The sequence below is a fragment of the Anticarsia gemmatalis genome, chromosome 30 (genome assembly GCF_050436995.1).
Source record: "Anticarsia gemmatalis isolate Benzon Research Colony breed Stoneville strain chromosome 30, ilAntGemm2 primary, whole genome shotgun sequence".
Taxonomy (NCBI): domain Eukaryota; kingdom Metazoa; phylum Arthropoda; class Insecta; order Lepidoptera; family Erebidae; genus Anticarsia; species Anticarsia gemmatalis.
In genome coordinates, this window is record NC_134774.1 from 3824137 (window position 1) to 3942441 (window position 118305).

Consider the following 118305-nt stretch of genomic DNA (forward strand, 5'->3'; position numbering starts at 1 on the left):
ACCCGAACTTCTCTAAAGGTCAAAAAATGCAGCATCTAAAAGGGAAACTGAAGGGCGAAGCTGAACGCTTAGTGCAGCATTTATCTGTGTGCGAAAGCAACTACGATTCTTGTTGGGAAATTCTGCACCATAGATACAACAATCGTCAATTGCTCTTCACAAAACAGATGCATACTTTAATGAGCCAACAGACGCTTCAACATCAAAACGCATACGAATTGAAACGCCTACACGATACCAGCCTCGAAACCGTGCATGGCCTACGCAACCTGGGCATAGACACTACGACATGGGACCCGATTTTGGTACATATCTTGGTAGGAAAACTCGATCCGCAAACCTTTTCCGACTACATGGAAGCGAGGAAAAATCCCAGAGAACTACCTGTCTTTGACGAATTCATTGGATTTATCGAAGGCAAGTTTACGGCGCTCGAATCTGTCGTGAAAAAAAGGAGCCCAACTAGCAGTAAACCAGCTCATACAACTTTTTCACCTCTAAACAAAGAAGGTTCAGCGATAACAAGCCAAAAGGATGCGTACAACAAATACAAACGCTACTCTAAGGCAAATCATATAAGCTCAAATCGCAACTGCCCAATTTGTAAAACGAATCACATTTTGCTCAGCTGCAAAACATTTCAAGAAATGTCACCGGAAGCAAAATTGAAAACAATGGAACAAATGGACATTTGCAAAAATTGCATGTATTCGCATAACGGCAATAAATGCAACTCGGTAAAAAGATGTCGGGTGTGCAATAACTCGCATCATACTGTATTACACGACGTAACACGTGACACTACGATCACTAGGTCATCGACAGGTCACCGACCGAGCAATACTTGTGACAAACAACCGCACGCGCAAGGAAATACCAACCACGTGTCGGGGAAATACAACGAAGTTATGTTAGCGACGGTTCAACTGAAAGTGAGAGCCGTGAATGGAGAATACACAACACTGAGATGTCTTCTCGATCAAGGGTCCCAACTCAACCTAATAACAGAATCAGCTGTTCAACGACTTGGCTTACCAAGACGTAACCTTAACTCAACTGTGAGTGGAATCGGATCAGCTGCAACTCAGAGCAACAAAACATAGCCTGCTTGGCGATATCAACACAGTTTGAACATGAACTGAATGAGTTGAAACATTACAACGACATGCTACAAACGGAACACGGCAAACGCAGTCGACGTGGTCTCATTAACGGGATCGGAAACATTGCCAATTCCCTCTTCGGCGTACTCGATGACAAATTTGCTGAAAAATACCATAAGGACATCAAATTGATTCAAAACAACGAAGACCACCTATTAAACCTCTACAAACAACAAACATCGATCATTGAGGGTGAATATAATTTATTGAAGAGAAATGAGCAAGTTATGAACCGGCAGTTTGTCATCATGAACAAACAAATAAGAGACTCAGCACAACAATTGAAAACTGAGCAAGATCGGGCGACTTTTATCACCACTACAGCGCTCGCCGCCAACATGATGATTGGAAACTTGCGAAGAATTCAAGATACCTTGTTGGAGTTGGTTACGGATCTCCGAAACGGCAAAGTTGATACTCATTTGTTGAAACCAGATGCTTTTAAGAAACAATTAAATACGATATCAGGTCAATTACCTAAGGGATTATCACTACCCTGCATAAACAGTCGACAATGCCTCAGAGAAATGTATAAACTATCCACTGTGCACGGGAAACTTATGGAAAACTTCCTTATATTTGAAGTAAAAATCCCTTTAGTATCCGATGAACAATATGAATTAACCGAAGTCCTACCTATTCCAAACATTAATGGAAATTCCATGAGTAGTGTAATACCTACAGCCAAATATGTGGCAGTTAACTTGAAAAGGGACCTGATAATACCTTTGAACCAACAGCACCTTTTATCATGCATACAAGTAAACACACATCAAATGTTATGCAACTTTGATTTACCTATTTATGAAATGAAAACGGCGACTAACATGTGCGAAGCAGACATAATAAACAATAGAGGAATATCGAATTGCCACAACAAGGTATCCAGTTGCATCAATGAATGGATAAAGCTACACAGCAAGGACGCTTGGTTGTTTGGGTGTTGCGAAGAATGCACTATGCGCATTTTCTGTCCAGCTGGTATTACGTCACAGACACTACGTAATACTGGAATCATTGCCTTGGGAAAAGGATGTATGATGCGTGGAGACAACCATCTGATTCATGCACATTACAGTTTACAAAGTAAAATCGACTTGAGTAATGAAGAAGATCAAATCTACGTACCAGAGGCGAACATAAATTACTTAATATCAAGTAATAACCAAATGATGAACCAGTCTATCATAAAATTTGAAACACACGAAGAACAGTTGGACAACTTGAAGAAAAAAATAGAGTTAGTTAAATTGCAACAAGACATACAAATTGTTAAGTCAGCTGATGTAGAACAACACCATTACATCCTCTATGGATTTATGGCATTATGTGGAACCATATTCTGTATTTGGGCATATTTCAAGATTAAAAACCGAGGATTCTGCTTGCCAAACGTAAACATAGTAGCAGAACCTAAAGTAGAAAAGGAAATAGGCTCTGCATACCCTGCACAAGTGGTCCTCCCCATAAGCAGTAGAAGAAACTCTGGATACCAAGGGTCAACGGAGAATATCGAACTCCAACACATGGCATCGCACAGCATCAGCAAGATAGACGTCGCAACGTCTCCGATTTCGCATTAAAGGTCTTCCTTTAATGCGAAACATTTTCATTAAAATTTGTATCTACGTATGTATTTAAGATAAGTTGCTTTTTTGTTAATTGCTTTGAATTTGTTTTGTTTTTTGCGGTTGGCAGGATGTACGAGCATCTCCGCATAATTTTACTTGTATAGGTTTTTGCCGTTTTAAGCTAAATTGTATAAATGCGAAATAGGTGAAATATGAGCCTTCCTCGAGTAATACAATTAAATTATATTTTAGTGTTAATAAACATTATCATTGAGACGGACACATACAGTTTTTATTTCTGTACAACATCCCGCCTTCTTTGACCACATCTTAGCACTCATCGTACGGGTATCTGCTCGTACAGAATGTTTTTTTTTAATGAATTGTAACACGTATCTACTTTGAAACTTAAAACAAATCTGTATCAAAGAAGTCAAAGTCAACACGTGTTTTTTTTTTTAAGAAAATGGAGTCATAGTTTATTTCTAAGATGTTGTTTAAGTTATTACTATAAAATACTAAGTAAATATATAGTATAAATACATACATATATTTAAAACACATATTCGGAAAAAGTTACATTTGTTTTTTTTTTAAAGAAATTGTGATTGATTTTATTAAAAAAAGGTCGGCCATGATTTTTTATTTCCCGCGCAAAAACAAAAAATGGCGATGATATATTTAATTCCGAATATGTGTTTTCAATATTATAGTGCACATTTTGATTTGTAGTGTTTTGACATGTTTAATTAATGCCAAAATTAAATCAGCCATTTATATTTCTAATGATTAATGATTATTCGGCTGTTTTTACCACAATATTGAAAAATCTAGAAGCTTTCGGCGCCATTTTGGTGCCATATTAAAATTATATGCTCAATGTAGGTACTTAATCTTAATCAGTTTGGTATTTTCTAACAATAAAAGCGCTGCTTGTGACTAAAAACGCTACATATATTTATTTTTCCACTGTTAATTATTTTACTAAATTATCTTTGGTCAATATTGTATAGGTAAGTCGCCATAAGTCTGTTGTGTTTTTTTTTTCAAGTCAAGTATTTTTTCTTTTTTATTGAAAATGTAGTGACTGGTATGTTTAATCTATATTTTTATAGAATAGGTAATAATTTTACCAAATTAAACAAAATATATTATTGTTAAAACAAAATAGTTCACAGTTTTCTGTTTTTAAAAATCAAGTTCAAATACATTACCTACAAATAAATTAAAATAATTAGAATTTGATTCACAACAGATATTTTTTTTTCAAAAATATCATAGGTACATACTTAAGTTTAAATAATAAATTCATAACCTAGTAACAAAATAAATATCAATGTTAAAATTTCTACCACAATTCTCCGATTCTTTATAACATCTACGATTTTTGTAATTTTTTATCACACAACAATCATTATTTTTATTAGAACATCTAAATTTAAAAGAAAAAATCACAATAGACACAAATCAATATTTAAAAAAAAAACAATTTTCTTTTCGGCACCTTTTCGAGTGTCAACAAAATGAAAAAAAAATGTTGTACAAAACTACAATAGTAAAAATATTTTGACTCAATCATAGATTTAATCACTCTGATATTATCCATTTATCATTTCATATTATTCTCAACCATTAAAATCACTTTTACAGATTTTATTTTAGACTTAAACTATTTTCAATTTTCCCGCGTACATTTTTAATTATTTCTCCTCTCATTTCCGAACTTTTAACGACAAATTTTCTATGACAGGCTTTTCATTGCAATTTATATTAATTCTTTGGACTATACATATACTTCTTCTCAATACCTTATAAGTTAGGTATCTATATAAGTTTTATAGCCGGCCTTCATTTCGTCATTATCGAAAATTTCACCATTTTATGACCATTTAAATGAAAATGTTTACTCTTTTTTCAATAAAATCCGTAAAAACAATATTTTTAACACTCTCTCGTTCATTTTTTGTCACTTAGTGACTACATCACACTTCTCACCACAATCACAGACTTTCAATACTTAAAATAAGCTTAAAATTAAAATACTTTGACTTTTCGGACCAATTTAAATTATATTTTTCGCATACACTTTTCACAAATTAATTAGACGCCATCAATATTATTTTACTACACTTTTTTAGCGTAATTAACTAAGTAAGAATGCTTTAAATTATTATAAAATAACGTATAAAGCTTCTACCATGGCATCACAAGCTTAGCTGCCATTTTTATATCGCTTTTGCCCAAGAGTCATATTCTTAGTTGCTCTCATTTAAAAGTATTAAATAACAATTTAAGTTCTTTATGCATAAGTCATTTGTTTTAACTACCCTTTCGAAGGAACGAAGTAATGCAAATAGGTTGTTTAGTATGCATTAAAAGTGTAGCTATATTTTTTTAGTTTTATTTAAACCGAAAGCCTTTTTTTGTTTATGCTTATTATATAAATGTGTTGTAAAATAAATAATAATGCCAAGTTATGAGCGTTTACACATTGCACGTTTTTAAAGATAGATTACAACGTTGTCTTTGGTTAAAATTCATAGATTTTTAAGCCCAACATACAATGTTCCGAACACCCCTTCTCCCGTTTTTCTGCCCTGCTTGGAACTTTGCCCTGGATTTCCACCTCATAGGGCAAAAAATAATGAACCAAGTGATGACACTGATGACAATATCTTTTTCAGTCCCAAGTTGTCTTTTACGGCAAAATATGTAGAATAGATCTATTTTTAGCAACGCTGTTCATGCAATCTAACTCATAAAAGAGTAATATTTGCAAAATCTGCCGATTTGATACAAAAATGCGCGCTTAGCGTTAATACTTTTGCATAAAGTATGTAGGATGCAATGACGTCAATGGAGTTCAGATACGCGGCAAATCACGTTCGACGTGTAAACGCTAAACACAACTTAATTTATTTATTTAATTATAAATTTCGCAAGTTATTTTCCGAAATATTATCGAAGTAGCGTATATTTCACTCTTGCAATTTAAATTTGAAGCTATTTTTGTAATTTTGTTAAAATAATAGATCTGAAAAAACATGGCGGATTTCCCGCCATTTCCCTTTTTTTTCTTTTTCCAAACATTAAGTCATCTAGTCCATATACATTTGCCATAGACGTTTTCTTTTTCTTAATCGTCAAAATTACTACACAACATTTAAAAATACGAAAAAACAAATTATTTTCTAATTTTACAAAACTAGGACACGAAAAATTTATTGAAATTAAATTATTTTAAAACATAAAAAGGAGTAGATATTTTAATTAATTTTTAGCACATTTTATTCGAATCTACATTTATTTTACGTATTATTTACTTGTAAAATTGTGGTTCTAAATGGGGGTCATAATGCTAGACCCCTTTAGGGCTACCTACAAAAAAAAACACATTTAAACACCCGCTAAAATATTGCTACCATTAAAAAAACAACTAAGTTTATTTAAAATGGTGTCTCGTAATATCTTAAAGGCTAGATTTTTTTTTAAATTTTAAAACACAAACATTGCCCCAATACCTAAAGCTTCTACGAAGTCATAATCTTTTTCTAGATCATACCAAAATATAATACTAACACACAACAAAGAAAAAAAACATCAGCGATTCTATTTTTTAAAGGAACTGTCATCAACTGTCAAACTAATGTCAAAAGTATTTTTTTAATCACCCCCATGATACAGAATAGTACTGTTTTTGCCCGACTGCGCGACGCAAAGGAGGGTAATGTGTTTTTTTTAACCATATGTCTTGATGTTAAATTTTTGCCTATCGCGTCATTATAATTGAATCCAACGGGCAATAAACTCGCATCTTACAACTGAGACTTCGCATTGCATCTTTTTTTTTCTTTTCTTCATGATAGACGCAAGTTATACGCTCAGCTCAAATACCCTTTAAAAAGTACCTATTTAGAGAAATCAAATCAAAATCTCTGATCATTTACCGACCAGTGAATTCAACTGGCTATATAAAGCCACAAAACTTTTTTTAAATATTCTTCGCATAAAATATTTCAGCATTATTATAATCTATATACGCTTGTGCTCCATTTTGGCGTTTCATTTAATAATTATATTGCAATATTCGATAAAGGAACTACTTAAGCGTTTTAAAACTTATTTACTATTAATGTAGCGAAATTCATAAAAGTATTTTTTTATATTGCATTTGAAAAACAGATGGAGTCCCGAAAAATATCGTTCGGAAACTTAAAATATTAAGCGAATATTATGACAACTTCTAACATTTATTGATATTAATTATTATAATATTTTTCATTCATTTTGTGTATAGTAAATGGTATTAACCACAATATTGTATATTATTAATAACTACTTTTTATTTTTATTAAAAATCGTGACAGCTGTCATTTGATTTCCCGCGCTTTTCACAAATCAAATCACGTATAATTTTTAATCAATTATGAAAATATGTCTTTAATTCAATAAAGATTAACACAAATCATCATATTTTATTTATATTTTCATAATTAATTCAAAATTAAACTAGATTAATTTAGATTAAACGCGCGAAATCATTTGACAATATCACTAACTAGACTAAGCGACGCCATTTTAGAAATCGAGTTTAGTTATCGGCGTTTTTATTATTTAAATAACATTATGACCCCTTTAAGTCCACGGAAACCACACAAATACGTTCAAGGTCAATTAAAAAGACCACCATCTTGGAAATAGTTCAAAATCAGTTTTTTCTAAGACTCATACCGAGCGAGTGTTGAAACTTCGCTTGAAATTAACTGAACCGTTTTAGATGAAACTCTTCAGTCTACGGAGGAGTCGGAGTCTTCATTCTTCGTGCTTAGATGGAATGCTATGACGGGAATCGATCCTAAGACCATACAGGAGCCCATTCCGTAGAAACACCAGGAGTAGCCTCCGGTTACATCGCGAAGCAGACCTGTAAAATAAAAATAAAAAAAAATTATAGCGCGCATGTCTTGTCTTTGACAAGCGTCAGCATTTCAGACAGCAGTGTGTAGACTTTATATCATTAATAGCATTCCGCTCGTGTGAAATTTCACCCGGTTTTTGAGGCACATTTAGCGGTAGTTTATCTATTCAATATATAATTCCCCAGAAAACGGGGGTTAGTGCTCTTTTGCATTTCATAGGGTCCATATCAATTTTCAAGTTTTTACGCTCAGTAATTTCAGCTGCGCGTTGTCCATCAGTTAGTAAGTAACGGAACAGTTCTATATTGCTTAGATGGCACGGATAAAATGATAAATAGCATGAACTTACCAGCCGTAGGTGGTACGGAGACGGCTGCTAAACTCTGAAACATCCTGACGAGACCGTACGATGACGCGATGCGAGCCGTTCCGAAGGCATCTGCCAACAGTACCGGGACTAGCAGGAACCAGCAGCCGAGGCATAGACCGTAGGCACCTGGGAATCAGACATTAGGCTCATTTTTAAAAATAACTGACCATAGATGAGGTATAATGTACGAGAATGGTGATTGTTTGATTTAAAATTAATAAACAGCGAAGAATTTCCAGCATCAACGAATTATTTTTCAGCCGACTTCCGGCTATTGCAACGAATTCGTCATTCGGCTAGTACTGTGCAGGACTTTGTTCATAGTATACAAGTATGTACGCAGGTAGCAGGTACACCCTTCTACACTATTCCATTACTCCGGTGTGACGGATAACCGACACAATCAGTGAGGACGAATCTCAAATAAAGACTTCAACTATCTAACCGATATACATTTAACAGAAAACTCAGAATATACTTTAAGCCCCGGCCGCGCGGAATAGGTGTGCTATATACCAGACAAATAACTCCGGGCTGCTACTGAGAACATTCTAAGATAAATTGTTATAAATTCAGCAGCACTTTGTCTGACTTGGGAATCTAACCCGCGAACTTACTATAATAAAATACTATCGATGCACCATCTTCGTCTTCATTGAAAGTCGGTCACGGTTGTTGTTAATAACAGTCGTCAAGTCATGCGAAAGGCATAAAAACAATTTTGACACTATGTTGACCACTAACCGAATTACTTTATTGTTACCTGAAGCAATAGCGAGAGCCCACCACGATGTTAAACTTGGAAGTGCAAGAACAGCAATGCCAGCGATCAGAATACTGAAACAAAAACGTTTTTTATTTGGTGACATACTACATATAAATATATGATCAAACCTGTTATAACCGAAGGTGTATGCAAGCTTCTATATGGGACTACCTGACACGGCGAACTTTGCACCGCCTAACAGTCGATTCATTAATTATTAATATTTTTATTTATTTTAATATTTCTCTCCGTAAGAGCCATCTTCGTACTTCAAGGATTTATTATAAAAAAAGAATTAGCGATATCAGTTTAGCTGCTCTCGAGATTTGCGCATTGCAACACATTTAGCGATTAATGTTTACATTATAGATTATTACGGTAATAGGCTCACCCCCTATTACATGGGACTAATTGTTAATAAATAATGGCGAAAGGTGTCAACACCTTTATATCAGTCACTCACATTTACAGATTGTCACATTTCTATGAATATTTTGATTCTAACATAATTACCTTAGTATATAAGCCTTTCTTCTACAAAACAGATGGAGATCACATAGATAGCCAAGTCCGAGTCGTCCACACAGGTCTAATACAGCGCTGATTGCTACTAGGTGACCTGAAATTAAAACAAAAAATCAACGATTTTACTTTAAATTAAACTAGCGAAATGGCCGGACTTCTTCGGCGTATAACAACTTTTTCGCGTTGATTTCTTTCCCGTTGGCATTTTGATTCCATAGATTCAAAATAGATTGTTGTCTTAGATGCCACCGAAATGATTTATCATTAACTGATTTCGGTAGGAATTGCTATCCATGTAATAAGTTATAGAACGTGAAGTAACGATAATATCCAATATGTGCTACTAATATTATAAATGCGAAAAATTGTATTTGTTACTCTTCCGTGGTCGTCCGTACTTGGCCGTGACTTTCTTGCTGGCTCTTCTCATAAAGTTGTACACTGTCCGAGCTAGTGGTTTAGATTCAGTAATTGTAACGACTATCATAGGTGTCAATATTTGATCTAAATGAATAAATTATTTTATTTAAAATTTCCACGACAGTAAAACTAGACGAATTTTGCTGAAATTCAGTACCTACACAAATAACTTATAACTTGTATTAACACATGTAACACTTTTTACCCCGGAAAATCTGTTTCTACTCTGATCAAGTCGCTGACAAAATTTAATAGATAACGGCCTTCTTTCCACACAGCTTGTATCGCACGTTCCTAGTACGGTACAGTATAACGCTTGTGCTCTGAGAGAGCGATGTTGTTCGCGGGCGCGGGGAGGTGAGCGCGGCAACGACTCTTTGCTTTCTCCTTACACGAGCGATTGTTGTTTCATGCGCGATACAGTGTGTGTGTAAAAAGGACTAATGCTTGTCTTTAGTTAGTAAACAGTAGACAGGATATTGGAAACGGTCATCAATAGTGGCAAGTTATAATAGTTAGCTTACCAGCAGCCGCTTTACTATGTCCCGCGGCGACGGTGTAAGCAGGCAGGTAGTACAGCGCGTACGGTGAACCACATGACATGAGAGCCACCGAGGCACACAAGAGACCGAAACGCCATGATTTTAGCAGAGACACGTCCAAATATCTGTGGAAAATAAGCACATAATAATCCATACTAATATTATAAATGCGAAAGTAACTCTGTCTGTCTGACTGTCTGTCTGTTACTCAATCACGCCTAAACTGCTGAACCAATTTGCATCAAATTTGGTATGAATATATTTTGATACAAAAGAAAGGATATAGGCTACTTTTTACCCCGGGAAAATGACGCGTTCCCATAATATATACATCAGTCTAGCCTTTCTTGAATCTATGTTGGAGTCGGCTCCCAGTCTCACCGGATGCAGCTGAATACCAGTATTTTACATGCAGCGACTGTCTATCTGACCTCCACAACACAGTTGCTTGTGTTATAACACGATACTAAGTATCGTGTTATAACACAGGTTGTCAGACTTTCAAGCTTCTGACTACTGTTAACGACTGTCAAAGATCTTTGAAATTGACAGCCGGGATCCACAATTTAACGTGCCTTCCGAAACACCGAAAAACAATAATGTATGAGATGGTCACCCATCCACAGAACAAGCCCGGCAAGCGTAGCTTCGCGTGGCAAAAGACAGTTTTCTCAAAATCCTTACCTAGATATTTTATCAACGCATCCGGCTTTCTTTTCCACCACGTCTTCTTTGGGCACCTCTTCTTGCTTGATAGCCATGGGTTCAGTCAGCTTGCTGGGGACCAGACGAGGGGGGAGAGGGGGGCGGATGTATAGAGATCTGTGAAATAAACATACATACATAAATACAGGGTTTCTTCCTGTAGCAAAGAGTAGCTCAGAGGCAAAATTAAGAGAGCGATATTTCTAAACCTCTCGAATACGAGATAATATTCTTGTGAATGTCTTCTCTGCTCTTCGATTTTTCTAAACCCGTGACTGTCTCACTGCTGGGCAAAGGCTTTCGCCCAAACGAGAGAAAGGATAGGCCTCGAGTCCACAACGCTGGCCAAGTGCGGGCCCTTATAGGGTCTTTGCATTCTTCAAGAACTGTGTTAAACCACTCGCAAGCCTGGTTTCTGAGGTACATTTAGCGGTAGTATATCTGTTCAAACTGCCATGCCTTTTGAGCGTAACGCTATGGAATATTAGGTCGGGGAAAAAGTATTTTCGCATTATAGTATGTATGAACTTGTTATAAAATCTTTTCTCTACACGAAAAAGCTCGATATTTGGGTACCTCACGAGCTCACTGAAAGAAACCTAATGAACCGAGTACTCATTTGTGATTCTTGAAGCCAAAGAGATTTTATTACAAGTTCATACATACTATAATGCGAAAAGACTTTTTCCTCGACGTAATATATAAACTATCGCTAAATGTACCTCAGAGACCGGGGGTAAGACTTACCTACTAAGCTTCCGTCTACTCGCTTTATAAACGCAGGTACTGTCAGTAGACAGGTCTTCTACTGAATGCAGGATAGAAGACGAGCGAGTAGGCCGCAGACGAAGACGTACCACTTCCTTGGGAAGACCTGAAAAGAACAATATTGTCAATCTATACTAATATTATAAAGCTGAAGAGTTTGTTTGAACGCGCTAATATCAGGAAGTACTGGTGCAAATTGAAAAAATATTTTTGTGTTGAATAGACCATTTATCGAGGAAGGCTTTAGGCTATATATCATAACGCTAAGGCTATTAGGAGCGGAGTAGCAACGAAAAATGTTACAAAAACGGGGAAAATTATGACCATTGTCTCGTATGTGACGCAAACGAAGTTGCGCGGGTCAACAACTTTTCTTATAAGCTCTCTTGGTCACAAGGAACACTTCTTAATATTTATTGTGTTAATTTATTGATTAAGTTTCACTCACCAACTACTCCCAAAACGTCCATGCCCTCAGAATCTTCAGAGTCTGAATGTTGTGACTGCATCGGTGGACGAGCGACCTGCAACCAATTACATAGGTTATGTACATAGTATATACATATACTTATACATACATAAAATCACACCAGGTTATGTATACTACAGTATTACTTTATTATACGCGTCACTAAGCTTTATGTATCTGAATATAGCAACAAGTCAGCACAGAAGATGACAAAAGGACGTCGTTGTTCCGTCTCCGTCAAACGCACTCCTTTTCGTACACAAGGCTGTGCTTCAAGCGATATACAAATCTAATAACTTTCTCTGTGGCGCCGTGGTTAGTGTCACCACGCCGCTACCATTGGGTCGGAAAACCTTAGTTTCTATTCCCACACGAAACAATGTCCGTACTTTGTATCCGTTGATTACATATTTGTAAAAGTTGTCGCGACACAAGAACGATTCTTAGAGTGAGTGTTGTCTTTAAAAGAAAAATAAACTCATATATTGTTTATTTTTCTTTTAAATATAAAAATTAAGTTATAGTTAGGTAGTTTTAGTTTCAAGTGATATGTTTATCTTCTTACAGTTTGCTGAAATTTTCTAAACATTGTGATTTATTTATACAATCAATATTTTTTTCTTTCTTTGGCGGCTGGGGGTCTGGATCTTAGATACAAGTACCTACATATTTTGTACCCCAGTATATCTTATTCACACGAACTAAGTTGCGGGCAGGAGTTAGTAAGTAACAAAAGACTAACCTCAATCAGACTAGGGTGTAATATTTCGCTCAGCAAGTTATTTCTCTTGAGGTCTTCGTTGATGATCAGGTTCTTCTGATTGAGAGACAGCTCGTTTTCCGGCTGAAACAGGTTCTGGAGACGATTGTCTTTGAAGTCTGTCTTGGAGAATATGGCTGCGTGGTCTGGAAGAAAAACCATAATTATTTTATTTTTAACCTATAATAAAACAAAGGCCAGTGATAGCAGAGTGGTTTTCGCACCTCTCATGGAAATGGTCGAGGGTCCGAACCCGAGGCAACACACCCATTGGTGTCACACACACCTATTTTAATAATATAATTGGAAAGTCATTACGTTTCCATATTATATTTCAAAAATAGGTAGTAACTATATAATAATGGCTCGGAACTCTACATAATTATGATTAATTTTCACACAATATTGGGTCAAGTCCCAAACATTTTAAATAACTAATCCCTCCCCTTAATTCAACAGACTCACCCCCTTTATGCTCTTCTCTCAAACATTTTTATCTCCTTCAACCCAACAAACACCTTTAGTCCTCCCAAAGCCAAATTCTACACCCGCCATAGTTCTGCTTACCTTCTTGTATATCATGAAGTAAAGTGGTATGTTCTGTGGTGGTGGTTGTCGCTGGTGTCCTGTCTGCCAGCCCTGAGGAGTTGCAGCTGACTGGCGCGGGACGGTACAGCGTCGCTGATACACAAACGTGGAGCATACCTCCGCCTGAGGAGGAAAGAGTGACATTTGTAACACATAACATTTAATATTATTAGGTCGGGGAAAAAGTCTTTTCGCATTATAGTATGTATGAACTTGTAATAAAATCTCTTTGGCTTCAATCACGAATGAGTACACGGTTCATTAGGTTTCTTTTAGTGAGCTCGTGAGGTACCCATATATACAGCTTATTTGTGTAGAGAACTATTTGCCCAACCTGATGTAATGCTACTGGTCCTAAACGCGATTGACAGTAATAATATAATTAAAGGTTTGAATACCTTATTTGTTTCGATGAGCTCGTAGCCACGGTCCATGCAATTATATCCTATTTATTTTTTAATCAACTTCAAAAAAAGAGAATGTTCTCAATTCTTTTGAACCTTTTTTATAAAGGTTATGGTAAAGTCCCCTGCTTCCAAGTTAGATTTTAGACCTACCCTTGTTTCAAAGTTATATATACAGCCTTGCTCATAAGTATTAGGCACCCCCATAAAACACGTGCAACTCATTCGGTATTAAAAAATTGACGAATCCTTTTATCAAATTCTAAGGTGTCATAAAACATCTGGTCAACATTTTGTTAATTATGTCATTTTTTCAAATAATTTTATTTTTTGAATCAGTCTTCTTTCATTACTCGTAGTGTCAAGAGGCTATTATTTGCGACTTATTTGTAAATTAGATACAGTCTATTTTACGAAATGCCCAAATTAACTCAAGTGAGTGTGGAAAATCGGATAAAAATTCAAACTCTACATGAACAAGGCAAGTCTCAGATAGAGATTTCCAGAATGGTGAAGTGTTCTCGCTGTGCAGTGCAAACTGCTATCAAAAGGTTTGCCGAGACTGGTTCTCACGCGGACAAACCGAGAACAGGTAGAAACTATAAGACTACAGCGCGACAAGACCGATTACTTATTCGTAATTCCCTCAGAAATCGCAAAAAAACTTCTTCTGAGCTCGCTGCAGATCTTTCAGAGACTATTGGAAGATCAATTAGTGCTCCAACAGTAAGAAGAAGACTTGCGAAAGCTGGTTTAAAAGGCTGCAAAGCGAGGAAGAAGCCATTGCTCTCCGCCAGCAACATAAAGAGCCGCTTAGAATGGGCTCTGAGACACCAACATTTAACTGAGGAAGATTGGTCAAATGTTGTGTGGTCCGATGAATCTAACTTTGAGGTAAGTTTTATATCATTAATGTTAAATATCAACAACCATTTCGCTTTCAACAGTTTAATTTTAGAAAAAATATGACAAATTTTAAATCAAGTTTATTTCGGTAATTTTTCAGATTTTTGGGACGCCTGGTGTAGTTTTTGTGCGACGGCGTGTCGGTGAAGAATACCACCCAAGTTGTGTGGTACCTACCGTCAAACACGGAGGCGGGAGCATTATGATCTGGGGCTGCATGTCTGCCGATGGAGTGGGCGAAATGTTCGTTTGTGAAGGTCGCATGAACAGCCAAAAGTACATAAATGTACTGGAAAGCGCGTTGATGCCTTCTATGACGCGCATTTTTGGCGACACAAACTTAGACGGTGTCAAATTCCAACAGGATAATGCTCCCTGTCACACATCGGCAGTCACAATGCGTTGGTTCCGAGAGAACAACATTGACTTACTAGATTGGCCGGCACAGTCTCCAGATCTCAACCCCATTGAGCAACTTTGGGGTATATTAAAGCGCAAGATACGTGAGCACACCATAACGTCAAAATCGGCGTTAAAAAACGCTTTAATGGAAGAGTGGGATGCCATCACTGCAGATGAATGCAAGAAGCTTGTACGAAGCCTGCCTAACAGGATTGCTGCAGTGATCAAAGCAAAGGGCAGACACACAAAATATTAGTATATTTTATAATTATTTATTAATAAATGAATATTTATTACCAAATTAGTTTCATTTTTCAACCAAATTATTCATAAGACTCAAAATTATAGGGTGCCTAATACTTATGAGCAAGGCTGTATTTCTATGTGCTTACCCAATAACAACACAGTTCCATGTAAGCCATACATATCCACAAGTTTCTCAATCAACATGGGGAACACGAAGCTACCAGCAGCCGTCCCGCTCACACATATGCCGTTAGCAAGCGCCCTGGAAAGAGACAGACAGACATTAGTTATTACTTCATTTACTAGTGCTTAATAATAGTTATTTTCTCTGTTTTATTATTTACAGCTTTTCCGAAACTGTGGTAGATAAAAATTACTATGACGATTTCAAAAATTTGTTCAAAGTTTATGAAATAAAGCATACTTATTTGACATTGATTTCGGTTGGTCTTAGTGTGATGATATAAAGCGCTCCTCAATAAATGGGCTGTCTGACACTGAAATAATTTTTCAAATCGGACCAGTGTCTCTAGACAAATGGCAAACGCTTCCTATCTATTCTATTCTACTAAATATTAACGCCTTAGCGATATCGTTCATCAGTTGGTAGCCAAATGTACTACGAGATGGCGAACGCTTATTCTATTCGATCGCTACTGAAGTTGTTTATGTTTCCGAATTTCATTCCGTTCAGTCCGTTCTCAAACGTCATTTTGAAGTGTAGCGCGCGAGTATTATAATGATTTGTAAAAAGTTTGTCTTCTATTTTTTAATAATTGGTAAGTAAAACACTAAAATATTATAGTAATTATAGTATTAGTTCAAGTATTAGAAGAGTGATACTTTTTATTCATGTTTTAAAACCAAACGTTGAACTTGTTGTCATAGAAATATCTACTTTTTTAACATTGGATGATGGAGGATATTCTTTTTCTTGTTTTAGCGATGGAACCGAGAGTACGGGCTAGCCCAGAGAAATTTTCAATTCTTTTAGATTACTTATATGGAAAGGTAAATACTTACATACATTTATTTAAAAATCCCTTTCATTCTAATAAGAAACTACCATACAATAAACAATGACATGCCATCAAAAACATTCTGTAAAAACCTCAAGTCTCGCCGTAAAAAGTGGTGAGATCTATATAATACCAAGTCGATTAATCTATTTAGTCTCTACTTAAAGGACCTTCTGTCTTAAGTTATTACGTATGTTATTATCATGCCAATTTAAAAAAAATACCTTTAAAACAAATAGACCGACCTGGCCATCGCATGATTTGATTATTAGTTTGTATCACACTACACAGCACGACGAGAAGTTAATGCTCCTGAAATCTTAATGGCGAATTTGTGTTTTCTTGCGATGACCAAGTCGATCTATTTGTTTTAAAGGTATATTTTTTTTAAATTGGCATGATAATAACATACGTAATAACTTAAGACAGAAGGTCCTTTAAGTAGAGACTAAATAGATTAATCGACTTGGTATTATATAGATCTCACCACTTTTTACGGCGAGACTTGAGGTTTTTACAGAATGTTTTTGATGGCATCTCACTTCTTTTTGTAGAGCGAACATAAGTCCAATTTGTATGGAAAGACGTTTTTTTTTCATAATTCAACATATTTTCCTATGGGAATGTTGTTCAGTTTCATGGGCTAAACACTCTTACCCACCCTATACTCCCTCCCGTTATGCCTCATATAGTAGGTGCCTATTTACACCTATTTATTTTATTTTCTACAGTAATAATAATTCATTAACTGCAAATGTAACCTTGTAATCTTATACATTTATATGGGATTACAAAGTTATTGTTGCAGTTGGTGTATTTAGAAAACTGGACCGAAATTAGAAAATATTAAATTTTTCCCATGATTAAGACACTAAACCCTATTTGTATTCTAAATTTTAAGCTTCTAAGTCTGCTAGAAGTACCTTAGACTTTTGATGATCGGTGAGTCAGTGAGTCAGTGAATCAGTGAATCAGTGAGTGACAAAATTCAAAATTTTAACAAGTTGTCATTCTTAAACTACTGGTTCAAATTGACTGAAATTTTAAATATATCGTGTTTATACAATGACTGATTAGTTGCTGAAAATCCAGGCTTCTTGTTTTATCCACAACGAAATTATAGGGGTGTCAAAAATAGCCCGAATTGCTTCGAGAAAAGGATGTTACGGCCGTGCCGCTTTTTTTTGCTCGACTTGCGGGGGCACTTCCGTGCCCCCAAATCACTCAGTCACAAAGCCCTTATCAGTGTTGAACACTTTAAGTGTAGTTTATGTTTATGTTACAGGCATGGAGACCTATCGAGACCCCAGCAAGGTCCTCAAGGACGAATTAAAAGTGAGAGAATGTGGAATGAACTCGCTAATACATTAAATTCTATAAATAAAACGTCCGGCACTTCACAAATTCTTTCTAAATTACGTCTCGAAACATTTATTCGATGCTTCCTCAGCCACACTGCTTCATTATGGGCAGCCCACAATAATCTTAGCTTATGCATTATACAAAATAATGTTTTTCCTTTACAACAAACATTCACATCAACAAACTTTCACTTCCACAGCTGTCAGCTGATCAAAATATTCGCCATTTTGTAGCGTTAACTTCAAGTGTTTGCGTCCGTCTATTGTCGTTCGCTTCTAGTAGAATTCGTTTGTCAAACCGGCCACTTGGCTACGCATAACGATAAAATGAATGAACTATTCTGACGTTTCGTAAAATCGTTTAGACTACATTAACGTTTGGCTACCTATTAAAAACGCTATTCGTCGGATCAAATTACTTATCGTATGCTTATGTCAATCCCATACATTGAGAATTCTATTCTATTCCATTTCAATAGCGTTTGTGCCATTTGTCTAAAGGTGCAGTAGTTCCTGAGATCAGCGCGTTCAAACAAACAAACTCTTCAGCTTTATAATATTAGTATATGTAGATAAGTTTACCTGTGTTTATCGAAGTATTGAGAGACGATGACAATTCCGGGTGTAGTGGATAGTCCACCGCCGATTCCTGAAAGATTACACAAAATTAAATTAATTTGATTGTCAAAACTAATCACATATTTCTTACGTCACTGCCTGTCTCCATGGAAAAATAATCTTCATAAAATAATAGATTTTATGTATATACTAGCTACTATTTAGTGACTTCCCCTATTTTACCCCCTTGAGGGTAGAATTGATCAAAATCCTTTCTTAGCGGATGCCTACGTCATAACATCTACCTGCGTGACAAATGTCAGCTCGATCCGTCCAGTGGTTCGTGTTGTGCGTTAATAGATCACTATGTCAGTCACCCCTGGTTTCTGAGGTACATTTACTGGTAGTTTATCTATTCAATAGCCTTTTTTATATGAGTTTTAAAACGCTATTGAATAGATAAACTACCGCTTAATGTACCTCAGAAACCGGGGGTTAGTCAGTCAGTCACCTTTGAGTTATGAGTATGTATTTAGACGTATGTATGGTAAAAAAACAATCATGGATAGTCCGACATCTTAAGTATTTATTTAAAATACAATTTAAAATAAAGTATCTGTATCAAACAGGTCACCGTCAGCTGTATAAGTCGAGTCACTGATGTTCTACATTCTGAATGTTGTATACCTCAACCACGAACCTTATATACAAGACTCTCTACTAAGTTGTACTCACCAGTCATGACTCCGAAGCTCAGCAACAGATGCAGTAGACCCTTGCTGAAGTAGGACAGCGCCAGGCCGGTGGCACAGAACAGGCCTCCGATGAACACCACGAGCCGACACGAGTACTTCTCACAGAGAGCTGATGATAGAGGGGCTGGAAGAAAGACGGAGGTTAGAGAGGGAAAGAGTGCCTGTGGAACTGTTTGTTGGTTAGAGAGGGAAATGTCGGCGTGAAGGTTGGGAGTTGTAATGTGGTGAAACTTTTTGAAGAGAAAGTAAGGTTATTTGTTTTCACGAATTCCCGGTCTCTGAGGCACATTTAGCGGTAGTTTATATATTCAAACTGTTATGTTTATATGAGTTTAAACGCTATTGAATAGATAAACTACCGCTAAATGTACCTCAGAAACCACGACTTGTACGCATGATATTATAACCCGAAGTGTCGATCAAATTGCATCTGTCGGGGCCACGGTCGGGTAAACAAGTAAGGTATCTTTCATTTTCGATCGCGATTAAGACCCGTTACGTTATAATATTAGTTTTCATCTTTAAATACTAGTGCAATAAGAAAAAGGCTGGAAGAAGTGAAGCATGTAAATACAACTAATTTTCTAAAAGTAATTTTCTTCATTCTCTTCTAAAAGTTTCATCATAAATCTTGAAGAAAATGATGAAAAAAGGACAACATCGAAATATTATAATGAAAAAGATTAAAAGTCACTTATAATCTAATGTACCTGAAAGATACAGGGACGCGTCCGTGATCTGCACTCAATCACATAATATAATTAGACAATCAATTTATAGTGCATTGTTAACAAATTTTGAAAAATATACTTAACGACTATTCCAAAACACGCTCTTGAGCATTACAAATCCTATTTTTGTTGCTTATAAGCTTGTATTATACGCTCGTTTGTTAATATAGCGCCTATTTGGGCATTTACGTGCTTCTAAGGGTCCTTTAGTATCATACGCTTATTTATGCTAAATAAGATTGAGATCCAACAAGAAACCTTGCATGGATTGAAGATCTTTAAAAACAGAGTTATTTACTCAAGACCAAAACCCTTTCTCTTTATGAAAGAAGACCCTTAAGCCGCGCGTCCAATTCTCCGCAATCAGAGCGTACCGACTGTCACTTTGTATTACTGTCTGTGACGCCAAAATGCCTATCCAGTGAAAATTTATACAAAACAAATCTTTACATGTTTCGCCGCAACGTTCGTCAGTAATCTGATTTTAATCAATCCAAAGATGTTTGGATGTTTGTTACTCAATCTCGCCAACACTATTCTACCAGATTTTATAGGGACACAGATAGTTTATATCCTTATTCTACAGCATACCTACTTTTTATCTCTTCAAATCTTTTCACGCTAATAATATCTCATGTTAGAACTAGTCTACAAGTCTTACCCAAAGCCAGACACAAGGTAGACAGCGCAGCCGGTATCCACGACGCGACAGACTCGGAGGAGTCCGGGAAGGTTTCCATGATCTCCACGTAGAGCACGCCGTAAGACTTGAACAGACCAGCCACCCAGAACTGCACCATGAAGGCCCCGAAGACTACTACCCAGCCGTAGCCGCCGTCTGGAGGCGCCAGACTCCTGGAGAGAGAAAGAAAACAATGTGGGAGATTGATAATAATGTATATTATTATGTATATATCAGTCTAGCCTTTGTCTTCGTTTTTTCTCAAACTATGTTAGAGTCGGCTTCCAGTCTCACCGGATGCAGCTGAATATCAGTATTTTACATGGAGCGACTGTCTATCTGACCTACACAACACAGTTACCTGGGTTATAACACGATTCCCTTCGGTAAGACTGGTTGTCAGACTTTCAAGCTTCTGACTACTGTTAACGACTTTCAAAGAAAATGACAGCCGGCACCCACAATTTAACTTGCCTTCCAAAACACGAAGGAAATCTATATGTATAAGATGGTCACCCATCCACAAATCAACCTCAGCAAGCATGGCTTAACCTCAGAGATCGACCTGCGCGGCTGTTGTTAATTAAGCCACGAGCTCCTCGTATCAAAAAACGATTTTAAAAAGTTGTTGCTACTCACTCGGCCGAGGAGTCAGGCGGCGGCCTCAGTTTCCTGGAGGCGGCCAGCAGAGGCCGCGCCGTCACTGACGACAGAGTCAGCAGCGAGTCCTCCTCCTGCTCGGTCGGCGACATCGCGGAGAGGTACGCACCTACTTGCTGCAGAACACAAACATAAAGGGTATTAGTAATAGTGCGTAGTATTGCTTAGAGTACGTGTACAGCGTTTGGTATTAATCGGATATGGCGAAACCGAATATGTGTGTAGCAATAAAAATGTCACAAACACAAAACTCCTATGAATCTCTCTTCTTTTTCTACACACGGTAGCTCAAGCAGTAGGCTGGCTCGCTTCCTCTCTCTCTTGCTCTCTCTTACATATAAACATTTACATCTATACATCTCTCTCTACTCACCGTAGCTAACGGCAGCTCAAGCAGCAAGCTGGCTGGTCGCTCTATCTCTCTCCCTCTCTCTCTCTCTCTTTCCTCTTTCTCTCTCTCTCTCACACACACACACACTCACATCTATACGTCTCTTTACTTACCGTGGCTAACGGCAGCTCAAGCAGCAGGCTGGCTGGTCGCTCCCTCTGCTCCGGAGGTGCTGACTGCACCGAGAGCAGAGAGCCAGCCTTGTCCGGTGACAACACGGCCTGCGGGTACAAGAACATATCGTATGGTTAGTGGTGAACCTAGTGACGAAGTTGTTTAAGCCCGAAGCCCTTTGAAATGGCTTAACGACTGTTATCTTAATTGACAACAACCGGAACCAATTTTTTACGTGCTCTCCGAAGCAAGACACCCAGTTCAAATACCACTATGCGGTCATCCACCTATGGAATGACCGCGCCAAGGTTTGTTTAACCCATTTACCCTTAACAAGAGCAATTCTTAGTGCGGAATCTATACTAATATTATAAAGCTGAAGAGTTTGTTAGTTTGAACGCGCTAATCTCAGGAACTACTGGTCCGATTTGAAAAATTATTGTTCAGTGTTCAGTGTTAGATAGTCCATTTATCGAAGAAGGCTATAGGCCATATATCATCACGCTACGACCAATAGGAGCAGAGTACCAGTAAAAAATGTTACAATAACGGGGAAAATTATGGCCCATTCTGTCTTATGTGACGCAAGCGAAGTTGCGCGGGTCAGCTAGTACAAAATAAATCTGAAGGTATACTTACATCGGAGATGGCATCAGTGGGCAGGTCGATGGAGCAGGAAAGTGCTGTTGAAGTAGGTGGTGCTGACGTCCCGAGGACCTGAGTGTCCAGCTTCGAGAACTCCTGAGGACAAAATATAAAGATTAAGTTATCAGTCTAGCCTTTCTTCCAACTTTGTTGGAGTCGGCTTCCAGTCTCACCGGATGCAGCTGAATACTTGTATTTTACTATAGCGACTGTCTATCTGACCTCCACAACACAGTTACCTGGGTTATAACACGATACCCCTCGGTAAGACTGGCTGTCAGACTTTCAAACTTTAAATTATAATGAGAATATAATTGGACACTATACCTACTACAACTCGCACTTGTCCAGGGTAGTGGTCATAATACCTAATCAATTAATTAAATATTTATTTGACAACTAGAGGCGAAATTTCATCGTAATCGGCTCAGTAATATTTACGTGAAAGAGTAACAAACGTCCATACATACTCACATATTGCATTTATAATATTAGTAGGATTGCTAGAAATAGTCGCATACTATAATATTCTTCATGTCAATAATAGTAGTTCATCTATACTAATATTATAAAGCTGAAGAGTTTGTTTGTTTGTTTGAACGCGCTAATCTCAGGAACTACTGGTCCGATGTGTAAAATTCTTTCACTGTTAGATAGCCCATTTATCGAGGAAGGCTATAGGTTATATAACATCACGCTACGGCCGTCAGGAGCGGAGTAGCAACGAAAAATGTTACAAAAACGGGGAAATTGATGAGCCATTCTCTCTTATGTGACGCAAGCGAAGTTGCGCGGGTCAGCTAGTACTATAATATTCTTCATGTCAGTAATAGTAGTTCATCAGTAATAATGAGCGACTGAAAGATTTATTAACTTTCCAAGAATAGCACTGATCGATATTCCGTACACAAAGAACTTAATGAAAATCAATACAATATACGATAACAATCTTGAAACAAAAGTCGCAAATATGGTTTTTAATTTTGTTTTTTAATAATATTATGTCATCTAAATATGTACCTACTTTCTGAGCAAATAAATATTTCTATTCTATTTCTATTGGACGCAGTTAAGCAGAAAGGACTCAGTCCACAATTTGGACACAGTGGAGTTAGGTATGTAATTATTCTCCTGAGGGCCAAATCTATGATGTAGTGAAATCCCTATTTTTAAAATGTACATGGAAACTAGTTTTCCTACTACCTCGACTCAACCGACAGTATGAAGAGTGTCAAAATTTACCCTCAGGAGAAAGATAACATGCTTGACTCCATTGTGGTGGGATTGTGAATTGGGTCCTTTCTGCTTAACTACGACCTATTGTAATAGTAGATATATTTAATTCTCGCAGTCAAGGCAGTGATTAGGAAGCTGTATAAAGGCAGGGTGTTGGTCAGCGGGACCGTGTTATATTATGTCAGAATACTTGCGTAATGCAATGAAAGAGGTATTAAACTAGGGCAGTGTGATTTTAAAACTGTATTATCGTGTATGCCTATGCAAATTTATTATAATTGAGGACATGCAAAGTCCCCAACCCGCACTTGGCCAGCGTGGTGGATTCAAGGCCTAACCCCTCCCCCTCGTTTGGGAGGAGACCCTTGCCCTGCAGTGGGATAGCAAAGGATTAAAAAAAATGTAGATGATTTTAAAGTTCCGTAAACAGAAAGAAAAGCCCTATTACTAATGCCTCCGTGGCGCAGTGGTTAAGGTCATCACGTCGATATCGTTACGTCGAGAGGTCGTGGTTTCGATTCCCACGCGGAACAATTTATTTATGCGATCCTCAAATTTAATAGTTGCAGTCTGCACAATAGCCAATCTTAGCGCGGGAGTTGTTTAAAAAAAAAACACTAAGAATCCGTAGTTTTTGTCGAAAGGCCAGGGTGAAAAACGGCATTATTACTAAAGACTCCGCTGTCTGTCTGTCTCCAGGCTGTATCCCATGAACCGTGATAGTTAGACAGTTGACATTTTCACAGATAATGTATTTCTGTTGCCGCTATAACAACAAATCCATACTTAATATTATAAATGCGAAAGTAACTCTGTCTGTCTGTCTGTCTGTTACTCAATCACGCCTAAACTACTAAACCAATTTGCATGAAATTTGGTATGGAGATATTTTGATACCCGAAAAAGGACATAGGCTACTTTTTGCCCCGGGAAAATAAAATGGGAAAATTCAGGTAGCGGACGAAGTCGCGGGTAAAAGCTAGTACAGAATAAAAAAATATTTCCGAGGGTTCCCATACAAAAAACGTGTTTTTTTTATTTAATGTTCATCAACAAAAGATGTTGCCGGTTTTTATAAAATACTAGCTGACCCGCGCAACTTCGCTTGCGTCACATAAGAGAGAATGAGTGAAATTGTTCCCCGTTTTTGTAACATTTTTTACTGATACTCTTCTCCTATTGGTCGTAGCGTGATGATATATAGCCTATAGCCTTCCTCGATAAATGGGCTATCTAACACTGAAAGAATTTTTCAAATCGGACCAGTAGTTCCCGAGATTAGCGCGTTCAAACAAACAAACAAACAAACAAACTCTTCAGCTTTATAATATTAGTATAGATAAGGGTATAAACCCTACCAATCTGACTAGCATTTTTCACCTTTTTTTAATGCACTAGCACGGGTCAATAGCCGACGAAGGCTATTTACTGTAATAAGGCTGTCATAGTAGGCCTATTAGCATCAGGTGTTGGCTCATTGCCAGGGGCCGGAGAAACCCTGACCTGACACATTCTAGAACAACCTGGATTTAGTTGCTTGATCCTAGAAGGTGACCTCGAACAGTTTTTTTTCTAAACACAACTCCCGCACTAAGAATTGCTCTTGTGTCGCGGGGACTTTTACAAACATACAAACAACCTCCCACGCAATTGGTCGCAGGTTCGGATCTGAAGCAACACACCAATAACTTTTCCAAGTTATGTGTGTATTAGAAATAATTATCACTTGTTCCAACGGTGAAGGAAAACATCGTGAGGAAACCTTGCATGCCTAAAAATTTGTCATGTGTAAGACCGCAAACCGCACTTGGTCAGCGTGATGGACTCAGGGCCTAACCCTACCCCTCGTTTGGGAGGAGACCCTAAAAAGGGTAAAGGGTTAAAAAAAACAAAGTACAACCAGACCTGAAACAATTATTTGTGGATCGCACAAACAATAGTCCCGTGTGGGAATCAAACCCACGACCTCCCGACGCATTAGTAACGGTGTGGTGACCTAAACCACTGCGCAACGAAGGCAGTCAAACGAAAACGAAAAATTATCAAAGTTTTACGAGTACAAGTTTAATAATTATTCGTAAACCCAGTCTATTTCCCAATTCCCTGTCATTCATCTAGATGACTGAACTATGACGCACAAGATTATTGGCTGGCTCTACTCAACAGCAGTCAGCCATTTTCTATGTGACGTAGATCTAAGATGACGCAGATGAAACCAGACTAGTGTAGGACGAAAGATTTAAGTTATGTAACTTAGTGTTTCAGGCTGTATTTTTGAGAAACACGGTACTAATGTTTTTGCGTGAGACGAATTCTAATTCATTTCCCTTGAATATTTAAAAACGTTTGTCCAAATCGCTATAATAAATGGTTAACTTAACTTTTTAAAATATTTCTTCATAAAAAGTAACTAATTTGACTATTATTCAAATGACAGAATCTAATTAATGACCGAACTGTACATTGGTACTTACTAATATATCCGTAGGTGTAGGCAGCCTAGAGGTGTATGAAATACATCCACGTTTCGCCATTAACAATGTTAGTTCCATGTAATAGGGGGCGAGCTTGTCATATACCGGGCACGTTACTTAACTGCGGACTACTATTACAAAACATTCTAGTATAAATAGGAAGCACTTGTTATTTTTTTGAAATACACTGTATAGTGGCAAATTTTGTGGCATTATTGAGTTAATTTAAGTATGTTTATCAGTTGTCTGGTTACCATAGTACCAGCTCTGTTAGTTTGGAATCAGGTGACTGTGTGTGAGTTGTCCAATTATATTTATTTTTTTATTACATTTATCAGACCATTACATCAAATTAACCCATGAAATAAAAGGAAAGAAAAGTTAAAAACAATACTATTATACTAGCGGATCCGACAGACGTTGTCCTGTCTACACGTCTTTAATTTGAAAATTTAAAACTTTTTTTAATGATCTAAACCATTTTTAGATCCCCTTGAACACACACAAAAAATTTCATCAAAATCGGTCCAGTCGTTTAAGAGAAGTTCAGTGACGTACACACTTACAGAAGAATTATATATATATAAAGATTACAATCGTATAATAACCTCAAAATTTAATTTTTAATCACAGAACTTTGACTTCAGTTCAAGCACAAATATAATATTATTTTACCGACAAACCCAGACGTATTAAAAAGGACATTGACCTCTAGACGACAAATGTGACAATTGTCTGGTTGTTTCTATAATGTTTTACTAGCTCTGGCAAGCGACTTCGTCTGCGTAGTAGCTTTCAGCTCTTCTCCTATTAGTTAAATCGTGATGTTAATCTATCTATACTAATACTAGCTGACCCGGCAAACGTTGTTTTGCCATAAAAAAATTAAAAAAAAGTGTCACTTAGTGGCATGAAAAATTGATGTTGGCCGATTCTCAGAGCTACTCAATATGATCACAAAGTTTCATGAGAATCGGTCAAGCCGTTTCGGAGGAGTACGGTAACGAAAACTGTGACGCGAGAATTTTATAAGTATATTAGATTATAAAGCTGAAGAGTTTGTTTATTTATTTGTTTGAACGCGCTTATCTCAGGAACTACTGTTGCGAATTGAAAAACAGTCCCGGCTGTAATTTTCGAAGATCTTTGACAGTCTGACAACCAGTCTTACCGAAGGGTTATATCGTGTTATAACCCAGGTGAATGTGTTGTGGAGGTCAAATAGGCAGTCGCTCCATGTAATACACTAGTATTCAGCTGCATCCGGTGAGACTGGAAGCCGACTTCAACATAGTTTGGAACAAAGGCTAAGCTGATATATAGTCTAGCATTTTGTAGCACAAGGCCTTAAACGATTCACCCATTATGACCTCTGTTTCACCTTTCAAGGAAAAATAGACATGAAAAGTCTATAAAAACAAGAGAATAATATTTCCGCCGCCATTATGAATATATTTTTATGCTACGCTATGCTTTTTATCGATTTCTTTTCTCGAAATGTCCTTTATCACGGTACATTGATTCTTTCTATTTTTAGTAAGAAAATGTATCTTGGGTTAAACCTTGTCTATGATATAATAGGTAGGAATTAGAATGTCAAGGCTGTAAGGCTTTATTCCTGTGCTATTTAACGCAAAAAATAGTATTTTAAATTGTAATCTATACTAATATTATAAAGCTGAAGAGTTTGTTTGTTTGTTTGAACGCGCTAATCTCACAATCTACTGGACCGATTTGAAATATTCTTTCAGTGTTAGATAGCCTATTTACCGAGGAAGGCTATAAACTACTAAAACATCACGCTACAAGGAGCGGAGTAGCAACGAAAAATGTTACAAAAACGGGGAAAATTATGACCCATTCTCTCTTAAGTAACGCAAGCGAAGTTGCGCGGGTCAGCTAGTCTAACATAAATTTATCCCATTAATATCCCACTGCTGGGCAAGAATCACCTGGAATGAGGGAGGGATTAGACCTTGAGTCCATCACGCTGGCCAAGTGCGGGTTGGGGACTTTGCATACCTTCAAGAACTGTTCTAAAGAACTCTCAGGCATGAAACGTTGCATCACGATGTTTTCAAAAACAAGTGAGAATTACTTCTAACTAGCTTTTGCCGGCGACTTCGTCCTCTTGGATTGTGACTTAGGACTGTATTTTCTTACAAACTTTCATCTCCTATTTTATCCCCTTGGGAGTAGATTTGATCAAAATCCTTTTTTAGCAGATGTCATAACATCTACCTGCATGATAAATTTCAGTGCGATTCGTCCAGTAGTTTGTGCTGTGCGTTGATAGATCACTATGTCAGTCAGTCACCTTTGAGTTATTTATATAATTTGGATTCATGCTCCAAGGAGAAAGCAGACGTTTCGGCTTTACTTGGGTTTACTGACTAAAAACCTGTCAGTTTTCCTTCAAAAGTCACCATTAGGTTGTCAGATAATCCGTGTCCGTATTTCGTACAACTATGCTACGCCTTCTAATATAACAAGCGTGATATTGTGTTTGTAGGCAGTCAAATCAGTCTCAATATTACCTATTGCATTTAAACATCGTCATTTTAATAAACCTTGAACATTTTATTGCTAAACATTGTTCTGAACTTAAATTCAAGGTTCGCGTTCCAATAAAACGAATAGTAATAAATCAATGTAAAGTTTGTCATGAAACGAAACGATTGAATGTCTATAAAATTGATCATTTACATAATTTTGTAATGATATTTCGAGTGCAGGATTAACTACACTATCAGTTTGTGTTTGTCCCTAAAGAAGCATATATTCTTTTAAATTAAGCTATATATACTCCTTAATCTAAATAATGAAAATAAATCATCGAAATGTTTTACTAGAAAACTGTAATACATAGAAAAATATAAGAAACTAGCTGACCCGCGCAACTTCGCTTGCGTCCAATAAGAGAGAATGTGTGAAATTTTTCCCCGTTTTTGTAACATTTTTTACTGGTACTCTGCTCCTTTTGGTCGTAGCGTGATGATATATAGCCTATGTCCTTTGTCGGATATCAAAATATCTCCATACCAAATTTCATGCAAATTGGTTGAGTAGTTTAGGCGTGATTAGGTAGCAGACAGACAGAGTTACTTTCGCATTTATAATATTAGTATGGATATAGGCCGGTGCGCCTCTTTTTGCTGATTCTGGCTATAAAATCAAAATTAAAAATGGGAAAACTAACGCACATGCGGACGAAATCGCGGGCCGCTAGTTTATTTATAAACTAACCAGCCAAATTGACAATTAATGTAACATTTCAAATCGATAGATAACTAAGCCACACCTAGCTTCCTAGAATGCAACACATAACGACTATCAAGCTATATGTACTAAGCACGTACGCTATGAAATGTCGTTCAGTATTGATTTTATACACGCCCCGACCCAAGCTCCCTGTAATACTCTAGGTACTATTCTAGATAATTTTAGACGTACTAAGTATCCTTACTTCCGACTAATATTATAAATGCGAAAGTTTGTGAGTATGTATGGATGTTTGTTACTCTTTCACGCAAATACTGCAGAACCGATTAAAATGAAATTTGGTATATATCTAGCTGAAGATTCAAAATAACACAAAGGCTAATTTTTAAATTTAAATTTTTATCTCGGAGTTCCCGAGGGATTTACACGGGAAGGGTTTCCACGCGGACGCAGTCGCGGGCGGCCTCTAGTTATAGATAATTTTCAGACGTACAAAGTATCTTTAGAGCAGTGATAACCGAGTGGTATAAGTTGGCACCTCCCACGCAAGTGGTCGTAGGTTCTAACCCGAGGCAACACACCAATGACTTTTCGAAGTTACTCGTTTCAACGGTGCAGGAAAACAACGTGATGCAACCTTGAATGTCTTCTTTAGAACAGTTCTTGAAGGTATACTAAGTCCCCAACCCGCAATTGGTCAGCGCGGTGGACTCAAGGCGTAACCGCTCCCTCATTTTGGAGGAGACCCTTGCCCAGCAGAGGGATTCTAGAGGGATTTCCCGGTCACAATGTTAGTTATCGTACTCCTCCGAAACGGCTTGATCGATTCTCATGAAATTTTGTGAGCGTATTGAGTAGGTCTGAGAATCGGCCAACGTTTATTTTTCATACCCCTAAGTGACACTTTTTTATTTATATAGCAAAACAACGTTTGCCGGGTAAGCTAGTCGTATTAAATGATTTGATTTTATGAAAACAAGTGTCAAAATTCTCTTATTTTTTAAAACAGCTATGTTAGTAAGTTCATTAAGTTCTTTGTGTTTAGAATATCGATCAGTGCTATTCTGGGAAAGTTAATAAATCTTTCAGTCACTCATTATTACTGATGAACTACTATGACTGACATTGAGCATATTATAGTACACGACTATTTCTAGTTATAGTTAAACTAGCTGACCCGCGCAACTTCGCTTGCGTCACATAAGAGAATCATAATTTTCCCCGTTTTAGTAACATTTTTCACTGGTACTCTGCTCCTATTGGCCGTAGCGTGATGATATATAGCCTATAGCCTTCCTCGATAAATGGGCTATCTAACACTGAAAGAATTTTTCAAATCGGACCAGTAGTTCCTGAGATTAGCGCGTTCAAACAAACAAACAAATAAACTTTTCAGCTTTATAATATTACTATAGATGTATGGATATTTGTTACTCTTTCACGCAAATACTACTGAACCGATTTCGATGAAATTTGGTATAAAGGTAGTCAGCTGCCTTTGTACTAAATTTCATCGAAATCGGTATAAAGTTAGACCCAGAAAAACACATAGACTACTACTACTTTTTATCCCGGAGTTCCTAAGGGATCGGGATTTATACGGAAAGGGTTTCCAGGCGGACGAAGTCGCGGGCGGCCTCTAGTAATTCATAATTTCTAGAAACCTTTGCTTCCGTGACAAATTTAAAACTAGTCTACAATTACTGAATTTTCTGCTTATTGCGATGAAAAGCGAAAAGTTAAAATGGAAGATTGACTAGATAAAAAGAAATGAACTTTTTCTCTGATTATACAACATACTTATATTATAAATGCAAAAGTTTGTGAGAATGTATAAGTATGTATGTTTCTTACTCTTTCACGAAAAAGTACAGGACAGATTTTAATGAAATCCGGTACTGTGATAGCTTATAACCTGGATTAACACACAGGATACTTTTTTCCAAGGCATTTTTTTCATGCAGTGAATAAACAAAGCTGGAAGGAAAGTTATAGTAAGGTACTAGGTACTATGCGGCCACCCATCTATAGAATGACCGCGCCAACCGTTGCTTAACCCAGATATCGTTAACTGACCGGTGAGCACAACTGGCTATGAGCGCCTCAAATGTCGCGTACTTAAAGTGAGACATACATGAGATTTCGAATAGGTAATGATTTGTGGCCATATTTTTCGACTGGCCATATTTGTCCCACGTACCCTATTTTTTTAAGGATAACCCGGTGTAACCCAAGCACAGTCAGGACGCACTAGTAAATAAATAAGCCCGAAACTGATTGTAAAGTGTACCTACTATTGATTACTCTGTGTCAGGCAGGCTTGTCTCCGAGATCGGTCGATAGAAACTTGCTTCTGAATGTAGACTGTAGCATGAATCATTGCTGTCACGAAATGTCAATGGTGGAGAATTTTTTTAATTTAAAAAGCCAGATCTTGATTAAATTCTGTGGTTTCCAACCTTTTCATAGTCCGGGACCACTTTTATATTATTCTTGTAAGCGGAGAACACTATGTTAGTATATTAAAAACAAAGTGTAATAATCACCCTGAAATTTTAAAATTTTAAACTCATTCGCGGACCATATTTTGGCTTCCACGGACCACTGGTTGGGAACCACTGATTTAAATAATATTATTAGACAACTCACACACGGTCATTTGATTCCAAACTAAGCAGCGCTTGTACTGTAACCAAATAACTGATAAACATACTTATATACTTCTAAATATATAAAAAATAAATAAATGATTAGTCTTTTTACCTGCGACTTTGTTTGTTTTATGTTACATCATACATCTTACCTCAGGAAATCTTTTCACTTAGACGAAGGCTCGGGTTAAACCTAATCTATACTAATATTATAAAGCTGAAGAGTTTGTTTGTTTGTTTGTTTGTTTGTTTGAACGCGCTAATCTCGGGATCTACTGGTCCGATTTGAAAAATTCTTTCAGTGTTAGATAGCCCATTTATCGAGGGAGGCTATAGGCTATATATCATCACGCTACGACCAATAGGAGCAGAGTACCAGTAAAAAATGTTACAAAAGCGGGGAAAATTATGACCCATTCTCTCTTATGTGACGCAAGCGAAGTTGCGCGGGTCAGCTAATTTATGATATAAATAGGATTATATAAATGGGTTTATTTATATTGTTTGATGCTATACCACACTAGAGGCCGCCCGCGACTTCGTCAATGGAAACCCTTCCCGTGTAAATCCCAATCCCTTGGGATGAAAAGTAGCCTATGTGTTATTCAAGGTCTTCAGCTACCTACGTACCAAATTTCTTCATAACCGATTCAAAGTACATATTTGCGTGAAAGAGTTACAAACACACATACATAAATATGTACTTACAAACTTTCGCATTTATAATCATCATCATCATCATCATCATCTCAGCCGGGAATCGTCCACTGCTGGACAAAGGCCTCCCCCATCAAGCGCCAATAGGACCGGTCCTGGGCCGCCCTCATCCATCGGACTCCGGCAACCCTTACCAGGTCGTCGGTCCATCTTGTTGGGGGCCTGCCAACACTACGTTTCCCGGTTCGTGGTCGCCACTCCAGAACCTTTCTGCCCCAACGGCCGTCGGTTCTGCGAGCTATGTGCCCTGCCCACTGCCACTTGAGGTTCGCAACTCTTAGGGCTATATCGGTTACTTTGGTTCTCCTGCGGATCTCCTCATTTCTGATTCGATCTCGCAGGGAAACTCTCCATTGCCCTCTGGGTGACTTTGAGCCTTCTAATAAGACCCATAGTGAGCGACCACGTTTCAGCGCCATAGGTCATCACTGGCAACACACACATTTATAATATTAGTAGGATATTGACAGTCGTATCCATTATCACTCGTACCATAAAGTCAGTCAATAGTTAAGTTATCTTTTTAAAAAATCGCAACAAAAACTTTCACAATATTTTCCGTGACTAGATTTTGTCTGTGACTCATCGTTTCAGCAAGTTCCTAGGACGAAAGTATGACTAATGCTACGACTAGACAAAAAAAGTAGGTAGACTGAAATATTGCTCAGTTATTAATTGTTTTTTGTAGACTGGCGAACCCGAAACTTTGTTTTAAAAAATATGATATACATTTTTTTTGTAGCTATAAGTCTGTTGTCTTCCAACTATGCTGGAGTCGGCTAACAGTCTCACCGGAAGCAGCTGAATATCAGCATTTTACATGGAGCGACTGTCTATCGGACTTCCACAACACAGTTACCTGTGTTATTAGAATACATTCGGATATATATTTAGGTGTATCCGAATTTTTCGGATAAAAATATTAATATATTATAATATTCGGATATAATATATACCTACATTTAAGGGTATCCGAAACTTTCGAATATCATATAAACATGTCTCCGATAATTAGGCTATGTATTTTGACAAACTAAGTAGATCACAGAAACAGTCTCGTGTAAAGCCTTCCTTAATATTATTTTCAGTCAAGATTTGATTTCTTTATTTCTTTCAACATTTTCTGAAAGCTTCTCTTCCTTCATTATTTATTTACTAGATATAAACCAGTTTCAGTGAAACGTAAATAATATATTTTCTATTTGAACTAGGTAGAAAAATTTCAGCGCTACGCATATAATATTAACTACCTGAGTTTCTATCCAACCTCGTTGACTTAAAAAGATTTCCCGGGGTAAAATGTATCTTATGTGTTATAAACTATCTATTAGATCTATAATATAAAATTCTCGCGTCACAGTTTTCGTTGCCATACTCCTCCGAAAAGGCTTGACCGATTCTCATGAAATTTTGTGAACAATTATTGAGTACGTCTGAGAATCAGCCAACCTCTATTTTTCATACTCCTTAGAAATAAGGGATGCCCACCCTTTACACTTTTTTTCTTATATTTAGCCTTTTTTCATTATGTCGCTTTAAAAAATACATACGTCCCTTAATTTTTACCTTTTTTATCACCAACCCCCATTTTTTTAAAACCATTTTAGTATAATCTACATATATGGCAAAGTCTTTAATCATGTCATTGTAATCAAAAGTCATATATATCTCGATTTTTTTTTTGTTAGCCCGTACTGTCCCACTGCTGGGCAAAGACCTCCTTTCTTCCAGTCCTCTCTATCTCTCGTTTTATCTGTATAACTAGCTGACCCGCGCAACTTCGCTTGCGTCACATAAGAGAATCATAATTTTCCCCGTTTTTGTAACATTTTTCACTGGTACTCTGCTCCTATTGGTCGTAGCGTGATGATATATAGCCTTCCTCGATAAATGGGCTATCTAACGCTGAAAGAATTTTTCAAATCGGACCAGTAGTTCCCGAGATTAGCGCGTTCAAACAAACAAACAAACAAACAAACAAACAAACTCTTCAGCTTTATTATATTAGTATAGATAAACATCGTAATAAAACCTGCATAGCTACCTATTTCCACAAAATTCTCGAAGGTATGTCCGCCTGCCAATTCGTATTTGGCAAGGCTTAGCGTTTTAGTATCTAGGTAAAACGTTATCTAATTCCTAAAAAACGGAAGCTTTGAAAGCAAACGATTTTATAGACATCTTGTCATTTTTTAATCGTATGGTTACTGGTGTAATACAAAAAGAAAACTGATCACCCATCTTTTTCTATGCCTGGGGGAAGTTTACTTGACATTTTAATACATGTAGGTACCTTAGAAGAGAGCTTTGGCATGCACGATTTATCTAAATTATTACTAAAACTACTGTGAATTTTAAAAATAAAGTATCTGTATCAAACAGGTCACCGTCAGCTGTATAAGTCGAGTCACTGATGTTATACATTCTGTATGTTGTATACCTCCAGCCGCGAACCTTGCATACAACACTCTCTACTAAGTTGATGGACTATAATGTCAAAGTTTTTGAAGATAAACATTATCAACATTTTTTTAAAGGTCATACGAGTATTTCTATGTGAATGGTCTTTAACCAATCCTTTTTTGTGACAAAAATCTCGTCTAAATGCCTAAGAAATTATTTCTTAATTTTCGTATAGTTAATGGTCAACCTAGTGTCAAAGTTCAAGTCCTTTGACATGACATAACAACACCTTTAATTGTCAAAAACGGGAAAGCATGGAGACGCTCAGCTAAAACTAACAATTTATACTGGCCATCCATAGACAGTTTTTGTCAAAAGGTTAATCAACTTTTCTTCTTCTTATCGTATGGTTAGTGGTCAACCTAGTGTCAAAGTTGTTCAAGCCGAAAGCCTTTGACGTGGCTCAAAAATTTGCTTTAAAAATATATCAGCCGTCAAAATCTTTGTTTAGATTTTAAAGTGATATAAATCCATTGCTATCACACCGCATTGTATGAATTTCCTATTAAAATGTGTGAGGGATAAAGTCTTGAGTCTGCCACGCTGGCTAAATGAAAGAATGACTGCGTATTCTGTCAAGAACTGACTATAACAACTCACAGGCATTTCTTTACAATGTTTTCCTTCACCGTTATAAGTTTTCAAATAGATTACATTTCTTTTCCGTTAAAATAACAAATGTATTTTAAAAATCAACTTTATGAGACGCAAAAAGCGGATGAAAGGGTACTTGCGTATTTAGAAATATCAGTCTGTTTTTAAATACGCAAAAGGCATGCCCATTTTTCAGTCTTAATATTGAAAACTGTAAATAAATATAGCTTAGGACAGTATTTTCTAAAGTTCAGGTGAAGATGGCTTCCTATTCCTACTGCGATAAAAATAGGTCGCCCCAAGTTTTTTGATGATTTTATTGCAGAAAAATTGTAAATAATTAATTTAACTTAACGATACAGACATTTTAGAATATTTAATTAATTTTTTAAATATAATCTACGCGTAAAAAAAACAAACGTCATTTCTTTTTAAAAACGCTTTTGTTTTTTTTTCTCATATATTTTTTTTTCTTAAATCTGTTGTTAATTATTTCGTTCGGAAATTGCTTGTAACTAATAAATCATGTAAAATTCTTACCTGACTAAAGTTGAATTCTCTCGGGAGTGACATTTTTTAATGTCGGGAGGTAACGATATACAATAAGGATGATCTTCTGACTCCGTACACACGAGCCGTCGATTTTCACTCTTGAAAACGGCAGGAGCCGCCTTATACATTGGTTTTAAAAAAACAATACACTCTAAAGACGCCGTTTTCACAAATTTAATATTCCTTCTCGATACAAAAATGTTCCGTATATTTTATTTAAAAAACGTACTGTAATAAAAATTACGGCCTAGTCATTTTTTCTTTAATAAATTGATATATATTTTTGCAAATTTTTGAAACCTTTTGGCACTATATTTTATTATTTCCGTATAAAAATTATTATTTCGTGTTCTGTCTTGTGCCACGGTCTGTGTAATGATATTATTTAAGCGAGTGTGCGCAGAGTGTTGAATCGATAGTACGTTGTTCTAGATTCCACTGAAGTTGGTATTCATGCAGAATGTTGCCGTGTGAAAAATCGTCCGAAGATTTCCTGAAAAATTCGTTCTGGAATCTTCTTTTACGAATTCACTTAGGGTATTCCGTCGGTATAACTAAGTTTTGAATTTTACATAAGGATAGGTTATGTATAGTTCTTACTTTTTTATACATATAATAAGTACATGTTATATCCAAAAGGTTTTGGCAGATGGGTGTGATTGGTACCTATACGAACTTTCGCTATTTACAATGTTAGTCCTATGTAATAAATTAAGACGGCCTATCGCCCTGTCCTATTAATATATTGGGCAATTTACCAGACTTACTTATACTTGCGGAGACTCTTGCTTAGTTTAGGTACAAACACACGTTATCACACCTGTTTGACGCAAAAGTGTAGGCAGAGAGGTACACAATACACTCACTTTTCGCAATCAATATTGTTAGATCCGTGTAATAAGGGGCGAGTCTATTACCACATATCAGGCAATTTTCTTATATTCATTAAAAACTATCAATTGATATTTGTTGCTGCAAAATAAAAAAATAAAATGCTATATTAGTGTGTAAAGTATATTTGAAACACATCAACTCGTCACTGACTAAATCGTACATACTCATTGATTTATATAATAAGAATACTTTTACAAGTAAATTAGACCCATATACATATGAAATATGTACAAAATAACTGATTTGGAAGTCTAAACTTCCTTACGCACTAGCAGTTAACCGGTAACAGCTTTTTACAGTTGAATAATATTATGCAACCGCTTGCAATACGGTAGTTAACTAACTCCCGGTTTCTGAGGTACATTTAGCGGTAGTTTATCTATTCAATAGCGTTTTAACTCATATAAAAAACGCTATTGAATAGATAAACTACCGCAAAATGTACTCAGAAACCGGCGGTGGGTTAACGAAAAATTATTAAACTTGTACTCGTAAAAGGTTCATCTAAAATGCTCAGACTAGGTATTTTTTCGTAAATAATGTTGAAATTGTAATTATTACAGCCTGAAACATTTTATTAGACACTCATTTGATACCAACGAAAATATGAAACTGACGTCACTATGCCATATTTCTATACTAAAATGTGTTTTTGACATTTCATAAAGAGTAGCTGATTTGACTGATAGTCAACTACCCTATTGTCAGGTATAGACGGCGCCAAACAACTTGAACATAATTTGCTGTATTAGAAATTAAACAGAATGTAGAGCCAGTGCAGAGGACACTTGGTTGGCTGTTATACCAGTCGGGTGGTCGAAGCTGAAACGCCGTCGCCTTTGCGCAACACTGTTATTCCTAAACTGACCTAAAAAATCGTTCACTAAGATGTAGCGAAATTGTTCAAGTTGTTTGGCGGCACCTATAGTTGCATAATATATTAAACTATAACCGCGCGGGTAGGCGCTCTTATGGTTAAATACTAGTACGTAAGGTGGCTTACTTTTATTAAATAACATTATAGAAATGAATATACATTTATTTACAGTCCAATAAACATGGTATAAGCTCTGATTAAATACAGTGTTTTGTCTTCACTCAGACTGCCTCCGTGACGCAGTGGTTTAGGTCACCACGCCGCTACCACTGCATCGGGAAGTCGTGGGTTCGATTCCCACATTGATATTTGTGCGATCCACAAATAGTTGTGTCGGGTCTGGTTGTACTTTGTGTCCGTTGTTTGTATGTTTGTAGTCCCCGCGACACAAGAGCAATTCTTAGTGCGGGAGTTGTCTATTTAAACAAAAAAATATACAGTAAATACTATATAACTAATCAAGGCTTACACCACGATTATTAGTTAGACAGTTGCTTGAATATTACATTAAATTAGATTATTTTTACAAGTTATCCTTATATTAATAATTTTTAATATTAGTATAGTTTGTTATAGACACAGATATACACATTTTTGTAAAGTTTTTAAAAATATCTAGAAAATAGTTTTTTGTTTTATACATAAGGATGTAATCGCAGATATATTCAAATGTTTTTTTAAAGAAAATAGATATTTCTAACACCCGGTTTCTGAGGTACATTTAGCGGTAGTTTATACATATATTAAACTAGCTGACCCGCGCAATTTCGCTTGCGTCACCTAAGAGAATGAGTCAAAATTTTCCCCGTTTATGTAACATTTTTCGTTGCTACTCCGCTCCTAATAGACCGTAGCGTATTGTTATATAGCCTATAGCCTTCCTCGATAAATAGGCTATCTAACACTGAAAGAATTTTTCAAATCGGACCAGTAGTTCCCGAGATTAACGCGTTCAAACAAACAAACAAACTTTTCAGCTTTATAATATTAGTATAGATTAGTATAGATAGCGTTTAAGCTGATATAAAAACAACAGATTAAATGGATAAACTACCGCTAAATGTAACTCAGAAACCGGGGGTAAGACATTTTTCAGGTTTTCTTTTCATTTACATATTTTGTAAATTAAACATTATTTTGTCTATACTCATGTCATTATATCGGAGTCTCTCGCTCACTACACATTGTCACATTACTATGATTCTTTTGATTATGACGTAGTGAACACGTTTGTTGCCGAGTATAGTTAGATATTTTTTTTCCGGCGATATTAACGAAAGCATAAAATTTTAATTAAAAATATATTTTAATATATCTGCAATTACTAATATTACTTAGAAATAACAATTAATAGTTTTAGCTTAGAAAATGAAACTTATTGTTTTGAAAACCACAGAATGAAATTTAATTCATTTGAGTTGATTAGTCACTTAAAAATTAAATATTTATTTACTTAAAAAGAACTTTATTGTTATTTACGTAAATTTATTGAGATTTTCAAAGACATTCTTAAAATATTTTATGCATTAGACAAAGCTAGAAAATTGCTGGTTTTCAGTTATTGAAAAAAAAAACCTTATTATTTTTCGGTCGATTCTTTTCATTATTTATTTACATAAAGAGGTTGTATACATCTCCTAGAATATTAAAAAATTCAATAATTTTTAATTGATTTCTGTTTTCAGCTGAAACAATCACTGTAAGCTTAAGTAAATAGCTGTCATTATAATATCTTTGCGCGATATATTTAATTTAAAATTAATAATTATTATGTACAATCACAGCCAGGTTACTTTAAAAGAAATAAAGTTTAACTTAATTAAAATAATATTTACATTTATACAAAAAAGAAACTACAGAAAATAAAAAAAATGTCGTACCTAGGTACTAACAAATAATTACAATCGATTCCTAAACGGAACAATTATATTAGTGCGATCAATAAATACTTGTTTCGGGTCTGGTTGTGCTTTGTGTCCGTTGTTTGTATGTTTGTAAAAGTCCACCCAACACAAGAGCAATTCTTCGTGCGGGAGTCCATTTTTGAAATTAAAACAAAAAACAATTCGCCTTTATCCCATATGGGTAGGCAGAGACCAAAGAACGTCATTTAGTATAATACGATCCTTAAAAACTTCCCTTGCTTCATTCACATACATACATGTTGTCATACCGCCGGTTACGAGTAGCACCTGACCTTTTTGAGACATCATTTTTACAAAAACATTTTTTTACAATTTTATTCAATAAGTAAATTATAGTACCGAAATATTAACTTGATTATATTTACAGTATATTAAGATTATACAAATAAAAATAATATTATAAATGAATTAAATTTCAATCTGTATTTAGAAAAGTCTATAAAAATACTTATCAAGCTTACAACATATTATTCGGTTCGGCATTAATGGGCCAAGCCGGGCGGAAAACCCGAATAATATGTGTAGATGAACTGGCCAGGAGTTTCTTCCCAGCTCTTCTCATTGGCCCTACCTTCCGAGCTGGCGGTAAATTCACTCTCTGTATCATTGACTATCATAAGTGTCAGCATTTGACTTAAATAAATAAATCATTTGATTTTGCTTTTTTGAATGTTCGGGAAATATGTCGCTCGACATCGCCGCGCCTGATTGAAAACCGAATTGTGACGATCGCACCCGAAGGTACCCGATCGTCACAAGCCGAACAAGGGCAGTAATTGTTTCGAGTCGGTTTTGTTGTTCGATAAATACTGGCAACCGAATATTTCTGTAGTAAGTCGTACACACAGTGTCTGTACATATAGGGAGCTTTTATTACAGGGGGTATAACATTACATTAATTTTAGTTGAGTTCTCCATAAATAATTATTTCTAAATCTAAATATATATAACTCAAAGGTGTCTGACTGACATAGTGATCTATCAACGCACAGCACAAACCACTGTATTAGATGTTATAGCGTAGGTATCCGCTAAGAAAGAATTTTGATCAATTCTACCCCCAAGGGGATAAAATAGGGGATGGAAGTTTGTATGAAAATTCTGTCCTAAGTCACAAACCACGCGGACGAACGCGGGCAAAAGATAATGATAGTTAAAAGTCGTGATATATTCAATTTACGCTCCGGCAAATAATTTTGACAAATATATAATTTTTATTTTTAGAGTTATATATTAATATCACAGTATAAAGGACACTAGGGAAGAGTGGGGGGACTAATTTTGTATGGGGGGGGGGCATATATTACCTTCTTAATTTTATTTTACTAAATATATGTAAAATACAAAAGTTATGTTTATTGGAAGAAAAGGATTAACCCCGGTTTCTGAGGTACATTTGTCGGTAGTTTATCTATTCAATAGCGTTACAACTCATACAAAAAGACTCAGGAACCGGGGGTAAGTTCTATGAAAACGAGTGTAACTATCAGTTACACAACTCCCGAATAAGTTTCAGATAAGCTATCTAAATCTAACTCAAAGGTGACTGACTGACATAGTGATCTATCAACGCACAGTCCAAACCACTGAATCGGCCTGAAATTGTCATGCAGGTAGATGTTATGACGTAGGCGTAGATAAAAAGGATTTCGTCAATTCTATCTCCAAGGGGATAAAATAGGAGATGAGAGTTTGTTTGGAAATGTCCTAACTGACAAACTACGTCGAAGTCGAGGGCAATATTAAATAACTAGCTGTCTCGCGCAACTTCGCTTGCGTCACATAAGAAAGAATGGGTCAAAATTTCCCAGTTTTTGTAACATCTTTTACTGGTACTCTGCTCCTATTGGTCGTAGCGTGATGATATATAGCCTATAGCCTTCCTCAATAAATGGGCTATCTAACACTGAGAGAATTTTTCAAATCGGACCAGTAGATCCTGAGATTACGCGTTCAAACAAACAAACTCTTTATATCATATTAGTATAGATTTCGATTGAAATCAATTTTCAGTGACCGTCACATGGCATCGTCTGAGCTATCAAAACAAGTCTGAGTTTGTGCTGAACTGAAACTTAGTAAAACATCCGATTTGACCGACATCCGAGGATCATGAGTTTGAGTCTCCGTTGAAGTTAAATTACTACTGCCTGGACTGGAAGACAGACTGTCAAATAGACGAAAATTTTGTTTCGTAGACTCTGAAAGACATAGGCAAGTCTGAGTCTCCTTGATGCTTAAATCTGGGGACACTGGTATACAAGACTGCGTTTCTTTATTACAACGGTTTAAAGCGAAATCGAAAGGTAATGTTTGTGTTTGTATATCGGATAAAGATACTGATTCAGAGAAGAATATTTCGTCCTCGCTTTGTTGCGATTTTATAGATAGTAGGTCCTCAAATACCGTTTGTGTAGACATGTCGTCTGTCTGTATTTCAAAATAGTTTTTATTCCACGGCAAAGATGTTTCGCTTAAATCTTCCGGAATTTGTGTGGAAGAGTTTTTAAAAGTGTTGGTTAATTCACTATGGTACACTTCCGGTTCATCGTCGATTATACCATCGACAATCGTTTCTTCCTCTTCGCTTTTTATTTCTACGTCTATTTCCGGTTCTGAAAACTCTATGGGAATTTCAATTTCGAAGTTTTCTTGCAGTTGCCATGATGGGATGTTTGTTGACTTGAGTGTTGCCAGTGGTTGACTGTCATCTTCATCAGTCGGTGTTGCCAGACTACCTTCTTTTATTTCCTGTGTTGCTACACTCTCTGTTTCTTTAACAACCGGTGTAGCCACATCCTCTTTATCTTTAACAGCCAGTGTTGCCATATCACTTTTACTTTTCTTACGTTTTCGTTTGACATTTTCTGTGTTACAAACACGGCGTTTTTTCGCCTTTTTTTCTAATTTATATTGCTTATGTAAATCCGGATGCTTTCTCTTCAAATGTACTAGATAACTTTCGTTAGTTGCATAACTAACATGACATATGGAACACATGAAAACAAGATTACAAGATTTCAAATGTCTTTCGTAATCGGTAGTCATTGCAAATTGGGCATTACAAGACTCACAATTAAATTGTTTTTCTTTATGAATCCTATTATAATGTTGATTTAAAAACTTACGTCCTGAAAAATACTTTTTTAGGTACTCAACGCTGTATACACAGTCTGCAAAAGTGCAATAATATCTGATATCTAGTGTTAAATTCTTGTTAGTATTATGTACTTTACATAAGTGATAATAGAGATGATTTTTGTTTGCACTTTTCTCGTTGCAACCGTATGGGCAAGGGAGTAGTATTTTGTCGTCCGGGTCCGGCGCTGTCACGTTTAAGATTAAAAGCTGATCTGATTCAAATATAGGTGTCACTTTACATTGTACTTCGGTCTTCACTGGGTTACTTTGTTTCTGAAAAAGAATAAATAAATGTTGTAAATTTGTTATGCTTAAAAACTCGTCGTTAAGTAACAACAGCGATATAGATCGATCTATGAGGTTAAGCTGTCTGCCTGAGGTTGTATTGTGGATGGGTGACCATATTATACATACAGAGTTCCTCCGTTTTCGGAAGGCATGTTAAATTGTTGGTCCCGGCTGTCATGTTCAAAGATCTTTGACGGTCATTACTAGTAGTCAGATGCAACCACCGATGCAAGTATGACAACCAGTCTTACTGAGGGGTATCGTGTTATAACCCAGGTAACTGTGTTGTGGAGGTCCGATAGACAGTCGCTCCATTTAAAATACATACTGGTATTCAGTTGCATCAGAGCCTATTACTATTAACTAGGTAAGTTTCTAAAAAATAAGAAAAGACTACACACTGATTTGACTGACCCAGGGATCGAACCTGAGACCTCATAATCACCAGTCACATACGTCATCAACCTCTCCACAGAGGCAGTTATTTAATGATAAGCATAAAAATCATACTTACCACTATCTTTAGTTTGAGAACTTTGTCAGACTGTTGGCAGCGATCTTTAAACTGCTTGGTGGTCATCAGATCTGCCTCACACGTGGCACAGATCAGCTCCGATAGACCTTCAGACTGTGCCCTCTGAAATAACATAAAATATGTTGGGCTATAGCAAGTAAATGTGGGCCTCGTATCCCAACAATCGGTCAATCAGTAAGACAGGACAAGTAATTTTATTTGCTTGGAAACCCTTCCGTGTATATCCAGATCCCTTGAGAACTCTGGGATAAAAAGTAGCCTATGTGTTATTCTGGGTCTTCAGCTACCTATATACCAAATTTCATTGTAATTGATTCAGTAGTATTTGCCTGAAAGAGTAACAAACATCCATACATACTTACTCACAAACTTTCGCATTTATAATATTAGTAGGATTAGTATCTGATAAGTTTTTCAAAACTTATCCGTAAGTTGTGAAACTTTCAGGTTTATATTTAGGCTTATTAGGCAAATATGTTGTATTCCTAAATTTTCTAGGCTACTACTAAATCTCTGACTGTCTTACTACAGTATTTGTGTTCACAGTGATTGCATAGGCAAGTTCATCCATGTTTAGACACTTTCAAATACTCCATTCATCTAAAAGTTCTTTATAAAATAAGACATATCTATAAGTCTAGTCATTATTTGAAGCATTTCTTTACATTTTTATTGAGTTTCAGCTTCATTTTGACAACATCAGAAACAGCTGTTAATGTTTCTAAGCTGAATTTCATAGTTACTGCCTACCCGCAATACACATAAAGAGCGGTATTACGTGTTTTATCACCCAAATATGTCCTCCTATGACAACAAACCCTCATATCTATGTATATATACAGTGTTATATACATAATTGATTGCTTGTTGCACTCTTATGTCAAAATACATGTGCGAGACAGAAATGCAACGATGATTGACAGACGGCCAGATAGTTTATTGATTAAAATAAATACATAAATACTGTTAGTGATATGCATTTTTATGACTAATTAATGCTGTTATACGTCAAAAATGAGTTTGAGAACTATTTTATGTAGAAATTACGACTATATTTATTTAAATACGTACCGGAATATCTGTATATCGGAAGAAATCCTCGTCTAGACCCCAATGAAACATATTCTTCATTGGCCCCCATTCCTTTAAGCAACCGCGGCAAATTAATTTCTCAGGATCAGGCGCATCAACTGTGGTATCTGTAGCCTCAGACATTTTGATTATAGATGTAAAATAACACAAATATTAATAAATAAACATGATTACGAAAACAACTGTCCGTCGTCTGAGAATTGTTGACAAGATTGTAGTCCGTTACACGGTACTGAAAAATGATATTATTTTGTTTCAATTATAAACAATTGTTTTATGCGTTTGGCCTAATTTAACTACGTAAATATCTAAATACGCAAAGTTCCAACAAATGACACATAGAACTGTTTATTGTAAATTATTAATTTCAAATAAGTAACGCCCTACGCCAAAATATATGCTGCGTTACTAGGAACAAGATAAAATTTCGTTCAGGAATTTCGATACGATCGATCTTTGTTTATCTTTGAATATTTTTTATGTATATAGTGTGGTTATTTTATTTACACAGGTGTTTTAAATCCTAATAAATTTTAAGTATCAATATTTGATATTTTAACACTATCGAAACATCAATGAAATTAATCAATGGATGGCATGTACAAGAATGGACTCTGACAACAATATAAAGCCTTTAAAATTTGAACGAAGAACTCAGTCGTCAGTTTGACAACTCTTTTGGCTTAGTTAAATTTACAAGAGTATGATTGTCTAGTAGAAAGGTAATATTAATTTTATTTACATTTATTTTGCCGCAATAAAATCTGTATAATTTTACAAAAAACGCCGGTTAGTATTTTATCACGAAGTTGGTCGTGAAACGTGCACGTTGAACCGCACGGACTTCACGGCGGTCGCCATTTCCGCCACGAATACTCGCTGGTGATCTTGTGTGTGGAATAGTGATATTGGAGGTTATAGTGCTTATTTTATAGTTATTTGTGCATCTGTTTTGCTGAAAACAAAATTCGAGGACGTTACACGAGTATCCGATATTGTAGGCACTAAAAGTGCGCCGAATGAGTGAGTATCTGATATGTCGATTACGTTGCTTAACATACGACACGTGCAGGGAGATTCAATATTTTCCGATATAAATTGAATTTACACGGTGTCGACGTGAGATTCGCGATTGTATATGTAAACGGACATGTTCGTGAGCGATTGTGATATAAAATCGAATATAATGAAAGTCGGTCAATTAATTATATTTTAGTTTCTGGGTTGATCTATTTTTGGCCTCTCGTTGCATTGTGACACAATTTGTTCCTGGATTTTTTATTTACATCTGCGCGGTATTGAGTTGTAAACAACGTCTACGTGGAAAGTTCCACATAAATAGAAAGTTGAATATATAATTCGAGACACCTTTCATTTGTTGTCATATGATTTCATAATAACGAGTGGATTTCGGTGCGATGTACGAATTCTTATTAGACTAAAACATAGACATGGCGTGTTGTGTAGAAACTTTTTTATTACTTTTTTACTGCGAATGTCAAATTCAGCCAGTTGTTTTTTTTTTCGTATGTATGATGAAAGAGGTTGAAATGGCCTGACTACATTTCAAAGTTTGTTGTGCTTATTTGAAACAGTTAGTCAGTAAATATGTATTTTTACAATATTTACAGTGCTATCAGCTGATAAACAACAGTGTAAATAACTCAGGTTTATTTACAGACTCTCAACTATTAGATAAACATTGATAATCTATTTTACAGTAACTGATTTAATGAAAAAAAATGTTTAATAGTTTTCAAGACAATCTTTTTACTTTGCAGTCATAGTTTGTTAGTCAAATTACTTTCTATTGGTGCCAAGTGGTATTGGATGCTACATTATAAGTATTATTTATTTATTATGGTACACAAAACAATCTAACACAATGAGATAAGATATAAACTATGTTATAATATTTAATTTTAAATGTCTTTTGTGCCTACTTATTCTACATTTTGGCACAGCTTTTATCAAAATGTTTATTTCCAATTATTTTATTTTTTTTAAAAGTAATATTTTTTCAATATGTCTGCTTATTTTTTATTAAATAACAACATATTTTAAATTCTGTCTCGGAAGGTTGTTACTGTAGTACGTCTTTCAGACATATTTCATCTAAATTAGCTTACTGGTTTTGATCTAAAAGAATACTAAACATACTTTCACATTTATAATATTAGTATAGATTTTTTCTATTGAACGTTATCATAAGTCGTACTGAAGGATATCGTGTTATAACCCAGGCAACTGTGTTGTGGAGGTCAGATAGACAGTTGCTACATGTAACATACTGTTATTCAGCTGCATCCGGTGAGACTGGAAGCTGACTTCAACATAGTTGGCAAAATGCTATACTGATGAATACTTTTACTATTACAATAATATGATTACCCACAGTCTTTGCAAATTAAAACTGTAGTCTTTTCTAGGAATTTTATATTGAAACAAGTTTTGAAGAATCAATATTGTATTGATTTAATTTTCTTATTAAATTCAAGGTCATATTAAAACAAGTCTTATCTGAAATGTTTATGAATAAAAGTTTTTACAATTTATAAGTCACTAACAGTCAGCCCTGGCTCCTCCTGAGTTACACTAGCTATTTCTTAACAAATTATTATACATTAAAATATTTTCTAAGAAGCACTTAATTTATACCTGCCCTGGCTTCAACCAGGCTAGATCAGGTCAACCTTAACAAATTATATATTGAAACATTCTTCAAGAATCATTTAACTTAATTGTGGAAACTGCATGAAAATTTAGTACCTTATATACTCATATTATGTATGCGAAAGTTTGCGAGTCTGCAATCCCGCACTTGGTCAGAGTGGTGGACTCAAGCCCAATCCTTTCTTTATTCCAGTAAGAGACCCTTGCCCAGGAATGGGACAGTGGGTTAAATTTATTATTAACTAGCTTTTACCCGCGACTTCGTCCGCCACCTGAATTTTCCCATGGGAATGCGTCAATTTCCTGGGGTAAAATGTCCTTTCACAAGTATCAAAATACCTCCATACCAAATTTCATGCAAATTGGTTCAGTAGTTTAGGTGTGATTGAGTAACAGACAGACAGAGTTACTTTCGCATTTATAATATTAGTATGGAAGTATGGATAATATTATATGGTATAGTAGTATAGTATGGGTTCATGTATGTAACTATTTTTTTCTCCTTGTTTACAGCTGCCGGTAAATTCAGCAATGAAGATAGCAGGCATAACTTCTCACAACGTTGAAACACTTTCGAATTACTTGCCTAAATACAACTCACACTTGACACATTTCTAACAAACCCCCAACAGCAACCATAAACAATATAATTTTTTTTTCTAAGCTCAAAAACTCAGTATTCTAAGTTAAATTAAGAAGAATTTTTTTTTTAGTTATAAGTGATCGTAGATAATAAATTGTTAGTGTTGCAATTATGAAAATTCCGGAGACTTCAGCCAATGTAGGAGCGTATTATGGCAACGAAGAAAATGGTCAATGGCAAGTAAGTGAGACATTTTTAAATTATTTTTTTACTTATTTATTTCTGCAGCCACACCTTTTATTTCCTTTAAAATGGTAGCCTTGGGATATAATCTATTACTCCACAAAGTATAATGTAAATAGGTACAGCCGTTTTCATGTTAAAGAAGAGCAAACAAAACAGGATTTTTGTTCTAATATGGATTTTATGCTCATCGCTCTTTCCTTATTTTGTCATATTTTATATTTTACTATTTACTATATTAAGTTCGCTATCTCCCTGGCGTTTTACGAGCGTTAGCGTTTCTCCGACGTCTACGCAGCGTAAACGTCGCGGCAACGCTACTTTAAGCTTGCATTCGGTAATATATTATGTATGTATAAACGTAGATAGTAAGCTATCTCTGCTTGTGCCATTGCAGCCGAACGGCGTGATCATAGACAGCGGCGTGGGCGGCGGAGTGGTCGGTAGCGGCGACGCCGGCATCCACAGGCCCCCTGTCTACCCCGTACACTTGCCACGAGGTCATATGCCAGGTCAGTTACCATGACAACGTTGAACTTCCGACGGAATTCGGACTACTATTGAGAGTCATCTATATCTATATCTATCTATACTAATATTATAAAGCTGAAGAGTTTGTTTGTTTGAACGCGCTAATCTCAGGAACTACTGGTCCGATTTGAAAAATTCTTTCAGTGTTAGATAGCCCATTTATCGAGGAAGGCTATAGGCTATATAACATCACGCTACGGTCATTAGGAGCGGAGTAGCAACGAAAAATGTTACAAAAACGGGGAAAATTTTGACCCATTCTAAAATCTAGTCTAAAATAAATTAGATAACCTAAATAGCACTTTATCTGACCCGGGATCGAACTCGAGAGCTAGTCATTAACAGTCTACCACTTAGACCATGGAGGCAATATCTAAAAAAAATTTTTTTTTACTCGCTAGCTATTCAAGATCGTTATTTTTCTTGTTACTTCTATAACACACCGCTAGATGGGGCTGCTGGCTTACTCTTGACAGAAACAAATTAGATGTAGAATAATGTAAATCAAACGATCCAATTGGCTTTAAATTAGTGTGTAAGGAGAAAGCAAAGAGCCGTTGCCGCGCTCACCTCCCCGCGCCCGCGAACAACATCGCTTTCTCAGAGCACAAGCGTTATACTGTACCGTACTAGGAACGTGCGATACAAGATGTGTGGGAAGGTGGCCATTGTCTAATCTAATCATTTATTTGTTCCAGGATACGTAATGGCAGGAGCATACTACCCCCCGGCGGCGTACCCGCCCGTGCCGGCGCCGCCGCAGGACGACTTCGCCGACTACATGTGGATGGAGAACGAGGAAGAGTTTGACAAACAGGTGAGCGAGAGAGAGAGAGAGAGAGAGAGAGAAAAATATGTAGTGTGAGTTAGAGTGAGATAGATAATGCTTCGCGATTCCACCGCGAGACGTAGGTGGTTACATGTGGATTGAGAACGAGGAAGAGTTTGATAAACAGGTGAGCGAGAGAGAGAGAGAGAGGGAGAGAGAGTGAGTGAGAGAGAGAAATATATGTAGCGTGAGTTAGATAATGCTTGTCGATTCCTCCGCGAGACGTAGATGGTTACATGTGGATGGAGAACGAGGAAGAGTTTGATAAACAGGTGAGCGAGAGAGAGAAAGAGATAGATGTATGAAGAGAGAGTGAGGGAGATAGATGTATGAAAAGTGTGTGTGTGTGTGTGTGTGTGAGAGAGAGTGAGACAGATGTATGTAGTGTGCGTTTGTTAGAGTGAGACAGATGTATGAAGTGTGCGTGTGTTAGAGTGAGACAGATGTATGTAGTGTGCGTGAGAGGGAGAGATAGGTATAGTTCACACTCGTCCGCTATAACTTGGACTTTTATATTCCAAGAGAAATAACAAGTGAAAATGAGGATAGCTTTTTTAAAAAATCTTCTACGTTCTTGAAAGTATGCAAAGTCCCCAAACCGCACTTGGCCAGTGTGGTGGACTCAAGCCTTTACCCCTCCCTCTGAGAAGAAACCCATGCCCTGCAATGGGCCAATAATGGGTTAAATTTATTTATTTACATTATTTTTGTACAGGTGATGCAACAATTAGAAGAGGAAGCGTTAATGGAGCAATGTATCGAAGCGATGCTGGAGGACGAGCAGAGAGAGCGCGGCGAGAGACAACACAGAGCTAACGGACACAAGCATCATTATCCCACGTGAGTACACAGTCTACTGAATAACTAAGGGCGCCTTCCCACTATGTCATATCGTTAGACAACTGTCGTTCCTAGCTGTTCCCATTATAACGATTGTTTGTCGTCAAAAATTTTATCGTTTAGTGACTGTTGTCACTGCAAAAAATGTCGTAGACGACAGTAAGTCGTGTCGCTCTATATGTGAATACCTCGATTTAAATATATAAGCTACGACACTTAAAACTACACGATTATCTGTCGTCACGACATAGTAGGAACGCGCCCTTACACAAAAGGAAAGGGCATGTCATACTACGATGTACATGTATGAACTTGTAATAAAATCTTTTCTCTACACAAAAAAGCTCGATATTTGGGTACCTCACGAGCTCACTGAAAGAAACCTAATGAACCGTGTACTCATTTGTGATTCTTGAAGCCAAAGAGATTTTATTACAAGTTCGTACATACTATAATGCTTTTCCCCCGACCTAATATTACATTGAGTAGCCCAAGAGACCCGGACACAACCGAACTGAATTTTTACGTGTTCTCCGAAGCACGGAAACTCCCAGTTCATATACCATTATATGGTCACCCATCAAAGGAATTACCGACCCTAGCCTCAATCTAAAAATATTTATTTATTTATTTGTCATGTATTTCAGGACAAGCAACGGCACGCCATCACTGTCACTAGAGGAGACAGTGTCGCGGTCGACACTGAACCCGCTCGCCGCGGAGTTCGTGCCCACCACCGCGCGCGCCCGACCGCCCGCCACAGGTAAATAGCAATTATATAACACATATTTATATATATAAAAATGAGTTGCTGTTCGTTAGTCTCGCTAAAATTCGTGAACGGCTGGACCGATTTGGCTAATTTTGGTCTTGAATTATATGTGAAAGTCCAGAGAAGGTGTAAAAGATGATTAAATTAAAAAATGCGCGGTATTAAATAAAAACAAGAAAGCGTGAGCGGCGCTGTGCGGGTCAGCTAGTACACAATATATACCATCTATACTAATACTAGCTAACCCGTCAAACGTCGTTTTGCCATATAAATTTAAAAAAAAGGGTCGCTAGGTTTATGAAAAATAGATGTACTCAATAATACTGCCTCCGTGGCGCAGTGGTTTAGGTCGCCACGCCGATACCACGTCAACGGGAGGTCGTGGGTTCGATTCCCACACGGGACAATTATTTGTGCGATCCACAAATAATTGTTTTGGGTCTGGTTGTGCTTTGTGTCCGTTGTTTGTATGTTTGTAAAAGCCCCCGCGACACAAGAGCAATTCTTAGTGCGGGAGTTGTCTTTCAAAAAAGAAAAGAAAGAAAAAAAAGAAATATGCTCACAAAATTTCATGAGAATCGGTCAAGCCGTTCGTAACGCGAGAATTTTAATATATCTAAACTCAATATTATAAAGTTGAAGAGTTTTTTTGTTTGTTTGAACGCGCTTATCTCAGGAACTACTGGTCCGATTTGAAAAATTCTTTCAGTGTTAGATAGTCCATTTATTGAGGAAGGCTATAGGCTATATATCATCACGCTACGAGCAACAGGAGCAGAGTTCCAGTAAAAAATATAAAAAAAAGGTAAAAGTTATAATCCATTCTCTCTTATGTGATGCAAGCGAAGTTGCGCGGGTCAGCTAGTTATGTATGTACTGCTACGTCAATAAAACATGGGATTGCATCATAAGTATTGGTCCAACAATAGCGTTAGTAATATTTTAGTTGGCCATCTTTACATGTTCTATGTATGTATATAAACGTATTCTTCTGCACTTTCCAGAAGAGAGACAAGACACGCCAGAAGCGAGCGCCACGGAGGAGCCAGCACAGAAGACAGAGGACACTCCTCCAGAACAACCCGCCACAGAAAAACTAGAAGACGAACAGCCCAAGACGGAAGGCAAGTTTATACCTCCATACATATAAGATTACTTGTCCTGACTGATTGACTGACTGCCTGACTTATATTATCATCACACAGCCTATATTATAGAAGTATGAAACATAAAATTTAGACAAGGGGTGACTTTTATGACGTAAAGCACCCACAAGAAAGGACCTTTTAATAATCTATCCCTAAGGGGTTTAAAACCAGCATGAAAGTTCGTCGTTTAGAATGTGAAAATTGGTATTTAATCCATACTAATATTATAAATGCGATACCCGAGAAAGGACATAGGCTACTTTTTACCCCGGGAAAATGAGGCATAATGGGAAAATGGGGGGGTGGACGAAGTCGCGGGTAAAAGCTAGTTAGAAATAAATGCATGTATGTTTTTAGAAAATTAACCCTTAGCTGGTTTCAAATAGGAGACGAAAGTCAGCTCTTATTTTATATATTGTGCATACACTAAGAAACTATAAACTAAATCCTGCAATGATAACGTGCCCGGCAATAAGGTATAATAAAAAGCTATAGGCTCGCCCCCTATTACATAGAATTATCATTGTAAATGGCGAAACGTGAGTGTATTTCATACACCTCTACCTGTGTATTAATTATGTATGTATCTTAGTATAAAATATAACCTTACATTTTCGGTATTCCAGAACCAGTCCCACCGCAGAAAGATCCGCCGGAAGTGAGCGCGGCGGACGTGACGGCCGCGCAGGACAAGAACAAGCCTAAAGAGGCTAAGAAGGAGCCGGCTAAGGCTAAGACAGACAAGAAGCCCGCCAAGACTGACGCCAAGGCTAAGACGAAGCCGCAGCCCGTCAAATCTGAAACTAAGGTATTATTTACATATTTGATTGTCAAATTATGCATTCTATCTCTCTATTTAACACATGAATATCCCAATGCTGGGCTGAAGAGTCTCCCGCCGAATTGAGGGAGGAAAGGTCTCCTCCGGAAGAGTTCTATGTATTGTGAAATTAAGATTTACGTTAATCGTGCATGCCAAGCCTATCGTTGGATCGTATCTATAAAACATACGATATATAAGTATGGTCAATTTGGGTAACTTTGAATCATTTGGGTAACATTGACAATGGGAATTTGAACTAGTTTCCATTATTTTTTCATATAATGATGCTTCAAGTAAAATAAAAGTTTGCAAAACTAAAATAAACTTTTATCAATTGTGTTGGTTTCTAAAGTGTATACATAAATAATTATTAACAATGATAAAATATTAAATACGAATAAGTCAATATGAATAAATAGATGATATTAAAGACATACTATTATTATAAACTAAATTATAAAATAGATATATACAATAATTCATAAATACACTATGATTCTAAGTCTATTTGATATTTATTTTGCTGCAGGTCCAATCAAAGAAGAAAGAAGTGAAAAGCATAAAGTCCGACACGTGCGCGGAGGACAAGAGCGAGCCGGAGCTCAAGGTGAGTGAATAAAGGTATACCCGACCGTATCTATTGTATTTATTATATTCATATCATATATAACATCAGTATGTAGTTTATCATGGTGTGAGGGCCTATGGTCGAATGCAGAAATGTTCCACAACTTGAATCAAATTAGAATTGTTTATTTGTCAAACATAAGTATTTTATATAATATACTAGCTGACCCGGCAAACGTTGTTTTGCCAAATAAATAGAAAAGAAAAATAGTGTCGTGTAGGAGTATGAAAAATAGATGTTGGCCGATTCTCAGACCTACTCAAAATGTTCACAAAATTTCATGAGAATCGGTCTAGACGTTTAGGACAAGTATGGGAACGAAAAATGTGACGCGAGAATTTTATATATAAAGCTGATTAGATTATAAAGCTGAAGAGTTTGTTTGTTTGTTTCTTTGAACGCGCAAATCTCAGGAACTACTCGTCCGATTTGAAAAATTCTTTCAGTGTTAGATAGCCCATTTATTGGACTATAGGCTATATAACATCACGCTTCGGCCATTAGAAGCGAAGTAACAGAAAATATTATAAAAACGGGGAAAAATTTGACCCATTCTCTCATAGGTGACGCAAGCGAAGTTGCGCGGGTCAGCTAGTGGTTGGATATGGTTCATTATGATGTAGCGAAATTGTTCAATTTGTTTAAAGACACATGTACTTAAGAGTTACTTAAAGACGGACGTTTCTGCATTCGATTCATTTTATCATTACACATATAGTATATCTATATATATATTTAACTATTAATACATAATTTTATATTATAATAATATATCTACTATACATACATACATAAACATATTTATATTTAGATAGATATCACCCTAAAAATAATCTTTCCCGGTTCAATTCCAGGTTTAAAAGCTACTAAGCTATAGATCTACTTGATATATGCTAAATTCCATCAAATCCATTTAATAGTTTTTTGAGTGATGAATTAACAAACATACATACATTATTCACATAATTTCGCATTTATAATTTTAATAATAAACGTCGTTTAAGCTATGATTAGTTGTTTTTAACAAAATCAAATTATTTATTCATTCAGGTCAAATGCTGACACTTATGATAGTCAATGATACAGAGAGTGAATTTACCGCCAGTTCGGAAGGTAGGGCCAACGAGAAGACTTGGGTATTTGACTGGGTTAACGAAAAATTATTTAACTCGTACTCGTAAAAGGTTCATCTAAAATGCTCAGACTACGTAGCGTTTTTCGTAAATAATGTTGAAATTGTAATTATAACAGACTGAAACATTTTATTAGACACTCATTTGATACCAACGAAAATATGTGTATAGTGACGTCACTACGTCATATACAGTCAACCTGGGTAACTTTGAATCATTTGGGTAACATTGAACGTGGGAATTTGAAGTAGTTTTGATTATTTTTTCATATGAGACCAACACAATTGATAAAGATTCATTTTAGTTTTGCTAACTTTTATCAATTGTGTTGGTTTCATATGAAAAAATAATCGAAACTAGTTCATATTCCCACATTCAATGTTACACAAATGATTCAAAGTTACCCAAGTATCTATACTAAAATGTGTTTTTGACATTTCATAAAGAGTAGCTGATTTGACTGGTAGTCAACTACCCTATTGTCTTCACTTATATACAGTTTCTAAATTGATTGAAAAAATACATAATACTTTATTATAACTAATCAAAGCTTACATCACGTTTATTTGTAAGATAGTATATTACACTCGGGTCTTTACAAACGTGCTCACTACGTCATAATCAAAAGAATCATAGTAATGTGACAATGTGTAGTGAGCGAGAGACTCCCATATAATGACATGACATACCCCCGGTTTCTGAGGTACATTTAGCGGTAGTTTATCTATTCAATAGCGTCTTTTTTTTGTACGAGTTTTGATACTATTGAATAGATAAACTACCGTTAAATGTACCTCAGAAACCGGGGATTAGGGAGCACTTTTATAATGATACGATTATATTAGGTTGTTCATGTGTTTAAATTTCTGCTTTTAAAACCATATGTTTTTTGTTTTTGTTTAACATCACCCGTATGGCTAAATTTCGAAATGGTATGTATTGATTTTTACAATTGTTAGGTTTCTTAATGTTTTGCTTTATATATCAGTCTAGCCTTTCTTCCAACTATGTTGGAGTCGGCTTGCAGTCTCACCGGATGCAACTAAGTACCAGTATTTTACATGGAGCGACTGTCTATCTACCTCCACAACATAGTAACTTACATTATGACATGAGCGCGTGGCTAAGTAAGAACTGCCGCCCGGGGTTGATATCTCAGGTTAAGTAATGCTTGACGAGGTTGATCTTTGGATGGGTGAGCAGATATATACCTATCGAGTGCCCCCGTGTTTCGGAAAGCACTTCAAATTGTGGGTCCCGTCTGTCATTTTCAAAGATCTTTGACAGTCGTTAACAGTAGTCAGAAGCTTGAAAGTCTGACAACCAGTCTTACCGAAGGGTATCGTGTTATAACCCAGGTAACTGTGTTGTGGAGGTCAGATAGACAGTCACTCCATGTAAAATACTGGTATTCAGATGCATCCGGTGAGACTGGAAGCCGACTCCAACATAGTTGGAAGAAAGGCTAGACTGATAACAATCGTGCTCACTACGTCATAATCAAAAGAATCATAGTAATGTGACAATGTGTAGTGAGTGAGAGACTCCGATATAATGACATGACGCAGTGAACACGTTTGAAATGACATCAGTATAAAGTATTTAAATATCTACCATTCATAGGTAAAGAAAGAAAAAGCTATGTTTTAAAAGGTTCAGTTATTTAGTTACAAATATAAGTTTATAAAACAGAAATTGATAAATACTTAAGTAAATTTATTATTACCTATCACTGTCCCATTGCTGGGCAAAAGTCTCCTCCCAAATTGAGGGACGGGTTAGGTCTTGAGTTCATCACGCTGGCCCAGTAAGATTTAGAGACTTGATATACCTTCAAGAACTGTGTTAAACATCTGTCAGACATGTCATTCATCACGATGTTCTCCTTCACCGTTATAACAAGTGATCATTATTTAGTTCAATCCAACGAACACTTGCGTGGGAGGGTAGTGCTTTTACTACTCCTGATTCGTACCCGAGGCAACACACCAATGACTTGTCCAAGTGATGTGTGTATTAGAAATAATTATCACTTGTTATAACTGTGAAGGAAAACATCGTGATGAAACTTCCCATGACTGAGAGTTGCATAACACAGTTATTGAAAATATGCGAAGTTCCTAACCTTCAATTGGACGTGGTGGACTCAAGGCCTAACCCCTCTCATATTCCGAGAGGACACCCTTGCCCAGCAGTGGGAAACGGCCTAAAACTAGCAATTTTTTTGTATAACTATTTTTTTTTCTTGTCGCAGCCCGCAGCCCCCGTTGAAGATACAACTCCCTCCGGCTTCAAGCCCATCAACTACGCAGCCGCAGCCAAGGCCAACAAGCCCAAGCCGAAGCCCGCAACACCCCCCACTCCCACCCCCACAGCAACCCCGGTCGACAAGCAACCAACACCAACAATCAAAATGGATAAAAATGACAAAAAAGACAAAGCGAAAAGCGAAAAAGTAATTCAAAGGAAGAATTCTACTAAATAGGTACTTTTAGGACAGTTTTAACAACTCCCGGTTAAGTGCTGGATAGTGCATCTGACGGAATTTTGAAGGTTTAAGCATATTTTCTGTCGAATTTTGTGTGACAAGCTATTTATAATAGATGTCTCTTCATTCGTCAGATAGGCTAACTGAAAGGTTTTGGTAGATTTTCTGTGTAAAGCAAATTTTGACAGTAGTCTCATTTATCCGTCAGATAGGCTAACTGCCACTTAGTTGGGAGCTGTGAAACTGGTATTTAGTGTTTTAGATTTGTAGTCAGGAGTTTGGGACGCCATTTTTTTTTAAATACCATATTTTTTATAGTCCACCTGAAATTTTGTCGTAAAAAGTATCCTATATGTTTAACCAGGTTTAAAACTATCTGTGTGTTGAATTTCATAAAATTGCGTTTCGTAGTTTTGGCGTGATTGTGTGACAAACATCTTATAAACTTCAGACCTTTCGCATTTTGTATTTAAGAAAGATTTTTTATCAAAATTTCTATAAATGACTAGAAATCGGATAACCGGTAGTTAGATAAGGTTACAGATAGTCTAGATATCCGGATATCCGTCAGTTTCGGTTACGAAGCTACATAACATATATGTTTAAAATTAAAATATTTTAACATACATATAATCATGCCTTATTCCTCTATTTCCATAGAGGTAGGCAGACTATTGAAGTATGGTATTACTAAAAAATGGCGATACTAAACTCCTATTTAAATTAATCAATATATAATAAAACGAAATGAAATCTGTGAAGAATTAGTAGTAAAATTAATTGCTCGCGTGTTGACCGTGGTCAGTTTTAATAAAACCGGCCAACTGTGCAGGACTTGTATAGTGTCGTGTGTACAATACACAGGTACACTCTCTATTACATCACTCTCATAGTGCGGTGAGACGAACACGACCAGTGAGAGGTCACAATGGCTTTACATGCTCTTTGAAACATGGAAGTCTCCGACTTCAACTTTCTATACTCTGGGCAATTTATAGACAGAAATATTTTTTGACCAGAGCTGGGTTACAAACTTGATACCCCTGTGACTATAGACACTTTTTAACCTGAAAGTAAGATACATATTTCCTTAATACATAAATAATTAATCATAAACACATTACTCTCCTTTGCTGACACAGTAGGGTAAATTACGTTCGAGTAATTTTGAAAGCATGTAAATATTTCCTAAATAATAAATCATAAATACATTACCCTCCTCTGCGCCGTAGTCGGGTAAAAAATCACGCGAGTAGTTTGTTTTTACTACTAATTATGACAGGTAGGCAATTTGCGGGTCACTGACCTATCCGCCTGTCACATTTGACATTAGTGCCTATAAGTGTCATTTCACAGCTGATAGAATTTTCCCTCCCGCCCCATATACTTGAGGTCGAAAATAACATTTGTACAGACACTATACCTTATGTAAACCAGCGAAGTTAAAGATACTGAAAAATCAATTTAAAATAATTAATTACTGTATATCAGTCTAGCCTTTCTTCCAACTATGTTGGAGACGGCTTACAGACTTTTAAGCTTCTGACTACTGTTAACGACTGTTATAAATTTTTGAAAATTGACAGCCGGGAAGTTTAAACTTTCCTTCCGAAACACGGAGGAACCCATACACAAAGCAACCTCGGCAAGCTGGCTTATTCTTAGCGGATGCCTACGTTATAACTATCTACCTGCATGCCAAATTTCAGATACGTCCAGTGGTTTGTGCTGTGCGTTGATAGATCACTATGTCAATCGGTCACCTTTGAGTTATATATATTATAGATTGATTCATTTTCAGTATATTTTGCCTTCGCTGGTTTGCGTAGAGGATGTGACAGTACAGACATACAATGTCACTTATATAGTGGACAGTTGGTGTGTGAAAACTGTGCTGTTATATAAAGTGTCTGTACGTAATAATAAGTATATAAGCCTTGTACAGAATTTTAAAATGTATAGTTTGAAAGCGTTTGATAAATAAAATACATAGTTTGTGATATTTCAATAAAATTTGCATTTTACTCTTTTCTTTTTGGAAATAAAAAATAATAAAAAAAAAATATAATTATAATTAATAACTAATTAAAAAGTTATAGTGTAAAAAATAATTGTTATGGTAATGTGAATAAATAGTTTTTAAAATTAAAATAATATTTAGTATATAGTTTTTAAATAATTTCGGTCACCGTAGTAAAGAGAAATGAGAATTTTTTATATAGGCATTTTGTAATTTAGGCTTTCTACTTTGCAACAACATTTTCTAGGGTAAAAAGTATCCTAGGTGTTAATAACTATCTGCATATACAATTTCATCAAAATCTATTCAGTAGTTTTTGCGTTAAATAGTAATAAAATTTTACTATTGTATACCAATAGTTCAGGAAAGAATTTTGCGAAATGCCTATATTTAAAATTTTCGATGATTTAAATTTTATTTTTATTATTTGTAGTAAAATTCGCGGTAACTATGAATCTAGGGTTTCGTGTGTTTTTCATTGAGAATTCAGAAATGAAATTTTTCTGATACCTATGGTATCTTATGACGAAAATTTTAAGATATTTTCAAGAAAATTATAATTTTTAGAAATCTTTAGAAACCATATTTTAAAATTTTAATTAAATGATAAATAAATAAGAAATACGGGGATTTTAATTTGTTATAATTTTCTTGTTTTCACTTTCTAACTAAATAATAATCTCTGATTAGTTATACAGAGTTTTGTATTCACTTATATACAGTTTCAAAATTGATTGAAAGTCACAAAACACTGTATTACTAATTAGATCTTACACCATGTTTATTAGTTAGATAGTGAAAAAATCTTTATTTCGTATTCAAAAATTCTCAATTAAAAATATGCGAAGCGGAAATTTTAGAAGAAAAACATATTTTTTAAGTATAAAAATCCCAACACCTTTATATATTATAGGGTTTTTGAAAAAAATATTAAATTGTAATTGTAAATTTTAAATAAAATTAATTAAAAAAAAAACTTGTATATTTAAAAGGCACTTTTACAAACGTAAATATAGAGTTTAAAAAAATGTGTGGTTTGTTTTTGGATATTAAAAAGTTTGCATTTTAAAAACATATGTTTATATATCTACATCGCTTTTGCCCGGTTTCTGAGTACATTTAGCGGTAGTTTATCTATTCTATAGCGTTTTTATTATTTACGCTATTAAGTAGATAAACTACCCCTAAATGTACCTCAGAAACCGGGGGTAAGAGAGGTACAATATTAAACCTAAATATGTTTACTATCACATATTCAAATTAATAATTTTTAATTACTAATTTTATTTTGTCGTATGGTTAGTAGTCAACCTAGTGTCAAAGTTGTTGAAGCCTTAACGACTGTTATCTTAAACAACAACCGTGACTTGAAGCACGGAGACGCTCAGCTGAAATACCATTTAGCGTATTACATTGAAATGTTAAATTTTTTCAGGATTCAGGTGACGTCATTATACTTTTTATGTATAAAGGGGTCATTAGAAACTTAAGTTTAAGTTGGGGTCATTCTTGTTCCCCTATTTCCAATATGGCCGGTTTGAAAATGTGTGTTGTGTGTGTATACATATTAGTTTTGAAATTGTACGTACATATGTTTAAAATGTAGACTTTATTAAATGCGACAGGAGGAATCGCGGGTTTCTAATAGTCTACAAAGATATATGGTAGTTTAACAACTTAGTAATCTATTCTATTCTGTCGTATGGTTAGTGGTCAACCTATTGTCAAAGTTGTTCAAGCCGCCCGTAAGGCGTTTGACATGGCTTAACGACTGTTATCTTAGTAGACAACAACCGGGACCGACTATTTACGTGCCCTCCGAAGCACGGAGACGCTCATTTCAAATACTAATATGCGGTCACCCATCTATAGATTGACCGCGCCAAGGATTGCTTAATCCACTAATCGTTTAACGACCGGTGAGCGCAACTGGCTATGAGCGTAGAAATATCCAAAATAAAGTATCTGTATGAAACAGGTCACCGTCAGCTGTATAAGTCGGGTCACTGATGTCCTACATTCTGAATGTTGTATACCTCCAGCCGCGAACCTTGCATACAACACTCTCTACTAAGTTGATAGACTATTATACTATCTTAGCAATAAATATAGTTTCGTGTAAAATTTGTTAACCGACTTTCTAAAAGAGGTAATTGAGACAACGATTTGACTTTAATAGTTTTAAAACCGCGAATTTCGAATGTTGCAAGAGCAAAAAAAGATTAGTAGTTTTTATTCCTGTAGTGTTGCAATTTTAAAATATACCGGTCGGTAAAAATTAGGTCTTATAAAAAATGTTGTTTATTTTTTTTAACACAGGGAGTTTTGTTTAGGTGAAAACATTATTATTGGTCTTATTTTTTTATATTTTAGTGATTAAAAAATGTTTTTTTTTTGTGTATGATCTTAAAAACTGAGATTTTAAATAACATTTTTATCAAAAAAATATTTGTAAATTTCTGTCGTCGTATTAAAATTTGAATTTTTAATATTGTACTCAAATATTGCAATAATAAGGTAAAAATAAAATTATTTTGTTTTCAAACAAATTCTTTGTCCCTTATATAAATATAAAAGTCTTTTTTCCTTATTGAATAGGTAAAGGAAAATTGCATTATTTTAAAGAAAAAACATTTTCTAACTTTAATGGCCTTAAGTGAATTCATTTTCAAGCCCTTTACATAAAGATATGGCTTAAAGACTGTTATCTTAATTGACAACAACCAGGACCGACTTTTAACGTGCCCTCCGAAGTACGGAGACGCTCAGTTCAAATACCACTATGCGGTCACCCATCTATGGAATGACCGCAACTGCTTTCAAAAATGTTGAAATAATGTAATTTTTCTAACACAATGATTTGTTTTTCTGACAATAAAAATACTGATTTAATTTGAACCTTTAATTAGTCCAACATTATGATACAATATTTTATTAATAATTATTAGTTTTATAATCTAAAATGGACTCTGAAATTGTCAAATATAAATCTGAAATTCTCATAAATTAATTTCTTAATTTTAAATGCATATTTTTTTTGTATATTTTCAGTCTCTGTTTAACCTTTTAAAATAGGCAGAAACAATTACATTTTAATTTTTTTCATCGTCATAAATATTTCGTCATTTTTAACTCAAACCACCTTTTTCCAAACTTCTAAATTAGTATATAGTAACTTATTAGATAGAATTTTTGATAGTTTTGTTTATAACTGTCACTTTTATCTGCCGGTTAAGCTATAGTGAGCCGTGAAAGCCTTTGTATTATGCAACTAATTATGAAAATTATTTTCGGTTAACTCAAGGCCTAACCTCTCCCTTATTACGGGAGACCCTTGCCCAGCAGTGGGACTTTTATAAATTTACTAGCGGACCGTTACGTTGTCCTGTCTACACGTCAAAAAACATTGTCCAGTGGACAAAATTGTGAATCTAAACCATTCTCAGATCACCTTGAACGCACACAAAAAAATTCACCAAAATCGGTCCAGTCGTTAAAGAGAAGTTCAGTGTCATACACACTTACAGAAGAATTATATATATAAAGATAATTTTCAGTTTATATTTTTATTAATTAGTACAAAGAAATTTGTAATTTCAGAGTCCATTTTAGACAGCAGTAATGGAGCATTGATTAAAATCTATTGTACATTTAACGAAAAAATACGATTTTAAATTGAATATTATATATCCTACTAGCAGCTATTCTGACTGCTTTCGTGGCTCAGTGGTTTAGGTCGCAACGCCGCTACCATGGCGTCGGGAGGTCGTGGGTTCGACTCCCACACGGAACAATTATTTGTGCGATCCACAATAAATTGTTTCGTGTCTAAAAAGTGTTATAATATTCAATTTTAAAATTGTAACCAACTTAGTGTTTTACTTGAAATTTAAATGTCCTTTCTAAAGTTGTAATTTTTAATAAATTTAGTACATTTAAATGGTTTACCAAACTCGGGTAGTACCAAAATGTTTTCGTGGCATGCGATTTGTTTAAAAAAGTTGCAATAAAAAATTGTGAAGGAAAACTATGGAATTTGGATAAAATTATGTAAATGGTGATTTCAGATAGATATAGATTACTATTTATATCTTTTATTTAATGAAACTACATGATTTTGTAGTAAGAATCAATTTGGCGCGAAATACTGTCGACGCCATATTGAAAATTCAATTTTAATAAAAAAAATATTTACGTAAATTATCTTTTTTTCTGTAGTTTTTCTAAAGCGATGTACTGTGCGTATAATCGCTGCGATTAATCGCAAATCGCATGTCGGATACAAGCAATATATACACTATGAAATATGACGTGTTTTTCACTGCCACAACTGGTATATTATATTTAATTATATGATATATAGCTTCGCATAAGTGCCTAGGTCGATTTAACAATGGCTCCATTTAATATAGCATAATCTAGATTTAAAACAACTGTTTTTATTATTAATTTTATAAATATTACGAGAGAAATCCTTTTTTTTTCAACCGCTTTTCAGAATCTCGCGATTATGGCCCCTGGCGCATTTAATAAATTTTTTCGTGCAATTAATAATAAAATAAAAAAATATGATTAAATTACATTTATTTAACAATTGTACTATACAATTATAATTGTATTTTCATATTTAATTATTAATTTCTAATGATGTGTTTAGATTAAAATGCGTGGTAATTTTTGACAGCTGCATCCGCCATTTTCGTAATATGATAAAATTGATAATAATTATAGTTAAATTGTAAATTAAATGTAAATTTTGACGCATGTTATTATAGTGTATGCTAGATTTTATGTTATCACATTAAAATACAAATGTTTAGTGAATTTAAATATAATGTAATGTGAAAATCTTATGATTGTTTTAATAAACCCTACTTCCTTACAAAAATGGCCGCTAACTGGGCAACAGTAAAAATACCGCTATAAGAAAAATCCAAAAAAACGTCATAATATAATTTTTTTAAAGTCGAATGAATGTTTTTACCTTGGCAACACTGAGTACTAGGCTCGCAGATCTAACAAAGAGGTCTTTTAAAATTATGATGTTAGTAGCGACATCTGTTGTGCAGTACAGACAACAATACATTAAGTTGTTATTGTATTAATTCAGCTACTGCACGACAGATGTCGCTACTAAGATTTATTTTTACAAAAGACCTCCTCGTACGTTATGCGATCCTGGTACTCAAATCTTTTACCAAGCGCTAAACTCCAATTCGGAATGAAGTGTTTGTAAAATTGTGTCTATTCTACGAAAAGTACCAGGGGCGCAGTACAGACGAGGAGTTCTTTTAAAATTTTGATTTAGAGAATCTTTATATTTCATTCAAATGTACTAGGGTCTCAGAATTCGTAAGGAGGTGTATTGAAATCATCAAAACTGAAAAGAACTCCTCACAATTACTGCGCTCCTGGTACTTTTCGCACAAATTACGCTAAAATCTATGACATACACGGGGGGTCCAACCTTTTAACAAGCTATCTTTCATTTATACCGTCTGATAAGCGTCAGTTAACGTATCTGAGAGATTTAAGTACAGTTTCCTTCCTAGTTAAAGTTTGATACACCTCCTTACTGATTCTGGGAGCCTGGTACATTTGAATAAAATATAAAGATACTTTCAATCAAAACTATAAAAGAACTCCTTGTCTTTTCTGCTTCCCTGGTACTTTTCACACAAATTATATCGCTAACACAACTACTACTAAAATACATTTTAAACGTTTAAGAAGACCTCCTTACAACTCCTGGTATCCTAGTACTTTTGAATGAAACTTAGTGCATTTACATTTGACATAGATCAAATGATTTTGGTAAAATTATGTAAAATATTCTGAAAATATGAATTTCAGCAACTTCTGAAGATGTATATTGCAATGCTAAGTGCAAAAGGTATAAATACAGGGGAAATAAGGCACAAATCAGTTAAATAAAAAAATAATTTATTCATCAAATAACAACACCCAAAGGTTTTAACCACATAAAATGGCGAAATTGTCACAATTTATTTCAGAAACCATTTGAAAAACATTTTTACACACACATTATTTTTGGTAATTACAAAAATTAAATACAATTTTGGTTCCATACCACTATAACTAATTTATTTAGACGTACATTAAAGCCAAAATGATTTATACAATTTTAGTACTACACAGCTAAAAATGTACCTAGATAGTATTTAAAAATACATATTTTATACAGACATTAATTTTAGTGCAAACTTTGAAAAGCTTGAAGTAAAAATATGTTTCTAAGAGCAGTGACTGAAAAAAGAATTCTTTCAGACTGCCGACGACAGAACAAAACCCGCTGTCGCGTGCAGTTTGCAGTCTACAGTCTACTGCAGTTTGCAGTTACAATTACTCTAACAAAAAAAATAACTTGAATTCTTTTTTTTCACCATAAACACAATACATTTAATCCCATCTACAAAAAATGACACCATTTTCGAACTTAATTTATTAAATTTAAACCAACATAGGTCGGGGAAAAAGTCTTTCCGCATTATACTATGTATAAACTTGTAATAAAATCTTTTCTCTACACATGAAAGCTCGATATTTGGGTACCTCACGAGCTCACAGAAAGAAACCTAATGAACCGTGTACTCATTAGTGATTCTTGAAGCCAAAGAGATTTTATTACAAGTTCATACATACTATAATGCGAAAAGACTTTTTCCCCGACCTAATAATATTTTGCTTTTAAACCTTACAGCATCTTTGGAACTCTCCACTATTCTCTTTATCTTTCTGACAACAAGACTTCTTCTCGACCCGTCTCCCCCTGCCTGCGAGAGGTCTATCTTTTTCGTCCCACACGACGACACCGTCGCACGCACAAATTCGTTTGGGATTTTGGAAAATGCCCGCCGAACGAGCGATTATGCCACAGGCTACTCTGAAAAGATAAATAAATATTATTAGACAACTCACACACGGTAATTTGATTCCAAACTAAGCAGAGCTTGTACTGTAACCAGATAACTGATAAACAAACTTATATGCTTCGAAATACATACTTGTAATAGTAATATTGTCCTAACCGATATCTGGCTACAGCGGCCAGTTTCATTGAAACTGGCCAACAGTGCAGGACTTTATTTATAGTGTCCAAGTGTGTGCACAATACACAGGTACACTCTCTATTACATCACTCTCATAGTGCGGTGAGAAACACGACCAGTGAGAGGTCAGGCGCAGGACCGACGGCGACACGTGCTCTCTGAGCCACGGAGGTCTATGACTTCCAAATTCTGACCTATGACCTCAACTTCCTAACTCCGGACAAGGTCACAGAAATTCTTAACAGAAAATCTCAAAATAAACCTTTAGCCCGACCCAGGATTCGAACCTGAAACCACTAGCACGGCAGTCGCATACACAACCGACCGCGCCACACAGGCAATCAAGAAAGAAAAAAAATATAAGATAGAGGCGTGAAAGAGTAACAAACATTAATATAATCATTAATCCTCAGAAACCTACGCATTTATAATATTGTTAGAGGAAGAAAAAGAAATGCCATATGTGTTAGAGGAAGTAAAAGAAATGTGACGTTGGTCACGTGACAGAGTCCATCAAAGGGCTGCGAGCTCATTCTGAGCTCTCTTTTCCATAGGATTCACTAGCTAAGGGGTACCTCTGCCCGTTTGAATGGTCACGCTGTATTTTTCTCATAATTCATTTGTCTGTAATTGATTTCTGAAGTGATTCAGTTTGTATGTGTAAATAGCTTGTTAATTTGCCAAAGATTGTGACTTATAGTAAAACTGTTCTATGTGATAAGTATTTTCTTCTACTAGCTGACTCGCGCAACTTCGCTTGCGTCACATAAGCAAGAATGGGTCATCATTTTCCCTGTTTTTGTAACATTTTTTTACTAGTACTCTACTCCTATTGGTCGTAGTGGCGTGATGATATATAGCATATAGCCTTCTTCGAAAAATGGGCTATCTAACACTGAAACAATTTTTCAAATCGGACCAGTAGTTCCTGAGATTAGCGCGTTCAAACAAACAAACAAACAAACTCTTCAGCTTTATAATATTAGTATAGATTTGGTTAATACTTACGGTTTGCCACTATCTCCGTCTATCTTAGAAGTAGGTGAGCTGCCTCTACCTAGGTCATCTTTCTTATCAGTCACGGCGACTGACCGACCGATAATATCCATCACCTGCAACAAATAAAATAAATAAATTTAACACATTACTGTCCCACTGCTGGGCAAGGGTCTCTCAACATAACACCTCGTTCCTTCACAGTATAAAGAAAATTCTACCAGGAGACGTCTTCATCATGGAAAATTCTACCATTAGACGTCTTTGTCATGGAAAATTCTACCATGAGACGTCTTCGTCATGGAAAATTCTACCATGCGACGTCTTCGTAATGGAAAATTCTACCATGTGACGTCTTCATCATGGAAAATTCTACCATGAGACTTCTTCATCATGGAAAATTCTACCATGAGACGACTTCATCATGGAAAATTCTACCATGAGACGTCTTCGTAATGGAAAATTCTACCATGTGACGTCTTCATCATGGAAAATTCTACCATGAGACTTCTTCATCATGGAAAATTCTACCATGAGACGACTTCATCATGGAAAATTCTACCATGAGACGTCTTCGTCATGGAAAATTCTACCATGCGACGTCTTCGTAATGGAAAATTCTACCATGTGACGTTTTCATCATGGAAAATTCTACCATGAGGTGACTTTGTCATGGAAAATTCTACCATGAGACGTCTTCGTCATGGAAAATTCTACCATGAGACGTCTTCGTAATGGAAAATTCTACCATGTGACGTCTTCATCATGGAAAATTCTACCATGAGACTTCTTCATCATGGAAAATTCTACCATGAGACGACTTCATCATGGAAAATTCTACCATGAGACGTCTTCGTCATGGAAAATTCTACCATGCGACGTCTTCGTAATGGAAAATTCTACCATGAGACGTCTTCGTCATGGAAAATTCTACCATGCGACGTCTTCGTAATGGAAAATTCTACCATGTGACGTCTTCATCATGGAAAATTCTACCATGAGACTTCTTCATCATGGAAAATTCTACCATGAGACGACTTCATCATGGAAAATTCTACCATGAGACGTCTTCGTAATGGAAAATTCTACCATGAGACTTCTTCATCATGGAAAATTCTACCATGAGACGACTTCATCATGGAAAATTCTACCATGAGACGTCTTCGTCATGGAAAATTCTACCATGCGACGTCTTCGTAATGGAAAATTCTACCATGTGACGTTTTCATCATGGAAAATTCTACCATGAGGTGACTTTGTCATGGAAAATTCTACCATGAGACGTCTTCGTCATGGAAAATTCTACCATGAGACGTCTTCGTAATGGAAAATTCTACCATGTGACGTCTTCATCATGGAAAATTCTACCATGAGACTTCTTCATCATGGAAAATTCTACCATGAGACGACTTCATCATGGAAAATTCTACCATGAGACGTCTTCGTCATGGAAAATTCTACCATGCGACGTCTTCGTAATGGAAAATTCTACAATGTGACGTTTTCATCATGGAAAATTCTACCATGAGGTGACTTTGTCATGGAAAATTCTACCATGAGACGTCTTCGTCATGGAAAATTCTACCATGAGACGTCTTCGTCATGGAAAATTCTACCATGAGACGTCTTCGCCATGAAAAATTCTACCATGAGACGTCTCCGTCATGAAAAATTCTACCATGAGGTGACTTTATCATGGAAAATTCTACCATGAGACGTCTTCGTTATGGAAAATTCTACCATGAGGTGACTTTGTCATGGAAAATTCTACCATGAGACGTCTTCGCCATGGAAAATTCTACCATGAGACATCTTCGTCATGGAAAATTCTACCATGAGACGAATTCCTCATGGAAAATTCTACCAAGAGACGTCTTCGTCATGGAAAATTCTAACATGCGACGTCTTCGTAATGGAAAATTCTACCATGAGGTGACTTTGTAGCGGCTCGCTACATACAGCGACATCTTCTGGGACCAGCGCGCAACCAACCACCACGCGCAGTGTGACTGACGTCACAAGTCCTAGATCGCGCTATCGAAGTTTGCACTGCAACTGACTATATATACAAGTTCCCGACTACAACAGTCGGGCAGCCTAGGCCCACCAGGCACGATCACCTCGCCTGGTCGGAGGATCCTCCCTTTGGTTGGAGGAACATGATCACCTCGTTCCTCCACAGTGGTGACCCCGACGTGATTGAAAGCAGCCTTCACGAAGATCAGACCAGCAGCAGCAAACCTTCACACCCTCATCACTCCTCACTCCTACAGCAGCAGTCGTACAACTCCAGCCAGCATCTTCGGCCACACCAGGGCACTCCACGAACATGTCGCTCACGCACATGACTGGCATACCCTACGGCCTCAGCGGCATCCAACCTGGGCATCATCGTCACGCTACTCTGACGCACCCAGGGCACCGCAACGCTTCGTCTCGACTCACCGCAGACAACAAGCACCTCGCCCCGACTCACTGGGGACACTTCACCGCACACCGCACACCGCACCTCTCCGACTTACTGGAGTTAGCGGCATACAGTTCCGACTCACTGGGACTTGCGGCATACAGTTTCGACTCACTGGGACTTGCGGCATACAGTTTCGACTCACTGGGACTAGCGGAATTCGAGTTCCGACTCACTGGAACTCATCAATGCATGGCACTGGAGAGACTGCCTGACATGAAGAGAAGATCGACCTACGGTCTGAGGGGGAGTGATGTAGCGGCTCGCTACATACAGCGACATCTACTGGGACCAGCGCGCAACCAACCACCACGCGCAGTGTGACTGACGTCACAAGTCCTAGATCGCGCTATCGAAGTTTGCACTGCAACTAACTATATATACAAGTTCCCGACTACAACAGTCGGGCAGCCTAGGCCCACCAGGCATGATCACCTCGCCTGTTTAATGTATAATAGAATACGGGAATTAACGCGAACACGCATTTTACCTTAAAATGCGTGTTCGCGTTAATTCCCGTATTCTATTATACATTAAACATGCAACGCGAGAGTTTAAAAGTTATGATCACCTCGCCTGGTCGGAGGATCCTCCCTTTGTGTTGGAGGAACACGATCACCTCGTTCCTCCACAACTTTGTCATGGAAAATTCTACCATGAGACGTCTTCGTCATGGAAAATTCTACCATGAAACGTCTTCGCCATGAAAAATTCTACCATGAGACGTCTCCGTCATGAAAAATTCTACCATGAGGTGACTTTGTCATGGAAAATTCTACCATGAGACGTCTTCGTCATGGAAAATTCTACCATGAGACGTCTTCGCCATGAAAAATTCTACCATGAGACGTCTCCGTCATGAAAAATTCTACCATGAGGTGACTTTGTCATGGAAAATTCTACCATGAGACGTCTTCGTTATGGAAAATTCTACCATGAGACGTCTCCGTCATGGAAAATTCTACCAAGAGACGTCTTCATCATGGAAAATTCTACCATGAGACATCTTCGTCATGGAAAATTCTACCATGAAACGAATTCCTCATGGAAAATTTTACCATGAGACGTCTTCGTCATGTAATTTACATGGAAAATTCTACCAAGAGACGACTTCCTCATGGAAAATTCTACCAAGAGACGTCTTCGTATTGGCAAATTCTACCATGAGACGTCTTCGTCGTGGAAAATTCTACCATGTGACGTCTTCGACATGGAAAATTCTACCATGAGACGTCATCATCATGGAAAATTCTACCATGAGACGTCTTCTACACGGAAAATTCTACCATTAGACGTCTTTCTCATGTAAAAATCTACCAAGAGACGTCTTCGTATTGGCAAATTCTACCATGAGACGTCTTCGTCGTGGAAAATTCTACCATGTGACGTCTTCGACATGGAAAATTCTACCATGAGACGTCTTCATCATGGAAAATTCTACTATGAAACGTCTTCATCATGAAATCTAGCAGGAAAATTCTACCATGTGTCGTCATTATCACGAAATCTACCAGGAAAATTCTACCATGCGAAATAAAAGATATTTCGAATATGAATTTAAATATCATTCACAATAATTTTTCACACGAGTGGTCAGCTTATAATAAAATTAACATACCTTTAGTACATTATCAACTATTCTAAACGTAGCTCTGCCAGTCTCATCTGCCACTATGTTCCCCAGGTCCCCCGCGTGCCGGCTGGACACCTCATCACTGGGGGCACCGTGCGGGGCCCCTAGAGGGTTGTAGTGACCTCCTATTGAGTTGCAACCCTGGAACATACATACAAACAAGACAAATATAAATGTGAATAAAGAATTGTTTGCAAGGATATGGCGTTTAGTCTCTGCCTACCTCCATAAGAGAAAAGACGTGATTTCATGTAGAGATATTAATGATATTTCAATCATAACAATTTCGGATATGACATTATTTTCAATTATCCACTATTTTGCACAGTTTCGGTTACTTATTTTAAAGAAAATATGAAAATTAAAAACTATTTTTTTCTTAAATAAAATAGTTACTTGGACCATACCACAATCTGAAATTGAAAGTAAGTAAGACAGTTCATATAATATAGTAAGTATAACAGCTTAGTCTTGTATGCAAGGTTCGTGGCTGGAGGTATACAACCAGTGGCGTAACTACAGGGTGGCAAGTCGGCAAAATGCCACGGGGCCCCAGCCGGAAGGGGCCCCCGATCATAGGAGAATCCCAACTCCCAATTTTTTAATTATCATACATTTCAACTTTTTTATATTGGGGGGAGGAGGCCCATCCGATGAATTTGCCACGGGCCTCGAACGATATAGTTACGCCACTGTATACAACATACAGAATGTATAACATCAGTGACTCGACTTATACAGCTGACGGTGACCTGTTTGATACAGATACTTTATTTTATTTTGGAAATGTGGTCAACTGTTCGAACCCGTGGCAACACGCCATTTTTTTCTCCATAACAGGCAATAGGCATCCTCGTACTTCAAGAAATAATATAAAAAAAATAATTACCCGGGCTTCTGAGGTACATTTAGCGATAGTTTATCTATTCAATAGCGTTTAAACTCATATAAAAAAACAGTTTGAATAAATAAACAACCGCTAAATGTGCCTCAGTACCGGGCATTAGTGGTTCATCCATACTTATATTATAAATGCGAAAGTAACTCTGTCTGTTACTCAATCACGCCTTAACTACTGAACCAATTTGCTTGAAATTTGGTATGGAGATATTTTGATACTCGAGAAAGGACATAGGCTACTTTTTACCCCGGGAAAATGACGCATTCCCATGGAAAAATTCAGGTGGCGGACGAAGTCGCGGGTAAAAACTAGTTGTGTTATATACCTGACTTAAATCTCCAGTATCATGGACATGTAGTCCGTGTAACCCACTGCTCAGTCCATCTATACTGCCATCAGCTACTAGAGGACCTTCGGTCGACTGCTGGAACCTTATCACTCCCATCACACGGGACTGACAACACGACTGACTGGATATCATTGCTACGGCCGATTGCGTTTCTGAAATTAAGAAATTAATGTTTAATATACAGGTGGTCCCGTAAATCAACATTAAACAAATAACAAAAACAAATATAGTAATCTATACTCTATACTTAATATTATAAAGCTGAGGAGTTTGTTTGTTTGATTGTTTGTTTGTTTGAACGCGCTAATCTCAGAAACTACTGGTCCAATTTGATAAATTATTTCACTGTTTGACAGCCCATTTATCGAGGAAGGCTATAGGCTATATATCATCACGCTACGATCAATAGGGGCAGAGTACCAGTAAAAAATGTAACAAAAACGGGGAAAATTATGGCTCTCTTGTGTGACGCAAGCGAAGTTGCGCGGGTCAGCTAGTGTTTAATATACAGTGTGCCCCGTAAATCAACATTAAACAAATAACAAAAACCAAATTCCCACGAAAAATACTGCAAAATAAACTAAAAAGTAAAAAATAATATTATCTGTGACTACATTAAATATTGTCGTTATAACTACAAGAAAAGGTTGCCCTGCTATAAACGAACTACACCACAGTTGACTGGTTTCAATGACTGGGAGTGACTTGAGGGCATTATAAGATGTGGTAGTTTGTTTGTCGTATGGTTAGTGGTCAACCTAGTGTCAAAGTTATTCAAGCCGCCCGAGAGGCCTTTGACGTGGCTTAACGATTGTTATCTTAGTAGACAACAACCGGGACCGACTTTTAACGTGCCCTCCGAAGCACGGAGACACCCACCTCAAATACCACTATGCGGTCACCCATCTATAGAATAACCGCGTTAAGGGTTGCTTAACCCACAGATCGTTTACTGACCGGTGAGCGCAACTGGCTATGGGCGCCTCATAAGATGTGGTATCTACTGACCTCCAAAACCTTGTAGAACAGCTCTTTTCCCTGAAGTCTTGGTCACCATGTCCAGTATGTTAGTACTTGGTAGGTTTGTCTCAACCATAATGGCACCATCTTTGAATACCGCCTGAAAAATTATGTAAAATCTGTATACTATTCTCAAAATCAAATTGTTTCCCTTTTGTCACATATTGAGTAAATTAAATTGTCCATATGATCATTTTTTATGTCTCAACTAGCTTTTACCCGCGACTTCGTCCGCCACCCTAATTTTCCAATGGGAATGCGTCCCGGAGTAAAAAGTAACCTGTCCTTTCTCAGAAATCAAAATATCTCCATACCAAATTCCATGCAAATTAATTCCGTAGTTTAAATGTGATTGAGTAACAGACAGATAGACAGAGTTACTTTCGCATTTATAACATTAGTAAGTATGGATATTGCATAGTTTGGTGGGTAGAATTTTAACTGTAGATGAATACATACATGTGGGACAAAAAGCCAGTGTCAGATTCATGATTGAAGGAGAATTAATGAAAAATGAGAAGTGAGAAGACATTAAAAAAAAAAGGGATACTAAGGATGAAATACAAGATGGAAAGAAGGAATGAGAAGGATGATGTAGGTAAAACAAGATTAGGAGAAAGTTTTACAAATGTTTTAAAACCGCTTAAAAGCTTTGATATTATTCAAATCAATACCAAATCATTTATTCATTTAAGTCAAGTACAGACACTTATGATAGTCAATGATACAAAGAGTGAATTTACCGCCAGTTCGGAAGGTAGGACCAATGAGAAGAGCTGCCAACAAACTTTAACTCCTTTAAATCACCAAATGTTTATTACAATTTTTCTTGTTCTACATTTGCTGTAATTTTATCTTACTCATGTAACTGTGGATGCATTTAAAGGATGTTTTACTGACCTCAACCACTCCATCATGTGATTTCAACTCATTTAATGTTTTATCAACTAACTTCTGATCTGCAGTTGCACCAAAATCTACCAGTACTTCAAGCTGAAACAAAAGTATAACAACAGTGAGCTTGGCAAACCTTATAGGTGCATTTTAAAATCTTTTTAATTTTTTTTTTATAAAATAAAATAGAGAGATGACGTAAGGAAAAAAAAATGAACAGATATGTAAGAGAGAAAAGGTATTTTGCACTTAAAATTTATTTTCTGTTTTTTTACATAAGTGGGAAAGTATTTTAATTTAATTCTGACATAACTTAGCAACAGAATATAATTATAATATTAATTTATTGTATGCTTTAGTTCCCATACTCTAATATAAAATAATAATTAATTAATCATGTCAATAAGTTTGTTGTACTTTTAAATCCGTGTGTTACATCTGTCTGTATAAATTTACATTTGATTTTATTATATAAAAGTCCTTGGATTTTAACGAAGTTAAATTGCGTAGTATCATTGTAGCCGGCGAGCATGTATTATAGCTAAAATAACGTAATTATAGAAAAAGAAAGAAATAAGAAACTGTAGGTATTTAAACATTGCTAAACAAGCGAAATCCGTAATAAATATCTATAAATAAAAAAGTTATCTTGTTTTTTTCGAAGTAAAATTCGTGGTCGTACATGGTTCATTTCACATTATTGTGTAATTCTTCATTAGTGAAAAGGATTTCAGATAAGAGGCCAAGGTTAGGACGAACCGCAAAGTGCATTGTCATAAATACTTACATACTTTTTATGCAAAATAAAAACTTATGCAAGCTTTATGATGTTTTACAATTATTAACCGAGAATTACACATATAAACTCACCTTAGACGTCAGCATTGTTGAATTTTACAACAAAAAACACAACACGAATGATTTTTCTAAAGTAATTTTTAAGAATTACGATTTTTTTTGGAATTTTCCGGAAAAACAACAAATCGACGTGTGATTACATCTGACGTTTGCGTTTCGAATCCCAACTTTATAAAAGTTTTTGAACATTATTTTGCACATTATGCTGTCTCTTTCTAACTACATTAGTTGTTTTTTCCTTCTCTCTTTGCCACTGATGCATCTTAGTCGCACACGAAAAGAATAACAACATAACCTGGAACGTGCTTCAATTTGACATTAGTTGATCAATGTTGCCACGAAAAAAAAAATTGTTTCAGATAACTATACGCTGAGTTCTAAAGAGGTTTGCTGTAAGACACTATGTTTAGTGGCATGAAGATTTTATAGAAGAGCATTACTCATCTAGGTATGTCATCACCAAGTCTAGCAAGAACAAACGGCCCAAGAACATCTTTTGCTCGTAGTAGTTAAACTATTTTTACATGACTCACCCCCGGTTTCTAAGTACATTTAGCGGTAGTTTATCTGTTCGATAGCGTTTTTTTTATATGAGTTTTAACGCTATTGAATAGATAAACTACCGCTCAATGTACATCACAACCAACTAATATGGTAGAGAAAGCACCTAATAAGAATTATTCTTTTTACCATTACAATGTTTTAACACATGACCACAAAAGTACGAATTTTCTTAATAAAACATCCATTAAAATAATGTACTTAATTTATTCAAATATAAATACTTTTTACAACTTAAGAATAATTCATAAAAAACCTCTAGTTTTATAAAAACTACTTTGAGAATCTATACAATATCAAGCTTTGTCCCATTGGGGTAGGGCACTTGTCCCACCGCCGACGATGAACGAGTAACGAGTGCGTAGCTGTTTAATGACAGCTGGTTGCTCTCTCGGCGTGTATTCTAATCATGGAAGAATTAGTACTAACTGGAAGGATCACTAAGTATTATAACATTTTCAAGATACAAACTATCCTTAGTGTGCATCAAGAGTAATAAATAATGTATAATACTACTTTTGATTGTTTTTATACCAAAATTATGTGAAACAACAACATTATGAAACAACAATTACCGAATTTAAATTCAGTAATAATTTTAAAATTACCACCATAAGTTACAAACATTATACAGTGGCAACTGTTAGAGAGGGACAAAGACTCTAAAAGTAAGTCTCACTCGAGTCCGTTTTTCGAACAGACATTAAAACTGAATAAAAGTAAACTCTATTAACGAGCAGTAAAGTATGAATTTATTTGATATATTTTTCTTAGTGATTCTTCCAGTCATTTTTATTATTCCGTGGTTCTAATCGTTGGGCGAGTCCATTTTTGACAGCTTGTCGCTTAGCAACAAAACTAGTAAAGCGGCAGTGTCATCAACTATTAGTATATGCATCTCTTTTATTTACACGGAATGTTATATCTATTGCCCTTCATAGCAAAATGTACAACAAGCAAAATGAGCACGGCACTTAAAATGTACAAATCGCATAATGTGCAAATATCAAAAAGAGCAAATCGCATAATGTACAATACGCATAATGTGCAATACTTAAAATGAACACTATACGCAAAACGAGCAAAAAGCAAAATGTACATAATACTGTTAGGGCATGTTTACAAGACCGACTCGTGGAGATTTTTTTCTTTGATTGTTAGTATCCTAAAACAAATTTTAAATGTGACTGAGGTTGCGCAAATCAATGCCTTCCAAACAGTATTTCCGGACGGTAATCTTTCTGGTTGTTACCATCATTATAATGCAGCTATACACAAGAAAGCAAAAAAGCTAAAGGCGAATTTGACCAAAGAGGAAAGGATGGTAGTGCGCAAGTCCTCAATTTTACCATTATTGCCGGCAAATATGATTCCTGAGGCGTGGTATGAAATCCTTGAATCATCGCCAAATACCAACGCAATGAGAGCCTTTAGACTCTACTTCGAACGGACGTGGTATCCCAAGTTTAACCCAAAGATTCTAAGCTGTGCCAACCAACGACACCGAACAACTAATCCTGTTGAAGGTTGGCACAGGCGTTTGAATGCCAAAATTCCGAAAAAGATAAGTTTAGTGTTTTTCATTTATAAATTAAAAAAGAAGCTATGTTCAGTGATAATAAAATGAAAAAAAGCATATTTGAGCATCGTCTTTGATAAAAAGTATAAAAAAATACTAAACAGTTTGCATATTAAAAGTATTTCCGTTAAACAATTTCTTCTACAGATGATATATACAAGACTTGCATTTTAGTTTGTTTTCTTTTAAGTTTAAATAAATAATATAATTTCAACAGAATTAGTTGTTGCGCAAGTCCTCATTGCTTTGTTATTTGGTGATGATTCAAGGATATCATACCACGCCTCATTAAGTTCCCTTTATTAATATATAAATAAACTTATATTGAATGTGAAGTTGTTTTATTACAATGCTATATGAATCCAACAAACCCCAAACTAAGAAACGGCAGTAAGTGGTTAGTGTGAACGAAGGCGACTATGTACATTTTGCTTTTTGCTCGTTTTGCGTATAGTGTTCATTTTAAGTATTGCACATTATGCGTATTGTACATTATGCGATTTGCTCTTTTTGATATTTGCACATTATGCGATTTGTACATTTTAAGTGACGTGCTCATTTTGCTTGTTGTACATTTTGCTATGAAGGGATCTATTGTACGTTTCTTGAGCGAGAAAATAGTCGATAGTTAATCGTTTACTCGCTGTTGGTGGGACAAGTGCCTAAGCTAGGCTAAAAACTTATTTATTTAATATTTCTATACTCTTACTAATAAACGTTGTATAAGCTCTGATTTGTTTTATATTCACTCATATACAGTTTCAAAATTGATTGAAAGTCACAAATCACTATAACTGTATCGGTTTGTAAGAGCCCTGCCTCATTAGGACGCCATGGCGGCCGTTGCCGTTGCCACACCGTCGCCACGTGAGTTAGGTGACGTACATTTCAATACTAACTGCTTGGATACGTAGCCAGCGACGCCGCCATGGCGTCCTAGTGAGACAGGGCTGTTTGTGCAGGAGTTGTCTTTAACAAACTAAATTTGTTTTACCTACCTAATCAGAGCTAACACGACATAATTTATTAGTTACAGTTAGCAGACAAGAATTAATTAACCCTAAGTAATGGCAGTATGGTTTAATTTTAATTATTGCATCTTAAACATTATACTAATGTTATAAGCAGATCGCGTTATATACTGTACCTAAAAAGCAATATTATAGAGTGGTCAGGCCTTGAGACCAGCACACTGGCATGACAAAAATATAAATTACTTAAATAACTAATATAGTGCATTTAAATTACATTTAATTTAGAAAAAAAAATCTAATGAGATCAGCTAAATAATCTTTTTTTTCTCCTTTACAAATACATAGAATCACGCATTTTTCCCATAGGGGTAGGCAGAGACCAGTAAACGTCACTTGGTACGATCCTTACAAACTTCCCTTGCTTCATTCACATACATACATGTTGTCATACAGGACCGTCGGTTGCGAGTAGCACCTGACCTTTTTACAACACATCACCGATATGATCTGTGTATGTCTTTCTAGCGCCTCTCTTTTCGGCGATTTCATTTATTTCCGCACAATAAATTTATACTATGTTAATATATAACACATTGCACAAACGCTTATTTTAAAACATATCTAACTAGCGTGGCCCGTCTCGTGTTAACCTTATTATATTAGGTCGGGGAAAAAGTCTTTTCGCATTATAGTATGTATGAACTTGTAATAAAATCTCTTTGGCTTCAAGAATCACAAATGAATAATGAACCGTGCATTAGGTTACTTTCAGTGAGCTCGTGAGGTACCCAAATATCGAGCTTTTTTGTGTAGAGAAAGATTTTATTACAAGTTCATACATACTATAATGCGAAAAGACTTTTTCCCGACCTAATATTATTCACTAAAACATTCTTTGAGAATCACAATCTATTAGTAAAAATTGCATGAAAATACATTCAGAAAATTTTGAATTTATTGCAGACTGGACATTATATCTTTTTTTTCACCTTAATAGTGTCTAATACACTAACTCACAATAAATTGCGTTTTTTATTTCATCTAAGGCGCATTCGGCAGTGTATGTGGCGCAGAGGTCTCGGGTTCAAATCCCAGTTCGAGAAAAAGTCTTTTGGGAATTTTTCTGTTAAAAAATTCTGAGATTGCCCGAAGTTAAAAAGTTGAAGTTGTAGACTTCTTTGCTTCGGAGAGCACGTGTCGCCGTCGGTCCTGCGCCTGATCTCTCACTGATCGTGTTCGTCTCACCGCACTATGAGAGTGATGTAATAGAGAGTGTACCTGAGTATTGTACACACACTTGGACACTATAAACGCAGTCCTGCACAGTTAGCCAGTTTGAATTAAATTTACCTTCACAGCCAAACATCAGCTTCTTATCATATGGTTAGCAGTCAACCTAGTGACAAAGTTGTTCAAGCCGCCCAAACTCCTTTAACATGGCTTAACGACTGTGTAGATAACAACCGGGACCGACTTTTAACGTGCCCTCCGAAGCACAGAGACACCCAGTATAAATACCACTACACGGTCACCCATCTATAGAATGACCGCGGCAAGGGTTGCTTCACCCACAGATCGTTTACCGACCGGTGACAACTGGCTATGGGCGCTTCTCAAACATGAGCTAAAATGACATTATTAATACTTTAATTACAGTTTCCCTTCACGAGGCTGATTAAATTATTTTAACTTTTTCATGAGGCTGTTTCAGTTTGTTCTGTCTCTTCCGGACACCAATCATGGTGTAACTGTGGGTCTACTTGTACGGTGTCACAATAAGACATCATACCAATAAGTTCTGCATATTTAGCCTTCTGCCCATCGCTGAGGACCGCTGGGTTGTGGTTCTTTAAATGATAGTTTAGATGACTGGATTGTTTGAAACGTTTGTCACAAATGCCACATTGAAATGGAGCCACGTTGGTGTGTGTTCTCATATGTTGTCGCAAGTGAACTGATTGGCAGAAGGTCTTGTTGCATACTACACAGCGGTAGGGTTTCACCTGTAAAAAAATAACTTTTGTAAATAATTTTTTTGTAGCTAAATAAATATAATTAAACCATTGACCGTCACGGTCGTCTATACTCGACAAATCAGAACCTGCTGATCATTATAGTATGTAGGAACTTGTAATAAAATCTTTTCTCTACACAAAAAAGCTCGATATTTGGGTACCTCATGAGCTCACTGAAAGAAACCTAATGTGAACTGTGTACTCATCTGTGATTCTTGAAGCCAAAGAGATTTTATTACAAGTTCATACATACTATAATGCGAAAAGACTTTTTCCCCGACCTAATAGTATATGGCAATAGTTTCGCTCCGTATTACATGGGACTAATATTGTTAATGACGAAATGTGAGTGTATTTCATACACTTCTGCCTGCACTACTGGATATAACAATCATATCTTTCTTACCTTAGTATGTATTCTTAAATGCTGATCGAGTCCAGATTTCTGGGTGAACGCCTTAGGACAGAAAGTGCAAGGGAATGGACGGTCACCGGTATGCATTCTCATATGTTGTAGGACGCCACCCTAAGGGAAATAAAAAAATGATATAAAAAAATAGATGTCTATACTAATATTATAAAGCTGAAGAGTTTGTTTGAGTCCGCTAATCTCAAGAACTAATGGTCCGATTTGAAAAATTCTTTCACTGTTAGATAGCCCATTTATCGAGGAAGGCTATAGGCTATATATCATCACGCTACGACCAATAGGAGCAGAGTACCAGTAAATAATGTTACCAAAACGGGGAAAATTCTGACCCATTCTCTCTTATGCGACGCAAGCGAAGTTGCGCGGGTCAGCTAGTACTATATAGATAAACTAGCTGACCCGGCAAACGTTGTTTTGCCATAAAAGTTAAATAAAAAAACATTGTCCAGCGGACAAAATTGTGAATCCAAACCATTCTGAGATCCCCTTGAACACACACAAAAAATTTCATTAAAATCGGACCAGTCGTCTACGAGAAGTTCAGTGACATACACACTTACATAAGAATTATTTATATAAAGATAAACATTATACTTACATGTTGTGTAAATCTTTTATGACAGATGCTGCATTCAAACGGCTTTAGTTTGATATGAGCTATACCCGTGTGTTCCGTCAGTTCCTTGCTAGTCTGATACCCCATACCGCATAGCTGAAAATAACATAACATTTTAAATATCAGCATAAAAATGGATTTTTTTGTGTCATTTTATTTAGAGTGTTTTGTGGTGTAGCTGGTAGTATGCCAGTGCTGATCATGAGGTCTCAGGTTTGATTCCCGTGGCATGTATAGTCAATGATGATTTTTTTTTTTTAAAGACCACTCCCGCATTAAGTATTGCTCTTGTGTCGCGGGGACTTCTACAAACATACAAACAACGGACACAATTATTTGTGAATCGCACAAATAATAGCTCCATCGCACAAATAAGTGGAAATCGAACCCACGACCTCCCGACCCCTCCCTATAAATGGTATCGGCGTGGCGACCTAAACCACTGCGCCACTGTTTCCTTATTTATATACAGAGTCTTTCTTAATAGTACCGGAGTTTGGTAACGTGCTTGGTAAATGGCAAGCTCGCCCCCTATTACATGGCACTAACGTAGTTAATGGCGAAACGCGGTCGTATTTTACACAACTCTGCCTAAACTTTCATGTATATCTATACTAATAATAAATTTAACCCATTAATGCCCCACTGCTGGGCAAGGGTCTCCTCCTGTAATGAGAGAGGGGTTAGGCCTTGAGTCCACCACGCTGACCAAGTGCGGGTTGGGGACTTTGCATGCCCTCAATAAATGTACTAGATAAATTTTAGGCATGCAAGGTTTCCTCACGATGTTTTCCTTCACCGTTGGAGCATGTGCTAATTATTTCTAATACACACATAACTTCGAAAAGTCATTAGTGTGCTGTCTCGGGTTCGGGTGGGGGGTGTCAACTTATACCACTCGGCTACCACTGCTTATAGTGTTAAAACTCATAGAAAAAAAACGCTATTGTACATATAAACTACCGCGGAATGTACTCAGAAACCGGGGGTAAGTATTATATATAATTTTATTTTAGTTATATCACTCACTTCGCAAGTAAAAGGCGCCGGCGCATCATCTCCGATACAAGCGAGAGGTTTCTCACACACTTGACACCGTAAACCTTTGCGACGTCGCGTGTGTTCGTCTCGGTAGTGTATCTACTACTTATCTAGTAGTTTGTATGTTTGTAGACATACATAGAATAACCCCTCCCTCATTGAAGGAGACTCTTGCCCAGCAGTGAGACAGTAACAGGGTCTTTAATTTGTTTTTTGTAGTGTTTACTAGATTGTTGATAAGTGCCAGGTTCGATTCCAGGGTCTGGTAATGCTTTCTGTAGGATTTTTTTATAATGCGCCCGGTATATCCCCCCATTATATGTGACTAATATTGTTAATTATCAAATTTGGCTGTATATAACACATTTCTGCCTACATTTTTGTAAAAAATGCGAAATAATACTCATTTTTACCTCTTGTTATATGTGATTAACATTGTTAATGATGAAATTCGGGTGTATATAACACATTTCTACCTACATTTTCTAGTAAAAAAGTCGTAATATAACTCACTTCGCAAGTAAAAGGCGCCGGCGCGTCATCTCCGGTACAAGCTAGCGGTTTCTCACACACTTGACACCGCAGCCCCTTGCGACGTCGCGTGTGTTCGTCTCGGTAGTGTATCTACTACTTATCTAGTAGTTTGTATGTTTGTAGACATACATGGACTAAACCCTCCCTCATTGTAGGAGAGACTCTTGCCCAGCAGTGAGACAGTAACAGGGTATTTTTTTTTCTAGTGGTAGTTTTTTATAGTGTTTACTAGACTGCTGATAAGTTCCAGGTTCGATTCCCGGGTCTGGTAATGTTTTCTGTATGATTTTTTCTTATAAATACCCCAGTTTGATAATGTGCCCGGTATATCCTACTACATGGGACTATGGACGGCGAAATATGGCAGTATATAACACATTTCTACCTCTATTTTATTGTGTAAGTCATCATAATATTCATTTTTACCTCCTATTATATGAGACTAACATTGTATATGACAAAATGTGGCTGTATGTCACACATTTCTGCCCCTATTTTCTTGTATAAGTCATCATAATACTCATTTTTACCTCCTACTATATGTGACTAACATTCGTAACAGTGAAATGTTGCTACATATCACACATTTCTGTCTAGATTTTCTTGTATAAAAGCCGTAATATTAAAAATGTGGCTGCATATCACACATTTCTACCTCTATTTGTTTGTATAACAGTAATTATGTTACTCACTTCACAAGTAAAAGGCGCCGGCGCATCATCACCAGTACAAGCCAGAGGTTTCTCACACACTTGACACCGCAGCCCCTTGCGACGCCGCGTGTGTTCGTCTCGGTAGTGTATGGAGTACTCGCAGCAAGAGAAGAAGATCTGGTGGCACGTGCCGTCGGCGACCAGGTTCGACGGCTGCAGGCATTCGAAGGGACCACTGGAATGTTGAAAATAATTTATTTAATTCACTATTTGACAAGCTTTTTAGAAACCAGTTTATATTAAAAACTTAGTTACTGTAATCTATACTAATATTATAAAGCTGAAGAGTTTGTTTGAACGCACTAATCTCAGGAACTACTGATGCGAATTCAAAAATTATTTCACTGTTGGATAGCCTATTTATTGAGGAAGGCATTATAGGCTATATAACATCACGCTACGACCAACAGGAGCAGAGTGCCAGTAAAAAGTGTTACAAAAACGGGGAAATTTTTTACCTATTCTCTCTTATGTCACACTAGCTAAGTTGCGCGAGTCAGCTACTAATAAATAAAATAAATATTGTGGGACCTCTCACACAGTCATCTGATTCCAAACTAGGCAGAGCTACTAACCAAATAACTGATAAACATATCTAAATACATACTTATAATAAAACTCATGCTCATCACACATATATTTCTCCCAGGTGGGATCCAAACACACCACACGTGGCGTTACGGTTACTGCGGCAAGGTGACCACATTAACCACTGCGCCAAACGTGCAGACTGGCGCAATTTTTCAAATTATAATATGAATAAAACTTACGTAATAGGCTCCGTCTCTTTCTCCTTTTTAACAACAACAGGCTTCTCAATTTTCTCTTCCCTCTCCCTCTCCCTCTTTATAACCCTCTCTATTCTCTTCCTCTGAGTTTCCTGCCCATCCGGAGACTGTATTATAATATAACTGACATCATTCGAAGCTAATGTCATAAGGCTGGTCGGCTCCATTTCAGAAATTATCTGCTCAGTTTTAAAACGAATAAGGTTGTCTTTTTCTGTCTTTGGTTTTAACAACTGAAATTAAAAAATATATATTTGTTAAAAATACTCCAGCACTTAGAATTGCTTTGTCGCGGGGACTTTTGCAAATAAACAAACAACGGACATAAAGTACAACAAGACCCGTAACAATTACGATTGTGAATCATACAAATACTTGTTCGGTGTGGGAATCGAACCCACGACCTCTCGCAATGGTTGCATCGTGGCGATCTAAGCCACTGCGCCACAGAAGCAGTCCTAAAATTAAGATTCCCGGAAAGAATGGGAAGAGAAATTTAAAGGTGATAATATTTACCATGTAAATACGATGTTTTGTTTGTTTGTTTCTCGTATGGTTAGTGGTCAACCTAGAGTCAAAGTTGTTCAAGCCGCCCGAAGGCCTTTGACGTGGCTTAGCGACTGTTATCTTAATAGAAAACAACCGCGACCGACTTTCTACGTGCCCTCCCAAGCACGAAGACGCGACTATGCGGTCACCCATCTATAGAATGACCGCGCCAACGGTTACTTAACTCACAGATCGTTTGCCGACCGGTGAGCGCAACTGGCTATGAGCGCCTACATATGATATTATTTAAAAATATCAATGACAACCTCCTTTTTTGTAGGTTAGTTAAGAAATACATGTGAGTACAGTAAACTTACCGGTTTCTCTTCAACCTGTGTCCATACTGAAGGGTCTCCGGTGGCAAACGCATCAATATGTTCCATCTTAGCATGGTTCCGGAGCGCTATCTCACTGGCAAAGCCCTTAGGGCATAGACGACAGTGTACAACATCGTTTTCTAGAGGAGGACACACCTCTTTCTGTAAGGAGAAAACATGTTTTACAATAAATCTATACTAATATTATAAAGCTGAAGAGTTTGTTTGTTTGAACAAGCTAATCTCTGGATCTACTGGTCCAATTTGAAAATGTTAGACAGCCCATTTATCAAGGAAGGCTATAAATAGGCTATATATCATCACGCTGCGACCGATAGGAGCAGAGTACCAGTAAAAAATGCTCTAAAAACGGGGAAAATTATGATCCATTCACTTAAGTGACGCAAGCGAAGTTGCGCGGGTCAGTTAGTTCATAATATCAGACATTATCAGTAATAATTTTATAGAATTGATTTTATACAGACCTTAATCTTAATTCGAGATATTGGTACGACATTTACATATCTCTCTTGCTGTTCTGCCATTGTGGAAACTGAAAATAAAATAACATAACATCACTGTATATAAGTGTTCAATGTAGTGCATATCATTTTAATATTTACTCTTGCTATTTCGTGTTGTTTTCTAGTTATGTGAGCAAATAAACTTAATTAGAATGCACAGAACCTCCTAGACAAATTAAATTACACTGTTTTACACGACAAAATGCATAATTTTATGACTGAAATGAAATTTTAACGTAATTTGCAGTTGTTTTGGTTTTTCATTGTTTACAATATGCAGTTGGATTGATGACATCAACAGTACTTACAATAAAATCTTGAATGCTAAAGCATTTATAAAAATAATAATAATATAAATTTCAAATAGCAATGAAAAAGCGGGAATATAAAATTGTCAAAAATAACTTTTTATAAAAAGATAACCTTAGACTATGGCGCCGGAACCTAGTAAAAAGTTAATAGGTGTTGGTGTATTTATGTTGCAATTGCGCTTCTATGCCACATAATAAATTCTATCACAAACCATTATAGCGAATTATATTGATATATTTCGAAAATAATGTAAATTAAAGCTATATTTACCTTATAAAATTCGATTTTTCACCGATCTGAGAATAGATTGGCGTTTGTTTTTTTTTAATTAAAAAAAAGAAGCCGAAAAAAGAAAAAATAAAAAGTATGGCGATTACGAAATGTCAAAATTATGAAAGCTTACCAAGATCGATCCAAGGAGACTACATACAAGAATTACCTGAAAAACTGCGAAATAATCACTAAATACACTGAAAATCAGCAAGGCGTGGCAATTTACTAAAGAAACGACGCCATTTCATCAATCGAAGGTTCGCGTTCAATAACCTAGATTTTTTACTCTAGCAACTCTGTAGAACATCTCGTTTTCATCGCGCAAAAAGACTCAATCTCAAAGAAATCATGATTTTATTTTTGTTATGCATTTGAAAAATAAAATTAAACATATTCTATTTACTTATAACTTTTCCTCACAAACTTGACCTAGTTGTGGAACAGTAGGTACAGTTTTATTTGATCAATATTTTTGTTGCCAAGGTAGAATCGAAATAACAAAATATTAGAAAATAATTATTTTCTTTAAAAATGGCTAAAGCCACGACTATTAAAGAGGCAATTAAGAAATGGGAAGATAAATCGGGGCTACAAGCAGCGACCGCTACGGAAGTAAGCTTAATATTTCAATGGCCACCCATTGAAAAAATGGATAACTCGTTGGCTGCCTTAACAAACTGCGAGTAAGTTTTCGGCAAATAGGTACTGAGATTTCCAACAGCAAATCAATGTTCTGCACTGAGCCCGTACTAAATGACTTAATTTCATACACACTATCTCTTTTGAGCGACAAAACGGCTGTAGTGATATCTTTAACGTTTGCCGAATTTACAGATAGATTACAATGAATACAGGGAAAGCCATAAAAAAAACATTATTCTGATAACTAATTGCAAAATTATTAAAAGTAAAGCAATAAAAAACACTAACTTTTTTTTATTTTTTTTTTCAGAAAACTCAGTTTGTCAACAAACATGATAGAAAAAGTAACTGGACTAAATAGTTTAAAAAAACTACGAGTTTTATCTTTAGGCAGAAATTATATCAAATCTTTTGCCGGCATGGTAAGCGATATAATAAATGTAACTGAAAACTTTATTTGAACTTTTCACTGTTTATCTACTTAGTTTTATAATAGAATCCTAATATAATAATTTTACTTTAGTAGAAGTGCAATATTGAACCCACGTACCTACTAGAAAAAAATCGTTAACTTTGTACACCTATTAATGCCCATGGGATAGATGCCGATATGGCTGTCTTCGAATTCAAAAGTAAAGGGGGGGGGGGCTGGTAATACCTTCAAAAGGAATAGAAATTGCAAAATATCTTATTTACATAAAAGATGTATCAATTTTTAATTATTTTGTTACTTAGTAATTGTCTTTGGACCCAATACCGCCCGCAAAGCAACGCTCAAGTGACAGGCGGTATCGGGAACCTATGTACTAATTATATTCTTTTCAGGAATGTCTCGGCGATACTCTAGAAGAATTATGGATTTCCTACAATTTAATAGAAAAATTAAAAGGTATTCACGTGTTGAAGAGTTTGAAAGTCCTTTATATGAGCAACAATCTTGTCAAAGAGTGGGCCGAGTTTAATAAATTACAGGTAACTCTTCGTACTCATTCCTCACCCAACACCCAACTAATACTTACTCACGATCAATCTAAACAAAATCCTAAGTTTTCGGAATTTTGTCCAATAAGGGTAATTTAAGACTAAGAGGCGACGCGGCGACGCGGCGACGCGACGATGGCACACTTTTAAGAGCGAATCAAAATATAACTTTAATTTCTACACGAAAAGTCATAACTACATTTTGGACAAGGAAGTATGCAGTTGCCGTCTGGAGTAGTCTGTAGGTATCGCTGCTATTGAAAACAAAAAGTTGAAAGTAACCAGTCACTACTGATATTTTTAGGAATTAGCACATTTAGAAGACTTACTTTTTGTTGGAAACCCTCTTTACGACGGCTGCGAATTGGAAGCATGGAGGTCTGAAGCCGCGAGACGATTGCCTAATCTAAAAAAGTTGGATGGTGAAACCGTGCTGCGAGAAGATGACCCTCCTTTGACTGTGGCTGATATGCAAGTAAGTGGAAGAGTAGCGCGATACTCTACAATCGGTACTGTCGAGTGTCGAAGGTTTGACGTTTTAAATGTTAATACATTTTTTTACTTTTCCACAATTATTTCCCATAGTACCCACTAGAGGCGCTGATCAGATTTTCATACAATTATTTTCGATATTATTGATAGTGGCAGAGAATCGTCCCTCGGGTTTAGTGAAGTAATATATTTTGTTTTTTCAGCCTGATGGCGGTGATGGAGTGGAGACCCTTGTTAGTGCCGAAACAAATGATTGAATTATGTAAAGATATATTTACTGGCACCATCTGAATTCCGCAAAATATTTATTATAATTATTTAAATTATAATTTCTGCATATCACTTTCACTCAAGTCATTCTCAGTATTCTGAAATAAACTATGTCATGTTACAAGCTACTGTTTTATTTATTTGTTAAAATTGACGCATTTCGACGAAACCATATTTTTTTCAAAATAAGGTTTACTACCTTATGGGTATTAGGTAGACGGTACCGATTTTAGAATAGTTGTGAGATAGGTAATTATTCACACACATTACGTGTAAAGTAGGTTATTTAAAATTAGTGTAAGAAGCATTTTAAAAGTATCCATATTTACGGTAAAAATGACTGAAACTTATAATTGGATAAATAACTCAGTATTCATAGTATAATTGGCAGTCAAATCATAGACCAAAAAGGCGGGAGAGCGTCAGACGTTGTAAAAAATAGCGCTTTCGTTTTGGCGGGAAAGTAAATAAAAAAAAAATAATCAGTCACTTGATTCTTGATTGAAGTTGATTGAATTAATCAATCGAACTTTTGCTTACGTTAGATTTTGTTTAAATAATAATTATCGGTACGATTTGTGTTATTTCAAGTAATGCTTTAAGAAAATATACAGGTGAGTGACTGGATATAAACAGAAAATAATTATTTTACGCCATTGTTAGGTATAAAAGCCAAATCTGTAACTTTATTCACACACACTACAGGTCTTATGTAAAATAGTTTATCGTGCCATAAGAATTTACCTAAGAATAGGTTTACTTTCCTGGGAAGCTACTTTTCACTTAGGTATTTTTGAGGTTAAACTTATTTCAGCATTATATAAATAATAATAATGCCGTTGTTTATGAATATATCTAATTACGGCAATATTCAACATTTACATAGGGGTCTAGGTGTATGAATATCTTCGTATATCTACATAAGTATTTCTATAATTTTGAAAATGGCGCTATAATCAAGGAAAGCGCGCCTGTGGACTATGTGCTTTTGGCGGGAAAAGCTGTTGCCGCCGTTGTAGGTAATGGCTGATGATAACTTTATTGAAGTTTTATTAATTCCTGTTATAATTATGATATTGTTAATAGTTTTTTTAAAGGTACATTACAAAATTGTAATGTCGTAATACTATTAATAAGGCCGATATTCGCATTTTTGTGTCTGGATTCTGACTTCTTTTATTGAGCTGAGCTGGAAAACTTGAATTTGACTCCGCCTCCCCCGAAATCGATTAATACCTTCAATTAAACTGAATTATTTTATGGGATAGACAATGCTTGGTTTAAAGGTACTTACATGGAATTGTAAACTTTTGTATCGTCTACATAAATTACGTTTTACAGAATGTCTCGCACGCTACGACAAAAACAACGGATCAGCTACTATGAACCAGAGGAGCCCAGCTTAGATGAATATGTTTGTAAGTTGAAATTTATACGACAATCCTAATTCTTACTAAATCCATACTAATATTATGAATGCGAAAGTAACTCTGTCTGTTTGTCTGTCTGTTACTCAATCAATAACTTCGGTATGGAGTTATTTTAATATCCGAGAAAGGACATAGGCTACTTTTTACTCCTGGAAAATGATGGGAAAATTTAGGTGGCGGACGAAGACGCGGGTAAAAGATAGTATAATTATAATTCATTCGTATATTGCACAGTTTGCGAGGAGTGCGGCGACTATGTGTTCGAGTACTGCGCGATACACGGCCCTTTGTTGGTCATACCAGATGATAAGGTATTTTAACATAATACTTTCTTAGTATTGTAGGTACCTAAGAGCTTAGAATTTTACTCCTAGTAATGTCCTTCAGTCCAGAACAGTATTATTTTGGCGGCCAGAATATTTTATCCGTTTGGGACTAAGTCAACGTGCTTTCCGAAGCGCGGAGATCAAAGCCATATTTTCCTAAGACCCTAACTATCCAACGAACAATATTATACTGAGCATTACTCTACTAAAAAAAAAAATTGTCCATTGCAGTATTTGAACCGTTGACATCTCTGTACCAATTTATTTATTCAGTCATAGTGAAAGTCATCAATTACACAGTTTTGATACTTCTGAAATTATAATACTTATTTAGACCTCTAGTACTAGGTTGTGATCTCCCGCTAGGTATCGTCTAAGAACAAATATTGGAACTTAGTACCGCGCGCCGCACTCACTGTGCCGCACGTGTTCCTGCATCTAGCGCCATCTATTATACCTGGTAAGAAACACACTGCAAAGCAAAGGATTCTTTAAATATAGTGTAGTGGGTATCCTAAAGTATTCTTTAGATATCTTGTAGTATGTATCTCTTTAAAGTATTGTATGCTATTTTATAGTTTTTGAGTGAATAAAAAGGAACGTAGTTAGAAACAAATAATTAGGTACCTTGAAAATAAATAAAAAAATAATCTTTGTGTCTCTGCCTACCCTTATGGGAAGAAGGCGTGGCATTGCGTATGTATGTATATGTACAATTTATTAAAGACCCTTGTATGCAAGTTGGAGGTACATACAACATAGAATTTAGAAAATCAGTTACATACTTTAATGAGAATGTTACGATACCTTATTTATTGCTGGACGTCCCGTGGTCACAGACTGAAGCGTTAAGCGTCGTCTCCTTGAGTTACCTTCAACATTATATAATGAAGCACTGACAAATAATTTCGAATAATTAATATAAAAATAGTGAACACCAAACGAGGGTAGATGTAGAAACTCGCGCAACACAGAGAAGACTACTTAGAAACTTGTATATAAATCGACTAGTGACCACTGTAACTCGATCGAAACGTCGAGAATAAATAAATTATCGTACCTACATTAAGCTTTACTTTTCACTGCTAGTTTATTGAAATTGTACAATTTTAAGCCTTTGCTTGCGGTTCTCAGTTACAATGAGTCACACCAGCACATCAAAATATGACTATTAAACACACTGCATTTAATTTGTGTACTTATGCTGATAATAATAGTTTTTGTTTTATCAAAATCGGATCAAAATTACCGAAGTTACAGCGTTATAAAGTTTCACTGCTTTTTTAAATTTGCGTTGCTTCGCGCGCTATGCGCTGACGTCACGACGCAACAGACACGCTTGTTCGACTGCGGGTGATGCGGAGTTTTGATTTGAAAAGTGATTTGCATTTAATATTTAAAGAGTCTGAGTATGTGTATGTGTTATAAATTTAATCATCGTGTTTTTTGTAAAATAAGATATCCTCGATCTCGATCGCCACGCACACAATCATCAACTAGACCCAGGTAAAGGTTGAACTCGTATACAAATAATATTTTTGTGTTAATAGTATTATAGTTTTAAAATAATATTATAAAAAAAAAAGTTGTCACCCCTGCCTCTGACTTCAGTCAGGTTGATGGCTATCATATGAACGCATGAATCTACTCTGTAGGTAGGTAGTCTTATATGATTGGGTGTGTAATGAGAACTTTTAAACTAACATTTTAATTTTGATATTATTAGATTTAATAAACATGGGTTCTTTTTTCAAAACAAAACAACGCCAACTCAACCGCCGCGCTCGGCTCGCCGCCGCCTGTGAGGTCATTGAACTGCTTATTAAATAGTATCAACTGTTAGGTAGAAGTTCATTGCTAGGTATGTATGAACATGATATGGCATCTTGATCTTGAGGAAGTGTTCAAAAGGCAATAAACTTCTATTTAACATTTGCGCTTGACAGTATCAGAACCGGGCTTTAAGTTTTAGATTAGGTGTCTTTTGCAAAAATATAAAACAGTTTACATGGTACAGAAAATACAATTTTTGGGGTGTTTTTTCACTGGAGTTAGTACACATAGGAACAATACAATATTTTCTAACCATTTTGTTTGTCCACTATAAGCAAAACAAATTATTTAAAGCGAAACCGCGAGAGCGCAACGAGCCTATGTAGGTATCGGCAAGTACTGACGAAATAGCAGTGTCACGAGATGACGTCACACGTCCGTGCGGCCGCTTCGCCGGAGTTTGGCGCGAAGGCCATACTTTGACATTTAATATCTCGGTCATTTTTGAAGATACGAAAAAAATAAAAACAGATTTTTTATCCTTGAAGTACCTAGTTTTTAAATATGCTCATAACAAAAATCATTGGTGTGACTCATTAACTGCACGTTTGGCGCAGTGGTTTAAGCGGCCACCTCGCCGCAACAACCGTAGCGCCGCGTGTGGTAGGTTCGAATCCTACCCGGGACAAATCTGTGTGTTGAGCACGAGTATTTGTTCTGAGCCTGGTTGTCAAATTATCTATATAAGTATATATTTAGAAGTATATAAGTATGTTTATCAGTTATAATTGGTTACCATAGTACAAGCTCTGCTTAGTTTGGAATCAAATAACCGTGTGTGAGTTGTCCAATAATATTTATTTATTTAATTAAATAAAATTGCGTCCTATGAAAATCACAACTTTAAATGTTACTATTCAATGTACTAAACACTTAAGTTTGCTACACACTCGATTCGGCAACATTTATAGAACAACAAAACCGTCTCGACTCACTTGTTCGGCTTGTGCCCGATCGGGTTCATCTACACATAATAATATTCGGCTTTGCCGCCCGGTTAGGGCGATAAATGCCGAACCGAATTTGTGTCTAGTAAACCTTGTACAAGCCTTAATAGTTTATGTGTACCTACTTGACAAATCAGAATGTGCTCACAACGCTTTCGTCTAACGTCGACAAAAATATAGGCGACCGTGGCGGTCAAATGGTTAAAAAATATCAACTGAAACATATTTAATTGCGTATATCAGGCGCGGGTATAGGCGTGTTCAGTACACTGACTCTGCCGCGCGGCGTGCGCTTCGGTCCGTACCGCGGACAGCGCACCACCGACCTCGAGTCTATGTACTGCTGGCAGGTAAATATATACACTTCACTATATAATACTTACCACCGGTTTCTGAGGTCCATTTAGCGGTAGTTTATCTGTTCAATAGCGTTTAAACTCATAAAAAACGCTATTGAATAGATAAACTATCGTTAAATGTACTTAGAAGCCGGGGGTTAGAAACTTATGTGTAAGTAGTCTTATATTTAAAAAACGTATTTCTGTCCCACTGCTGGGCTAGAATCTCCTCCCGGAATGAGGGAGAGGTTAAGCCAGTTTGCTGGTCAAATACAAGTTGAAGACCTATCTTCAAGAATGTTTAAAATAACTCTCAGGCATGTTTCATCACGATGTTTTCCTTCACCGTTATAACAAGAGATCATTCTTTCTAATACACACATCACTTGGAAAAGTCATTGTTGTATCTTCTTTCTCAAGACTTAATTGTTTGTGCTACAATCGGTATAATATGTAGATATACGATCGCAACAACAAACGTAGTCACGTGGTGGACGCGGGCGACGCCGCGCGCTCCAACTGGATGCGTTACGTGAACTGCTCCAGACACTGGTCTGAACAAAACCTCGTCGCTTATCAGTACAAGGGACAGCTGTATTACAGGTCATTACATCTTTATTATATCTTAATTATACATAACTAGTGTGTTCATGTTTATGTGTGGTAGTGAGTTGTGAGTGCAAGTGTGTGTGAGAGTGACATAATAATAATATTCTTTTATTGATAGTTATATTAGTTATCTTGACATAAAAAATTCTAATATGCTATTATATAGTTCAATTCCTGATTCAGGTTAGCAATTTAGCATTAAGCATACAATAAAGTTTTCTTTTTAAAATGAATACAATTTAATGGGATTTCCTAGAACATATTTTTATTTATTTAAAATTATTTACTAAGTACATAATAGTAAAAACATAATATCTTGTTGAAGTCCCTGTTTTATAATTTTATCATGAAGGAATATCGAGTTTCGATCACTAAGGCTTAATTCATATTTTAGAACAATCAAAATAATTCCTCGCTTCACGGAGCTGCTGGTGTTCTACGGGAGCGAGTTCGCAAATGCTTTGCATGTCAACCTTGCGTCCTATAATGCACCTAAAGGATACGCTCATAAGTTTGGTAAGCCTTCTTTAACCTTTCTATATAGGTACAGCGGTTAAGATGATCACTACATCGTAGGTTCGATTTCCACATGCAAGTTTTTTTTTTTATATTCATATATTTCTATTCATATATTTATAAATAAAAAAACTATGTTATTTTATAAATTTCTCTGTGGTGACTGTTTTAACCAATTAAGTTACTACAAAGTGCCTGAATTTTATTGTCTTTAAGCTTAATTTAATTAATTATTCATTTAAATTATGGTATTTCATAGGTAATATGTAATAAGTTAATAACAATGCTATTTCAATTCTCTTTTGCATGCCACTCAATGGTAGGAACACTTGAAACTATGTATACCTATTATAACATCTTTGTAACAGTGCTTTCTGCAAAAATAAATGATTTGATTTGATTTGACAAACATACTTGTCATTATTTAGGTGCCCCTCTCCCTAAGAAACCAAAGCTGGCTATACAAAAACCAGAAAATACAAGGCAAATAGCATCAAATATTGAAGAAATTATAGTGAAATCTAACGCAGACCGTAAACCTCCCCCCTCCCCTAAGCCACCAGTTACAGCCCAGAACAAAACAATTCAAATTTCAACCCCCCTTAAAAAACATCAAGCCATTGAAACCAAAATTTTGGATCCCACTGAAATTAAACATACAGGTATAAAAAAATATAAATGTGATATTTGTAATAAATGTTTTAGTCATAAGGGTTATTTAAACACACATGTTATGGTTGTACATACAGGTATAAAAAAATATAAATGTGATATTTGTGGTAAATGTTTTGGTGAAAAAGGTTATTTAAATAAACATATTATGGTTGTACATACAGGTATAAAAAAATATAAATGTGATATTTGTGGTAAATGTTTTGGTCAGAAGCCTAATTTAAATACACATATGGTTGTACATACAGGTATAAAAATATATAAATGTGATATTTGTAATAAATGTTTTAGTCACAAATGTAATTTAGATAGACATATTATGGTTGTACATACAGGTATAAAAAAATATAAATGTGATATTTGTGATAAAAGTTTTGGTGAAAAAAGTTATTTAAATAAACATATTATGGTTGTACATACAGGTATAAAAAAATATAAATGTGATATTTGTGGTAAATGTTTTGGTGTCAAGAGTAATTTAAATACACATATGGTTGTACATACGGATATAAAAAAGTTTTAATGTAATATCTGTGATATAAGTTTTAAATATAAAAGCACTTTAAAAAGTCACCTTAGAATACATTCAATTTTAAAACACTAGATTATTGTCTGTGACTTTATCTGTCTGTATCTGTCCTATGTGTTTTGAGAGATCTAGGCGCAATAGTTGGGTGTCACCACGCCTTAGCCATTGCGTCGTTAAGTCGTAGGTTCGATTTCCACATCTATACTAATATTATAAAGCTGAAGAATTTGTTTGTTCGTTAGAACGCGCTAATCTCAGGAACTACTGGTCCGATTTGAAATTTGGCCCATTTATCGAGGAAGGCTATAGGCTATATATCAACACGCTACGACCAACAGGTGCAGAGTACCAGTAAAAAATGTTACAAAAACGGGGAAAAATTTGACCAATTCTCTCTAATGTGACGCAAGCGAAGTTCGCGGGTCAGCTAGTAAAAAATAAATTTGTACGATCCACCAATACCTGTTTCGGATCTAGTTGTACTTTATGATCGTTGTTTGAAAGTTCCTGTAATGCCTCCGTGGCGCAGTGGTTTAGGTCGCCACGCCGATACCACTGTGTCGGGAGGTTGTGGGTTCGATTCCCACACGAGATAATTATTTGTGCGATCCACAAATTATTGTTTCGAGTCTGGTTGTGCTTTGTGTCCGTTGTTTGTATGTTTGTAAAAGTCCCCGCGACACAAGAGCAATTCATAGTGCGGGAGTTGTCTTTTCATATACTTATATACAATGTAAGATTGTTTTGCGCGTTAGTTATGTAAACAGTAAGTGCTCAACCACGTTGACTCGCGGGCGCGGTCACGAAATATCAAACACTGACCCGCGCAACTTCGCTTGCGTCACAAAAGAGAGAATGGGTCATAATTTTCCCCGTTTTTGTAACATTTTTCGTTGCTACTCCGCTTCTAATAGCTGTAGCGTGATGTTATATAGTCTAAAGCCTTTCTCGATAAATGGTCTGTTCAACAAAAAATATTTTTTTAATTCGAACCAGTAGTTTCTGAGATAAACATACGGTAATTAGTGGTTTCATACATGTTAAGACGCCGCGGGTATAAAAAATACAAAAACCTATATAACTCAAAGGTGACTGACAGACATAGTGATCTATCAACGCACAGCCCAAACCACTGGACGGATCGGGCTGAATTTTGGCATGCAGGTAGATATTATGAGGTAGGCATCCGCTAAGAAAGTATTTTGATAAATTCCACCCCTAAAGGGATAAAAAGTTTTTATAATTTTTTGTAGATTTTCCTCTGAAATTAAACTGGATTCACATATAGGATACTTTTTACTACGGGAAACCCTCGCAACACCTTAAACGATACTTAACGGTAGGCAAAACTCACACCGGGACGGTAGATAATGGCTACGACGCCGGGGACATAATTAAAATTTTACTTACATAATTTAGAGACCAAAATCATTTGAAACTTGGAACTAGAAAAGGCGTACAGGCTGCTCGAGCGGTGGCCTTGCCATTTGTGCGTCCTTTTAGCAGTACAATCTTGCCCGTCCCTGTAAATTGTAAGATATAAAAAATATTTATTTTACATACTAATAACCTAAGTGGAGGCGTAAAAAATACGCACTCAAGTTAATTTTGAAAATATAGTTTTACGTATTTTCTTTAAAAATATTTATTATTCTATTGTAAGATTTAATATTTTTATTTTAAGTTACTTTTATTGAGGTTTTGATTTTGTTTCGTTTAAATAAATATTTTATTTGGTTTGATTTAAGATTTATTGAGGACGTATTACGGAGGATGTGATTTTTGTTTTAGTTATTTATTTTAAACATATTTGTGTAGCCAATATAATAAAAATATGCAATTTATGGATAGACTTGTTAAACTACAATTGATTTTTTAAAGATCCTCTATATAAAATGTCACCAGAATTACTTAAAAAAATATCTATAGTGAGCGAAAAAGGGGAAGTTTATGGGGATAGTACTAAGTTTTTTTTGTCTCTGCCTACACCTATGGATAAAAGGCGTGATATCTCGATCCATCCATGGAAAGCATATTAATATCGTTATTCCTTTACTTAACAACTTATTTTATAAAGAATTCTTACAAAATGTTATTTATTGTTACTTTAGTGAAATATTTGAGAATGTTATTTTGTTATAATTTGAGAAGAATGTTTTGTTTGACGAGCTTTCATTAAAATGTATCTTTAAAATGTATTTTTCTTTATACTCCCTTAAGATAAAATATTTATAGAAGACAGGTAGCTGACTGAGGCTGAGTTTCTCAGGCCGGGTTTCCACTGACGCAGAGCGGGGCGGAGAGGAGCTAAGCGATACTACTACCAATCACTATTAACAGCTAAAAACTTGGAACAACACTCAATTTTAACACAGTTAAGTTTCGTCTAAGACCTAATCCAGGAGTGGCGAATTCACTACGATTATTTTGTGCGTATTTCGCGGGAACGTTCCTTCCACAAAGAGTGGGACCTTCACGCGTATTTTGACCTCGTGCGAAGCTGGTGGACACGATGTATGGGCGCCTAGTATCTCGGTAACGCGCGAACAGATTCGCGGCATATTTGCCTCTTCTAGGCACAATTTTAAAAGTCCAAAACCTGCAATAGTTCGCCCTGAAACATAACATACAGACAGTTAACACATTGGTAAGTATAGTCAATTCCTAAAAAAGTAAAATTTAAGAAGTTAAATCGAAAAAAATAAATCAAATTCATAGAAAAAAATAATTTTATTTACATGTCAAAACTACATTTACATACTAGTTATTGTACATATCTTCACAGAAGGCAATACATATTATAATAAGTAATTAAACAATACATCTTATTTCGTAAACAGTCAAATATATTGCATTTTTAAGAAACTGTGACGAAAATTCCCAGTTGCCGCACTGGGGTGACAGTGTAGAGAAAATATATGGTACAGCACAATGACTTAGAAATAAGCCAACAACAAAACAAACAAGCTATACTAAGACTGTGGGTGACGGAATGGAAACGTCTCTTGTCGAGTACGAACTAGAAAGTATTCTTTCCCTAGAACCTTGCACAGAAGGGACGAATGCGCCGCGAATCGATTCGCAAGTGGCCAAATTACTAGGCACCCAAAATACGCGCCAAAGTGGAAAAGTAAGTAAAGTGAAGTGTAAACAAATATCCTAACCTTTAATTTTCAATCGCCTTAAAGGCCCGTTGCATTATAATATTATAAGCTAAATAGTTAATATATTATGCAATACATTTGACTGCTGGCGTACTATACTAACTTAATCTTAAGAAATAATGTGACGTATTCGATTACATAAAGTTTAGAAACCGTCACATAGTAAGGTGTGTGGGTAGTCGACTGCGTTAACGAAAATATTAAACTTGTATTCGTAAAAGGTTCATATAAAATGCCCAGGCTATGTAATTTTGCTGGTAAATAGTGTTGAAATAGTAATTACTACAGACTGAAACATTTTTTCGCACTCATTTGATACCAACGAAAATACAAAAATGTGACATCACTATTTTGAATTCCTATATTAAAATGTTTTTTTGCCGTTTCATAAAGAGATGTTGATTTGACTGGTAGTCATCTACCTTATTGAATAAAAGTAACCCAATCAGATAGAGCCCTGTTCCATTTTACAGAAAATACTCGTTAATAATGGTACCTAAGGCGTATTTTGTTTAGAAACAAGTCTTCACTTCAGACAATTTTGTCTTAACTGACGTTTTTCAAAAATTTAAAGTATATTATAAGTTTTACATATAAATTCTTCTTAAATGTTGTGCTGTGGTGATCGCGTTACATTGTGGACAGATTTTCTTTGCGCGTAGCGACTGTAGCCAACATACCTGAAAGATAATAAAAATAATTATTTATTTATTTATCGTGAGGAAACCTTGCATGCCTAAAATTTGTTTAATACATTTATTGAGGGCATGCAAAGTCCCCAACCCGCACTTGGCCAGCGTGGTGGACTCAAGGCCTAACCCCTCCCTCATTACGGGAGGAGACTCTTGCCCAGCAGTGGGACAGTAATAAAAAAAAATGTTATTATAGCGAAAACGGGAATACATAATTTGTTTGCGATGGACCTTTAGGTGGCCATAGTTTAGTTACTATATTTAAACATATATATATAGATACTTACTTCGCAATACACATGCCAGCATTGTATAGACACGGTAGGAGACGCGTACGCTCCCAAGCAGATCAGACATTTCATCTGAAAATAGGACATTAATAATCAATCAGTCTAGCTCTTCTTCCAACTATGTTGGAGTCGGCTTCCAGTCTCACCGGATGCAGCTGAATACCAGTATTTTACATGAAGTGACTGTCTATCTGACCTCCACAACACAGTTACCTGGATTATAACACGATACCCTACGGTAAGACTGGAATACTAAAAATAGGTACATATTAGGTTGGGGAAAAAATCTTTTCGCATTATAGTATGTATGAACTCGTAATAAAATCTTTTCTCTACACATAAAAGCTCGATATTTGGGCACCTCACGAGCTCACTGAAAAAAACCTAATGAACCGTGTACTCATTTGTGATTGTTGAAGCCAAAGAGATTTTATTACAAGTTCATACATACTATAATGCGAAAAGACTTTTTCCCCGACCTAATATGATATGGTATTAATATAATAAATAGTATTTTGAAGTTATTTACCTCTCCCCCACGATTGGCTTTTCGCTCCAATTCACGAATTCTTGCTTTTAAAGCCATAATCCGCGTCTGTAAACATAAAAATAATTTTATTAAAAACTAGCTGACCCGCGCAAGTTCGCTTGCGCCTCATAAGAGAGAGATAATTTTCCCCGTTTTTGTAACATTTTTCACTGGTACTCTGCTCCTATTGCTCGTAGCGTGATGATATATAGCCTATAGCTTTCCTCGATAAATGGGCTATCTAACACTGAGATTTTTTCAAATCGGACCAGTAGTTCCCGAGATTAGCGCGTTCAAACAAAAAAACAAATAAACTCTTTAGCTTTATAATATTAGTATAGTATAGATTATGTGACAATAATGTCCCCATAGCCAATGTTCGGCTACGGCGGCCTATTTAATCGAAACCAGTCAACTGTGCAGGACTTTGTTTATAGTGTCGTGTGTACAATACACAGGTACACTCTCTATTACATCACTCTCATAGTGCGGTGAGACGGTAGAAACGACCAGTGTGGCTTACTACACGCAACTTCGGTTAAGCTTCAATCGGCCTAGCCGGGCGACCAAAACCGAATGTCACGTTTATATGAACCGGATCGCCACAATTTTGTATGAAACATTGTCAATTTTAAACCGATTGGACTGAATCTTTGCATGCGTAAAGCTAATATGACGTAGGCATTTCTTAAGAAAGGATTTAGATAAATTCCACCCCTAAGGGAATAAAATAGGGGACGAAAAGTCTTCTTAAATTTTCTGAACTGAAATTAAGCTAGATTCACAAATAGGAACATTTTTACTATGGAAAATCTTTCCACGCGGACGTAGACGCGGGCGGAACCTTGTCAGTTGTCACTCTATACTAGTCTATACTCACTTCTGCGCTCGCTTCCACAAGTCCGTTACATTTAGGAGTCTCTTCTTGTGGTACAATCTTGTCATCTTCCGGCAAATCGTCCTCCATTTCCTCCTGCGTGTCTGCCGGAGTTAGGTCAGCCTGGAAATATAACATTATATATAAATAATATCTTTATATATATAATTCTTCTGTAAGTGTGTATGTCACTGAACTTCTCTTAAACGACTGGACCGATTTTGATGAATTTTTTTGTGTGCGTTCAAGGGGATCTGAGAATGGTTTAGATTATTAAAAAACGTTTAAAATTTTCAAATTAAGGACGTGTAGGCAGGACAACGTCTGTCGGGTCCGCTAGTAATTATATAAAACGGAAAATATCAGTAACGGAAGACTGATGCCCGGTTTCTAAGTTACATTTTGCGGTAGATTTTCTATTCAATAGCGTTTAAGCTCATATAAACATGACAGTTTGAATAGATAAACTACCGCTAAATGTGCCTCAGAAATCGGGCATGAGTGAGTGATAGATAACGCACAGAAACTACTGAGCGTACAAACTTGACAATTTCTATGAACATTTCTTAGGAAATGTAGTGTAGCACTAAGAGACGATTTTTACAAATTCATCTCCTAAAGCGGTATAAAAAGGGGGAAATCTTTTATATAACAGATCGAAAACGTGAAACCTCAATGCGCGCGGCTGCTGTCTCCGAATACCTTATCCTGCTAATATTATAAATGCGAAAGTTTGTGATTATGGACTATGAATGTTTGTTACTCTTTCACGCAACTACTAGGTACTGAATCGATTACGATGAAATTTGGTATGTATGCAGCTTAAGACCCAGAATAACACAGGCTACTTTTTATCCCGGAGTTGCCGAGGGATTCGAGAATGAATTCAGACGAAGTGTATAGTAATAATAGTATGGTTTATTACTCACATCGGGAGCTATTCTTGAAGGTGAATACTGTGGAGGTCCATATAATTCTGTGTCTTCATCACCATCAACCACCTGTAATGTAAAATAACATTTACTAGTAACATTGATGATGATTGATTTAAATAATAAAAATAAATTATACCGAAACATTGCTCTAATTGTACTTCTTCTTTATTTATTTCTTAAAAGTAAGACAACTAACGTACTAAGAATAGCTCTTGTGTCGCGGGGACTTTTACAAACATACAAACAACGAACACAAAGTACAACCAGACCCGAAACATTTATTTATGGATCGCACAAATAATTGAGAGTAGCAAAGAAAAATGTTCAAAAATCGAGGAAAATTATGACCCATTCTCTCTTTTGTGACGCAAGCGAAGTTGCGCGGGTCAGCTAGTTATTAATAACGTCGTACTAACCAGTGCCTGATCGTTGGAGACTCGTCTAACACACGTCGCTGGTCTCGCGTCACTGGACTGTAGTGCCGCGGCTCGCACCCTCCACTCACCGCACCAGCGATACTCCGCGCCGAACGAGCCGCCCGCCGGCTCGTCGTTCTGAAAATATTATAAACTTATAACTGCACGTTTGGCGCAGTGGTTTAAGCGATCACCTCGCTGCAACAACCGTAGCGCCGCGTGTGGCGGGTTCGAATCCCACCCGGGACAAATCTTTGTGTGATGAGCACGAGTATTTGTTCTGAGCCTGGTTGTCAATTTCTATATAAGTATGTATTTAGAAGTATATAAGTATGTTTATCAGTTATTTGGTTACCATAGTACAAGCTCTGCTTAGTTTGGAATCAAATGACCGTGTGTGAGTTTTCCAATAATATTTCATATTTTATCCTCTTATTCATAAAAATATATGAAGTTATGAAAGGCTTACAAAGAGTTTTGTTTCTTTCACTCCTTAGCGAAATGAAAAAGAGAAAACATTTAGTAGTTTTTTAACTAAAATAGGTTTATAGTGTGTTTATGAATAAACAATATAAGAATAAAAAATAATAGAGGGTTATGTTATAAACTGTGTGTTGGTAGCAGCTTCTTACATCATCAATTATTTATACCTAACAGAAATATTGTTAAAACCATTCAGCGATTTAAAAAAATGCCTAGGTGTTTGTTGGCAGCTCTTCTCATTACCTACCTTCCGAACTGGAGGTAAATTCACTCTCTGTATCATTGACTATCATGAGTGTCAGCATTTGACCTATATGAATAATTAATTTGATTTTGAATAATAGTTAACTTTCAGCTACCTATTCTAACCCGCTAGGCGATGATTGATTTAGATCTGTCTTTTAGAGTGCATTTAATTTTTCAATGTAAGCGCAAAAAAATATGTTTAGCTGCATCCCATGTGACTGGAAGCCGACTCTAACATAGTTGGAAGAAAGGCTAGACTGATTGATTGTAATAAGGAACATTTTACTCTCGGCACCGAAACAAGGTTCCCGTATCCTATTATATTAGGACGGGGAAAAAGTCTTTTCGCATTATAGTATGTATGAACTTGTAATAAAATCTCTTTGGCTTCAAGAATCACAAATGAGTACACGGTTCATTAGGTTTCTTTCAGTGAGCTCGTAAAGCACCCAAATATAGAGCTCTTTTGTGTGTTAGAGAAAAAAAAATATTACAAGTTCATACCAAAGACTTTTTCCCTGACCTAATATACTAAACATGCAATGCAAAAGTTTAAAAGTAGTAATTCTACTCTACTCTATATTGGTAATTTACCTCCACATCGATACTGCCTTCCTCCGAGCTAGTATCAGGCACATCCTCATCCAACTCCGCGCCGGTTCGCTTCAGACACCTCAACGCATGTCGTTGTAGTTTGGACACAGGTAACAGGGTGTTACAAACGGGACATTCTCCGTTCTGTGCTTGCGGAGGCGGTGTGCTGCGTCTACGAGCTCTGAGCCGACGGAGACGATTGGAATGTACTCGCTGGAGTAAGAAATACATTATATTAGGTACAAGTATTACATAAATAACTGATCTACTAGGTATTCAGGTGTTATACATCGAAATGTATCTATATAAGTATGTATTTAGAAGTATATAAGTATGTTTATCAGTTATTTGGTTAGCATAGTAGCATGCTTAGTTTAGAAATAAAAGACTGTGTGAGTAGTCTGATGATATTTAATTATTTGTATTAGGTAACTAGCTGACCTGTAACAACACAGGTCTATGTAACACATACATAATAATATGCCTATAGAGGTATACATAGCTAGTTGTGCTAATAGCTCAACAATCTGTGGATTAAGCTTTTGGACAAGTCATTATACAGATGGGGTGCCATCTAGAGTTATATTAACTAAGCATCTTCATGAGTGTTTCCAATTAAGATAACAATTTTTAAGAAAGGTGCTTAACTTTCGCGATTTGTAGTAAAGATGAGTAATATTACATTTTCTTTTCTTATTAAGTTACTCAAATTACACATTTGAGTCGCAGCAATAAACTTTGATTTAAGCAATGATTATCATACATTAATATACAAATCTTAGGATCCAAATAATAAACTTTAACCCCATTTTGGAATTAAAGAGAAAATATTAGCAATGTCCATGTTTTATAATATTTGTATGAAACTTTGACCATTTTGCTAAGTTATAAATTATGTTGGACCTTGATTTTATTTCCTTTTCAATAATATTTCATTAATGTAAATATTGTTGATATAAAACTAAGTAAATGTCTTTTAGACTACTATGGTTGGATATAATTTTTATCATTTGATAATTATGAGAGGATTAAAACCTAATCAAATTGTAGCAGATGGATATGTATTAGAATACATTATCATCAATATTATGTAACAACAAAAACAAAAAAAAAAATCAACAAAATAATCATCAAAAAATCATCCATTGAAACATCTTTGAAACTTAAAAAAAAAAAAAAACTTTGCACTATGAACTTTGAGATTTTTTTTTATTCGTAAACTTACTTGGTAAACATCACTTCCCAAACAGCCGGACACATCTACTTCATCTTCAGGAACATCAACACTCGTACTAGATCCAGGAACAGCTAAATTTGCACTAGAACCACTAGAATTAGCACTAAGCCTCCTTTTAGAACCACTACCAGACAATTTCTGCAGTCTTTCAACCTCTAAAGCCAAATGAGAGTCCAATTCGCCCTGTCTTATCGTACAACTACACACTGGACAATTTGGTAATTCAGTCACTTTTTTACGATTTCTCACACAATTTAATATTATACTATCATCGTACTGATTAAAACTAGAGTTAGGTGTATTATTTAACGAATTAGAACCCCCTTCCATGTTATTATACATCAAAATTGGTAACATTTCAACCGATTAAAAATTTGTTGTTGTACTAGACCGTTTATAAATCTGTAAACATCACAGCAATTACACGATTTATTTGCTTTTTGAGAGTTTATTTACGTCAATGGAAGTTCCTTTGAGCGTTCACAAGTTATCTTACGGTCATATTCGCAGTAATATATGTAATAAAACAAATAATTTGTTACAAAACAATAATAAATTGGTCGTTTACACAACTTTTTTTTTAAATTGCTTTGATTGGAATTTGAGTGACAGTTGTTAATCGCTTCGGTTGCGCTTATTGGTTTAGTCGATTTAGGTCGGATAAGGTTATGCCGATTAGTCGATTTTATATAGTAATCGAATCTATAAAATAGTTGTTAATTTTTTTTTAATTTGAATAATTAATGAGAACTTTTATTTGGTTACCTACAAGAATTTACCACGGAATAACAAATTTACATTTCTACTTACGTAGTGTTGCCAATTGAAAAAAATATGACTGCTGATATTTTTCCAAACTTGACCCGATAAGATTTTATGCTCGTTTCAAGGCTTATGGATAACCGTTCTCTGACTTATTAGATAGATAAAGTCAAAAGTTTCTACAACTTAGGTCGTAGAGAGCCTTATCATGTACGATATAACAAGACTTTTATTAATAATTCTATGTATTTCCAAAGTAAAGTATCTGCATCAAACAGGTCACCGTCAGCTGTATAAGTCGAGTCACTGATGTTCTACATTCTGTATGTTGTATACCTCCAGCCGCGAACCTTGCATTCAAGACTCTACTAAGTTGTTAGACAATATTATAATTGCATATTCGAGTTTAGCAGATTTATTTCAAATAAAACAGCGATTCATAATAAAAATGTCTTTGTTTATTACAAAATTAATTGCCATCTTCAATCTGTATTTCAATTTCGATCTTTTGTTGCGTCTTCTTACGATTATTGGCGGGAAGTTTGAGGTGAACTGTTCTAACGTGAAGTTTCACTGAGTTTGACTGACTGAAGGTTCTAGAACAAAACTGGCAGGAATACGGCTTGTCACCTGTGTGGACCTGTGGAGAAAGATTAATTTTATTTATTTATTTATGAGCAAGTAAGCAAACTTTACACAAGACAGTAAGGCTCAGTTAATTTTGTGTCAAATAACTACTACCCTAGTGTCTTAGATCTACTTTAATGACTGTATTGACCATGTAAGATACAATTTCATACATCTGCTATGGCATATGATTCTACTTAAGACACTTGCCTTTACTGTCTAACCTAACCCTCGGATTCTGTTGGTCTATATGGTAATTTTAGACACTAAATTGACCCTATTGACTGAATAACAAAGCTATTTTTGACATTAACCCTACTATCTTATCTTACCCTAGGGTAAAATTGGTTTTTATGGTCATTTTTGTCCCTAAATATACCCCTATGACCGTAAAATACAGTCAAATGACACTTTTACCCAGACTGATGAAGTTTACCCTACTGTTTTATCTTACCCTAGGGGTCAAATTGGCCATAGTTAAACGGAAAGGATCCAACCCACACTATTAAAACACTCCTTGAAGTTAAAATTTTAATATCAAGAAAACAATCCAAGTAAAATTCAAACCCACCATGAAGTTATAGTCCTGAGTTAGTCCCCAAAGTTAAAGTGGAGAATCAATGACGGAATACGATCTGAACTTTAAAGTTAAATATCTCGAAACTACGTCTGTGTGGGTTGGATCGTTTCCGTTTAACTATGGACAATTGATCCTAAAATTACTCACTATAGGGTCTTTATGGCCTACTCACCCTATAATGTCTATTGAGCGCAGGTTTCTGCGTGAACCGTTTCCCGCACACGGCACACACGTAAGGTTTCTCGCCCGTATGCGTGCGTGTGTGTATACGCAGTTGGTTGCTGTCTGAGAAGTGCTTGCCGCATGTGTTGCAGGAGTAGGGCCGCTCGCCTGTGTGAGTGCGCTGGTGATATTTTAGACGGGCGTTTGACTGCAAACACATAAATATTATCTGAAAAAATGTATATCTATCAGTCTAGCCTTTATTTCAAATTATGTTGGAGTCGGCTTCCAGTCTCACCGGATGCAGCTGAATACCAGTGTTTTACATGCAGCGACTGTCTATCGAGACTCCCCAACACAGTTACCTGTGTTATAACAGGATGCTCGGTAACACTGGTTGTAAGACTGTCAAGCTGCTGACTACTGTTAACGAGTGTCAAAGATCTTTGATAATGACAGCCGGGACCCACAATTTAACGTGCCTTTCGAAACACGGAGGAACATAATAATATAAGATGGTCACTCATTTACAGAATAAGCTCGGCAAGCGTAGCTTAACCTCAGAGATCGATCCGCGCGGCTGTAGTTAACTAAGCCTTACTCAATATGTCGTATTTCTGTACTAAAATGTGTTTAAGGGCGCGTTCCTACTATGTCGTAACGATTATTTTTTCGTTGGACAACTGTCGTCTCTAGCTGTTCCCATTATAACGATTGTTTGTCGTCAAAAAAAATTATCGTTTAGTGACCGTCGTATCTAGCCGTCCCCACTGTCACGATAATCTGTCGTCACTGCAAAAAATGTTGTAGACGACAGTAAGTCGTGTCGTTCTATATGTGAACACCTCCATTTAAACATATAAGCTACGACACTTAAAACTACACGATTATCTGTCGTCACGACATAGTGGGAACGCGCCCTGAGACATATCGTAAAGAGTAGCTTATTTGGCTGATAGTCAAATACCATGTTTAACTGCACGTTTGGCGCAGTGGTTAAAGTGGTCACCTCGCCGTAATAACCGTATCCATATAAGTATGTATTTAGAAGTATATAAGTACTATGTTTATCAGTTATCTGGTTACAGTACAAGCTCTGCTTAGTTTGGAATCAAATGACCGTGTGTGAGTTGTCCAATGATATTTATCCATACTAATATTATAAATGCGAAAGTAACTCTGTCTGTCTGTTACTCAATCACGCCTAAACTAGTGAACCAATTAGCATGAAATTTGGTATGGAGATATTTTGATACCTGAGAAAGGACATAGGCTACTTTTTACCCCGGGAAAATGTCGCATCCCTATGGGAAAATTCAGGTGGCGGACGAAGTCGCGGGTAAAAGCTAGTTTATTATAATTTATTTATATTGTTTAAGTTACTCACCGTACAATGTATCCCACAAACTTCGCACACAATATTCTTATTATATTTCAAACCTAAATGAATTCTATTTATGTGAGCTTGTAGTTTAGAACGACTCTTGTATTTCTGACCACACTGAAACAATAATATAATCTATATAGTCAAAGTAAAGGATCTCCCTAAATCAGAGAGAGGGGGAGTTAAGTTGTGGGAGGGGAGGGGGTCTTTAAGTTGTGTGTGAGAAATGGGGGGGGGGGGGTAGTGTCGTTGGTGGTTATCATGGTTAAGGGAGTTTTGGGGGGGGTTTAAATATTGTGACGAGGGGGGGAAGTACTTGCTGTTGCTTGCGCTGTGTTCTTGTGGGGGGGAGGGGGGGAGCTACCCTACCTGTGTACAGTGACAGTGTAATTTGTCGGACACATGTGTCACAGCTGAGTTAGGGGGAGGGGGCGGGGGGTTATCATGTTTAAAGGAATTTGGGGGGGGTCGTGTTGTGGGAGACTTTAGCAAGTTTGTGGGGTTTACAATCTTGGGGAGGGGGGGGGGGGGGGCGGTTGATGGGCGGGGGTTGTCATGTTGGGGAGGAGGGAGGGGGGGAAGGGTGGGGGTATAAATCACGTTCTCCCGTTTAAGACAACTAATAGTAATATATTACTGACCTGTGGACAGTGACAGTGCAGTTTGTCGGCCACGTGTGTTACAGGTCGCTTCAGTTTCAGGCTCCGGCAGTGCTCCTTCAGGTGCACGGCGAGAGTGTCGCCGCGACCGCGCCACCCGCAGATACTGCACTCAGTGCTGGGGGGGGGGAAAAATATTACGAAAAATCCATACTAATATTACTAATGCGAAAGTAACTCTGTGTCTGTCTGTCTGCTACTCAATCACGCCTAAACTACTGAACCAATTTGCATGAAATTTGGTATGGAGATATTCTGATACCCGAGAAAGGACATAGGTTACTTTTTACCCCGGGAAAATGACGCATTCCCATGGGAAAATTCAGGCGGGTAAAAGCTAGTGAGTAATAAGTAACTACATGTAAAATACTGGTATTCAGCTGCATCCGGTGAGACTGGAAGCCGACTCCAACATAGTTGGAAGAAAGGATAGTTTGATGATGGATCAATATAAACTGTGATTGCTAAGGCTTAACCTACCCCATGGGTTCCCAATCTTTAGGCTTCAGCTGACCCGCGCAACTTCGCTTGCGTCACATAAGAGAGAATGGGTCATAATTTTCCCTGTTTTTGTAACATTTTTTACTGGTACTCTGTTCCTATTAGTAGTAGCGTGATGATATATAGCCTATAGCCTTCCTCGATAAATGGTCTATCTAACACTGAAAGAATTTTTCAAATCGGACCAGTAGTACCTGAGATTAGCGCGTCCAAACAAACATAATCTTCAGCTTTATAATATTAGTATTTTAGTATAGATTACCTGGATTCATTCTTGAGCGTATGTTTAACAGAATACAATATATGTCTCTTCCAAGCGTCTTTCGTATAGAACTGTATATCACAGTCGTTGCAGTAACGATCTGACGCCGGCTCGTCTGCGCTCTCCTTTATCTGAAACATTTATATTATTAGTAGTGAGGGAGGGAGGGAGGGAGGGAGGGAGGGAGTGAGTGAGTGAGTGAGTGAGTGAACTAATTGTTGAAAGAATGAGTAAGTAAAAATAAGTGATTGAGTGAATGAATAATTAAAATAATGATTGAGTGAATGATTGATAAAGAGAGAGTAAATGATTGAATGGCTAATTGAGTGGATGACAGAACGAGTGAGTGGGTGAGTGAGTGAATGATTAAACAAATGATTTAAAGAAAGAGTTAGTGAATGATTGATATAGAAAGTGAATGAATGATTGCATGACTAATTAAGTGGATGAGAGAACGAGTGAGTGGGTGAACGAGTGACTGACTGAACGAGAGAGTGAGTGAGTGAATGAGTCAAGAATGAGTGACTGAAGAATGACCGACAGTGAGTGAGTGGATGAATGATTGACTAAATGAGTGTTTGAGTGAGTGAATGACTGAATGCGTCATTGATTGAATGAGTGAGTAAGTGTTTGTATTGATACATATTGTGATATTTTCAGCAGTATATTTAACTTACAATCTCGCCATTGTTATGCGTTTTACTCTTATGCATCATAAGTCCATGTTTACCCACGAAGCTCTCGCCGCATATGTTACACACATGCTCAGTGGGATGTATAGAGTGAGTGAGTGACTGTGTGAGGGAGAGAGTGAGTGGATGAATGATTGACTAAATGAGTGTTTGAGTGAGTGACTGAATGAGTGCGTCATTGATTGAATGAGTGAGTAAGTGATAATTGTTTGTATTGATACATATTGTGATATTTTCAGCAGTATATTTAACTTACAAGCTCGCCATTGTTATGCGTTTTACTCTTATGCATCATAAGTCCATGTTTACCGACGAAGCTCTCTCCGCATATGTTACACACATGCTCAGTAGGATGTCGCTTACGCATATGCGAGAGATATGATGTCGGCTTTCTGAAATACAAACATATTCTATACAAATATATAAAAAATCACGCCTTGTTCCCATAGGGGTAGGTAGCCACCAAAGAACGCCACTTGCTACGATCCTTATAACCTAAAAACCATTAAAAGAAATATTAACCCATTACTGTCCCACTGCTGGGCAAGGGTTTCCTCCCGTAATGAGGGAGGGGTTAGGCCTTGAGTCCACCACGCTGGCCAAGTGCGGGTTGGGGACTTTGCATGCCCCCAATAAAGGTATTAAACAAATTTTAGACATGCAAGGTTTCCTCACGATGTTTTCCTTCACCGTTGGAGCATGTGATAATTAACGCATAACTTGGAAAAGTCATTGGTGTGTTGCCTCGGGTTCGAACCTGCGATCACTTGCGTGGGAGGTGTCAACTTATACTACTCGGCTATCACTGAAGACCGTATAGAAGATTTTTTTATTTTCATACTTACTTGAACTTGTGACTGCACAGTTGACATTCGTACGTATAACCGTTGTGCCATTTCTCGTGAACCCTCGCTTGATTACTGAAAAAAAACAATTAAAAGAATATTTAAAGGGTTATGTGGTGATTCCACTAAAAAACCTTTTTGAGGCGCCCATAGCCAGTTGCGCTCACCGGTCGGTAAACAATCTGTGGATTAAGCAACCCTTGGCGCGGTCATTGCATAGATGGGTGACCGCATAGTGGTATTTGAACTGGGAGTAAAAAGTCGATCCCGACTGTAGTCTACTAAGATAACAGTCGTTAAGCCATGTCAAAGGTCTCTCGGGCGGCTTGAACAACTTTGACACTAGGTTGACCACTAACCATACGACAAACAAACAAACAACTAAAAAACCACCCCGGTCGCCGAACTGTCGTGTCAATCTAAAAACCTGTAAGACGACATACAGTGCCTTTTACTGAACAGAGTCCAATCAATTTCTATAAGACAGTTTAGTATTAGTGATCAACTATTTTATAATTTTCACTCTTATTTATAAGACTAGCTGACCCGCGCAACTTCGCTTGCGTCACATAAGAGAGAATGGGTTATAATTTTCCCCGTTTTTGTAACATTTTTCGTTGCTACTCCGCTCCTAGTGGCCGTAGCGTGATGTTATACAGCCTAAAGCCTTCCTCAAAAATGGTCTATCTAACACTGAAATAATTTTTCAAATCGCACCAGTAGTTACTGAGTAATCCTGAGGTATAACAGACAAGAAAACTCTTCAGCTTTATAATATTAGTATAGATAGTTAGAAGAAAGGCTGATATTACTCACGCAGTATGTGTCGTGTGTCCACACTTATTACACCGGAACAGTCTCGAGTGAGCGCTACTCACGTGAGTACGCAAATGTTGCTTACTGCGGTAACGCATATGGCATATCTCGCACGCGTAACAACCACTACGCTGTAAGAAATAAAACATCTTTATTAAATACAGTGGAAAACATAAAAGATCATGAAATAACTATATCAAGTATAGAAAATTAATATATTGTAAAAGATATATAAATTTATTAATTTAATCCTTTAATAAGGAAGATATTATATTTATTTATTTTACTAGCTGACCCGCGCAATTTCGCTTGCGTTACATAAGCGTTAAAAATTTTCCCCGTTTTTGTAACATTTTTCACTGGTACTCTGCTCCTATTGGTAGTAGCGTGATGATATATAGCCTATAGCCTTCCTCGATAAATGGACTATCTAAAACTGAAATAATTTTTCAAATCAGGCCAGTAGTTCCTGAGATTAGCGCGTTCAAACAAACAAACAAACTCTTCAGCTTTATAATATTATTATTAATTATTAATATTATTAATTATTAATTAATAAATATAGATTAATAATTTATTAATTTAATCCATGAATAAGGTACCTAGTTATTATATTTATTTATTTGATATTTGATTTTAATATGGAAGTAATGATAGCCGAGTGGTATAAGTTGGTACCTCTCACGCAAGTGGTCGACGGTTCAAACCCGAGGCAACACACAATTTTTTTTTTTTTAACTTTTATTCATATAATACATCACATTATAAAATACATACAAAAATCGCCAAACTGTCAACCAGTTTGTTGGCGATAATGGCCTTCTTTAATTTACAATTATTATTATATAAATATTATTACTTATCGACTATAATATATACGTTATTTTTCTTTATATAAATCTAAAATAATGACTAACTACACACACTACCATGCAATTGACATTTGTCTATACACATACTTAGATATAGAGTACCGTTTTATAAATTGACTGAGGTCTTACTGAATGTCATACAATTTTATATCAAACTAGCTTTTGCCCGCGATTTCGTCCGCCTGGTTTGTGAGTCAGAACAGAATTCTCATACAAACTTTCATCCCTATTTTATACACTTAGGGGTAGAATTGATCAAAATCCTTTCTTATCGGATGCCTACGTCATAACATGTACCTGCATGTCAAATGTCAGCTCGATCCGTCCAGTGGTTTGTGCTGTGCGTTGATAGATCACTATGTCAGTCAGTCACCTTTGAGTTATTTAGTTAAAAGGGCTTTTTTACTTACCTCATCGTGTTTCAACTTATGATTCATATAAGCATTCTCATCTACAAATCCTTTATAACATAATTCACATTTGAACGGTGACAGAGTATAGTTCAACGACTTGCACCGAGCTCGCAGGTTCGATTCTTGTTCCTCTCTCGTTAGAATTATCTCGTGGGCATCTATTATTAGTGCTGAAAATTGTATTAATATTGGTCAAGCAGTTATGGTTAGGTCGTTTTTTTAAGGGGGGGTTATGGAGGTGTCAAGTTGAGAAATTTGATAATGGGGATTTTGAGAGACGTTAATAATGGAGGGGGGGGGGGTGCAAAATATTGGGAGGAGGAATATGGGGGTGGGTAGATAATGGGGGGTTATTTTATGAGGAGTACATAATGGAATGGGGAGTGTTGAAGGGTGTTGTAATAGGGTTGTATGGGTTGCGGGGAGATAATCTTGATAGGGGTAAATAATGAAGGGGGGGGTGTTGAAGTAATGGAGGGGGGTGATAAGCGGTGTAAAAATAAAGGTAGGGGGTATTGTGAAAAGAAAATAGAAAATTAAGAAATGCTTTTCTTCAAAGGTACATTTTGGAAATTAATTCTTATTTATATACAATTATATTATATAGGTACTTACGTTTAACATCATCTTTCTCCTTCTTTCTCACTCTAACTCTCTTCTTCTTCACTCTGGGCTCAGTCTTGATCAATTTAAGAGGAATATCGTCTTCTGGGTCAGAAGATTGCGTGTTATCATTGTTATCAAACTCTATACTATTCTGTTCTGTACTTTCATGTGCTATAGCTGAAAAAAAAAGTTCATTCGTTCATCGTATGGTTAGTGGTCAACCTAGTGTCAAAGTTGTTCAAGCCTGAAGGCCTTTGACGTGGCTTAACGACTGTTATCTTAGTAGACAACAACCGGGACCGACGTTTTACGTGCCCTCCGAAGCACGGAGACGTCCAATACACATACCATTATGCGGTCACCTATCTATGTAATGACCGCGCCAAGGTTTGCTTAACCCACAGATCGTTTACCAACTGGTGAGCAGATCTGTAATAGCCAAGTGGTATAAGTTGGTACATCCCAAAAAAATTGTCCCGTCGGGAAGCCGTGGGTTCGAATCCCACACGGAGAAATTATTTGTGCGAACCACAAATAGTTGTTTCGGGTCAGCTTGTATTTTGAGTCCGTTGTTTGTATCTAATATATAAAATTCTCGCGTCACAGTTTTCGTTACCGTACTCCTCCGAAACGGTTTGACCGATAATCATGAAACTTTGTGAGCATATTGAGTAGGTCTGAGAATCGGCCAACATCTATTTTTCATGACCCTAAGTGAAACTTTTTTTTTTAATTTTTATGGCATAACAACGTTTGCCGGGTATAAGTCCCCGCGACTCTACAGCAATTCTTAGTGCGGGAGTTGTCTTTTTAATAAATAAGAAGAAAAATAAAAATGAAATTACCTTGATTATGTTCTATTTTAACTGGTAGAGATTTTATTTCTTCTTTCTTAACAACTTCGGTTTCTTCTACATCAGCCGTTATGTCCCAGTTGACGACTGGACTTATAACTAACTTGCTGGCTAATGAGTACACTTGAAGAGGTTTCAACTGAAAACATACATACGTCACACATCATCGTCATATCGTATGGTTAGTGGTCAACCTAGTGTCAAAGTGGTTCAAATCGCACGAAGGTCTTTGACTGTTATCTTTATAGACAGAACTGACTTTTTTATTCTCCGAAACACGGAGACGCCCGGTTTTAATACTACAAAGAGGTCACCCATCCATGGAATAACCTTGTCACAGATTACAGTATGTTTTTATATGGAAACTTGTTGTGCTGATAGTACTCAACATAGGATAAGGACAAGATAAAGAAGAAGAAAGGATTCCTAAGAGGGCATTCTCACTGCCTCCGTGGCTAGGTCGCCACGCTGCTTCCATTGCGTCGGGAGGTCGTGAGTTCGTTTCCCCCACAGAACCATTACTCCTTTGTGCAATCTACAAATAATTGTTTAGGGTCTGGTCTTACTATGTGACCGTTGTTTGTATGAATGTTGGTAAAAGTGCCCGCGACACAAGAGCAATTCTTAGTGTGGGGTGTTGTCTTTTAATATAATCGTACTAAGTGTACTATAGATCAATATTTATCATTAAGATGGTTTCATACCTCATGTCCACCGAGCAGCTGTGTGAACAGCATCTCACTCCTTAAACAGTTCTGTCTTAACTCATAACAGCTTTGAAGACGTGAGCAGCAAATGAAACATACTACTGTTGGCTTATTGTCTTCGGTTTCCAACTGGAAAGTAATAAGAGTAAATTATCAGTTTAATAGTAAGTAAATGACTACATGGAATTAGAATATGAGGTATAATATCAGTTTTAGAATAATTACAATCTATACTAATATTATAAATAGTTTCCATTTGTGGATGTAAATGGTGATGGTGCGAAGGGACTCCTTTTAAAGACATACACAGATTATATCATCATACAAAAAGGTCAAGTGTGTAGTACTCATAGCCGGCGGTCCAGTATAACAAAATTTATGTTTGTGAATGTAGCTAGGGAAGTATGTAAGGATCCAAGTGGCATTATTTTGTCTCTGTTAGAACTAGAGCAAAGCCAAAAACATCTCGCATTATGAAAGATTTGTGCCTAGCAATAGGTCAGCATAAAATCTATTTTAATAAAATGTTTACTTTTAAGTAGAACTTAAACTTTCGTGAACTACTCTAACAAAAAAACTAATTTAAAAAAGGTTTATACCAAGTAGACTTACAGGTACGTCAGTTAGCTTTTCAAATATCTCTTGAAGATGCGTATTTAATATTATTTGTTGGCGCACATCGGCTGCTAAACAAATCCGACACATTTGAAGCTTCTCCATATTTCCTCACTTTTACACTAATATATACACGTATATTTCATTTATAACACTTAAAAATAACTAGAGGCAAGCGATCAAACCCATTAAATAAATAAAAAAAAAATTTAAAAAAACTAGGGGCAAACGCTTTTATCTGTTTTTGACCGAGTTTTTATAATTTTTCCCTAAAATTATGGTTTTATCGATTTATTATTGACATTATAAATTCATTGATTTTTTATGACGATAAGTCATGAATTTACGTGTAAAATAGTTAACGGGGTGTATTTTTCATCTTGTATATTTACGAAACTTAAGTTAGTTATAAAATAAACAAATATTATTTGGAAGAGCCGACCAAACAATTCTGAATTGACAATTCACAATATTGACATTTGATAATTAATATGTTTTAAATGCGTTCGAGCAAAATCGGTAGGTATTTTCTTTTTAATTTTATTTGTTGCATTTGTAGTAAGGCTTTTCAAATAAAAGCTCTTCTTGTTCAACTTATTAAAATAAACAGTGTTATTTATCAAATATCAAGTTAGTTATGTGGACGAATCAATGAACTATTTTGTCAATCATAG

General features: G+C 36.2%; 9 protein-coding genes across 14 annotated transcripts; 3 read left to right on the forward strand and 6 right to left on the reverse strand.

The window, feature by feature from the left end:
• Positions 1 to 4012: 4012 nt before the first annotated feature.
• On the reverse strand, positions 4013 to 36708 carry LOC142985547 (monocarboxylate transporter 12-like). The gene is made up of 18 exons (XM_076133782.1): positions 36338 to 36708; positions 22435 to 22536; positions 21795 to 21902; positions 21270 to 21406; positions 20610 to 20803; positions 19198 to 19341; positions 18487 to 18553; positions 15671 to 15786; positions 13546 to 13689; positions 12961 to 13124; positions 12198 to 12273; positions 11729 to 11855; positions 10961 to 11098; positions 10259 to 10401; positions 9303 to 9408; positions 8787 to 8860; positions 8003 to 8149; positions 4013 to 7658 (listed from the first exon to the last, which is right to left on the reverse strand). Exons 1-18 carry the CDS (start codon positions 36368 to 36370, stop codon positions 7522 to 7524), a joined length of 2157 nt encoding a protein of 718 aa, XP_075989897.1. The 5' UTR covers positions 36371 to 36708; the 3' UTR covers positions 4013 to 7521.
• A 663-nt stretch (positions 36709 to 37371) lies between these two features.
• On the reverse strand, positions 37372 to 45288 carry LOC142985548 (uncharacterized). Its single transcript, XM_076133783.1, has 3 exons — positions 45081 to 45288; positions 43989 to 44111; positions 37372 to 43459 (listed from the first exon to the last, which is right to left on the reverse strand). The coding sequence occupies exons 1-3, from the start codon at positions 45222 to 45224 to the stop codon at positions 42065 to 42067; spliced, it is 1662 nt and encodes a 553-aa protein (XP_075989898.1). The 5' UTR covers positions 45225 to 45288; the 3' UTR covers positions 37372 to 42064.
• A 452-nt stretch (positions 45289 to 45740) lies between these two features.
• Paip2 (polyA-binding protein interacting protein 2) lies at positions 45741 to 64663 on the forward strand. 3 transcript variants are annotated; one of them, XM_076133973.1, is made up of 10 exons: positions 45741 to 45823; positions 48288 to 48597; positions 48998 to 49112; positions 49830 to 49948; positions 50676 to 50800; positions 51448 to 51563; positions 52577 to 52696; positions 53347 to 53528; positions 54073 to 54150; positions 57559 to 64663. In XM_076133973.1, exons 2-10 carry the CDS (start codon positions 48529 to 48531, stop codon positions 57787 to 57789), a joined length of 1155 nt encoding a protein of 384 aa, XP_075990088.1. In that variant the 5' UTR covers positions 45741 to 45823; positions 48288 to 48528; the 3' UTR covers positions 57790 to 64663. The 3 variants fall into 3 exon arrangements, with proteins under 3 accessions (XP_075990088.1, XP_075990087.1, XP_075990089.1); XM_076133972.1 differs by lacking the exon at positions 45741 to 45823 and adding an exon at positions 45913 to 46124; XM_076133974.1 differs by lacking the exon at positions 45741 to 45823 and adding an exon at positions 45916 to 46124 and having other exon boundaries at positions 54073 to 54164; positions 57559 to 57696.
• A 1075-nt stretch (positions 64664 to 65738) lies between these two features.
• On the reverse strand, positions 65739 to 76173 carry Ccs (Copper chaperone for superoxide dismutase). Its single transcript, XM_076133788.1, has 7 exons — positions 76013 to 76173; positions 75149 to 75241; positions 74237 to 74348; positions 73205 to 73380; positions 71964 to 72119; positions 67891 to 67994; positions 65739 to 66716 (listed from the first exon to the last, which is right to left on the reverse strand). The coding sequence occupies exons 1-7, from the start codon at positions 76025 to 76027 to the stop codon at positions 66521 to 66523; spliced, it is 852 nt and encodes a 283-aa protein (XP_075989903.1). The 5' UTR covers positions 76028 to 76173; the 3' UTR covers positions 65739 to 66520.
• A 581-nt stretch (positions 76174 to 76754) lies between these two features.
• LOC142985639 (uncharacterized) lies at positions 76755 to 87507 on the reverse strand. 4 transcript variants are annotated; one of them, XM_076133925.1, is made up of 8 exons: positions 87357 to 87507; positions 86603 to 86670; positions 86118 to 86279; positions 85234 to 85484; positions 84443 to 84638; positions 82158 to 82271; positions 81536 to 81655; positions 76755 to 81117 (listed from the first exon to the last, which is right to left on the reverse strand). In XM_076133925.1, exons 2-8 carry the CDS (start codon positions 86660 to 86662, stop codon positions 80809 to 80811), a joined length of 1212 nt encoding a protein of 403 aa, XP_075990040.1. In that variant the 5' UTR covers positions 86663 to 86670; positions 87357 to 87507; the 3' UTR covers positions 76755 to 80808. The 4 variants fall into 4 exon arrangements, with proteins under 4 accessions (XP_075990040.1, XP_075990041.1, XP_075990042.1 ...); XM_076133926.1 differs by having other exon boundaries at positions 87393 to 87484; XM_076133927.1 differs by lacking the exon at positions 87357 to 87507 and adding an exon at positions 87224 to 87285.
• A 241-nt stretch (positions 87508 to 87748) lies between these two features.
• Positions 87749 to 89671, forward strand: LOC142985641 (dynein axonemal light chain 1-like). Its single transcript, XM_076133930.1, has 5 exons — positions 87749 to 87909; positions 88179 to 88290; positions 88694 to 88840; positions 89154 to 89324; positions 89545 to 89671. The coding sequence occupies exons 1-5, from the start codon at positions 87758 to 87760 to the stop codon at positions 89596 to 89598; spliced, it is 636 nt and encodes a 211-aa protein (XP_075990045.1). The 5' UTR covers positions 87749 to 87757; the 3' UTR covers positions 89599 to 89671.
• A 1282-nt stretch (positions 89672 to 90953) lies between these two features.
• On the forward strand, positions 90954 to 96501 carry LOC142985390 (histone-lysine N-methyltransferase PRDM7-like). The gene is made up of 8 exons (XM_076133518.1): positions 90954 to 91029; positions 91276 to 91352; positions 91734 to 91827; positions 94391 to 94497; positions 94943 to 95088; positions 95489 to 95610; positions 96039 to 96389; positions 96494 to 96501. Exons 1-8 carry the CDS (start codon positions 90954 to 90956, stop codon positions 96499 to 96501), a joined length of 981 nt encoding a protein of 326 aa, XP_075989633.1.
• A 3021-nt stretch (positions 96502 to 99522) lies between these two features.
• Positions 99523 to 106886, reverse strand: RNF220 (ring finger protein 220). The gene is made up of 8 exons (XM_076133929.1): positions 106263 to 106886; positions 105038 to 105250; positions 103715 to 103852; positions 103293 to 103364; positions 102367 to 102486; positions 101487 to 101552; positions 100955 to 101029; positions 99523 to 100655 (listed from the first exon to the last, which is right to left on the reverse strand). The coding sequence occupies exons 1-8, from the start codon at positions 106629 to 106631 to the stop codon at positions 100563 to 100565; spliced, it is 1146 nt and encodes a 381-aa protein (XP_075990044.1). The 5' UTR covers positions 106632 to 106886; the 3' UTR covers positions 99523 to 100562.
• A 586-nt stretch (positions 106887 to 107472) lies between these two features.
• Positions 107473 to 118072, reverse strand: LOC142985638 (uncharacterized). The gene is made up of 13 exons (XM_076133924.1): positions 117629 to 118072; positions 117014 to 117145; positions 116301 to 116448; positions 115465 to 115632; positions 114847 to 115019; positions 113565 to 113695; positions 112749 to 112823; positions 112160 to 112295; positions 111212 to 111342; positions 110431 to 110566; positions 109793 to 109906; positions 108416 to 108613; positions 107473 to 107676 (listed from the first exon to the last, which is right to left on the reverse strand). Exons 1-13 carry the CDS (start codon positions 117734 to 117736, stop codon positions 107506 to 107508), a joined length of 1821 nt encoding a protein of 606 aa, XP_075990039.1. The 5' UTR covers positions 117737 to 118072; the 3' UTR covers positions 107473 to 107505.
• Positions 118073 to 118305: the final 233 nt, after the last annotated feature.

What these genes read in the sequence shown, in the direction of transcription:
- LOC142985641 (XM_076133930.1), top strand. Translation starts at nt 87,758, where the DNA reads ATGGCTAAAGCCACGACTATTAAAGAGGCAATTAAGAAATGGGAAGAT. An exon ending in TCAAATCTTTTGCCGGCATG is followed by an intron (nt 88,291 to 88,693) that starts GTAAGCGATATA and finishes TATTCTTTTCAG; the next exon opens with GAATGTCTCGGCGATACTCT. An exon ending in TGACTGTGGCTGATATGCAA is followed by an intron (nt 89,325 to 89,544) that starts GTAAGTGGAAGA and finishes TTGTTTTTTCAG; the next exon opens with CCTGATGGCGGTGATGGAGT.
- LOC142985639 (XM_076133925.1), bottom strand. Translation starts at nt 86,662, where the DNA reads ATGGCAGAACAGCAAGAGAGATATGTAAATGTCGTACCAATATCTCGA. An exon ending in CACAGGTTGAAGAGAAACCG is followed by an intron (nt 85,485 to 86,117) that starts GTAAGTTTACTG and finishes TTTTAATTTCAG; the next exon opens with TTGTTAAAACCAAAGACAGA. An exon ending in ATAAAAGATTTACACAACAT is followed by an intron (nt 81,656 to 82,157) that starts GTAAGTATAATG and finishes TATTTCCCTTAG; the next exon opens with GGTGGCGTCCTACAACATAT.
- LOC142985390 (XM_076133518.1), top strand. Translation starts at nt 90,954, where the DNA reads ATGTCTCGCACGCTACGACAAAAACAACGGATCAGCTACTATGAACCA. An exon ending in CAGCTTAGATGAATATGTTT is followed by an intron (nt 91,030 to 91,275) that starts GTAAGTTGAAAT and finishes TATATTGCACAG; the next exon opens with TTTGCGAGGAGTGCGGCGAC. An exon ending in AGCGCCATCTATTATACCTG is followed by an intron (nt 91,828 to 94,390) that starts GTAAGAAACACA and finishes TGCGTATATCAG; the next exon opens with GCGCGGGTATAGGCGTGTTC.
- LOC142985548 (XM_076133783.1), bottom strand. Translation starts at nt 45,224, where the DNA reads ATGTCTGAGGCTACAGATACCACAGTTGATGCGCCTGATCCTGAGAAA. An exon ending in TCCGATATACAGATATTCCG is followed by an intron (nt 44,112 to 45,080) that starts GTACGTATTTAA and finishes ATGTTATTTCAG; the next exon opens with AGGGCACAGTCTGAAGGTCT. An exon ending in TTCTCAAACTAAAGATAGTG is followed by an intron (nt 43,460 to 43,988) that starts GTAAGTATGATT and finishes ATTCTTTTTCAG; the next exon opens with AAACAAAGTAACCCAGTGAA.
- LOC142985638 (XM_076133924.1), bottom strand. Translation starts at nt 117,736, where the DNA reads ATGGAGAAGCTTCAAATGTGTCGGATTTGTTTAGCAGCCGATGTGCGC. An exon ending in TAAAATAGAACATAATCAAG is followed by an intron (nt 115,633 to 116,300) that starts GTAATTTCATTT and finishes TTTTTTTTTCAG; the next exon opens with CTATAGCACATGAAAGTACA. An exon ending in GGACACACGACACATACTGC is followed by an intron (nt 112,824 to 113,564) that starts GTGAGTAATATC and finishes GTTTTTTTTCAG; the next exon opens with TAATCAAGCGAGGGTTCACG.
- RNF220 (XM_076133929.1), bottom strand. Translation starts at nt 106,631, where the DNA reads ATGTTACCAATTTTGATGTATAATAACATGGAAGGGGGTTCTAATTCG. An exon ending in TCTCCAACGATCAGGCACTG is followed by an intron (nt 103,365 to 103,714) that starts GTTAGTACGACG and finishes TTTACATTACAG; the next exon opens with GTGGTTGATGGTGATGAAGA. An exon ending in CTTCAAGAATAGCTCCCGAT is followed by an intron (nt 102,487 to 103,292) that starts GTGAGTAATAAA and finishes TTATATTTCCAG; the next exon opens with GCTGACCTAACTCCGGCAGA.
- LOC142985547 (XM_076133782.1), bottom strand. Translation starts at nt 36,370, where the DNA reads ATGTCACTCCCGAGAGAATTCAACTTTAGTCAG. An exon ending in ACTTCATGATATACAAGAAG is followed by an intron (nt 13,125 to 13,545) that starts GTAAGCAGAACT and finishes TTTTTCTTCCAG; the next exon opens with ACCACGCAGCCATATTCTCC. An exon ending in AGTAGACGGAAGCTTAGTAG is followed by an intron (nt 11,099 to 11,728) that starts GTAAGTCTTACC and finishes TTTATTTCACAG; the next exon opens with ATCTCTATACATCCGCCCCC.
- Paip2 (XM_076133973.1), top strand. Translation starts at nt 48,529, where the DNA reads ATGAAAATTCCGGAGACTTCAGCCAATGTAGGAGCGTATTATGGCAAC. An exon ending in GCCACGAGGTCATATGCCAG is followed by an intron (nt 49,113 to 49,829) that starts GTCAGTTACCAT and finishes TATTTGTTCCAG; the next exon opens with GATACGTAATGGCAGGAGCA. An exon ending in CGCCCGACCGCCCGCCACAG is followed by an intron (nt 51,564 to 52,576) that starts GTAAATAGCAAT and finishes TGCACTTTCCAG; the next exon opens with AAGAGAGACAAGACACGCCA.
- Ccs (XM_076133788.1), bottom strand. An exon ending in TGTTCTACAAGGTTTTGGAG is followed by an intron (nt 73,381 to 74,236) that starts GTCAGTAGATAC and finishes TCTTAATTTCAG; the next exon opens with AAACGCAATCGGCCGTAGCA. An exon ending in TAGTTGATAATGTACTAAAG is followed by an intron (nt 67,995 to 71,963) that starts GTATGTTAATTT and finishes TATTTGTTGCAG; the next exon opens with GTGATGGATATTATCGGTCG.